The 143,186-nt window shown below is 44.5% G+C and overlaps 3 protein-coding genes across 7 annotated transcripts; 1 reads left to right on the top strand and 2 right to left on the bottom strand.

The window, feature by feature from the left end:
* Positions 1–13,931: 13,931 nt before the first annotated feature.
* Positions 13,932–37,216, bottom strand: SPARC (secreted protein acidic and cysteine rich). 3 transcript variants are annotated; one of them, XM_082621159.1, is made up of 10 exons: positions 37,076–37,216; positions 26,483–26,552; positions 24,947–25,009; positions 24,264–24,351; positions 22,727–22,848; positions 20,810–20,930; positions 18,922–19,055; positions 17,887–18,035; positions 15,652–15,800; positions 13,932–15,165 (listed from the first exon to the last, which is right to left on the bottom strand). In XM_082621159.1, the coding sequence occupies exons 2-10, from the start codon at positions 26,537–26,539 to the stop codon at positions 15,137–15,139; spliced, it is 912 nt and encodes a 303-aa protein (XP_082477285.1). In that variant the 5' UTR covers positions 26,540–26,552; positions 37,076–37,216; the 3' UTR covers positions 13,932–15,136. The 3 variants fall into 3 exon arrangements, with proteins under 3 accessions (XP_082477285.1, XP_082477284.1, XP_082477286.1); XM_082621158.1 differs by lacking the exon at positions 37,076–37,216 and adding an exon at positions 31,747–31,832; XM_082621160.1 differs by lacking the exon at positions 37,076–37,216 and adding an exon at positions 31,619–31,642.
* Positions 37,217–82,807: 45,591 nt separating this feature from the next.
* Positions 82,808–96,155, bottom strand: ATOX1 (antioxidant 1 copper chaperone). Of its 2 annotated transcripts, none has more exons than XM_082621402.1 (4): positions 96,038–96,155; positions 89,652–89,727; positions 86,072–86,241; positions 82,808–82,946 (listed from the first exon to the last, which is right to left on the bottom strand). In XM_082621402.1, exons 1-3 carry the CDS (start codon positions 96,041–96,043, stop codon positions 86,117–86,119), a joined length of 207 nt encoding a protein of 68 aa, XP_082477528.1. In that variant the 5' UTR covers positions 96,044–96,155; the 3' UTR covers positions 82,808–82,946; positions 86,072–86,116. The 2 variants fall into 2 exon arrangements, with proteins under 2 accessions (XP_082477528.1, XP_082477529.1); XM_082621403.1 differs by having other exon boundaries at positions 89,652–89,724; positions 96,038–96,140.
* A 15,531-nt stretch (positions 96,156–111,686) lies between these two features.
* On the top strand, positions 111,687–142,770 carry G3BP1 (G3BP stress granule assembly factor 1). Of its 2 annotated transcripts, XM_082620901.1 has the most exons (13): positions 111,687–111,803; positions 120,541–120,577; positions 126,957–127,069; positions 129,277–129,358; positions 129,833–130,006; positions 132,534–132,624; positions 133,567–133,660; positions 134,854–135,055; positions 136,865–136,966; positions 137,414–137,525; positions 137,744–137,872; positions 138,261–138,370; positions 142,431–142,770. In XM_082620901.1, the coding sequence occupies exons 3-13, from the start codon at positions 126,975–126,977 to the stop codon at positions 142,635–142,637; spliced, it is 1,398 nt and encodes a 465-aa protein (XP_082477027.1). In that variant the 5' UTR covers positions 111,687–111,803; positions 120,541–120,577; positions 126,957–126,974; the 3' UTR covers positions 142,638–142,770. The 2 variants fall into 2 exon arrangements, with proteins under 2 accessions (XP_082477027.1, XP_082477028.1); XM_082620902.1 differs by lacking the exon at positions 120,541–120,577 and having other exon boundaries at positions 111,692–111,803.
* The last annotated feature ends 416 nt before the right edge of the window (positions 142,771–143,186 follow it).

Raw genomic sequence — 143,186 nt, 5'->3', positions numbered from 1 at the left:
TGAGGTTGGAGAGGAAAATGGGGCTGGATGGTGCAGAGAGATTTATGGATTTTGTTTTGAGTATAACAAGAGATCATTAGAGTTCTTTTAACATTAAAAAGTCACACTGGCTGCTATAGTGCTGTCATTAGCACCACTCTGTACCTCTCCAGGGCACCATTCACTGTGTAGTTAATGTAAACAGAGCCCCCTGGAGTTGTGCAAGGTGAAGCAGTCCTGACCGCATGAGTAACTCAATCCGCATGAGCCTTCAGGCTCTTAGGATCCTGATGCTAAGTGACGTAGGGGTAGAAGAGTCTTCCTCAGGGGCTCTGATGATGTCAAGCCTCTGTCATCTTTGAGAAGCCCAAGGGGAACTCTGGCCCCTCTAGGGTGTCTGCACTGATCCCCATAAACACTCCCTTCTCCCAAACTCTTTCATCTGAGAGGTCGAACCAAGTGGCGGCAGACGCTCCCTCACTCTCTCCTCCCTTCAGGCTGACACTCTCTAAGCCTTTAAGCAGCTCATAACTCCATCATCTCAGTGCCCCTTGGAAGGGAGCAGCCGGCAGATTAGGCGATTCTGGGATCCAGGCGCTGAGGAATTCGGGGCCTCTCAGGTTTCTTGGCAGGAGTTACAAGTACATGCAGAGACTCTTCTTCAGAACAAGTGAAAATAATTCCTTCCAGGGGCAGAAAAAGGCATGCTTTTGGCACAGGACTTCATAAGATATTATCTCAAGAGACCCGCATGGGAGCCCTGGGAGGGAAGGCAGAAGTTGCTGAACCAGGTGGGGAAATGGACAGGAAGGCGCGGAGAGACTTACAGGGTTCCTTCCCACAGCAATTCAGGGACTGGGTCTGCTACCTGGCAGCCTCTTGCGTTTCCCACTCTCCTGGGACTGGAGGGAGGGAGGGAAGGGGAGTGGAGAGGAGCAGAGTCCTACTAAAGTTCCAGGCTCAGTCCCACTCCCCAAGCTGGGCATCTTGGAGGAAAAAAAACAAAAATCACAAACTTAGAAAGTTAGGGCTGCAAGGGACCGTGGGTATCATCCAGTCCAACCTTTATCCCATGGATGAAAAGACTGAGACCCCAAAGTTGAGTACTTCCCCTTGCTGGCCAGCAGGGGAGGTGGCCTTCTATGCCAGAGGAGGAATTGGAATGGATGCATTTTCAAGGGCATTTTGGCAACATCTGTCAATGTTTTAAACACACACATATTCTTGGACCCAGAAATTCCACTCTATGAATTCATCCTACAAGAAATCCTTGCACGTGTGCACAGAACTGTATGTACAAGGTTCACTGTAGTACACACTTTGTTGGTGCAAGAACCCCAGAGACAGCACAGGGCATGGGTATTGGTAGGTGCAGCATTAACCTGTGGGGCATTCGTTTTATGGAATACTGTGCAGGCACTCAGAGGAGGAAGGAGGCAAATATACATCACTGCTGGTTGATATTTTAAATGAAACCAGATTACTGGTGATATTTTCAATGAAAAATCAAATTACTGGTGATATTTTAAATGAAAAATAAAGCACACAGTAAAGCGTATGGTATAACCCAATTTGTGCAACAAGAAGTATTTATACATATGTATGTACACACATATATTCTTGTGTGTTATTATGATATTTCCATAAAGATGTATAAAGAATATTAACAGCTGAGGAAATGAAATGGGAGCTGAGGAGAAGACCTTTTAATTACATTTTATGTCCTTCTGCACAGTTTGGAGTTTGCTGTTAGGTAGGTTTTTATTATGTCCATGATACTTCATGATACTTACAGGGACAGGAATGATGACATTGTAGGGCTTTGGGATTCTGCTTCTGGAATTCCTTTGCTGGCTGTGCCACTAAGATATGGAGCCAGTCACTTTCCCTTTTCCTCCCTGAGACTCAGTTTCCCCACCTGTAACATGGTGTGTGTGTGTGTGTGTGTGTGTGTGTGTGTGTGTGTGTGTGAGTGAGGGAGTGTGGTGGAGCAGGTGATCTCTCACTGTCCTAGGGGCAGACAGGCCAGGCTGCTCCTGGCAAAGCTCCAGAGTTGGGGAGCACAAGCCTGGGAGTTCCCATTTGTTGTGTCAGGTTTCCCCCTGCTGGCCTCTCAGGAAGTGCTCAGGAAGCTTCCAAGAAAGAGGTTCTCAAGGGTGGTTGTACCGCCCCTTGGGTGTCCTTTGGAGACGTGTGGAGTTGTTGGGGGATGTGGCGGTGTTGGGGGGCAGCTGGCATTTAATGGGCAGGGGCTGAGAGACCCTAGACATCCTCCAAGTCTTGAGACAGTACTGCACAGTGAAGAATTGTCTCACATCCTGCATGGCTTTTGAATGAACCAATGAAGAAATCCTGTTCATAATTGTCTGAGCCTGTAACTCACTCTCCTTTACAAACATTAACAAAGTCTTTTGCGTTTTTGTTTGTTGCTGTTCTGTTTTGCACTGTTTTAGGGTCTACTGAATTGCAACCATCCTGTAAATCAATGATGCTTGCTCTTTGCTTTGTCTAGAACTTTACCAAGAGTTGTTTACCATCTCATAAAACCACGTCACCAGGGCCACCTGTGTGGTCCCCATTTCCACCCACTTTTATCTGCACGCATTTGTAGCCATATCCCTTGGCAAATCCGTAACCAGAGAGACCTGAGACTTCTTTTAACAGATGGAGAATGAAATGTTACTAAATTAGCAGAGGTATATGAAATGCAGAGGTTTTATTTTGTTTGTTTTTTATTTTCTAATTTTTTCCAGCTTTATTGAGATATTAGAGATACATAACATGTAAGTTTAAGGCGTAAATGTGATGATTTGATATACATACGTATTGCAAAATGCTTACCACAATAAGGTTAGTTAACACCTCCATCCCCTCATAAAATTACCTCTTTTTGTGTGTGTGGTGATAACATTTAAGACCTCTGTTAACAACTTTCAAGTATATAACACGTTTTGATTATATTCACCAGGTTGTAGATTAGATCCCCAGAACTTATTCATCTTATAGTTGGGGGTATGTACCCTTTGACCAATATCTCCCCATTTTCCCTACCCCTCCAGCCTCTGGCAACCACCATTCTACCCTCTGTAAGTTCAGCTTTTTAGATTCCAGGTAGAAGTGAGAACATACTGTGTTTGTCTTTCTCTGTTAGATTTATTTCACCTAGTATAATGCCCTCAGGGTCCACCCATGTTGTCGCAAAAGGCAGGATTTCCTTCTTTTATGGCTGAATAATATTGCAGTCTGTGTGTGTGTGTGTGTGTGTGTACATTTTCTTTTCTTTTTGTTGAAGTATAGTTGATTTACACTGTTGTGTTAGTTTCAGGTGTACAGCAAAGGGATTCGGTTATAGTTTTTTCAGATTATTTTCCATTATAGATTATTACAAGATATTGAATATAGTTCCCTGTATACAGTAAACCCATGTTGCTTCTCTATTTTATATATAGTGGTTTGTTTCTGTTAATCTCATACTCCTAATTTATTTCCCCTCCTCTAACCCCCTTTGGTAACCATAAATTTGTTTTCGATATCTGTGAGTCTATTTCTGTTTTGTCTACAGATTAATTTGTATTATTTTTTAGATTCCACACATAAGTGATATCATGTAATATTTGTCTTTCTCTGTCTGACTTCACTTATTATGATATTCTCTAGGTCCATTCATGTTGCTGCAAATGCAATGTTTTATTCCTTTTTATGGCTAAGTAGTATTCCATTGTATATATATACCACATCTTCTTTATTCATTCATCTGTTCATGGATATTTAGGTTGCTTCCATGTCTTAGCTATTGTAAATGTGCTTCTGTGAACATTGGGGTGCACATATCTTTTCAAACTAGGGTTTTTGTCTTTTCTGAATATATGTCCAAGAGTGGGATTGCTGGATCATATGGTAACTCTATTTTTAGTTGTTTTTAAGGAACCTCCATATTATTTTCCATAGTGACCGCACCAATTTACATTCCCACCAACAGTGTAGGAGGGTTCCCTTTTCTCCAAACCCTCTCCAGCATTTATTATTTGTATACTTTTTGATGATAGCTATTCTGACAGGTGTGGGCTGATACCTTACTGTGGTTTTGATATACTTTTCTCTAATAATTAGCTATGTTGTGCATCTTTTCATGTGCCTGTTTGTCATCTGTATGTCTTCTTTGGGGATATGTCTATTTAGGTCTTCTGCCCAATTTTTGATTAGGTTGTTTGTTTTATCTATATTGAGTTGTATGAGCTGTTTGTATATTTTGGATATTAACCCCTTGTTGGTCACATGGTTTGCAAATATTTTCCCCCATTCTGTAGGTTGTCTTATTGTTTTGTTGATAGTTTCCTTTGCTGTGCAAAAGCTTTTAAGTTTGCTTAGTTCATATTTGTTTACTTCTGCTTTTATTTCTTTTACCTTGAAAGACTGACCTAAGAAAATATTGCTACAATTTATGTCAGAGACTGTTTTGCCTATGTTTTCTTCAAGGAGTTTTATGGTGTCATGTCTTATATTATTTATTTATTTATTTAACTATTTTTTTTTTTTGGCTGCATTGGGTCTTTGTTGCTGTGTGTGGGCTTTCTCTAGTTGCAGCGAGCAGGGGCTACTCTTCGTTGTGGTGTGTGGGCTTCTCATTGTGGTGGCTTCTCTTGTTGCGGAGCACAGGCTCTAGGCGCGTGGGCTTCAATAGTTGCAACACGCGGGCTCAGTAGTTGCAGCGCACAGGCCCTAGAGCATGCAGGCTTGTAGTTGTGGCTCGTGAGCTCAGTAGTTGCGGCTCACAGGCTCTAGAGTGCAGGCTCAGTGTTTGTGGCACATGGGCTTAGTTGCTCTGTGGCATGTGGGATCTTCCTGGACCAGGGATTGAACCCATGTCACCTGCATTGGCAAGCGGATTCTTAACCACTGAGCCACCATGGAAGTCCCATGTCTTATATTTAGATCTTTAAACCATTTTGAGTTTTTTTGGTATTTGGTGTGAGGGAGTATTCTAATATTATTGGTTTACATGTAGCTGTCCAGCTTTCCCAACACCGCTTGCTGAAGAGACTGTCTCTTCTCCATTGTATATTCTTGCCTCTTTTGTCATGGATTGACTGTGGGTGTGTGGATATAGTTTTGGGCTCTCTTCTGTTCCATTGATCTATGTATCTGTTTCTGTGCCAATACCATGCTGTTTTGATTACTGTAGCTTTGTAGTATTTTCTGAAGTCTGAAAGGGTTATGCCTCCAGCTTTGTTCTTTTTCCTCAGGATTACCTTGGCAATTCTGGGTCTTTTGTGGTTCCATATAAATTTTAGTATTATTTGTTTCTAGTTCTGTGAAAAATGTCGTGGGTATTTTGATAGGGATCACATTAAATCTGTAGATTGCTTGGGTAGTATGGTCATTTTAGCAATTTAATTCTTCCCATCCAAGAGTATGGGATATCTTTCCATTTCTTTGAATCATCTTTAGTTTCCTTTATTAATGTTTTATAGTTCTCAGGGTATATGTCTTTCACCTCCTTTGTTAAGTTTATTCCTAGGTATTTTTTTTGACACAATTTTAAATGGGATTTTTGGGGGTCACTTTCTGATATTTCATTGCTAACATAAAGAAATACAACGTATTTCTGTTTATTAATCTTGTATCCTGCTCCCTTGCTGAATTCATTTATCAGTTCTAATAGTTTTTGTGTGGGGTGTTTAGGATTTTCTATATAGAGTATCATGTCATCTGCATATAATGACAGTTTTACCTCTTCCCTTCCAATCTCATACATTTTATTTCCTTTTCTTATCTGGTCACTGTGGCTAGGATTTCCAGTACTATGTTGAATAGAAGTGGTGAAAGTGGGTGTTCTTGTCTTGTTCCTGAATTTAGCGGGAAGGCTTTCAGCTTTTCACCATTGAGTATTAAGTTGGCTGTGGGTTTGTCATAAATGGCTTTTGTTATATTGAGATGTGTCCCCTCTGTATCCACTTTGGTGAGAGTTTTTATCATGAATGGATGTTGAATTTTATCAAATGCTTTTTCTGCATCTATTGAAATGATCATGTGGCTTTTGTCCTTTCTTTTGTTAATATGGTGTATCACATTGATTGATTTGTGTTATGTTGAACCATCCTTGCATCCCGGTAATGAATCCAACTTGATCATTGTGTATGATCCTTTTTATGTATTGTTAGATTTGGTTTGTTAATATTTTGTTGAGGATTTTTACGTCTATATTCACCAAACTTATTGGCCTGTAATTTTCCTTTTTTGTAGTGTCTTTTTCTGATTTTGGTATTAGGGTGATGGTGGCTTCATGAAATGAATTTGGGAGTGTTCCCTCCTCTTCAGTCTTGGAATAGTTTGAGAAGGATAGGTATAACTTCTTCTTTGTATGTTTGGTAGAATTCCCCAGTAAGCTGTCCAGTCCTGGACTTTTGTTTGCAGGCAGTTTTTTTGTTGGTTTTTTGTTTTTTTTAAATTACACATTCTATTTCACTTCTACTGATTAATCTGTTCAAATTATCTGTTTCTTTGTGACTCAATTTTCATAGGCTCTGTGTTTCTAGAAACTTGTCCATTTCTTATAGGTTGTCAAATTTGTTGGCATATAACTGTTCATAGTATTCTCTTAATGATTTTCTGTATTTCTGCAGTATTGGTTGGTATTTCTTCTCTTTCATTTCTTGTTTTGTTTATTTGGGTCCTCTCTCTTTTCTTCTTGGTGAGCCTGACTAGAGGTTTGTCAGTTTTGTTTATCTTTTCAAAAAACCCACTCTTGTTTTTGTTGATCTTTTCTATTGTTTTTTTTATCTCTATTTTATTTCCTCTCTAATCTTTATTATTTTTTTCCTTCTGTTGACTTTGGGTTTTGTTTGTTCTTCTTTTTGTAATTCTTTTAGGTGGTAGGTTAGGTTGTTTATTTGAGGTTTTCTTATTTCTTGAGGAAGGCCTATACTGCTATGAACTTCCCTCTTAGAACTGCTTTGGCTGCATTCCTTAGATTTTGTAAGGTTGTATTTTCATCGTCTCCGGTATTTTCTTATTTCCTTTTTGATTTCATTGTCGACCCACTGGTTTTTCAGTAGCACGTTTTTTAGTTTCCATGTGATCATTTTTTTTCTACATTTTCTTTATCCATTCATCCATTCATGAACATTTAGGTTGTTTCCATGTCTTGACTATTGTTAATAATGCTGCAATGAGCATGGGGATGGAGACACCTCTTTGAAATAGTGTTTTCATTTCCTTCAGATATATACCCAGAAGTGGGATTACTGGATAGTATGGAAGTTCTATTTTTAGTTTTTTGAGGAACTTCCATACTGTTTTTCATAGTGGCTGCACCAATTTACATTGCCACCAACAGTGTAGGAGGGTTCCCTTTTCCTACACTCTCACCAATACTCATTACCCTTGTGTTTTTACTGACAGCCATTCTAATAGACGTGAGGTGATATATCATTGTGGTTTTGATTTGCATTTCCCTGATGATAAATGATGCTCAGCACCTTTTCATGTACCTGTCGATCATTTGAATATCTTTTTTGGGAAAATATCTATTCAAGCTCTCTGCCCATATTTTAATCAGATTGTTTGGTTTTTTGCTGCTGAGTTGTATGAGTTCCTGGTATATTTTAGATATTAACCTTTTATCAGATAGATGGTTTGCAAACATTTTCTCCCATTCTGTAAGTTGCCTTTTTATTTTGTTGATTGTTTCTTTCACTGTGCAGAGGCTTTTGAGTTTGATGCAGTCCCACTTGTTTATTTTTGCTTTGGTTGCTTGCACTTTTAGTGTCATACTTAAAAATTTTTGCCAAGACCAACGTCAAGGAGTTTTTCCCTGTTTTCTCAGACCCAGTGTCCACCTGCCCTTTTTCTTGGTTACAAGGCTTTTCCTACTCTGACCTTGCCCCACCTCTCATTAATTAATTAATTAATTATCGTAACAAATATTCACTGAAATCTTAATATGTTCCAAGAAATGTGCTCAGGGTTAAGGGCACTGCAGTGAACAAAAGAGATCAGGTCCCTGTTTTCATGGACTTTACATTTTCATTGGGGGAGGGGTGTCAGGTAACAAAAGTTAATAAACAAGATAATAATTACAAATTGTGATTATTGATATGAAGGAGAGGAAATGGCAGTAAGAGGGGTAGACCTGAAAGCTCTCTCTGAGGAGGTGACATTTGAATTGAGTCCTGACAGTGGTGAAGAGGCAATATTTTCATTACTAATATAAAGCTACTAATGAAAGTGTTTTAATGTGCCTACTAATGAAAAGCTGGGGAAAGAGTGTAGTTCCAATGGCAGGGACAGCAAGTACAAAGGCCCTGAGGCAGGGCAGACCTCGGCTGTTTCAGGAACACAAAGGAGGCCATTGTGGCTCCAGTATAGTAGCTGACGGGTGTGTGCTAGGAGACAGGGCTGGAGGGGTCATTTATTAGACACCATCTGTAAACAAGACACAACCCGCTTCCTGGCACTTACTTTCCCATTTGCTCAGACTGCTTGATTCCTGACCATGATACTTCCCTCTACTTCTCTGAATCTTATCCACCTTTCAAGACCAGCTCCTATCCATCTCCTCCCAGAAACTCCCCTGACTCTCCCAGCTCTTAGACATGGGGGATGGGGAGACGCCTAGTATGTGTTGAAGCAGACGGCTCTGTTCACTCTCTTGCCAATGTTTCTCAAGGTCTTATGGTTTCTTATGGTCTTCAGACCACCTGTATCACAGTCCCCTGAAATGTTCCTAAGTTTTGAAAGTGTTTTTAGTGAAATGTTTAAGTTATAGCAAATAGAATTACGTATATTTATATGCTCACTATCTGCTTTTAAGAACTTTACCATTCGTCCATATTTGCTACAGTTCTGTTTTTGTTTCTTAAGAAATAAAACACGTTACAAACACAGGTGAAGCCTGAGTGCTTGTCGGAGTGCCGATTCCAAGGCCCTAACCTGGGTCTACTCACTCACAATCTCTGGAAGGAGAGCTGGCAATGTGCATTTTTTTTTTGCGGTACGCGGGCCTCTCACTGTTGTGGCCTCTCCCGTTGAGGAGCACAGGCTCCGGATGCGCAGGCCCAGCGGCCATGGCTCACAGGCCCAGCCGCTCCACGGCATGTGGGATCTTCCCGGACCAGGGCACGAACCCGTGTCCCCTGCATCGGCAGGTGGACTCTCAACCATTGCGCCACCAGGGAAGCCCCAATATGCATTTTTAACAATCCATCCTCCCTCCTCCTCTCTCACCCACCACGATTCCTATGCATAGTGAAGTTTGACAATTACTGATATATGCCAGTTAAAATCTGCCCCATCGGGCTTCCCTGGTGGCGCAGTGGTTGAGAGTCCGCCTGCCGATGCAGGGGACGTGGGCTTGTGCCCTGGTCCGGGAAGATCCCACATGCCGCGGAGCGGCTGGGCCCGTAAGCCATGGCCACTGAGCCTGTGCATCCGGAGCCTGTGCTCCGCAATGGGAGAGGCCACAACAGTGAGAGGCCTGCATACCGCAAAAAAAAAAAAAAAAAAAAAAAAAAAATCTGCCCCATCAAGCAGTTGCCTGTTCTTCCTTATAGCTAACTCAGGAGGTCTTAATCTTTGCTCTGCATCAGGGTCACCTGGGGAACTTTTAGAAATGCAGATGCCCAGTCTCCTCCCTAACCTTGTAAATCAGATTGGGGCAGGGATGTCAGGCAACTCTATGACCCAAACCTCAAAAAGGTGGATTTTTGATGGTTGCCAGGGGTGGGGAGGAGGGGGGCATGGAGTGTGGGGAGAACCCATTTCCCTTGTTCTGTCTGAAACACTGCTAGGATCATCAAAGTCATGTTCAGATATCCTTCCACTTGCTCTCCCCCAGAATAATGTCAACAAATATTTCCCATGCGCCTGAGTGTTGGGCAGAGCTGCTAGCAAAAGACGTTGGTCAGGTATTTGTGGGGAAGGAGACCTGACCCATATCTGGGCTTCAGTCCCAGCTCAGACATTAATTCAGTGGGTGGACTGGAGGTTGAGTTGCCAGATTAGCAAAGAAAATGACAGTACACCTGGTTAAACTTGAATTTCAGATACCTAATGCATAATTTTCTAATAGAAGCATGTTCTAAACATTACATGGGACATACACTAAAAAAAAAAAAAAAAAAAATTGTTGTTTATCTGAAATTCAAGTTTAACTGGAAATCTCGTGTTTTATCTGGCATTCCTACCTGAGGGGGTATCTTCAGCTCCTGCAAGCCTCAGTTTCCCCGTTTGGAAGATGAGGGGGCCTGGACTAGATGACTTCTGTGGGTTCTTATGGCTTGGATGCTTGTAGCAGTCAGTTTAGATGCATCCCGCTGTTCTGGGAGCCCTTCTCCCCTGCTCCACCAGAGGGCGCCCTGGCTCAGCTCAGCGGGCTCCAGGGCTATGGCTCAGGGAGCGGACTGCTCGGTCCCTCTGGCTCTGGGTGGCCATCTGGAAACCGGGTTGTGAGGCTTCGATGGCCCCAGGTCCTTACTCATCCCTAGGATAGCTTATTCAGAAGGAGACATGGGGAGATCTCATAGAGTCTCTGAAGAAAAGACCATCTCACTCAGCTCCCCCTCTACCATTATATAGAAGGGGGACTGGACCCCGGAGGGGAAGGCACTTGTCCAGGCTCACACCCCTGTCCTGGAAACTAGACTTCTGATTCCCTATCCAGAGCCTCTTTACCTCCTTAGGGTGCCCTTATTTCTGCTTCCTGCTGGACATATTTTAACCCTTGCAGTCTTTTTTTGTGTGTGTGTGGTACGCGGGCCTCTCACTGTTGTGGCCTCTCCCGTTGCGGAGCACAGGCTCCGGACGCACAGGCTCAGAGGACATGGCTCACGGACCATGGCTCATGGGCCCAGCCGTTCCGCGGCATGTGGGATCCTCCCGGACCGGGGCACGAACCCGTGTCCCCTGCATCAGCAGGCGGACTCTCAACCACTGCGCCACCAGGGAAGCCCTACCCTTGCAGTCTTAAAGCCAAAACCAACGCAGACGCCAGGCAGCCCAGCACAGCCTAACAACTGTGACCTGCCTGAGTCCCTTCTCAAAGGGGATGTGGTCTTGAAACCTTACAAATGAGAGAGGACCAGGGATAAAGGACCAGTCCAGGCAGTGGGGAAAGAGCAGGCCGCTCACATTTAAGTTGAGAATATCATCCTCCTCCTCCTCCTCCTCTATGAGGAAGGGACCATGACCTATGCGGCAGGGACCATTATCATCAGGATTTTACAGATGAGGAAAACAAGCTCAGTGTTTGGTCATTGGACTGAATGGGGCTCAATCCAGTTCTGCAGCAGATGTTGGGAGGGAGGGAGGGAGGCTGGCTTCTATTACCAGGATCTAGATGATCCCCAAGGGACCCATACCCCCTTCAAGGAAAAGAGGAATTGCTCAAAGGGAGAGATACCCACCACTTCGGAGCAGGAGATGATTTTAGGAGACTTACAGATTTGACATGAATTAACATTGAATTAAGTGTAATTCAGTTCTCTTCTGGACCATTTGATTATCAAAGAGAAAGTGTCTTAGATTTCTTCTTTTGACAAGAAACAGAGCATCCTTCAAGCACAGGGGCATTCATAATTGGGTGACATTTTTTTCCACTGTATTTTTAAAAATTTATCTTTAAGGTTTATCTCTATTTATGGTAAATGATACTGGTTTTCCACCCAAGGTAATGAGATAATTTCCTTTAAATGGTAAGTTTTTGTTTTGTTTTGTTTTTATTTGTTTTTAAGAGATTTGACTTAAAGGGAGGAGAAGCACAGATAGAAGGAGAATGTGAAAACACTGCCTTTAAGGATTCTGAGGGCCCCTCTCAACTCAGCTGATCAGTGTTGCTGCAGCCAGCAGGCAGTGAAGCCCCACCCTGTCCTCCCAGGGCCCCAGGCTGATTCATGCTCCTTGCCTCTCTGGTGCTGCCTTTCCCTTGAAAACTCTGAGAAACTCCCCAGAGGGAGGCATCCAGATATGGGGGAGAAAGCTCTGGATTCAAGTTCCCCCCATTATTCATTGCCTCGTTACATGGTCAAGTCACTCAATCCACCTGAACCTCAGTTTCCTCATCTGTGAGTAAGTTGGTGGCAGAGCTGTTGTGATAGCGGGTGCTGTGTGTTGCACGGGTGATCTGCCCCAGGCTGACCAAGGCACAAGGACTGCATCCTACAGTCTCAGGGAAAATGTCACATCACATCTCCCTCCCTACCCAAAGGAACAACCCATCCAAGCCATGTTCCATCAGAGCTCTTTGCTTTATTTCCCTTACAGCGCATGTTTCTACCCAAAATGGTCTGACTTGTGCATTGTCTGCCTAGCCAGAATGAAAGCTCCAGGGCAGCTGGGGCCATGCCCGAGCTTACTCATGAGAACACAGAACATGCCTAGCTTAATGCAGGCATCTGGTAAACGTCATCGAATGAATGAACGGGCCGTTACCGAAATTTACGCTCTCAGTCTCTGCCTAGATTCCCAGAGATTATGAGACTAGTGCTGGTCTTGAGTTCCCCAAATGGCCAGAACCAAACTGGCCAGTCTCTCCTCCTTCTGGTGTGAAAACAGAACACCAGAATACAAGTTTATGAGATGAGTTTTATGGGTTTTTTTAATGAGTTTATATTATGTTAGTAATTTGAAAATAATTTAAAATAAGAGAGAAATAAACCAACTCTAGGCTTGGCATCTGAAGACCTAGCTCTGTGGTCCATTGCAACGGAGCACACTTCCTGGAGCTGTTTCTCTGTCTCGAAGGGGTGCCTTGGAACACCAGCCTGAATATCACACCAGCATGGTGGGCACAAAAGAGCTTCAAAATATGCTCTGTGGACTTATGATGCCGTTATTTTTCCAGAACCAGAGTGTTCTTTTTAAAGCCAATCTAATCTTGTCTCTCTCTTTCTCTGGTTTAAAACCCTCCAACAATTTCCCATTGCAAACAAAAAAATAAAATCCAAACTCCATCTCATGGCCCACCAGACTGCAGGGTCTGGCCTCTGCCCACCTCTTCAGCTTCATCCAGTATAAGCCCTCATTCTGCACACCAGCCACACTGGCGTGGGACTTATAGTGCTCTCTACCCCCTCAAGACCTTTGCCTGTGCTGTTCCCCCTGCCTGGAATGCCCTTTCCCTGACCTCTCCCCTCTCTCACCTCTGCCACTCCAAACACTTCATTCCTTCTCTTCCTCTGTGACTCAGCTCAAGTTTTCTTAAGGAAGCCCTAGAACAGCCTTGTCCAATAGAACCTTCTGCATTGATGAAAATGTTCTGGATCTACCTGTCCAGTAGGGTAACCGCTAGCCATGTATTGCTATTAAGCACTTGAAAAGTTTCTAGAGTGACTGAGGGACTCAATTTTAAATTTTAATTAATTTAAATTTAAATCTCAATAGCAATGCATGGGTGGTAGCTACCATGTGGGATAGTGGGACTCTAGAATAATCCTGTGACACACACTCCTGGCTTCTTATACTCTCCCTTCAGTGTACCTATCACATCTTGTAATTTATATTTATTTGTACATTTTTTAATCCATTCCATATTAGACTGTAAAAGCCAGAAGAACAAATGCTTTGTCTGCTTTGCCACATGTGTGCCCATAGCACCTGGAATGGGATCTGTCCAGAGTAGGTATGTCATAAACATTTATTGAATGGATGGATGGATGAATGAGTGAGTGGTTAGGGAAGGGAGAGAGTTGCTTAGCCTGGTGCTCTGATAATGAAGTGCAGTCATGAAAAAGGTCAGCCCCCAGGTCATAAAATTAAAAGTAAGCTAAGTCTGTGCTTATAAGCACCATACATTCCCTGTGTATAAGCAAGCCTGTCTGTGTGTGTGTACAAAAGCATAAAAGTGTGTTTGCAAAACTTTGCATTTGTGCAGTTGTGTATGGACACGAAGGTCCATGTGTTGGCATGTCAGGGAAATGAGGTCACTAAGATACATGCAGAATCACTCAGGAAGGCAGTTTCTAACTCAGTACTTTTTATTTTGAAAGATTTGTCAAACTCTTCACATCGTGGTGAGAGTTTACATGATTAATAAGAAGCAGCTTTTTCATGAAATGCTTGGAGGTGAACGAGTTCTCAGCCTGTGAGATCCGACCATCCCATTGACTTTGAAGTTTCTTTTGATTAATGGAAGAAAAGAGAGGGGTGGGGGAGAAGAGGAGGAATATGCTAGCAACCAAAGGAAAGATCCCTCATGACAGCCCTCCAGATGTGAAAAAAGAGGAAAAAAACAAAAAACCAAAAATAACACCCTAAACAAAACCGATTCACCAACTGCACTTTTTCTGTTTTACAACATTCTGAGCCTCACGTCTTGATTTTGGCCTTTGTGGCTGAAACACCCTCCCACTCCTGCATCTCCCAAAGACAGTTCAGAGGGGAGCAGCCCTGTACAATGTGGCGATCTGCCCCCCAGAGGTGTGGTGGATTCTAGAGAACTGATGGTCCACGGCTCTGAAAAGTTTGAACAAACAGCCTAATATGAAAAGAAACAGCACTGAAAAGTGAGGGGGGCGGGGAATGGTGAGGAACCGGGTTTACATGAGAGTTTATGTATTCCCAGAACACAGTCTTGGGTTCTTTCTCTCAGTTACAGCCCCGGGCAAACAAGATTTGTTATCTGCAGTTCTGGCTGGTGGGTTCTGCAGGTTTTCCCCACCACTGATCCTCTAGCCCCAGAAACATCCTTGCCAACGTCACATGTCTATTACTTCCCTTTGCCCACCTTCAGGCCACGTAGGGATGACCCCCTGGCAGCCAATACCCTGAAATAAAATTAACACAAAGTCTGATTCGGTGAGTATTAGTTTCAAACAGAAAAGTAGAAAATCTAAAGATGCAACGTGGGTTGAAGGCAGACTTGAACAGATCAAAATTTCCACCTATATGCCACTAAGACGATGGGCAGAGGTGCAAATGTTAAGACAAAAGTGGGACCGTTAGTAGATGAGCAAGAGGCCGTGCTAGCTGAGTTACAGCTAAGAATGTCATGACTTGGGTTAAAATTTCCATGTTTAGCACCGTTAATGTATTCATTTAAGTCTATATTAGCACCTTGACCCCAGGCAGAACGACAAACCATCCAAACATTTTAAACATTGGGGAAAACAGGAGGGGGAAGGTCAAAGAGAAAGAATCTGGTTCTGCAGGTAGAGACGTGGATTTAGATCACGAGATCCTTGTCGATGTCCCCTGTAAAGCAAGAAGAAGCAGCGTTAGACTTGGAGGTCGGTGTTGATGAAGATGTGCTTCCCAAGGAGTTGGCGGATCCCACCCATCCCCGGGACCAGGGGCCAGGTGACCAGTCCAAGGTCACCCAGGGAGCCTATGACTGAGAACTTTGGTCTCCCCCTCCCTGGCTGGTCCTTGTCACTTACACCCACTGCCAAGTTACACTCCCTGTCTCCTCTCTAGGTGCCTGCCAGTTCCCAAAGTAGTGCTAGAGACAGAGTGAGAGCTGATGCTTGAGGAAGGGAGAGAGAAAGAGACACCCGATGGATGGACAGAGAAGGATCAGGAAGCCGCCTGAGAGAGCGAGGCCCACCCAGGCAGGGAGAGCAGACAGAAGTTAATGAGGCACAGAGAGCAGAGATGGACAGAGAGGACAGACACACAGATGGCAGAGAGGGCAGCAAAGAGGGAGGGAGAGGACGGCGGCCCCTTTGCTCAGACACTCACTCTCCTTGATGCCGAAGCAGCTGGCCCACTCGTCCAGGGCGATGTACTTGTCGTTGTCCAGGTCACAGGTCTCGAAAAAGCGGGTGGTGCAGTGCTCCATGGGGATGAGGGGCGCACGCAGTGGGGCTAGCTCAGTGTGAGACAGGTACCTGCAGGGGATGAGGTGGGGAGAGCCTGAGAGCTTGAGAAAGCCCCACACCCCTGCATGGGGAGACGGGGGCAGGGAGCCTGCCCCTCAGGGCTGAAGGAAAGCATGTTCAATGCAAGATGAGAAGCCAGAATCCTGGGTCTCCTCCCAGCTCTGCCACTGACCTGCTGTGTTTCTGAGAGCACAACCCTGCCCCACCCTGAGCCTCGGTTTGCCCCTCCATCAAAGGGAGAGGAGTTGACCATAATGTCTAAGGGCCCTTCCAGTTCTGATGTCCGTGGGTTCATAACACTGGTCTCTTGGTGCATTTGTTTCCTAATTGGCTAAGAGTTGAGGGCACAGAAACTTAAACTGAAAATATTCAGCATTTCTGCTATTGGTAGATCAAAATCTGGTATGGAACAATAATGCATGTTTTCTGTGGACACACATTTATCCAGCTGCAAATGCACATTAAAGAGGCTAAAAAGAGATGCATCAAAATGAAGAAAGTGCTGACTTCTGGGGAGGAGCGTGGGAAGAGACTGGGATTGGCAGGGGGGGTGGATTGGAACTTTATCATTTGTATACTGTGTCATGTGTGAGAAGGAGGCCTTTTGATTTCTCTCCGACTGTCCTTCCAGCTGGCCTGGACTCCAGAGCACATGTATGATTTTTTTCCTTGTTCCCCAGAGCCCTCAATTCGTTGTCCTCAAAACACTCTTCCCCAAGGGACTACAACTTGACTCCAATTATCTCTCTGACCCCCAGGCCCTCCTGCCCCACCCAACTCATGGAAGGAATCACACAATGTTTGAACTGAACCCTCCGCAGCTTCATTGTATACCAGTGAGAAAACTGACCACAGAGAGGGGCGGGGACTTAACCAAGGTCACCAGGTAGCTCTGGGACAAGGAGAGGGGAAGGATGGATCCCCTGACCCAGGCTGAAGCGCTTTCCCAGACTCACAGTCCTTGCAGCTCCATCCAGAAGCCTCCCTCCTGGCCCCTTCCTCGCTCAGCCTGAGCTCCAGATGTTCCCCTGACTTCTGCCCTCCCCGCCACATTATGACTCAGATGGATCCCAGCCACGGAAAGAGCCTGGGAGAGAAGCAGCAGGGAGTTTCCCAGTGCTCAGGAGACCCCAGGCCCCCGGGATCACCCACAGGGTGGGCAGATTCCAGGCACAGGGGCTGGACCAGGAGGGAGCGGTGAGCTTCCCCGAGGGGAGCATCTCTGGGCACAGTGTGCGAGCAGGTGGTCTTCCTTCTCGTGCTGCTCCAAGAACACACAGCAAAAGAAGGCCAGAAGGCGGTAGTGAGGGTGACCACCTCTGCTCAGCTGCAGGTGCTCCAGCTTCCACCTGCAACTTCCAGGAGCCTTCTTTATTTTTTCCTTCGATTGTGAAAAAAACTGATCATCACCCAGAGTGTGAGCTCCATGGGGGCAAGGGCCATGTCAGTTCTGATTACTGTTCAATCCCCTGCCTAGAATCCTGCTGGGCATGTAATAGACACTCAGCCAGTGTTTATTCACTGACCAACTCCCTGCCTATCCTGCAGGGCAGTTACACAGCACTTCCTAACTCATTTCGACAAGGGGCAAGAGCAATCAAACCAAGGGCTTGCCTTGGGGATGGGGCTGGCTCTATGAATTTCTTAAGAACTTCCAGGGCCGGCTTGCCCTGTTAGGGCTGGGTCTCAGGGTCTTGCTGAAGGACCGTGAGCACACAGGCTGCCCCACCTTGGCTCTGCCACCCTGAGGAGTCTGGCGTTCCTTCCTAGCTCGCTCTCCCTCGGTGAATGGCTACCCCAGGCCAACACTCACCGGGTTAAGGATGGGTTTTCAGTTCCAATGGCTTCTGCCTCTTCTGGCAGGAGGGAGTGTCTCATGGCTTTCTTCCCTCCTGGTCCCGCATCCTTTCTCCTACACCTGTCCCTTCCTGCCACAGCCCTTAGGCAAACCGTGGGCTCTAGGGCTGGGAGCAGCAGAGGCCACTGGGAGGTTTTCTGACCACATCTAGTGCACCTAGCAGGGCTGACCCATGACTGTCCACTCCAGAGCCAAGCCAGAGCAGCTCCCTGGGATCCAGAGGGCCTGGGGTCTTACCCATCGATGGGGTGCTGGTCCAGCTGCCCGAACTGCCAGTGAACAGGGAAGATGTACATGTTGTAGTTCTTCTCAAAGTCCCGGGCTAGCAGCTCCACGGGGTGGTCTCCGGCTTCCAGGCGCTTCTCATTCTCGTGGATCTTCTTCACCTGTGGGAGCAGAGACACGGGTGACAAAGAGTCCAGGGAGGCTGTCCAGACCAGTCAAGGCCCCTCCCACCTCTGACAGGAGGCCAGAGCTGGCAGACACCAACCAAGGCCAAGGTTCAAAATGAGAAAAGGAAGTGGCGTAGATGGGTACCAGCATCTCGTCCACAAAAATGAAGGCCTGGGTCGATCTCAAAGAGCTCTCCATAGGGCTGCCACGTCAGAATGACTGGGGAGCATGTTCAGATGCAGCTTCCTGGGGCTCACTTCACAGAGACACTGATTCAGTGGGCCTGAGGCGGGGCCCAGGAAGCTGCATTTATCAGTACACTTTTTTTTTTTTTTGCGGTACGTGGACCTCTCGCTGTTGTGGCCTCTCCCATTGCAGAGCACAGGCTCCAGACGCACAGGCCCAGCGGACATGGCTCACGGGCCCAGCCGCTCCGCGGCATGTGGGATCCTCCCGGACCAGGGCACGAACCCGTGTCCCCTGCATCGGCAGGCGGACTCTCAACCACTGCGCCACCAGGGAAGCCCTATCAGTACTCTTAGTGCTTGGTATGTCCATTAAAGTTTAAGATCCACAGACTCAGAAGGAAAAAGGAATAGAGTAATTTATGTCTCGTATGGAGACAAACAAAGTGAGCAGGTCTTTTTGTTACAGGACTTCTCAGAGCCTTTAAGGTGTGAATATACTCTAGGAGCCTTCAAAGGCAGCAAGGAGGAGTCTGTGTCCTAGCTCCCAGAATACAGGCACTCGTTGGAGTGGGGATGTGGGCTTACACATGGGGGTCTAGATCTAGGAGTGGGACTGTGGATCCCAGCCAGCCTGGGGCCAGGAGGCGTCCAGCTCAGGTGCCCTGGGACAGGATGAAAAGATACCACTCACTCGCAGCTTCTGCTTCTCGGTCAGGAGGTTGTTGTCCTCATCCCTCTCGTACAGTGTGACCAGGACGTTCTTGAGCCAGTCCCGCATGCGCAGGGGGAATTCAGTCAGCTCAGAGTCCAGGCAGGGAGCGATGTCTAGGGCCCAACACACAAGGATGGTCAGCGCAGACCCTGATTCTCCCTGCCTGAGGGCCAACATGCTGTCTGGGCGGCTCTCCCCGCCCCACGCCCTCCACCAGCAAGAAGCTTCAATCAGCAACCTTGATTGAAGCACAGGGCTCAGCCTCTCTGGGCCACAGTGTCTTCACACCTTTTGAACAAAACAGATTGTGTGGGGGGAAGAATACTCTGCAAATGGACATGTGCAAAGGCATGTCTGCTGTCCCCTTGACCTTCATCTGATCTGCGGAGGGAAATGGTTCCCTCCAATGGCTCTTGCATTTTTCTGGGTGTTGCGCCCTGAAAACAGAGGCCAGGACCCTCGATGATGGTGTTGACTCTTGAGAGGTGTCTGAAGCTGGGATACTGAGGAATAGCATCCACCCATAGGCCCCGCTTAGCTGGGGTGGGGATTCAGGTATGCTTAATCACCAGAACATTCTTAGCGATACGATTCCATCCTGGTCTTTGGAACTTAGGATCCCAGAATGTCACACCTGGAGGTTTCATCCAAGTCCACCCTCTTGTTGGACTTATTAGAGGTCAGTGTGGAGAGAAGGGGCTTGATTAAGGCCACACTGTCAGAGCCTCATCCAGCACCAGAGCATGTGGGTGCCTGAGGGCCTAGGGGTCCATCCTTCCCTCATCCTTTCACCTATGGAAAGCCCCCTCTGTGATTAGGACCACAGCCTTCTTCACCAGCAGCTGGGGAATGGAAGAGGAGATCTGGGTTGGAAATGCTAGGAGTTGGAGGGAGGGAGTGATACGCCCCAGAGGACGGGAGAACCGCTCAGCACGTGTGTCAGTCTTACTGCCCAGGAATTCCTACCAGCATTCCTCCCCCTGCCTTCCTTCTCCAGGCTGTGCCTTCTCATTTCACACCCTGGGCCCCGTAACTGGGAGAGCAGGGCTGACCACAGGAGAACCTCATTCCCCCTCGTCCACCTTTCTGCACGCTGCACACCTGAGGCAGGTGAGGGGCCCTCCCCAGTGTCATCTGGTGCCAGGATGTACCAGACATACCGTGTGGATGTTGTCTTGGAGGGGAGCAGAGGTGGCCTTGGGTGTTTCAGATGATAGGGAAGCAGCCAGGCTGAAGCAGAAGCCTCGGCCAGCTGAGACTGCACCTGGGATCACTAACAAAGGGCCAGGTGACACCTTGGCGTCCCTTCCACCAAACACCTGGCTCCCAGGTTTCTAGAAGAAGGTGGTGAATCATATGTCTTATGCGGGCAGACAGGAATGTAATGGAGTAAAATGGCCAAGGATATGACAATATTGAGTAACAGGGCCTAAGGGGAACTGACAGCCTTGCCCCAATTTTAAAGCATTCAAATTCAAGTAGTTTTAAAACACTTTATAGGCCCAGGTAGAACATCACTTTTGCTTCACAATGTTGAAGCAGGAAAGATTGTGGTTAGCCCTATAGAAGAACTTCCTCATCTTTACAGGAAAGAAATGAGCTGTCTTGGATGCTAGTGAGAGGCTCCAGAAATCCTCCCTGATCTCGTGCTCCCACAACTGCTCAGTTCTTCCCTGGACATGTCCTGAATGCAGATACCTATTCGTAGACAATCATCTCATTTTATAAATGGGAACCCTGAGGCTCAGGGAGGGGAAGAGATTTGCCCAAGATCACACAGCACAGGAGTGGCAGAGCCAGCGTCAGTGCCAGTTCAGTGCCTTCTCCCTGAGATGGGAGGCTTGGCAGGGTCCGAGGAGAGACTCACATTTGCAAGGCCCGATGTAGTCCAGGTGGAGTTTGTGGCCCTTCTTGGTGCCTTCCAGTGTGCACTTGGTGGCAAAGAAGTGGCAGGAAGAGTCGAAGGTCTTGTTGTCATTGCTGCACACCTGGCGGCAAAGCATAGAAGGCCTCACCCTTATTCCCAGAGCCCTTCTCTGGTACCGCCATCCTTGCCCATTTCGGATATGGGGACACTGAAGGCCAGGCAAGGAACGTGATCAGCCCAGGGTCATACAGTGAGTTAGTGGTGGAGCCCAGACAAGAATCTACTCTTTGGGCTCCCAGGCCAATGTTGAGCCCAGGCTGAGAGCCACTGCTGGTCTCTGAGCTGTGGTATGACTGAGTCAGGGCTGAGACATGGGAAAACAAACCTGGGAGATACGGAAAGGATGAATTGAAGGTGAGGATGGGTGAAGCACAGGGTGTGCAGAAGAGTTAATACAGCAGGCCTGGGATTGTTATCCTTAGAAAGGCGTGCTTATGATGTTGGCCCTTGGCTGGAGTCTGAAAACATGGCTGGTAAACAGTTCCCTGCACTGTTAGAAAACTGTCCACAGTGATGAAAGTGGCTCACTGTGCCTAGATTGCTTGTACAAATAATATGGTTCATGCTGAACATCTGTTTTCCTGCTTGGAGTCTGGACTTTGGGTACATGCTAGGGAGAGGATGTCTGTGTGACCAGCCCTCAATTAAACGTTGGGTGCTGAGTCTCTAAAGGGCTTCCTTGGGCAGAAGCCTTGCTCACATGTGGCTACATCTCATCTTTGTAGCTGGGGGAAGAGTGGGTTCTGTGAGACCCCCTCATGGCAGGGGGAGAGTAAGCAAGACTGTGCATGGATTCCTCCACACTCTGCCTGTATCTTGTTCCCTTTTCATCCAGCTACATACCCTTAAGTCTTAGCGGTGAGTGTAACTGTATGCTGAGTTATGTTGGTCCTCCTAGCGAATCTCCGCATGAGGGGGTGGCGGAGCAGAGATGCCGTGGGCTGAACAACGGCAGTGGCAGAGTAAGTGGCTGTGTCAGGCGGAGGGGAGCCTTGCGTTGGACATCCTGCACACGCTTATTGCTTATATATCACTGCAGAGGGAGAACTGATGGGCACTGGTGACCAGTGCGGTGGGGGGTGAAGGGGTGACGAGGAGGGAAGAGTTGACAAAGATGCTAAAATTTGGAGCCCAGAGGATAAGCTGTACTAGGGAGAGATTGAAGATGGAGAAGCCAGGTGGGAGGTCGTGGGAATGATACTGGTACTCGATTTGTTGCCCTGAGCTAGGTTACCACTAGCACAATGGTTCACATGCACGGGTGCTCAATAAGTATTTACTTGGATGGATGGTTGAGTCCTACTGGAGGTATAATGAACAGGTTTGAAAGATTTTTTAAAATAACACATATTGAGAACTTACTAAGTACCAGACATTATCTGACACATCCCCACAATAGCCCTATGAGATAAAGTCTATTTCTGTCCCATTTTTAGAGGCGAGAAAACTTGGAGAGGAACATAGCTAAGATCCCACGCTAACAAGTGGTGGAGATGGGGTTTGATGTCAGCCTTCAGTCTGACCCAGAATGCACATTTTTGGACCTGATGCTTTGCCAAGCTGCTCCCACATATAGAAAGCCCCTATCTCAGTGCCTGGTGGTGTTGATGTATTCCCTTTGGAGTCTGAGTAGAGCTGGAAGCTGGTGGCGCCACATAACTTCCTGGTGGTTACTGGAGAGTCCAGTGACGGAGAGACTCCCCTCCGACTCGCTTGCTTGCTGTGACTACACCTAGTGAGGGGACTTCTGAGACTGGAGCTGCCCTGTGGGACCACCAAGCCAGCAGTGTTCTGGGCAGATGCTTTGTGTTCTGAGGACCCCAGCCCCCCGCCCTGCCCCTGTCCCTCAGGCCTCACCTTCTCAAACTCGCCAATGGGGGCAGGGCAGCTGGTGGGGTCCTGGCACACGCACATGGGGGTGTTGTTCTCGTCCAGCTCGCACACCTTGCCATGTTTGCAGTGGTGGTTCTGGCAGGGGTCTGGTAGAGCACAAGGGCACCCGGTTAGCATCACCCCGGCCTAGCACGTCCACCCCACCCCACAGTGGATCCTTGGACAGAAGTCCTAGGCTGTGGCTCCCACTCGGGCTTTGAGCAGCCCTGCATCCTCCCTTCTCTTCTGCTGAACCCAGCAATCGGCATGTAGGGGAGCAGTTGGCTCAGTCTGGGGATTAGAGATTCAGTCTGAGGTCAGGGCCAGGCACACTTGGGGGGCTGGGGGCTCAGTCTGGGACCCAGGAGCGCCAGGTGCCATATAGTTCCCCCAAGGACGGAAACAACCATTGTGTCCTCAGCTGTCGGTGGATCAAACATCGCAAGGCATTTTGGGATTTTAGAATAGACTTTCTAGAATGACTTGGAAAGTCAGCTGTTGTCACGGAGCCAGGGAGCTGTGAGGCCCAACAAAACAGATTTGAGTGGCTGTAGCGGAAAAGGGAACAGAGCCCCAAGGCCCACGCTGAACAATAGAGCCTGCCTGTGTCTGGTAAACACTGGATGAGGGGCTGGAGGGGAAGGAACATGGCTCAGTAGACGCCCCTCTGCGCCAACGGAATATTCTGTGCCCTCAGGATGCGAGCCTGTCTAGCCTTTTCCTTCTGGTGCTTGGCTGGGGGTATCACAGTCATCCTTTGTTGGATGCCTGCCCTGCCAGGCCCTGGGCCAAGGGCGCTTCTGCTTTATCTCATAATCCTCTGACAGCCCTGGGGCAAGGATCTACCATCTTCACCCTTCCCCAAGTAAGACAGGAGGAAGCTGGGCTCAGAGAAGCCTCGCAGGCTGTCGGAGGGCATCGCAGAAAGAGGAGGCAGTTTGGAGGCAAGCCTTGTTTGGTTCGCCTCCAGAGTCTGTGCTATTAGCCTCTGGGGTACGAAGCATCTCCACTGTGTGGGCTGGGAATGCTGGCACTGTGGGTGGGAGCCAGAGGCCCTGGGTCATTGCTGTTGTTCTGGCGCTAACTCCACGGGTAGCCTTATATGAGTTGTGTCAGGTTTCCAGGCCTTATTTCCTCACAGCTGTGTGAAAATCAAATAAGCTCATGAGTGTGAAAGCTTCTGGGGCCATCAAGTGACCAGATGGGACTGGGGACCTCACTGGGAATGTGAAACCCAACTTTGGAATTACAGTAAAGAGCTATAAGGGGAGAAGGCCATTTGCAAGCTTGAGAACTTCCCTTCCTGACACTCACAGCCTGGCTATAAATAGATCTTTCCAGATTCCAGAAAATAATCCCAACCTTTCAGTCAAGGCAGTTTCTCCTCCACGGCCCATCCTGCAGGGAGGACCCCACCCTGCATTTCCTTGGGAAGGAACTTCATGCACGCTGGGCCCACACTTTAGGCCCAGGTGGCAGAGGGCAGAGGCTTCATGTGACAAGACGCGGGGAAGGGACCTACTTTCAGCCACCACCTCCTCCTCGGCTTCCTCAGCACCTTCATCAAATTCTCCTACTTCCACCTGGACGGGGTTCGTTCCCACAGGTACCTGGGGTGGAGGGAGAAGAATGAGTCAAATGGCCCTACCCCCATCCCAGACCTGGAAGAAAGGGGCAAAGGCTGGAGGGGGCTTGCCTGGAGCCTCAGGTACCCACAAAGGGATGGGGAGAGACAAGCTGGAGAGGGGCACTGGGCCCAGGTCACAGCACAATTGCCAGGTCCAGAAGTGAGACTGAATCTTACAGGCCGCTGTGCCTCTAGGGCCCCAGAGCTCTATGGAGATGCCTCAGAGGCCACCAGGGGGGTCAGGGCAAGAGGAGGTGCCAAGCTCTCCACCCTTCCAGCCACACCAGAGCAGCTCCTCTTTCATCTGTTTGACATATGGGGAAGACCATGGGTGATCATCTGCGAAAAAATGTCCTACAGCTTAAAAAGTAAACAAAATTCAAAATCATAGCTCCCAACTGTTAGGTTCCATGGAAGGTTTGGGGAGCATTCAGGAGTGTGTCAGGATTGGGGGATACACAGGATTTACATCTGTGCTGCTCCCATTCCAGCAGGAGACCCACAGCACCTGTTTGGCTTTCTCAGGGAGCAGATGTGGGCAAAGAGGGGCCGCAGGTCTGGGGTCCCTCCCCACCTACCTCAGACACCTCAGCCACAGTTTCCTCGACCACCTCCGTCTCATCAGGCAGGGCTTCCTGTTGCTGTTGGGAAGTGAAAATGGGGTTTGGAGAGGTCAGGGCCAAGGCCAGCTTCACTGCTGAAGTGCCTCGGCCTGGACCTCTAAAGCTGGGGAGTTAGGAGAGCGGCTCGTTGGAGACCCCCAAGGCTGTGCACTTGGGGGTCTCCAACGAGCAGAGCCCCTCAGGGACTTCTGTGAGTAGGGATGAAGGCACAGGAGAAGCCAAACACGGGGGCTCTGTGGGGCTCTGGAGCACCTCCCTTTATATTTATATCTGGAGCTTCTATCTAAGATTTGGCTTGGAAAAGCATTTCCGCTGCTTAGGCTCCCATAAAGTCTGAAAACTGCTAATGCAGACCAACTCCCTTCATCTTACAGATGGGAAAACTGAGACCCAGAGGGGATGAACACTGAATTTTAACAGAGGTCATTGTCTTCCCCACAAGCATGATATCATCGTCGTTATTATTATTATTTGGTGATTCCTTCTTGGAGTCAACTTGGAGTTAGAAGAAGCAAGATAGCATATGACTTTAGGTGCCTGGCTGGCTGGGGCTTCTTCTAAAAGTGATGCTAACTTGCCAAATCTTTTGCCAAAATCTCACTGCCTGATCAGGATTGCCAGCATCTACCATCATCACAACTTCTGGTGAAGAGAGGGTGAGGGAATCATAGGTGAAAAACGTTTCTTTGCCCGCTTCACGTTTCTTCCTCTGTTTTCTGGTCACAGCTACCAGCATAGCATCGGACGACCACTGCTGGCCCTCTCCACGGGATTCTTGGAGGGCCTGTCAGTCAAGGTCCCTCACAATCCCTTGGCCAAGAAGCAGGCCCAGGACCCAAGCTCAACTAGATGGGCTCTCCTTGAATTTTTTTAATCTTCTTGGCACATTTTCTCAAGATTTGAAAACTGTCGGAGTAGAGACATTCCAATGGCAACACCTCCATGACCGTCCATTAGCTCTTACCTTCCAGATCCCAGAGCTGCCCTTTTCTAGTTCTCCCCAAGGCCTTGGATTTTATAATCTACCCCTATATCCTTTTCCCTCCTAACTTAGTCAGATTGGAATCTGTTGCTTGCAACCAAGTAGCCCTCACTGATTCAGAAACTAACCCAGCCCTCTCTCTGTGGCTTGAATCCCTTCTAACATCATCCCCATCAGCATCCCCCCCTCTGCTAGAATTCCTCATATGACAAACAGCTCACTCCCTTCTAAAGCAATTCTAGTCCCTTTCTGGGAAGCTCTGATTGCTAAAAAGTACATCTTCATGTTACATGGAAATCTCTCTTCTCTAGAATCTCCACCCAATGGTCCTCATTCACTTTTTCTTCTGAGCTTATTAAAGAAAAAAAAAATTTCTTTTTTTAAATTAGACAGTTAAATCAAGATGGGGAAGTCTCTGTCCCTTCTGAGCATCTAGGGCTGGCAGATAAGATGCCCCTGGGCTAGTGGTGGGAGGTAAGACCAAACAGATGTGACCTTTAGGTACTTACAGGGGCTGCCAAGGCCCACCCGGCCAGGCAAAGGAGGAAGAAGATCCAGGCCCTCATGGTGCTAGGAACCCTGTGGGGAGGTGAGAGATGGAGAGTTCAGTGAGGGGGAGGTTTCTTTTTGTTTGGGATCTTAGTTCCCTGACCAGGGATCGAACCCGCACCCCCTGCATTGGATGCACGGAGTCTTGACCACTGCACCGCCAGGCAAGTCCCCAAGGGGAAGGGTTCTTGATGGAGAGTCCTTGAAGCTGAATTCCTGTGATATGCGAGGTAATTTTAGATGGTCCATGTTAAAGGATAGTGAAAGACACGGGAGTAAGTTGCTTCTACTCATTTCTCTTTCAATCCTGATTGTATGAGAGAGTCTCAGTTTGGTGCTAATGTGTCTTTAACACCTAACACTCATCCCTTTTGAACCGAGAGTACGAGTACGCCTCTGGCTCAGAGCCTCCACAGGAAACTACATCCAGCTGGAATTCAATAAATTTGTTTTGTCTCCTTTGTGTTTAGTTTTACAGTTTCCTTCTATTTGTGACAAAGGTACACAGATTTTTCCATTTATGGTAGTGATTTTTAAGTCTCCTTTCTCAATACATTTATTTATTTATTTTTTATTATTTTTTAATTAATTAATTTATTTTTATTTTTGGCTGGTTGGGTCTTCCTTGCTGCACGCGAGCTTTCTCTAGTTGGAGTGAGTGGGGGCTACTCTTGGTTGCGGTGTGTGGGCTTCTTATTGCGGTGGCTTCTCTTGTTGAGGAGCACGGCCTCTAGGTGTGCGGGCTTAGTAGTTGTGGCTCACGGGCTCTAGAGTGCAGGCTCGGTAGTTGTGGCGCACGGGCTTAGTTGCTCCACGGCATGTGGGATCTTCCTGGACCAGGGCTCGAACCCATGTCCCCTGCATTGGCAGGCGGATTCTTAACCACCTGCGCCACCAGGGAAGTCCCCTCAACATATTTATTTAAGTTTTTAAAAAGTGATTCGACAAAGGCGATTGGCTAATTAGTGAAGTCTGGGCAATGCTGAACCAGATCATGTTCAAGGGTCCCTTCAATCCCTGGTGTTCTAGGATTGTTTTCTTCCTATACCCCAAACTCTCCTCCCCTCCTCCCCCCCCCCACTTCCTTCTGCTTCCTACCCATCTCTAATAAGAGAAGCTAATGGGCAGCAACCTCTTGCCAATTTGAGACAATGAGATCTACATTCTAAACAAAGAACAATAGTTTTTGAGTGTGGCCAGTGGAAACTTGTGGCCTTACTTTGCTCCATTTACCCAGGAGGATGGCACTTCTCTGGATCCTGTGTGGGAACTATCCAAATGCTTACATATGTTGCATGTTACCTTCCCTTTCCCCTTCACAGTTAAAGGATGTTAGCTGAGGTCTAGAAAATTCTTCTGCCCTGGTCACTGCTGTGACCTTCCTCTAGATGCTGAGCTCTCGACTCTAACAGTCTCATGACTGGAAGGCATCTTGGAACAGAATCTCCTCTGATGGTTCACTGCCAAAATGCCATCCCTAACTGAGGAACTATGGTGGGGACATTTCGTTTCTTGTTCTAACTGAATGGACTTCCGTTTCCAAATGGCTTTAGAAAGTTCTTCCTTATACTGTTCAATTTGCCTCCCTCAAACTTTCCTGGTCTACTCTGATGGTCCTTCTGTGGCCACACAGAGCAAGCATGCTCCCTCTGCCCCCAAGCAGCTTTTAGCCAAGGTGAGCAACAACCATATCTTCCCTCGTTTGTCCCCCAAAACTTCCATATCAGTCCCATTATCCCTATTCCTCCCAAGACTTCTCAACTGACCTAGCACCTTGTTGGGAGGTACCCTGGCATCATGGAAGAAACACTTGGCTTGGAACTAAATGCCAGGGATTCTGATTCTGTCGAAATACTAACTTGGTATATTGGTTCAATCCTTCATCCTCTCTAGACCTTGGTTCCCCCTTCTATTGAGAGGGTTAGACTAGGTGAACATTGAGGTGGTAGCCTGGGCCCTTAAGATGCCCTTAAACTGTCACAGCACATGCTGGTCTAGGCATACATCCTCCACTCTGATATCCTCCATTTTAACTTGGATTATGGTATTTGGGGAAACAGACTGGGGAAGGGCAGACTTCATAATGGTCCCTTATTGGATTGAAATAGACACTAAACCTCACTATTTCATAGAGTATACAAGAAATAAAAACAACAGAAATTTAAAGAAATCAACCTGGGAGCTTGGCTTTGCTTCACGATGGCCCCAACTCCCAGAGGAATCCAGTCTTCCCCTTCCAGGCAGTTTTGGGAATGTTCCTCCCCTCACACAGCTGTATGCTTTTCTTCCCCCGCCCCCCCTCCCCGCAAGCCTTGAGGTGGAAAAATCTCCCTTCGTCCTTCCACATTTGGAAGATACAAACAAAACAACTCCCGCATGTGGCTTTGGACAAAGGGAACAGGAGAGAAAGCATGAATGAAGGGCTTGTCTGAGATTGTTTGAAGTTGAAGGGTCAAAGTGAGACTCGTAGCAGGAACAAAAAAAGTCATCTCGTCTGGGCTCCAATGGCAGAGAAGACATATCGTTAGAGAAACAGCCCAACTAGGACTGGGAATGCAATAAGCTTCAGGTTGGAGAGCCAGGAAGACTGATGTCTCCAGAGTCTGTGTCCTTCATATGAGCAGAGGAACTGCTCCTTCTCTTTGACCAGGGAAGGGTTTGTGGGTCAGCTCTTCTGTCTGTCCTGCCTCACCACCTGCGCTCTTTCCCAGGGGCACACTGACCTTTTCTGCCACCCCCATCCTTGGTGCTGCAGCCGGAAGAGAAAAATAATTCTACATCTTACAGTACTTTATAGTTTCTAAAGGCCTCACATATAGTACCCTGTCCCCTTGGAGCCTCTGACACACTGGCAGGCAGGCATGGGAGGGCTCTGAGTCCTGCTGTCACGATGAGGAGTCTGAGGTTGAGAGGGAGAAAGTCATGCAACATTCAGCCCCCTTCCATGCTGACAAACTCCCTTCCCATGGCGTTGGTTTGGGCCTCATCGGGGTCATGCTCGGAGATGGGAGTGGGGTGGGAGAGAAAAGCGGAAAGTGAGAGTGTTAAGAAAAGGACACGAAATCTTGGAGGAGGAGTTATTCTCCAAATTTGAGGTTTTGCCCAGTGCCCAGTGCTACCTCACCAGTCCCAGAACCCTCTCCCTCCAGATGATGGGATGGGATGGGAGGGAAGGGGGACAGCTGGACTGTTCTCGGATGTGCGACCATACTCCCTGCATACCTATGACCTCCCTCTTGGAGGTTCTGTAAACCATCACTGGCCGAAGAGGCAAGGCACCCATCCTGCAAAGCTAAGGGGGTGCATCAGTAATGCCAGCAAGGTCAGAACACAGGGTCAAACCCCAGCATCCAGAAATTATCAGCTGTGCACCCATCCTCTGCCAATCAAACCTAGGTCAGGCGTGCCCAGGGAAAATAAAAATACTTTTGTATAAATGAGCAATTTTAAATGAAAACTCCCTTCTTTGTATCTCTTGAGTTTGTAATGATACCTGTGTTTATCCTTTTCAAAGTCTTCATAATCCGGCATCCCACTGGGGGCTGAAGGCATGTCTTTCTGCCTTGTAGTATAGGAGAGAAGGCTGAGGCCCAGAGCCAGGGAAAAAACCTGCTCAGAGCCCCAGGGAGCGAGCGTCAGGGCTGAATGAGGACCCAGGCTGCCCGCGTCTGCCATTGGCATGCCCTCCACCTCACATGCTGTTTCCTTTTGTGGCAGCTCCCTCCCTAGGTGCTCACCTGAAGGGGACACACTTGGGCTGCGGCGAACTGGCCCAAGGTACAGGGAAGGAAATGAGCCTGGGGGGTGGGGGGATGAGGGGGGCAGGAGGTGTGTTTCCCTTGGCTCAGTGGTCATCAGATGCAGACACCGCTCACTCCCACCCCGCCGCCTGTCCTGCCTCCTGTTCCGTACATCCAGTCCCTTCCTTTTGCCTTTATTTGCTCTGGAGATGGCTGAAAACCTGTCCTTGGCTGCCAGCAGGACCCGAAGCTGAGGTCACTTCTCTGGGGATGGAAAAGTACAGCCAGCACCCCCAGTTCATCTCCCTCAAAATATAACGGGCCTCCTTTGGGCTCTCGCTGAACAGTGAAAAGTCCCTGAATGTCAGAACTGGGGGAAATCTCAGAATCATAAAATTTTAGATCGTGGGTCTTGGAATCATAGACCCCTGAGAACATGAAACACAGAATCTGAAATGCAATCATCAAATCTGATTTGAGTAGAAGAGTTTATGGAGCAATGCAGTCTAATAGAACTTTCTGAGATGATGAAAATATTCTATATATGCATTGTGCAATATGATAGCTACTGGCCACTAGTGGTTACTGAACACTTGAAATGTTGCTAGTGCAAATGAAGGGATGAAGTTTTCACTGTATTTCATTTTAATTAAATCTGTGTAGCCACATGTGGCTAGTGGCTACCATATTAGACAGGGTGGTTATCAACTTTTATAGAGGCAGTATGGCAGAAAGGTAAGCCCAGGGGCTCTGGAGACAGAATATACAGGTTCAAATCCTGGCTCTGCCACTTAGCGTTTGTGTGACCTTCAGAAAGTGACTTTCCCTCTCTGGGCCTCAATTCATGTCTCCATGCAAATAACACACCTACCTTGAAAGGCTCATGGGTGATTTGCCCAAGAGAATACAAGAGGTTAGCAATGGAAGAACATCTTAAAATCCAAAGATCCCAGAATCTCCATCCCCCTTGAAAATCCAGGGCAAGAATACCAGCTCTTTGTCTGTGGTCCAGGGAAAAAAGGTGTTGGGGTGGAGAAAGGAGACATTGCTCCTCTTGGTCTCAGGCACACCAGCCCAGCCCCCAGTGGGCACAGTGACAGAGCCGGCCCCAGGCTGCCCTCGGTTGAGCTGCTGACGCAAACCAGGCGTCTTGCTTCCACTGTTTGGCTTGCAAACAAGGGTTCCAAAAAACACATGTTCCTGGTAAACAAGCCCAAAGAGAGGAAAACAAGTCTAGAGGCTAATAAAGGAACCCCTTGAGTGAGCCAGGCCCGCCAGGGGGCTGGGACTCAGAAGGAGGGCTGAGCCAGGCCAGAGAGCCACCATCACGGCCAGCGTAGCCACATGGGCACTCACACCCCAGGAGAGCAGATACAGCCAGTCAGAGGTGACGTGGAAGTCGGGTCCTGGGATCGAGTCTTGGCCACATTGCTCCCAGCTCACCACGCAGATTAGGGTAGGCTCCTCCACTCCCTGGACCTCACCTAGCGCCACTCATCTGCACAATGAGGGGGATCTTTTAGACCAGTGTATTCAAGATACAAGCCAGGAGCTCCTTCTCTCAATGAAGTCTTCTGCAAAAGTCCAAATTTGAAACAGCTAAGAGCCTCTTGCATTTGTTGAACATGTGAATGTACTATTATCTATTCAATGAATTAGCTTGAAATTAAAAAAAAAAAAAGCAGGTGAAAACGGTGTTGAGATGGGGTCTGGAAATCCTGTACACTTGGATACCCCCTGAGACACCTTGGAATGCCTCTAGGTTCTTTCATGAAGAGTTTGAAGACCTTGGGGCCAGGGGGTCCCTAAGGTTCCTTTCAGCCCTGACATTCTGAGTCAACTAAGGCAGAAATCTTTCAGAATACCACCTTTCCCAACTTGCCCCTTGACTCCCTGCTTCCACTTCTAACATTTCTTGCTGGAAGGGAAGAAGCTAAGGGAAACTTTTAGGGTATTATGGGTGCTCAAGCCTAGCTTTGAAAAGATTCAGAGGCAACTCAAAGTGGCCCCAGAGTGTGAGACTAGAATCAATCTGACTGAGGTTCTATAAACACATCTGAGATGCCATGTTTCACCGTGGTTAGGAGAGGCCCCAGGGTGGAGCTTCAGGCTCTCCTTCTTGGCTCCCCCTAGGGGCCACTGCTGCATCTGGGTGACCACAATGAAGGGGATGAAAAATAACATCAAAGTGTCTAGGCTGTCACATCCTAAAGATAGCAAATCTGTGGCATATATGCCTCCACCTGCCCCTCCTGTGCATGTGGCAGACATTACTAATCAATCATACGACCTTTTCCTCTAAAGTCCAGAGTGGCATTCAAATCCTGAACACAGTTCTTCTGGCAGCTGCTACCAATGGATTGGCACTGTCAAGCCATGGGAAATCTCTTTGCTATGCTTCTGATTTTAGAGATAGGGAAACTGAGGATCAGAAAGGGAAAATAAGTCACTCGAGGTCATATGGCAAGCTAAACTTCCCAGATGTTCAGAAACATCCAGATGTTTGCGTTTTTATTTTTTCATCTGATCAAGTCAGGATCCTAAGGCTATGACTAACACAAGATAGCCCAGAAGGATCCACAGATGAGATGGGTTAATACCAAGTTTCTGAAAGAACCCAGCTCTGGAGAGAGTTGCTGTTTCCATTTGTATTTTCCCTATAGATATCAAGCTCTATAGCTTGATGAGTGAGGGCAGAGTTAATTTCCTGTCTAAGACATCTTCTGGGTGAGAAGGAGGCTGTTTTTCTAAATAATTCTGTCAAGTCACTGGTTGCTGGCCTTGGGCCTGCACAGCCCAGCTGTCGCTGAGTTCAGGGTTGGGGTCAGGACCCAAGCTCTGTGCTGTAGAGAAAAGGTAATTTCCTTCATCCCCAGGGTTGGCTGAAAACTCAGCTCCAGCCTTCCCTTTCCTCCTTTAAAAGAGGTTAGGGAGGGAGCCAGCAGGAAGCAAATGAGCAGCTGTCTCTTAGCCACATCCTGCTGCCCTAATGACAAAGCCATGTGGGCTGGGTTAGGCCATGGCAGGCCAGCAAAGGAGAGAAAGAAGTCCTGCTCATCACTTATTATTCACGGGGCTCATTGCCTCTAGAGGGAGGAGTGTATGGAGGATGCCAAACTGCTCAGATGAAACAAACAAAACACGCATTGAACATCTGGATGTTTCCAGACATCTGAAAGTGTGGCTCAGGCAACAGTTTGCTGTGTGACCTTAAGTGAGTTATTCTCCCTTCCTGAGTCTCAGTTTCTGTCTGTAATATGTAACAGGTGGTCAGGAGTCTGTCTCCCTGCCATGGCCTATAGTTAGATCTGGCTGTGCACACCCGTGTGTGGCTTCAAACAGCAGTTGTGTATCTGTATGAGTGACCTATGGCCCTGAGGACCTCTGTGTGAAGCTGTGTGTGCCACTCTCTGCATATCTACTTGACTCGGCATCTGTCGGTCTCAGCCTATGTAGGTGAGGGTCAGAGTTTGCATATGCATCAAAATGGACACCTGGGCCTTGTCTGTGAGTCAGGGTATCGTTCAGGGAGAGCTTTGAGTGCATGACCTTCTGTGTCTGCTCATGTATTGAGACATTTATTTTTAGCTATGCCAGTGGGTGCCTGCTGGTGAAATCAATGTTTATATATTTGGCATCCTCGTGGGTTTTTTATCTCTGCACACATAGCTACCTATCTAAATAACCTCAAAAATAAAATATTTTCCTGTTTACCTCACATCCTCAGCTCTTTCCTCCACCATCCTTTTCTATTTATAGCTTATTTTCAACAAGGAAGACTGCTCTTGTGAATAGCAAACCCCAGCCATGCTATTGGTTGACAAGTCTCTACAGATGGATAAAGATTTTAGCAGGACTGTTATGTAACCCAAGACCCCCTAGCCCGTCCTCTCTTGTTTCCTTTTCAACTAGGGGGCTAGGAGGTGTTAAAAATGTAGCCCAGGGCTTCCCTGGTGGCGCAGTGGCTGAGAGTCCGCCTGCCGATGCAGGGGACACGGCTTCGTGCCCCGGTCCGGGAGGATCCCACATGCCGCGGAGCGGCTGGGCCCGTGAGCCATGGCCGCTGAGCCTGCGCGTCTGGAGCCTGTGCTCCACAACGGGAGAGGCCACAACAGTGAGAGGCCCGCGTACCACCAAAAAAAAAAAAAAAAAAAAAAAAAATGTAGCCCAACTATACCTTCTAATGAAAGCAGCACCTGGCATTTAGGTTCACAGGACTTCAGAGCTGGAAGGGTACCTGGAAACCATCTAGGTTACATTCCCCATTTAATAGATTGGGAAACTGAGGTCCAGAGAGGGGAAGTGTCTTTCCAAATGTCACTCACTGTGAATTAAGATCCACCTCTGCCATTGCCTTGGCCAATGCTCTCTCCACACTGGAGGGTACAACACTCTTGGGAAATACTCAAGAAGATGCCCAAATCAAAAGAATTTGTACAATATTTATTTTGTTTAAATGTGCCTGTCAGCACTTTTAGTAAAGGGAAGTTATATCCAAACCCCAAGATGATGAAGCTGCCAGACAAAAAAGCTGGGGATGATTTCAACTCTTTGGATGCCATAAATTCATCAGTTCTAAAAACCCATCTGATTAAGTGGGAGGGCCACAGTGTAGCAAGTGCTTCGCTGTGCATCACCCTGTTTTGTCCACACAGTATCCCTTTGAGGTGGTGCTGTCATTGCTTTTTAACCAAAGAGGAACCTGGGGCTCAGAAAGGAGAAGCCATTAGTTCAAGGTCAAATGGCACCTTTGAGGCAGAGGTGGAATTAAAACTCAGGTCTTCAAGTTGCCTGTCTAGGAAGCGGGAAGCATATCACAGCCTCACAGCTGCCCTGGGGTGCTGGGAGATCAGAAAGGCAGGACCTAGAGTTTGCTGTCCTGGTGTTTGGGGACAGAGTGGAGTGGGGGACATTCAGACTGAGCCTGATGTTCTAAGTGTTTCTTGAGTCCCTGGCCAGCAAGCAGAGACCCTGAAAAAAAGGTTGCCGTGGCAACTTGCATTCCTCATAGAGTGAGTCATAGCAAAGAAGAGCCTTTTGGTGGGTGGGACTTGGAAAAAGTTTCAAAAGTTGATTCCTTCCCCAGGCACCACCCCCTTCCTCCCCACCCTCCCTCCCTCCCTCCCTCCCTCCGCTCCAGGCTTTGTCGATGTGGCAGCTGATGGCTGAGTTAACTCTCTCTTCCCCCAACCACTCCCATTTCAAAGTTTTTCATCCTCCTGCAAATATACCTTTGCTTCCAGTACCCACCCACTCCATGTTCCACATCATGCCCTCCAGCTACCTGGAGGGTCAGCATCCATTTGAGAATATGTTAAGACCGAAGGCTGTGAACACTCTCTTATACACTGCTGCTGTCTCTGCCTCTTTCTGTCTCTGTCTCTCTCACACACACACTACTGTATATACAAATTTAAGGGGTTTGCAGGTGCCTTTAAGCCTATTCAAAAGCTAGTCCGTGGATTCTGGTTTAAGAGACCTTCCTTTGAAAGTTTCAGAGGACGCTGGGCACCCCAAAGACCATCAGTCAAGTCCACCCCTCTTACTTTACAGACAGGGAGACTAAGTCCAGAGGAGACACTTACCTAAGATTACACATAAAATGTGTGCCTTCGGTCTGCCACCTTGCTTCTGATGTGCTTCTCACCCTACTGTCAGCACTTGGGGTGTATAGAAGTTTAACCCCAGAGAAAACACTTTCTCTATGCGTTCTGCATAGAATAGAATTTTCTGGAGGAAAATGTGTGCCTCTCTGTTCCTTTTGGGGCAGACTGGGCTTCCTAGAAGATATGCCTCCCCCAATGCCACCTTTTCTCTTGGTGTCCTCAGGGACTCAGGAAGTCCACTTCTCAACCAGCCAGTGGAGCCATAGACTGAAGAAGACCTAACACCAGCCTGTGTAGAGTTTGAGCTTCTTGTAGCAAGGTGTGAGAAGGTTGCCCTGGAACCCTCTCCATCTTTCCTCCTCCCTTCCACTCTTTAGAGCACATCCCCCGACCCAGACTCCCATCAGACCCAGTGCCTCAGCTGGACCATATCAGATGTCTGGGCTCTTCAGATCTAGATACACAGAGGGCTACTGCTGGCCATTTCCTGTGTTTACACCCCAGGGAACCCAGGATAAGAACAATGCCTAACCCAAGACTGACTGTCTGATAGTGCTATTTCAGGGTGAATGGCACCGGAATCAGTGTTTGTGTGTGTGTGTGTGTGTGTGTGTGTGTGTTGGAGGACGGGGTTTGAGAGGGCAGAAATTCCAGGGAAACAGGAGCCTTCCCAGAGGTGCTGATTAAAAATGAAGACTCCCCCTTTGCCTTCCAGAGATCAATGTATCATTCACGCAGAGTCTCTTTTGGAAAACAGAGCTCCTGACCAAGAACCAAGTCTAGGAAGTTTCTTCTTCTGGAATGGGAAGCAGGGCAGACTCTGGCTGCCGGCCGGTCCCTCTTGCAGCTGTGCCCAGATCAGATTCCCAGGAAAGGAAGAGGCTGCCACATTTGTAAAGGCAGCCTCTGAAACCAGAGAGACGGACACAGAGAGCGACAGAGAGAAAAGACTCCCTCAAAGACAGTCTGATTATTTTCTGCGAACCTAAAAGGGAGACCAAGTTATCCTGAAAAGCAATAGGCAGCAAGTCCGTGGTCCCTTAAGGGGAGCAATGATGGAGCCCAAAGGAGATGCACATCCCTGTCTCTGATCCAAGAGACCTCCCAGCATAGCTTCCCCTCCCTTGTACACAAAGTTGAGGAGTGAACCAGAGTGCAGGGGTTATGGGACTAGAGAAGGGACAGGCAGGGCAGGGGTCGTGCATACCTCAGTGGCAGGCAGGCAGGCAGGCAGGCAGCAGGCGAGAGCTCCGGCAGTCTGAAGGTCTGCAGGAATGTGAGGGGTTTAGAGCCTGGTAACAGGAAACCACTCAGAGCTCTGGGCTGGGTCTCCCCCTCCACCCTGCGGTCCCTCCTCCTCCTGTGTCTCCTCCTTCCCCTTCCTCCCCCTCCCCTTCTCCCCACAGCCAAAGCTGTCTCTGTCTTCCATTTCTTTCTTCCTCTCCTTGTGGGTCAGGACGGCCCACCTCCCCTACCCCCGCCTGCCACATGGGTTCTGGAGCTGTTGCCTAAACAGACAGACTGAGCGGTGCACCAGAGCTAGAGGGGGCGGCAGGAATCACCTAGAACAGCCTCCTCCTTGTTCAGAGGGGAACTGAGGCCTGGAGAGGCAAGGGATCACCCAAGGTTCCCAGAGGCAGAGGCAGGCCCAAGGGTCTTGATTGTATGACCAGTGATCTTTACAAGAGCCTCCCTAACATTAGTCAGTGCTGAGGAGGGCAGAGCAATTGGAGGGGGTTGTATCTGTGACAAAGGCAAGGCTAGGACTCGCCTCTATACAGACTAAAGAAGCTGCCATTGATGTGTCATCACTGATGATTCGGGATATGGTCTAAAAATAGCCATTCAAACTCTAGCTGCACCAGCAATGGACACAGAAAGTGCTCGCTTTCTAGCTGGGGGATCTATGTCATCAGTATAGAACAGCTAAGGTAATTGATGATATTGACTACAGTCACAGAGGTAACAATGGCCAAGGTTTACTGAGGACTTAGAATTTTCATAGATAGTGTTATTATGCCTCTTTTACTAATCAGAAAACAGAGGCGCAAAGAGCCTGCTCAAGATCACGTGGCTAGAAGTGGGGTAGGCAGGCTGATTCTACATTCAGCTTGGTTCACTCTTAGGCTGTATGAGCTTCTCGGTGCAACAGGTCTCAGCTGAATATTTATGAGAATACTGATGAGTGTACGAATATTTATGATGCAGGCCTAGCACTTTGAGAAGTATAAGAATTAATATCTGGTCCTTGTCCTCAAGGAGCTTTGAATCTTGCTGAGAGGGCATGCCTTAGGCACCCACCCACTCACATAAGGGGTACAGACTCTGAGGTTTATCCCCAGGGGTTCAGAGTGGCAGGATCTCTGAGTTGGAGCAGGCAGAGAAGGCTTCCTGGAATAGGTGGCTCTCAAAGCATGAACTGGGTTTGAATAACATGGAAAGGGAGAAGGCAGAGAACATTCTCATAAACTTCTATACAATATGGCCTCCACCTCCTTGGCCATCCTCTCCTCCTGCTGCCACTCTCTTCCTTTTTTTTTTTTTTTTTTGCGGTACGCGGGCCTCTCACTGTTGTGGCCTCTCCCGTTGCGGAGCACAGCCTCCGGACGCGCAGGTTCAGCGGCCATGGCTCACGGGCCCAGCCGCTCTGCGGCTTGTGGGATCTTCCTGGACCGGGGCACGAAGCGGTGTCCCCTGCATCGGCAGGCGGACTCTCAACCACTGCGCCACCAGGGGAGCCCTTTCTTCCTCTTTTACTCTACTCCAGCCACACTGGCTTCCTTTCATTTCCTCAACAACCACAACGTTATTCCCACCCCAGGATCTTTGCACTTGCTCTTACCTCTGCTGGGAACCTTCCTCCATCTGATTGTGTGTCCTTGGAGTCTTTTCACCCTCCAGGTCTCCGTTCTAATGTCTCCTAAGAGTGGCCCTTCCTGACACCCTCTCTCACAGGCATAGTTCAACACCTTTCACTGTTTTCTTTCCTTCCTGGCACATGTCACGATCAGGAGCTATTTGTCAGCTGTACTAGACAGACACTCCATGAGGATAGGGGCTTCTCGTGTCTTAGTTGCTGCAGTGCTCCAAGTGTCTAGAACAGTGGCCAGCATGGAGCTGGCTGCCAGTCGGTGTGGAGTTGTCTTTTACCTAGGGTTCCACCCTGCAATAGTGCCCAAGACTGGTCGTCACTGGTCTTCAGGTGAAGTAAGTCAGAGAAAGACAAATATCACATGATATCACGTATATGTGGAGTCAAAAAAAAAAAAGATACAAATGAACTTATCTACAAAACAGAAACAGACTCACAGACTTAGAGAAGGAATTTATGGTTTCCAGGGTGGAAGGGTTGGGGTGAGGGATAAATTTGGAATTTGGGATTGACATATACACACTACTAAATATAAAATAGATAACCAACAAGGACCTACTATATAGCACAGGGAACACTGCTCAATATTCTGTAACAACCTAAATGGGAAAAGAATTTGAAAAGAATAGATACATGTATGTGTATAACTGAATCACTTTGCTGTACACCTGAAACTAACACAACATTGTTAATCAACTATACTCCACTATAAAATAAAAAGTTAAAAAAAGAGAGAGAGAGAGAGATCCTCAAACCTGCAAAAGTCTGGACATCTGTGCATTTTTCTTCAGAGAAGGTCCATGGCTTCCTTCAGGTTTCCAAAGGGACTGGAATCCCTGAAAGTTTCTCTGTTCCAACTGACCCCCAAGACCCCTCCCTGGTCCAGAAGCCAAAAGTGCGTTCTCTGCCTCGGCTGTTCAGTACGGGGTGCTGGCAGGCTCCTCAGGTACCTGTTTGCAGTGTGGACAGATGTATGTTTTCATAGGATTGGTTACTATAGCTCCCAGGGATCGCGGGGGCTAAAATTAACTTAAACTTTGTGTTTTCCTTCATGAACTAAGATAATGATGCTGATGAGAATGAGCTGATGGAACCATTCCCAGTGTTTCGCTGGAGTTCCCATACGGCCTTCGGTTCAGGAACTGCAAAGTCGGTTGGGGCCAGGCTAAAGCTCTAGGACAGAGATCCTGTCTGGGGGCCACTCCCAAGCCCCTGTGGGGGAACCCTGAGCCCAGATCCCTCAGAGGAAAACTTGGTAGGCTTTCTATCTAGGGGTGAGGGTGCCCTGGGAGAGCAGGAGTCTCTGAAGCAATATGACTTTGACCTAGGGAGGGAGACCATTAGGACTAAGGCTGGTCCTCCTGCCACCAGCAAGGGCACCACCAAGAGAAGGGAGAGACATGCAGCTGGGCCAGATGTGCTAGATCGGGTGCCAGTCCCCGCTCTGCCACTGAGTCACCAAGTGACACAGGGCTCATCCCCATTCCCGTCTGAGCTACACTTTTTCCATCGGTAAGTAGATTGGACAGCAAAATAGTAGTAATGAGAGCCAGCATTTATTAAACACCTACTATGTGCCGAGCACTGAGCTAGGTGATTGGCACGTATTTTCTGACCTAACCTTTATAAAATAGGAACTATTAGTATCCCCAGTTTAGAGATGTGGAAAGTGAATTTCAGATCAATAATTTGCCCAAGCTCATGCACCAAATACATGGTCAAATCAGAGATTCAAATCCAGGTTTAAGGGATACCAGAGCCCAAATCCTTAACCACTACACTCTACCCTCTCCTAAGTTCTTCTCCAGTTCTGCTGTCTGTGGACTCTGGACTACACAGCCACTTGGTGCCCATCTCCCTAGCTCAGTATGTTGCTGACCCAGCATCAGATTGGATCAGCTTTTCAGCTTGCAGAACGAGATGCCAGCGCCTTGGGGTCCCTGCCAGCTGCCCACCACCCCTTCCACCCTCTCACCAGCAGTGTTCCTTTAGGCACCACCCCCGCTACCTTGATCCTGCCCTTCCTGACTTAGCACCCAGCACAGCTTTAGAACTCCAGGGCAATACCCACAGGTGCACGGCGTCCAGGCTCCCCACACTTCCCAGGACATCAGCTGGCCTCCATCACTCATTCATGGACTCCACTGCACAGGGGCCGTAGCAATAAGTAGGTCAAAGGCTGTCCTCCTGCCTTTTACATTCTCACAGCTGGAGGCAGGTGATAAACGAGTTTCAGGTTGTCATCAGTTCTATAATGAACTAAACAAGATGACTTGAGAAAATAGTGGGGGGACTATTTAGATAGGGTAGTCGGGGTAAGCCTTTGGAGGAGGCCGATTTTGAGAAAAAAATAGTTGAATCATGAGTCAGTGAGAAGGGCTGGGGGAGGAGTGCTCCAGGCAAGGGGTGAATAAGTGCCAAGACTCTGGGCGGGGAGAGCTTGGCTTCTTCAAGTGACTGAAAGTGTAGCTAGAATTACCAATCAGAGATTTCCCTTCTCCTCCTGGCCTTCCTCTTCCTTCTCTCCATCCTCTTCCTCTGCTTCATGCGTATTATTTTTACACCCTTTCGGCCATTCCAAAGTACTTCTTCATCTACTTTCTCAGTGAATGACAGAGCCGTCCTGTGAGGGAGTCAGTCTAGGGCTTAGAACCTATGTTGTAGATACGGGGAAACTGAGGCCCAAGTCACCCAGTGGAGCTGGGGCTCAAAACCAGGTCTCCTGAGCACTGGCTCAGAGGCAGAGTCTCAACCCCACTGAGAACCTGCTTGTCTTTCTGCTCGTAACTCCAGAGTCTGTGTCACCTGCACCACCTGATGGACCATCTCTGGGAGCTGGACTGGGGCCAGGTGGGCAACCAGTGTTCCCATGTACGGGCAGAAATACCAGGACAAGGAGCAAGAGGTCTGATCTCTGGAATAGATCAGGGAGGCTCTTGATGATTTAACTTCTCTCAGGAAGGAAGGCCACCAAGCAGAAAGTTAAATAAATAAAAGCAGTGCCAAGAAACATCCCCTAAGGCCTCAGGATCAGGCCTCAGTGTCAGGATCTCAGTGGTTCAGATCTCTAGGCTGTAAATCCTAAGGGGGCTTGCAGGTAAAAAACTTATTGAGTTTTGCATGTGGGAACTTGAGGGCCTATGGGGGGACCATGTCCCGTTGGAACAATTATGAGTAAACTGGGAAGAGAGAGAATAATATCCAATATTTCTCAGCAGACACTGGGCAAGACACTTATGTCCATCCTCTCATTTAATCTTCACTTAATATACACACTTAGGTAGGATGTTAGTTTTCCATTATTGCAATAAGAAATTACCACAAACTTGGTGACTTAAAACACACATTTATTACTTTACATTTCTGGAGGTCAGAAGTCCTAAAATCAAGGTGTCGGCAGGGCTGTGTTCCTGCTGGAGGCTTGAGGGGAGAATCTGCTTCCTTGTCTTTTTCAGCTTCTAGAGGCCACCCGCACTCCTTGGCTTGTGACCCATTCTCCACTCCTCCAAGCACATCATTCCAACCTCTGCTTCCATTGTTGCATCTCCTGTTTCTGGCTTTGACCCTCTTGCCTCCATCTTATAGAGACTCTTGTGATTACATTGGGCCCACCTGGATAATCTAGGATAATTTTCCCATCTCCAAAGCCTTAACTTCACCTGCAAAGTTGGTCCCTTTAGCCATATTTATAGTTGCAGGAATAAGAAATGGACTTCTTTGGCAGGGGACGGGGGCCTGATTTAGTCTACCATAGGTAGGTACAATGACCATTTCCATTCCAAAGATGAGGAAACAAAGGTTCAGGGAACTACATAACTTGCTCAAAGTCCCACAGTGTAAATCCAGGAATCCACACAAGTAGCTTAACTCCAGACCTCAACTCTCCATAGCTTCCCTAATCAGAACTCTGCCTATGCCATGTCCCTTCCGCCATCTGCCCCAAACCCACCCATCCTTTGAGCTCAGGCTGACTCCCTCCTAGTCTTTCAATGTTTAGAGCTGATAAGGCCCTTCAGCCCTATCCAACCCTACACCTCCTTGTATGGCTGGGGAAATTGAGGATCGTAGAGCCCAAGGTCACAGTATAGACAGCTAGGCCTAGAGCCCTGGTCTCCCAACTCCAGGCCCAGGCGGAGGCCAGCTCTGGCTGTTCCAAGTCTCTGGAGTCACAGACTGGACCAGCTGATCCTTTGGGCTGAAGATTATGTATCAAAACTCTGAAATGCACCCTTTATGCATCTGGCTGAAGGTCAAGGCTGCCAAGCTAAGACGGCCTGGGCACATGGAGACTGACTCAGCCTGTTGTCCTGTTACTGTATCTTTTCCTGGGCCAGCCCTCCTATTGGCTGAAGGGCACAAAGACCCCATTGTCATCTGGCCCTTGGTCCCCTGGGCAAAGTGGCCGCTGACCAGGGCAAGGCCAAAGGGAGAGGAGGATGAAATTTCATGTCAGCACCCCTCCCCACTTGCACACTCCCACTGGGCAAATTCAGATTTTCCCTCAGCTCTTTGCTATTCACAAAGGACTCTTATTCCCATAGTCTTTCGGAGAAAAGTCCGAATTTACTAAGCACATTCGGGGCTTGAGCAGGCAGAATGTCCTGCTCATGGTCACCCTGGTGGCCCATGTGGTGCTGAAATGACAATTCCAAACTTAACCCTTGGTCCGAGGCTCTTTCCACTAACCAGCTGCCTCCACCCAGGGTCCAGGGAGAGCTTACCGAGCCATCTCCTTCTTCGTTGAGGTAACAAACCATTCACGATATGTTGGCTGCGCTTGCTCGCATTGACACAAACCCACCCAAGGAGAAGTGATTGAGTTCCAGTCAGGTTCTGCCCTTAGTAGGACCTGTGCCCTGTGGCCCTGCCTGTAGTCTGTCCTTGAGTGGCCCATCTTTCCTCTCCACCTCGGTTTTCTTTTTCTTTTTTAAAAATTTATTTATTTTATTTATTTTATTTTTGGCTGCACTAGGTCTTTGTTGCTGCACGTGGGCTTTTCTCTAGTTGAGGTGAGCAGGGGCTACTCTTCGTGTGGTGCACAAGCTTCTCTTTGTGGTGGTTTCTCTTGTTGTGGAGCACGGGCTCTGGGTGCCCAGGCTCAGTAGTTGTGGCTCGCGGGCTCTAGAGCGCAGGCTCAGCAGTTGTGGCGCACGGGCTTAATTGCCCCGTGGTATGTGGGGTCTTCCCGGACCAGGGCTCGAACCTGTGTCTCCTGTATTGGCAGGCAGATTCTTAACCACTGCACCACCAGTGAAGCCCCCACCTCGGTTTTCTTGTCTGTTAAATGAGCATAATTATCTGACCCTCCTGGGTGCAAAGTCAGTGTAAGATTCAAGCGAGCGTGGGTTTCAGAGAGTCAGTTAGCAAGAGCAGAGTCAAAAGTCCCAGCCTTGGAGTCAGATCTCTGGGCCTGGATCCTGTAGCAAGTGACTTAACTCTAAAACTGGGGGCATGTTATTTCACCTCCACGTTCAGTTTTCTCAAGTGTAACGTGTAACTCTCCCCTTTGTCTTGTGAGGATTAAATGAGATCATATAGGTAACATGTTTGGCTCACTGTTCATATCCTACACTATCAATAAATGTGAGCTCTCTTACCATTAGATCATTAAACATTTCCCAAAGCATGTCCACAAACTATTAGTCCTCAGATAAAAAGGGGGACCCTGGGTTCAAGCGAGTTTGGGAAATGTGGCATCTGCCACCTTCCTCATAGCTATTCCTCAGGCCCATGAGAGCATTAAAGCCTCTGAAAAGTTCTGCAGAAAAGAAACCTGTTTAACTCCATCTAACATTTACACATCTCTCTTTCCATGAACTTCTGAATGCGTCCCACAGAACTCGTGTTCCATGAAAATACCTTTGGGGGAATGCCTACTTGATCCAATGCCCTTGTCCAAAGAAGAAACTAAAGTCCAGGAAGGTGAAGCGACTTGTCCTGGGTTACGTGGCCAGTAAATGGCAGAGCTGGAACTTGACCCAAGCTAACGAATTCTTTGGGCTATTGCTCTGTTAAAGAACACTGAGAAAACACCTTCTGCTGTTGGTGTGGACAAGCACTCTCTAAATGTCAAAGATTTGTATACTGGTTTCATAGCCTTTTATTCTTCCTCTGAGGTTCTGTATCCATGACTGAGGATGCCAGGCTCCCTCTGGCCTGAGCTGTCTCCCCGCAGCCCTGGGTGGGGTTGGAGGAGCTCGACTATGGATTAGTTCTGCCTCCTCCCACCCCTGGCTCTGTAACACTGCAGCTGCTGGTCCAGGTCCAGGGAACACTCCCACGCAGGCACCAATTTTCTTCGGAAACCCCACACGCCTGGAACTCTTTTCTGAAGGAGGAGGAAAGCCCAATAACCCAACCCAACAACGTGGCAGCTCTTACATGTTCCCTGACGTGGCCCGCAAACCAAGCCTCTCTTCAGTTTTAGCAGCTGTAGACCCAGGAGTAATGACAGCCCCGCCAGCCCAGCGACGTGGCAGCCGTTGCTGTGACTCAGCCGACCTGGGGGGCAGCCTGGAGCCTCCGTTGGTCTTTTCTGGGTCCCAGGGCTGGGCAGATAGGGAACATGGAAGGGAGATCTGGATTAACCAGTAGAACCTCTACCCCCATCTCCAACACAAGTCTCTTTTTTTCCCCACCATTGCCTGGATAAGGCAGGTCGCATCACTCTCTTCTGAGACTGATCTAACGCGGCCCCAGTATGTCACCTCTCCCCACTTCTGGCTTCTGTTCTCAGACAGCAACTTCTTGTGATGAATCTTCGAGACTTTTCAAGCCAGTGGTGTTCAAACTGCCTTCTACAGGAGTTTCATGCAGGAGTCTTAAGGGGATGGAAAGAAGGCCAAAGGGGCAGGTCTCTAGGTCCCAGTCCATCCCTGCCTTCAACCAGAGCAGAACTACTGTTTTGTTTTGGAGTAGAGTTGATTTGCAGTGTTGTGTTAGTGTCAGGTATACAGCGAAGTGATTCAGTTATACATATACATATATCCACTCTTTTTTTTTTTTTGTAGATTCTTTTCCCATATAGGCCATTACAGAGTATTGAGTAGAGTTCCCTGTGCTATATAGCAGGTTCTTATTAGTTATCTAGAGCAGAACTACTTTTATCTGTCTGACATATCAGATTTTTGCCTAAGATTTCATTTCATTTCCTAGAATGGGTTCGCTGCTTAAAAAAAAAATTGAAATCTACAAATTTATTTTTCGTCCACTGGCTTTATGGGTGAAGAAAAAATGAACAGAGAAAAAGAGGGTAATCTGTCCCAGACACGGAGTATCACAAACTCACAAACTATACCAGGCCCTGTGGGAAAAGGGAGGTTTCCAATAGCCACGCATGAGCCCTGGAGGATGTCAGACCCACTCCCCGGAAACTTGCAGTCCGCTCACCCCAGGTAGGCAGCCGTGAGGAAGGGGCTCCATCCACCAGCCCGGTACATCCCTGGAGGAGAAACAAGGGTTACCAGGGAGGTAAATTTATCATCTTCAGGGGCAGGCAGGTGATGGATGTGAGCAGCCCCTCTAAGGATTGGCTGGGCCTTGAGCAACCTGGAGAGAACATGCCCTGCCCAGAGGCTCTCAGATCCCTTCTGCCCTTTTAATTGATTAATTAATTAATTTTTAAAAGTTTTTATTGAATTTCTTACAATACTGGTTCTGTTTTATGTTTTGGTTTTTGGCTGCAAGGCATGTGGGATCTTAGTTCCCCGACCAGGGATCGAACTCGCACCCCCTGCATTGGAAGGTGAAGTCTTCACCACTGGACCACCAGGGAAGTCCCCCTTTTGCCCTTTTTAAAAATGTTTTGCCCTCCAAACAAAATGCAACTTCAGGAGGAATCTCTCCATTGGCCACCAGTTTGGCACCTTTACTGATAGGGGCTGATTCACCTTTCTTTAAGGGAATGGACCATCCCTCTTCTGTATTCTTCTGGGAGAAGGGCCAACGTCTTACTTTCTGGTTTTGAAAACTTTAAAGAAGCCTCTTGCTTCCTTCTCTCTGCTAATCTGTTCCTCTTCTCCTCCATTTTCTCATTTTTCTTCTTCCTTTTTCCTGGGCCCCTCCTCTTTCTGTCCTTCCCATCTTTTTGAAAAGAGCAGTGGACCAAGAATCAAGGGGCCTGAGTTCCTCACTCTGTAAATGACTTGGGCAAGCATCTCCCCTCTCTGGGCAGTTAGCTCACTTGTAAAATGAGGCTGTCGGGTTAGGTCATAATTTCCAAACAGCAGGGGATGAGGACCAAGATGAGGGCACTCAGGTTCCCTCCTTAGACCCCCAGAGGCAGCTGTTTGGCTATTTTAATCAGGTTCTGCAGCTCAATTACTCTTGAAAATCACAAGTCATTTAACTCAAGGCCTTCCAGCCTTTCAGTTCAGTGTTTCCTCTTCTTTTTCTATTCTGGCTCCTGCGTCTCTCCCTCCCTCAGGTCCTCAGGTTTGCTAGTGGAGACTTACAATCCTCCAGGGTGGCAACCCTAAGTCTGTCCCGCTGTCTCTCGAGAGACCAGGCTGTGCGCCTTCACTTGCAACGTGGGAGAAGAAATGGTTTCTTTCCTGAAATCCCAGGGCCGTGAGGAATTGTAGCCAGCCACCCATCTTGGCCCCTGGTTGCAACACTGAGATCTCCACCCCCTGCCCTCCCCCACTAAACGGCCCCGCTTCCCAGCCTTATCCCAAGTTGGATTATTCTCCTGATTCAGACATTTTTGTGGTGTGAAATCATCTCTGCCCCAGCCAGCTGAAGCCAGGAGCTTGCTACAGCCTACAACAGCTCACCGGCCCTCCCTTCTCCTGCCACGTCCCACATCCTCAGCTCCTTTCCTCCAAGTGCTCAGAATTTCCATTTGATGTCCTTCCAAGGCTAAAAAGAAATTCAGACAGAGTGGCAGGGGCATGTCAGCTCTGGGATTCAGCTCTGGCCTTTCCCTGTAGCTCCTGTGCGGGTCCTGGCACATGTATGACTCCCAGGTAAAGGTGACTAAAAATGAGTTTGTGAAATCAAGACAGAGGGACACAGTCAAAGCAAGAAAGGGAGACAGGCTCAGACAGAGGAAGAGAGAGACACAGACAGAGTCTGTCATGATCAAGAGAGAGACAGAGGTGAGGAGAGAAGGGAAGAGGCAGACACAGAGAAACAAATGTGGAGAAAACGACTCAAAACTTAGCAATAAGACAAAAGAGTGACTGCATATCCTCTTTTTTTAAAAAAAATAAATGAATGTACTAAGCTAAGAGGTCTTTTATCTTCTTTATTTGTTTTAAAAAATTTTTGGCTGTGCCGCGTGGCTTGTTCCCCAACCAGGGATTGAACCTGCACCCCCTGCAGTGGAAGCACAAAGTGTTAACTACTGGACCACCAGGGAAGTCCCTGCGTATCCTCTTGACGTTAGACTGAAGCTTGGGCTAACACGCCTGTCCAAAGATCTGCTTCTCTAGGGGATATATTGTTGTTTGACTTGCTGTTTACTATTGATTAGGGGTTTGGCTCTGAAGTTACATATTAACTCATAGATTTCTGTCCAGTTAAAGAAAGAAGCTCAGAGGTTACAGTTTTAATGCCTTGTAGGACATTAACCAGTTTTGTATATGTCCTAGCAGACTTTTTCCAGCCTTCCTTCAATGCCTTTGTAGACATGATCTCTCTTTGAACTCTCCTTGAATCAGCTTTACCACCCTGCTTATTTCCTCATTAACAGGTTAAATAAATCATTGACATGTGCCCATTTTTTATTTTTATGCAAGTTGTGTTTTTAACTTTTAAAAAAACTATATTTTTGACAAGCGAAGCAAAAATAGAATGAGGCAGATAAAGAAAGAGTGAGAGTGAGATGCAGAGACAGAGAGAGAAAGTGTAAGAGAGAGAGACACTGGCAGACCGGCAGGAGAAAGCAACACAGAGAAACGGAAAGAGACAAAGGCAGATATGGGAATTCCCTGGCGGTCCAGTGGTTAGGACTCAGTGCTTTCAGTGCCGGAGCCTGGGTTCAATCCCTGGTCGGGGAATTAAGATCCCTCATGTCATGGTGCAGCCAAAAGGAAAAAAAAAAAAAAGAGAGGTAAAGACAGAGAGACTGAGACCCAGTCAAACCCATACAGAGAGTCAGAGAGAGAGGAAAAAAACAAAACAAAAGAGACAGAAACACAGAGAGACACAGACAGAGATAAAGTCAGAGGGACTGAGACCCAGTCAAACCCATACACAAAATCAGAGAGAAAGAGAAAGAGAGAGAGAGAGACATAAGGGCTAAAAGCAGAATGTAGTGTTGGCCATGCATCACACAAAACCGTAAACAGTGGTGGCTTCTGGAGAGGGGATGGATTGGAGTGGAAAAGGGAGGTGAAAGGGACTTCATGCTCACTTCTTTTTTTTTTTTTAATTTATTATTTTATTTATTTTTGCGGTGTTGGGTCTTCGTTTCTGTGCGAGGGCTTTCTCTAGTTGTGGCAAGCGGGGGCCACTATTCATCACAGTGCGGGGGCCTCTCACTATCACGGCCTCTCTTGTTGCGGAGCACAGACTCCAGATGCACAGGCTCACTAGTTGTGGCTCACGGGCCTAGTTGCTCTGCGGCATGTGGGATCCTCCCAGGCCAGGGCTTGAACCCGTGTCCCCTGCATTGGCAGGCAGATTCTCAACCACTGCACCACGAGGGAAGACCCATGCTCACTTCTTTAATACTTCTGTATTGCATTTTTTATGGACATGTAATCGCCTGTTATTTTATGCTTTTAAAAGAGGGAATCAGACATAGAGGGAAAGGCAAAGAGAGACTGTAAGGAAGAAACCACCAAAGAGAGACAGACTAGGCATCAAGGGCAGCACAAGTAGGGAAAGCGACATTTGAAGGAAGGCCCTGGAGGCTGGCACGGGCTGGGTGTGGTGCTGCTGGAAGTCTGGGTGGGAGGCTGGGAGGGAGCCGGAGAAAGCAGAGAAGAGGCAGACGTGGAGGACACAGATGGAGCAGGAACAGGCAGATCCGGGGCAGGTGGAGGGGCACACAGGAGCCAGGGCCAGGCCTTCTCCCTCCTTCCGGAACCTGGGCGCCAAGGCCTGAAGACAGGTGCCTTTCAGAGCTCTGGGGTTAAGCAGATAGAGGACAGGAGAGCCTCCCAGAGATGCTTCTCCAGGGCATGGAATCTGCCCTGAGAGCTGCCAGGCCCACAGGCAATCACCTCTGGTACTGGTACGTCAGCCTCCTAAGGGGAAGGGGACTGAGTGTTTGTCACATCCAACCCAATTTAAGAAATTAGGTAACTCAGGCCCAGGCAGGAGGAGAGACTTGTTCGAGGTCACATGGTTAATTTGAATATCATCAGGACGAGGAACTGAGTCTGCAACTCCCTCCTTGATATTCTTTCCACTCTTGCCCCTTCCACACAGCAACTAGAATGACTCCTTTAAAATGCACATCACTTCATGTCCCTGCCTTGCTTGAAACCCTTGCAGAATTCTCTCCTGCAGTATCCATTTTCTAGCCAATGAGATATATGGAGTTTCTGAGAAGGATCCTTTCAGGAATTTGACTCAGCTGGGAAGTCCATCTATTTCTTTTTTAAAAAATCAAATTATTTATATAGATAGGGGCTCTAACCCACCCCTGAAAATTTGGCCAAGGCCATGTACACCCTAGAGGCAGCTCTGCTTGTGGCTAAATCCAAATATCTTATGTATCGTGTCCTCAATAGACTCTTGACATAGACTCTCCTCCTCAGGTCCTTCAATGATATTGTAATATCTTTTTTTTTTTTTTTTTTTAATTTGGCCATGCTGCGTGGCTTGTGGGATCTTAGTTCCCTGATCAGGGATTGAACCCGGGCCCTCGGCAGTGAAAGGGCGGAGTCCTAACCACTGGACGTCCAGGGAATTCCCCTCAGATCCTTCAAATGCTCACTCTTGGCAGGCAGAGCAGACTAAGCTGGTCCTCTTCATCCCTTCTCCTTCCCAAGGTGATGAAGTTCTATCATGTGGTAGACACTCATTTCTGGTGGGATGAAAAAGGACTCCAAAGGATAGAGTTGTTATTTCCAGCAATACTTTGATCTAGTGATTGGAAATCTATCCCTTTGGCCTTTCCTTCCTCCCTTCTTCCTGCTGCCTGGAATGCAGACATAATGGCTGGAGTGCCAGCAGCTATATTGGACCACAAAATGACCTTAAGAATGGAAGCCATTAGCTAAGATAGAAAGAGCCTGGGCCCTGATGACCAAGGAGCTGCCATATCAACCATGGAATTTTACCTGTTAGAGAAATCATTTCTATCTTGTTTAAGGCACTATTATTTGGGGGTTTCCCATTATATGCAGTCAAACTTAATTCTAATTGATTCACCCTTAATGTTTCCTAAACATTTGCTTTAATCCAAATTCTTTTTCTTGGCCCCCAAAGCCCTATGTAATCTGGTCCCAGCTATCAACCTCCAGCTCAAACTACTCACTCCCTTACTTTATGCTCGTTACCTGCACTGGTCTTCTCTCTGTGAAGCAGATCCTTGTTCTACCTTAGGGACCTGGCACTTGCTGTTCCCATCTGGAATGTTCTAACTCCAGGAATTCACAGACATGCTACCCTCCAGCCATCTGATCTCAGCTCAACTAATTCCTGAGAGAAGCCTTCACTAACGACCTAATCTCAAAAAGATTCATGACCCACCCCCTAATCTCCAGTCACTCTGTCATACCACCCTGGGGGGGGGATTTTCTTTATAGCACTTATCAGAAGATAAATTTACCTTGTGTATTTATTCGTGGGCTTGTTCTCTATCTACCTCTCCCCAGAATCTAAGTGTCCCATGAGCAGGGACCTTGTATGTCTTGATCACCAGTACAGCCCTGTGGCCTCACACAATGCCTACATTTGCTCAACAGTGATGATTTTTCCATTTTCAAGAACTCCCCATAGGAATGTCATGTTTGTTTTATCACAGTTTTTAAAAAATCAGTCTTACTAGGTGCAAAGATTAGAAGGCTTAAGGAATAGCAATATAATTATTTTTAAGAAATTAACACTAATGAATGTTAAGGTTAACTGGAATTTGATTTGGGTTTTTTAGTGTATTTTTAAAATTGAAGTATATGTTGTGTTAGTTTCAAGTGTACAGCAAAGTGGTTCAGATATATATATATATATATATATATATATATATCCTTTTTCAGAGTCTTTTCCATTATAGGTTATTAAAAGATATTGAGTATAGTTCCCTGTGCTATATGGTAGGTCCTTGTTGTTTACCTATTTTACATATAGTAGTGTGTATAATAGTTTGTTAATCCTAAACTCCTAATTTATCACTTCTCCCCCCACCTCCCCTGACCTGATTTGGTTTTTAACTACTGGCAAAGTCACACAATGTAATCTTTTCTAAAGACTCTACATTATTTTTTTGAATGTATATTTCCCTCTTATTCACAATAAAAATGATTTCACAGAAAGATGAATTCACCATATGCCAGGCATGTGCTATGAACAGTAAAGGCATGAATCAGACATGAATTGTGCTCACAGGTGGCTGATGGCTTTGGGAGTGAAAAAGCACATGTACACATAGCTGAGAGGCACTATAGTCAGCAGCCCACAGAAATCTTGAAAATTGTATGCTAAGTGACAGAAGCAGTCACAAAAGACCATACATATATCGCAGGATACCATTTATATAAAATGTCCAGAATAGGCAAATCTATAGGGACAGAAAGATGGTTAATAGTTACCTAGAGCTGGGGGTGGGGTTTGGCAGTAGGTGGGGTCCTAGGGAGAATGGATGCTAATGAGGTTTCTTTTGGGCATGATGAAAAGATTCTAAAATTGATTGTGGTGATCTGCACAACTGCACAACTCTGTGGATATACTACAAACCATTGAATTATACACCTTAAATAGGTGAATTGCACAGTGTATTCGTTACTAGGGCTGCCATAACAAAGTACCACATACTGGGTGACTTAAACAACAGAAATTTGGTTTCTCACAATTGTGGAGGCTAGATGTCTGAGATGAAGGTGTCATCAGGGTTGGTTTCTTCCAAGGCCTCTCCTCTTGGGTTGTAAATAGATGTCTTCTCCCTGTGTCTTTACATGGTCTTCCCTCGGTGTGTGTCTGTGTCCAAATTTCCTCTTCTTATAAGGACACCGGTCATACGGGATTAGGGCCCACCCTATTGACCTCATTTTAACTTAAGCATGTATTCAAAGGCCCTATCTCCAAATAAGAGCACATTCTGAGGTACTGGGAAGAGAGAGAGAGGGAAGGAAGGAGGGAGGGAGGGGTTCACCTAAAGCAGAAGCACAGCATGCTAGGGGATTCAGGAGGAGAACTTGCTGTTGCAGGGATCCAGGGAATGACAGTGAGGATGGAACTATCAAGGCACTTTTTTTTTTTTTTTTTTTTTTTTGCGGTACGCGGGCTTCTCACTGTTGTGGCCTCTCCCGTTGCAGAGCACAGGCTCTGGACGCGCAGGCTCAGCGGCCATGGCTCACGGGCCCAGCCGCTCAGTGGCATGTGGGATCTTCCTGGACTGGGGCACAAACCCGTGTCCCCTGCATCGGCAGGCGGACTCTCAACCACTGCGCCACCAGGGAAGCCCTATCAAGAGGCTTTTGAGGGCTACCTCTAGGGTAGCATGAAGAGTCTCTTGAACACAAATCTGGTGTCACTCCCCTGCCTAAACTCTTCATTCCCCGCATAATATACCCTTCAAGCTCCTTAAGGCAGCTTGAGTTCCTGCATAGCCTGGCCTCTGCCTACCCTCCAGCCTCATCCCTCAACACCTCCCATCCCTTGCCCAACACCCCCCCACACACACACATTCTAATAAACTGACCCACTTGTAATTCCTCTATGACACCAGGATCTCTTGAACCTGCAGCTGCCTTAGTGTATCCTATTTTCCCTGCTTAGGAAAATTTCCCTATGGACTTGCTCATTCCTACCATTCTTCAGTGCTCAGCCTAGACATCACTTCCTTGGGAAAGCTTCTCTGATTCCCAAGGACTGGGTTAGGTACCTTCCCTACAGGCTCTGTAACCATAAAAAGTGCCGTGTGGAAATGATACCTTGTTCTCTATTGTGTCCCTAGCATTTGCACAGTGCCGGGCCCAGAGGAAGGGCTCAATCGCTCATTTGAGTAAATGAGATTATACCTAGTGGTGGAAGGCAAAGAAAAGGCAGGAGGGCTCCCTACTTTTAGAATGGTCTCTTTTATCCCTCCCACCCTGGAATCATACAGCTTTCTGGCTCCCCCATCCTTGGAGAGATCTTCCCTGAGGTCCTCACTTAGCCCTCAGGCCATGGAGACTATGAGCCAGGGCCAGGTGGAGCTTGCACTGAATACAGGCAGGGGATCCTCCACCTCTTTAATTAAGTCCTTCTCTGGTTTCCAGCCCAGGGTTTCAGTCCCAAGGACAGGCAGCATCCACCTTCCCTCAGTAGCTCAGCTGATCAGGGAATAAGAAAGAAGGCCCTGTGCTCCCCAGAAGAGCAGTCAAGGGAGTGGGTTTGGGGTGTGGGGAGCAGGCAGTGGAAGGCCCAGGGGAGCACAGATCCATTTCAGGGGCTCTCAGAGTCCTTCACCCAGTGACCTCCCAGGGCCTCTCCTCTCTTTCCAATGAAAAATATCATTTCTCTAATGTTTCTCAGCATCTCTCAGAGGTCCAGAGGAAAGGAGCCAGGGGGCAGCCAGGAGAGAGGGGAGGCTTTCTCCTAAAATACAAGGAGGCAGTGTGTCCTCCTGAGCGGGGCTACTCAGATTCAATCATGGGGCACCACCTTCACCATCTTTGCCGTGTCCTCCTAACACCTATCATCTTATTTCAGCTTATTTTTTAAAACCAAAACAAGTGAAAAAGTGTCTCACTAACTGTGCCTGGGATCCACTCTCCGCCCCTCCCCCTCTGCACGGACGTTGGTCTTTTTTTTTTTTTTAAACAATAGACTTTATTTATTTATTTTGGGTTTTTTTGTCTTTTTAAAAATTTTTTAATTTTTTTAACATCTTTATTGGAGTATAATTGCTTTACAATGGTGTGTTAGTTTCTGCTTTATAACAAAGTGAATCAGTTATACATATACATATATCCCCATATCTCCTCCCTCTTGCATCTCCCTCCCTCCCACCCTCCCTATCCCACCCCTCTAGGTGGTCACAAAGCACCGAGCTGATCTCCCTGTGCTATGCAGCTGCTTCCCACTAGCTATCTATTTTACATTTGGTAGTGTATATATGTCCATGCCACTCTCTCACTTCGTCCTAGCTTACCCTTCCCCCTCCCCGTGTCCTCATGTCCATTCTCTATGTCTGCGTCTTTATTCCTGTCCTGCCCCTAGGTTCGTCATAACCTTTTTTTTTTTTTAGATTCCATATATATGTGTTAGCATACGGTATTTGTTTTTCTCTTTCTGACTTCCTTCACTCTGTATGACAGACTCTAGGTCCATCCACAGAGGTTGGTCTTAAACCCACCTTAGTGGGTGCCCATGTCCTGTTTCCATTTGGAATGGGCCAGTGGGGAGCACAGTAGGAGACTGGGAAGAGGAGAAAGAAGAGCGAGGTTGGCTGGTGTATCAGTTCCCCCGGCTCCTGCCCTGGGGTTTCACAGCAGACTGACTGTGTCCCTCTGCCCAGAGGCCCAGCTCCCATCCAAGGCCCCTCTTTTGTTCCTGTAACCACCTCTCCCCTTGCCCCTCAGGCCCCGTGCTGTTGCTGGCCCTGGGGACCTGTGCCATCCCTGTGGTTGACCTGCCTGGACCCACATTTTGAAAGTGCCGTCTGTTTCCTGCCAGGAACCTGACTGATAAACTTGTCATAAATAGAAAGTAATTGACACAGTGCTAATAAAATGATGGTATTAAATTCTAACTCAGTGTAAAAGAGAACAAGGGGAAATTTCTTTCTTTTTTTTAAATTTTTTTATTGGAGTATAGTTGCTTTACAGTGTTGTGTTAGTTTCCACCGTACAGCAAAGTGAATCAGTTATACATATACATATATCCACTCTTTTTTGGATTTCCTTCCCATTTAGGTCACCACAGAGCACTGAGTAGAATTCCCTGTGCTACACAGTAGGTTCTCATTAGTTATCAATTTTATATATAGTAGTGTATGTATGTCAATTCCAATCTCCCAGTTCATCCCTTGGTAACCATAAGTTTATTTTCTAATCTGTGACTCTATTTCTGCTTTGCAAATAAGTTCATCTGAGCCATTTTTCTAGATTCCACATATAACTGATATTATATGATATTTGTCTTTCTCTTGCTGACTTACTTCACTCTGTATGACAATCTCTAGGTCCAGGAAATTTCTATATAATGCTATAAAATGATCTCCAGGACATATTAGCTAAAAAACAAATAAGCAACAACAAAAACACAAGGTGCGGAACAGGGTTTAGAGTACAAGGGAGAGACAAACAAAAATCTGTGTAGGTGTTTGCTTATATTTTCAAAGAGAAACAAAAGACAAACCAAAAATTAATAGAACTGTTTACCTTAGGGAGAGAGAAAAAGATTACTGGTAAAAGCTAGCTTTCTGAATATACCTTGTTATATAATTCTAACTTTGGAACTATTAAATGTTTTACATAATTTAAAATGCTAAATTATATCAAAGGGATAAAGTAAATTCTAAAAATAAAAAACACACAGAAGCAAAAGAGCCTCATCATATATCACGCTGGTGGCATAACCATCCTGAGAACCATTATTTCAAGTAAATTTAATAGTATTTTGGCTGTTCATCCTTAAGGAGATATATACTTAGGAAAAAAAGTATATTCCATAGACTTATTTTTAGTATTAATATTAGTATCTGGATACGATAGGATAAAGAAATAAATTATGTAGGTAGTAGAGGAAATAACTTGTACTGATATCATTAGCAACCAACATTTAGAGCCTAAGAGATACATTTTTAAAATAAAACAATTAAACAAAATGCTTGTAATCACTTGAACTGGGAATTTAAAGCCCTGAGCTCGTCATTTTCTTTCCTTGCCTCTGGCAACACCCTTAGAAGCAACCAACCAGCTGCATCACCCTCCTTAATTTCACTAAGGTGTTCTATGACAGCGAATATTTGGTCACTTAGGGCCTTGGCTTCTATAGGTACTTGGTTATGGGAATCTGTAGCTAATAGTGTGAGTAACTGTTGTACCACCACCTGCCATAGACTGCAAGTGTCCCCTTTAGCCCTGAAAACAAGGTCATTAGTGCCTTTAAACCTAGTCAGACTAGAGAACCAATTCGGAAAACTCATCTTAAGATTCTGTTTCTCAGGAACCACTTTCAGTATCAATCTGAATCTTCATCTAACTACCAGTTTACAGAAAACAAAGGGATAGAGGAACATATTCAGAAACACTGCAAGAATCCAACCAGCCAAACCCAGAATGTGAGAAATTCTGCAGGACAAATAAGATGGTTTGTTCAATAAATGGTGTGAAAAAAGGTGGGGCATGGGGAGGAACTCCAATAAATTGAATGGGACATAAAAGTAGTGTAGGGTATGAGTTTCTTTGTATCTTGATTCAAATCAACCAAATAGAAAGATTTTTGAGATAATTTGGAAAATTTGAACACAGACTGGGTATTGGATGACACTAAAGAATTACTTTTAATTGTATTAGGTGAGATGATGGACTTGTGGCTCCACTGAAAAGAAAGTTCTTATCTGTTAGCTTTACATACTGAAATATTTATGGGTGTGATGATATAATGTATAAGATTTGTTTTGAAATACTTCTGCAAAAAAGTGTGTGATGGCGCTGGGCGTGTAAACAAGCTTGATAAAATCTTGAGAGTAATTAGAGCTGGGTGCTGGTACGTAGGAGGTTAATAATATTATTCTCTTTGCTTTGAATTATGCTTGAAAATTTCAGCGAAACATTAAGATAACAATATTAAACTAAATTACTTCTGTTTCTTGTGAAGGCTCTGAGCCTAACATGGACTCCACTGTTGTTAGAAAAAAGAAAGATTAGCAAGTGAGGGGTGTTAGCAGTTTAATAGCTTCAAACCAAGACTTTCTCCTCCATGTGATCAGAAGGCTTGGAAAAATATTTAAAAGCAAATAATTTACTGAATCTGTGGATTCAGTGTAATTTCATGCGAAAAATAATCTTCAGAATAGAAAGTGGTCAGCGTCCCATTTTGAGAGGCTCCAGTATTATAAAGTGAGCCCAGGACTGAAGGCAGGAGGCTTGGGATCAAATTCTCACTCAGAACTGTCTCATGGGAAGTCCCCTCACCTTGGTTTCTTCCTCTGTAAAATGGGAGAAATCAGGCTAAAAGATCTCTAGGATCCCTCCAATTATGTCAAGCTGTGATTCAGTAAATGACCAATATGTCTAACAACTCATTCAGTCATTCAACAATCAATTTATTCAACACCTACTATTGACGGTGCTACATGCTGGGATGTGCCTGCACACAGAGCTTAGGGTCTAGCTGTAATCTGCCGTTTCCAAGAGAATGTTAGTTATTCTGAAAAATAGACACTGGTGTAGTGGTACATTTTGGAAGGGGTATGACAAGTTTGCTCCCAGATCTCCTGCCTACTCAAATCCTGACTTCTCCTCACCAGACCACCTGCATTTCAGAATAGCTGTTGCCTCCCTGGGACCAGGGGATGCAATGCCCTGAGTAGCTAGGTGGGGGGGCGGGGCATTCTTATCCTGAAGCAGGGGCTAGAGTCTTCCCACCCCACACAGGTGCTGAGAGTGGGAGGAGGGATGGTCCAGGGGAAAACTCAGGTGCTGTAACTGGAGAAAGGGTCAGTGGATGCTGAGGGACAAGAGGTACCAGCCCACTGCCTCTCTTATCTCACTACAAGTGCTAGAATAAATATACCATACTTCCCCATTCCTCTGTGGGGAGATAACATAAAGAAATATCACTATACTACTTTTTTTTTAATTAATTAATTAATTTATTTATTTTGGCTGCGTTGGGTCTTTGTTGCTGTGCGTAGGTTTTCTCTAGTTACGGTGAGCGGGGGCTACTCTTTGTTGCAATGTGTGGGCTTCTCATTGTGGTGGCTTCTCTTGTTGTGGAGCATGGGCTCTAGGCATTCAAGCTTCAGTAGTTGCGGTGCACGGGCTCAGTAGTTGTGGTTCACAGGCTTAGTTGCTCCGCGGCATGTGGGATCTTCCCAGACCAGGGATCGAACCTGCAATGGCAGGCAGATTCTTAATTCCTGTGCCACCAGGAAGGTCCCACTCTACTACTTCTCAACTAACCCCATCAGTAGGAATCAGTCCAAAGAATTGTTTAACCTCCCTATCTCAGTTTTCTCTTCTGTGGAATAGGGATAATGTATCTATCCCCATAAAGCAATGAAGAAGATCCAGACAGATACTTCATGTAAACGGCTTAGCACAATGCCTGGAACATTAAAAAAAAAAAAAAAAAAAAAAAAAAAAAAAAAAAAGCTTGATAAATAGCAGGTCTTTCAACATTAAATGCAACAACATTCGCATTATAGGGGTCCCAGAAGGAGAAGAGAGAGAGGAAGGACCCAAGAAAATATTTGAAGAGATTATAGTCGAAAACTTCCCTAACATGGGAAAGGAAATAGCCACCCAAGTCCAGGAAGCACAGAGAGTCCCAGGCAGAATAAACCCAAGGAGAAACACGCCGAGACACATAGTAATCAAATTGACGAAAATTAAAGACAAAGAAAAATTATTGAAAGCAACAAGGGAAAAACAACAAATAACATACAAGGGAACTCCCATAAGGTTAACAGCTGATTTCTCAGCAGAAACTCTACAAGAGAGAAGGGAGTGGCACGATATATTTAAAGTGATGAAAGGGAAGAACCTACAACCAAGATTACTCTACCCGGCAAGGATCTCATTCAGATTCGATGGAGAAATCAAAAGCTTTACACACAAGCAAAAGCTAAGAGAATTCAGCACTATGAAACCAGCTCTACAACAAATGCTAAAGGAACTCCTCTAAGTGGGAAACACAAGAGAAGAAAAGGACCTACAAAATCAAACCCATAACAATTAAGAAAATGGTAATAGGAACATGCATATCGATAATGGCCTTAAACATGAATGAATTAAATGCTCCAACCAAAAGACACAGGCTCGCTGAATGGATACAAAACCCAGACCCATATATATGCTGTCTACAAGAGACCCACTTCAGACCTCAGGACACATACAGACTGAAAGTGAAGGGATGGAAAAAGATATTCCATGCAAATGGAAATCAAAAGAAAGCTGGAGTAGCAATTCTTATATCACACAAAATAGATTTCAAGATAAAGACTACTACAAGAGACAAAGAAGGATGCTACATAATGATCAAGGGATCAATCCAAGAAGAAGATATAACAATTGTAAATATTTATGCACCCAACATAGGAGCACCTCAATACGTAAGGCAAATGTAACAGCCATAAATGGGAAAATCAACAGTAACACAATCATAGTCGGGGACTTTAACACACCCACTTTCACTAATGGACAGATCATCCAAAATGAAAATAAATAAGGAAACACAAGCTTTAAATGACACATTAAACAAGATAGACTTAATTGATATTTATAGGACATTCCATCCAAAAACAACAGAATACACTTTCTTCTCAAGTGTACATGGAACATTCTCCAGGATAGATTGCATCTTGGGTCACAAATCAAGCCTCAGTAAATTTAAGAAAATTGAAATCATATCAAGCATCTTTTCCAACACAATGCTATGAGATTAGAAATCAATTACAGGGGAAAAACCATAAAAAACACAAACACATGGAGGCTAGACAATATGTTACTAAATAACTAAGAGAGCTCTGAAGAAATCAAAGAGGAAATCAAAAAATACCTAGGCAGTTTATGAAAATTCATTCAGCTTGTAATATTCATTGTAGACTTGTAATATGGGTACATTACTGTGTCTATACACCAAGGTTTTTTTTAACTTGATTAAAATACTTACTTTCAAGTTTCAAAAAAAAAACAAGCCTAGAGACAAATTACAACAAAAACACGACGATCCAAAACCTATGGGATGCAGCAAAAGCAGTTCTAAGAGGGAATTTTATAGCAATACAAGCCTACCTCAAGAAACAAGAAACATCTCAAATAAATAAGTTAACCTTACACCTAAAGGAACTAGAGAAAGAAGGACAAACATAACCCAAAGTTAGTAGAAGGAAAGAAATCATAAAGATCAGAGCAGAAATAAATGAAATAGAAACAAAGAAGACAATAGCAAAGATCAATAAAGCTAAAAGTTGGTTCTTTGAGAAGTTAAACAAAATTGATAAACCCTTAGCCAGACTCATCAAGAAAAAGAGGGAGAGGACTCAAATCAATAAAATTAGAAATGAAAAAGGAGAAGTAACAATGGATGCCGCAGAAATACAAAGTATCCTAAGAGACTACTACCAGCAACTCTATGCCAATAAAATGGACAACCTGGAAGAAATGGACAAATTCTTAGAAAGGTATAACCTTCCAAGACTGAACCAGGAAGAAATAGAAAATATGAACAGACCAATCACAAGTTATGAAATTGAAACTGTGATTAAAAATCTTTCAACAAACAAAAGTCCAGGACCAGATGGCTTCACAGGTGAATTCTATCAAACATTTAGAGGGCTTACCTGGTGGCATATTAGTTAAAAATCCACCTGCCTAGGTAGGGGACATGGGTTCGAGCCCTAGTCCGGGAAGATCCCACATGCTGCGGAGCAACTAAGCCTGTGCACCACAACTACTGAGCCTGCGCTCTAGAGCCCACGAGCCACGACCACTGAAGCCCACGGGCATAGAGCCCACGCTCCGCAACAAGAGAAGCCACCACAGTGAGAAGCCTGCACACCGCAATGAAGAGTAATCCCTGCTTGCCGCAACTAGAGAAAGCCCACGTGAAGCAATGAAGACCCAATGCAGCCAAAAATAAAATAAATAAAAATAAATTTATTAAAAAAAACACATTTAGAGAAGAGCTAACACCCATCCTTCTCAAACTCTTCCAAAAATTTGCAGAGGAAGGAACACTCCCAAACTCATTCTGTGAGGCCACCGTCACCCTGATACCAAAACCAGACAAAGATACTACAAAAAAAGAAAATTAGAGACCAATATCACTGATGAATATAGATGCAAAAATCCTCAACAAAATACTAGCAAACAGAATCCAGCAACACATTAAAAGGATCATACACCATGATCAGGTGGGATTTATCCCAGGGATGTAAGGATTCTTCAATATACACAAATCAATCAATGTGATACACCATATTAACAAACTGAAGAACAAAAGCCATGTGATCATCTCAATAGATGCAGAAAAAGCTTTTGACAAAATTCAACACCCATTTATGATAAAAACTCTCCAGAAAGTGGTCACAGAGGGAACCTACCTCAACATAATAAAGGCCACATGAGACAAACCCACAGCAAACATCATTCCCAATGGTGAAAAACTGAAAGCATTTCCTCTAAGGTCAGGAACAAGACAAGGATGTCCACGCTTGTCACTATTATTCAACATAGTTTTGGAAGTCCTGGCCACGGCAATCAGAGAAGAAAAAGAAATAAAAGGAATACAAATTAGAAAAGGAGAAGCAAAACTCACTGTTTGCAGATGACATGATACTATATAGAGAGAATCCTAAATATGCCACTAGAAAACTACTAGAGCTAATCAATGAATTTGGTAAAGTTGCAGGATACAAAATTAATGCACAGAAATCTCTTGCATTCCTATACACTAACAACGAAAGATCAGAAAGAGAAATTAAGAAAACACTCCCATTTACCACTGCAACAAAAAGAATAAAATACGTAGGAATTAACCTACATAAGGAGGTAAAAGACCTGTACTTAGAAAACTATAAGACACTGACGAAAGAAATCAAAGATGACACAAACAGATGGAGAGATATACCATGTTCTTGAATTGGAAGAATCAATATTGTGAAAATGACTATACTACCCATAGCAATCTACAGATTCAATGCAATCCCTATCAAATTACCAATGGCATTTTTTACAGAACTAGAACAAAAAAATCTTAAAATTTGTAAGGAAACACAAAAGAAAAGCCAAAGCAGTCTTGAGGGAAAAAAACGGAGCTGGAGGAGTCAGACTCCCTGACTTCAGACTGTACTACAAATCTACAGTAACCATGACAATATGGTACTGGCACAAAAACAGAAATATAGATTAATGGAACAGGATAGAAAGCCCAGAGCTAAACCCACGCACCTATGGTCAACTAATCTATGACAAAGGAGGCAAGGGTATACAGTGGAGAAAAGATAGTCTCTTCAATAAGTGGTGCTGGGAAAACTGAACAGCTACATGTAAAAGAATGAAATTAGAACACTCCCTAATACCATACACAAATATAAACTCAAAATGGATTAGAGACCTAAATGTAAGACCCGATACTATAAAACTCTTAGAGGAAAACATAGGAAGAACATTCTTTGGCATAAATCACAGCAAGATCTTTTTTGATCCACCTCCTAGAGTAATGGAAGTAAAAACAAAAGTAAAGAAATGGGACCTAATGAAACTTAAAAGCTTTTGCAAAGCAAAGGCAACTACAAACAAGAGGAAAAGACAACCCTCAGAATGGGAGAAAATATTTGCAAATGAATCAATGGACAAAGGATTAATCTCCAAAATTTACAAGCAGCTCATGCAGCTCAATATCAAAAAAACAAACAGCCCAGTCAAAAAATGGGCAGAAGACCTAAATAGACATTTCTCCAAAGAGGACATACAGATGGACAAGAAGCACCTGAAAAGCTGCTCAACATCACTAATTATTAGAGAAATGCAAATCAAAACTACAATGAGGTATCACCTCACACCAGTTAGAATGGGCATCATTAGAAAATCTACAAACAACAAATGCTGGAGAGGGTGTGGAGAAAAGGGAACCCTCTTGCACTGTTGGTGGGAATGTAAATTGATACAGCCACTATGGAGAACAGTATGGAGGTTCCTCAAAAAACTAAAAATAGAACTACCATACAATCCAAGAATCCCACTACTGGGCATATACCCTGAGAAAACCATAATTCAAAAAGAGTCATGTACCACAATGTTCATTGCAGCTCTATTTACAATAGCCAGGTCATGCAAGCAACCTAAAGGCCCATCGACAGATGAATGGATAAAGAAGATGTGGTACATGTATACATTGGAGTATTACTCAGCCATAAAAAGGAACAAAATTGAGTCATTTGTAGAGACGTGGATGAATCTAGAGACTGTCATACAGAGTGAAGTCAGAAAGAGAAAAACAAATACTGTACATTAACACATATATGGGGAACCTAGAAAAATGGTACAGATGAACCAGTTTGCAAGGCAGAAATAGAGACACAGATATAGAGAACAAACATATGGACACCAAGGGGGGAAAGTGGCCGGGAGTGGGGGTGGTGGTGTGATGAATTGGGAGATTGGGATTGACATATATACACTGATGTGTATAAAATGGATGAGTAATAAGAACCTGCTGTATAAAAAAATAAAGTAAAATTTTAAAAAAAATGTTTTAATTCTGGAAAAAAAATGGCAGGTCTTTCACTACTTCTTGTCCACTTAGTCCATTCACTAGACCCAGAAAGCAACTCCCTAGCTTGCCCAGGCTTCCTGAAGTGTAACGTTCTTGCTGATTATCTGTGACCCTTGCTCTCAGCCACCCATAGGACCCAGCAAACCCAACCTCGGCCCTAGTCATTCAATTTATGGCCCCTGAGTCATTCTCTAGGTTGAATGGCCCAAGCAGGTATGCTTGGAACTCTCAGGAAACCAGTCAAATTCCTGTTTATGAGTGTTCATTGGAACACTAATGACCATAAAAAACAGCCGAGAGGCTAGGATAGATCTGACCCATTTTTTTTTCCAGAAGACTTTCCCAAATTCCTTTGGCAGACACACCCAGTCCTTCTCCCTATTAATACTAACCCCAGGCCATGCTATTTGCCTTGTTTTAACCTGCCTAGTCTCATCTCCAGAATAGATTATTTTACCCTTGGTTTTAAAGAAGCACTTCCTAGGACCTCCCTAACAATCCTAAACCCCTTAAAATTTAACCTCCAGTGGATTGCCATCTCCCACATGGTCAAGGCCAGAATTTTCAGCTCACCTTCAAGATTCTCCAACCTCTGACCTCAACGTGTACCATGATCTTTTATGTAACTTCTACTTACTTCATACTTGAGTGATTATTCTCTATAAGAGTGCTCACCCACCTTCTTGGTTTTTCCCAAGTTCAACAAGTACTTGTTGGACTTTAGACAAGACCTTTGCCTCTCTGTATAATCTGGTAGAAATTTCAGGTGCCTCGAGGCAGAGGTTAAGATTTGGTTAAATAGCCCAGTTTAACACAAGGGAGTGGGATGGAGCCTTAGTGAACTGGACAGTATCTGGCCTGCATAAAGACATTCAAATTTAAAATGCTTATGAATGAAGTGGTAGCCAGACAGAAAACACTTGTTGGCCTGGGACCTTCAGAAAATCTTTGCTATCAATTCTTTAATAATACAACCCCAATTCTAAACGAAATTGTACACACACTTTCAATATATTAATAAATAATAGTAATGTCTTATCAATATAAGTTTATTTTCTGATTTTAAACATCGTTTTGGGAATTCCCTGGCAGGCCAGTGGTTAGGACTATGGGCTTTCACTGCCGAGGGCCCAGGTTCAATCCCTGGTTCCGGGGCTAAGATCCTGCAAGCTGCTTGGCGTGGCATAAATAAATAAATAAATAGATAGATAGATAGATAAACAAACAAACAAACAAACATTGTTTCACGTGTTTGTTAAAACCAGTCAATGAGGGCTTCCCTGGTGGCGCAGTGGTTGAGAGTCTGCCTGCTGATGCAGGGGATACGAGTTCGTGCCCCAGTCTGGGAAGATCCCACATGCCGCGGAGCGGCTGGGCCCGTGAGCCACGGTCGCTGAGCCTGCGCATTCGGAGCCTGTGCTCCGCGATGGCAGAGGCCACAACAGTGAGAGGCCCGCGTACCGCAAAAAAAAAAAAAAAAAAAAAAAGTAAAAACCAGTCAATGAGAAGAATAGGCATTGATGATCACAAAAACTTGAAACTGAAACTGGAGTTTGGATGACAATTGCAAACTTGAATCAGCATCAGCAGCCGATCCATTGAACAATATATATTTTTTACGCCATAATATTGAGAAAATACCAATTTACGGATATGTAGTTGAAACTGGGCGCAATTTTTAAGCAGCTCTCTTTGAAACACAGAATATTTTGCAGTTAAACAGAGAATAAAGGAGAAGTTTGATTCCAAGGTCTACACACACAAAAAAGTCAACCTGATAGTTGACAGCTGATATTTATAGACTTTTCTTTCTCAGAAATAGAAACTCTGATTTTTAACTGGGTGTGTGACGAACAGAATTTTAAAAACTGAATTTCCCAGACTCCTTTGCAGGTAGATGTGACCATATAACTAAGTTCTGGCCAAAAGAATATACATAGTAGTGTCATATGCAATTTCTGGGAAATGTCTTGCTGACAGAATGTAGTTGGGGTGGGTGGATCTTAAGCAGCCATTTTGGAACATGAGGTTTAAAGCCAATGTTGGGTGTGGCAGAGCAGCAAAATAGAGTGAATCCAGGTCTTTCATGATCATGAAGCCAAAATCCCAGCCCTTGATAACTTGCCTCCAAATTTTGTTTATGTGAGAGCAAAACAAATTTCTGCATTGTTTAAGGCATTGCTATTTTTGGTTTTCTGATACTTACAGCTGAAACTGTGATATGGAAAAGTAAACTGATGATGGCCTTGAATGGGTTAAAATTTGTTACCTAACACTTATAAGTGTGCCTGTTGTTCCTTAAGATTTTCAAGTGAGCCTAATATCTAAAACAGCTGAAAATAAGCAGAATATGCCACTCCAAAATATGCCAACATGGCATGGATGGCATATTCGGCTGCCCTTCACGATGATTCTCAACTTTCGGTCTCAGGACCCCATTATTGTCTTAAAAATTGTTGTGAGGGGGACTTCCCTGGTGGCGCAGTGGTTAAGAATCCGCCGGCCAGTGCAGGGGACATGGGTTCGATCCCTGGTCCAGGAAGATCCCACATGCCGCAGAGCAGCCACATGCTCGTGTGCCACAGCTACTCAACTTGCACTCTAGAGCCCACGAGCCACAACTACTGAGCCTGCGTGCCACAGCTACTGAAGCCCACATGCCTAGAGCCCGTGCTCCACAACAAGAGAAGCCACTGCAATGAGAAGCCCACGCACTGCAATGAAGAGTAGCCCTCGCTCGCAGCAACTAGAGAAAGACTGCACGCAGCAAGGAAGACACAGTGCAGCCAAAAATAAATAAATAAATTAAATTATTAAAAAAAAATTGTTGTGAGGGAGTTCCCTGGTGGCCTATTAGTTAGGATTCTGGGCTCTCACTGCTGTGGCTCAGGTTCAATCCCTGGTCAGGGAACTAAGATCCCACAAGCTGCACAGCATGGCCAAAAAAAAAAAAGAAAAGAAAAGTATTGTGACTTTAAAGAATTTTTATTTAGTCAGTTATAGCTATCAATAGTCACTGTGTTAGAAATTAACACTAAGATCTTTTTAAAACACAAGAATATACAAACACACAACCCATTAGGTATCAGGGCAATGACAACATCATATGTCATTTAGCCACATGTCACGTAACCTCTGAAAAAACTCCACTGGATGCTTGGGAGAGAATGTGAGTAAAAAAGGCAAATAACATCTTAATGTATTATGAACCTATAGTTTGGAACTCGTGGACCTTAACGGGACCCCCAGGACCCTGGGGCCACACTTTGAGAACCACTGATCTAAAACATGAAATTTTAATCAAATATTTGGGGTGGCTGGACACACCTTCAGTGATTTCAGAATCTCGGAACACGATGATGCCTAAGATTCAGCAGTAAATATTTGTTGGGGTTTTGGGGGGCCACCAGCACCCATTTCCCCTTCTTTGGGAACCATGTCTTGATTTCTCTCTCAGGCAATAATACCCTCTCCTGCACGCTCAGCCCAGCTTAGAAAAAAAGCCTGTGACTAGGTTAAGCCATCCCATGCTCTATGCCCACAGTGACCCTTTCAAGGAGGAGCATGAGGTGGAAGGCAGGCCTGCAGCAAAGGATCTGGCTTTTCCTCCTGGGCTGGACTAGGAGTAGATGTGAGATCCAGAGTAGCAGCAGCCTTCCTGAGATCACATGGGGAGGCCTGTGTGAGCATGAAGCCAACGTGAGAGAGACAGAGACAGAGACGGAGACCGGTCCTGGGATGTTGGTCGGAGCCCCTAAACCAGCCCGAGGCAGACACTGCTATTTGTCTGCTCTTCTGCTTAATCTGCAGACCCTCTGTTTTGCTCAGGGAGCTCTCTGTCCACGTCCAGCCAACATACTGAGCTTCCTAGACTTCCTTACTGTGCAGGGAGGCCGTGTGACATGTTTCTGGTCAGTGACTTGTAGGCAGAAGTCCGTGCCTGGAAGCTTTTGAGGAAGCCTGTGAAAGGAAGGAGACTTTGCCCTTTGTCCCTTTCTTCTCGGATTGCAAGCATGAGACTAGAAGGAGGGCAGCAGGGGAATGAAAGGCACCAGGAAGGCTGATGGGAGGAACCGGTTGCTTTGCAGGGAGAGATCAATGTGTTTGGAATCAAGCTTCTGTGACACACAGCAGTGTGCACTCCCTACGTGATATATAGCCCTGCTCCTGGCCTTTTTGTTTACAGGAGCCAATCAGGTCCCTTTGGGGCTTATGCTGCTTTGGGTTAGGTATTGTCACTTTCTTTCTTTCTTTCTTTCTTTCTTTTTTAATTAATTTTTATTGGAGTACAGTTGCTTTACAATGTTGTGTTAGTTTCTGCTGTACAGCAAAGTGAATCAGCTATACGTATACATATATCCCCTCTTTTTTGGATTTCTTTCCCATTTAGGTCACCACAGAGCACTGAGTAGAGTTCCCTGTGCTATATCGTAGTTTCTCATTAGTTATCTATTTTATGGGTGTTCTGTCACTTTCAAGAGAAGAATTCAGATTTCTAGCTCTGAGGAGATCTTGTGTTTACTCAAGCAGGCAGCTAAACTTTTCTCACGTCTCTGAGACAAGGTGAGCCCCAGTCATAGCTTTAAGACAAAGGAGATGAAATTCATTACATGGCAGAGGAGAATCACCCTATGGCTTCAGAGAAACAGCAAAGCAGGACGAGAAAGGAAGAAAGTCACAGGAGAGGGCAAAGAGCAGCCTTAAGGAGAGCAGAAAACGTGTTCTGGCTTTAGAAAGGAGCCGAAAGAGTGTCTGGGGCCACTGTCTGGGTCACACGCATAATTCTGATGACTGTATAGCCAAGCTATGTAGGGAGGCTCCTCCAATTTTTAGCAAACTGCAGTTGGCCCTTACGCTTCTGAGGCATGTGAAGAACTGCATTCTTTGGGGGGCTGGGCCTCTCTCTTCTGGATTTTTCCTCTCTCCTGGGAGGGTCAGGGAGAAGATGGAGGGAGAATATGAATTCATGTGAGCATGCACAAACTTTAGAGTCAGAAAATCTGAATCGAAGTCCTGATTCTGCACCAAATTGCTGGGGATCTTGAGCAATGTATTTCATTTATCTGGGACTCAGTTTCTTCCCATGTAAAACGGTCATGGTAATAGTCATCTCACAGAGTTGTTGCAAGGATTAGATGAGCTAGTAAAATGTAATATGAAAGAATTACATGAGGAGTAGCCATTGGGGGAAAGCAGGTAGAGGGTACCTGGGATCTCTGTGTACTTTTGCTACTTCCTCTTCAGCTTCTTGTGAATCTATGATGATTTCAAAATTAAAAGTTCTAAAAAAATTTTTTTTTTTAATTAATAGGAAGGAAGGAAAAGATGAAAATCTACCAGTCCTGGGTGTCGGGTTTTGTAGAATTTCCTAGCGGTTGGGCAGTAGGAGCGAGGAGATGAGAGAATTTGATGGGGACGAGAATGGATTAATTCATTAGCTTAATTAATTAGATCCCTTATAATGCTCCTAGAGATATAAAAGTAAAGATTATAGAGCTTTTAAATGACTGGTGACGGTGAGACTTTGTTTTCTTCAATTGTAGCTCTGCCCAGACTGGGCTGTGCGAAGCTTTGGGATTTTCCGGGGTTATGCTCTCACAGAGGCAGGTCAGCTATGTTGATCCCCTTTCACTGCTCCGGCCCTGCTACCCTCACAACAGGCTGCCCAGCAGTCCCACCCCTCACAGCATTCCTCTCAGAAATGTGGTCAGAATCAGGACAAAAACAATACCTTGGCCCCTGAGTCTTTCTAGAACCTTCTCAAAGATACCAAGTCTCTCAGGCTCATGACCTCATCCCACCTCTCCTCTGTCCCTGTAATAGATTAATAGCCTCTGGTGCTGGAGGACATTACATTAGCATGTAATGTGCTTAGCTCAGAGCCTGGCACATAGAAAGTGTACGTTAAACTCAAGCTAGTATAGTTAATGGAAAGCATCAGGACAAGTCAGTACATGGCCCAGCCCTGCTGTAAGTTGCTGGTGACTTCCAATAAATCTCTCCGCCTCTCTGGATCAGTTCTTCCTCCTCTGAAAAAATGAAAGAGTTGAACCAAAGATAGCCCCCTCTACTCTAAAGATCTCTGAAACCCTTGAGGGAAAGTCTAAGCCACTCCCTGCTAAGAAGCTGCCACAGCGTCGAAACACTGAGTTATCGATGCCTCAGTAAACTATACTTCCTCTAGGGAACTCCCAGCCCAAGAGGGAAGGCTGCTGAACGACAGAGAGCTTTTCAAGATATTTGGCTGGGGCTGTGCTGACTCAGAAGAAACAAACAGTACAATTCTCAGTCCTGAAGGTAACAAGAAGTCCCCTGCCAGTCCCCAGAGAGAAAGCCCGCTGTAAGCTCACGAAACAGGGCAGGGCTTTCATAGATTTCTAGAATGTCAATACTGGAAAATCTCTTAGGGAGTTTCTAGTTCAGGGGTTTTCAAGCTACATTCTGTGAGTGCTTCTGCAGTTCCACAAACTATTAATATTCCTCTCCTTTTGTATACCTCAAGCTGTATTTAAAACTGTGACCGAAAAACAGCAAAGACACCAATATCAGTCGAATCAGTCACCCATTAGATTTCAACACATCAGAAATGAAAATCCATTAGAATGTTGTGCCAGATTCTGCTGGTTGTCCCCTAAATCTACCCTTCCGTTTTCTCTTTGTGGTGGAAACTACAGTTGGGTGGGTCCATGGCCGCCCAGATTAAAGACTACATTTCCCAGCCTCCCTTGCAGCTAGGTAAGGCCGTAATGAAGTTTTGGTCACTGGGATGTAAGTAATGGTTGTGAATGCTACTTCTGGGTGTTTTTTTGGAGTGAAGAGGTATGCTTTTCTTCTTCCCTCTTCTCACTGGCTGTGATTTGGACATGATGGTGGAACTCAGTCAGCCACCTTGGACTTTGAATTGGAAGTCTCATGTTGAAGATGGTGGGCAAAAATAGAGAAGGAATCTTGCGTCTTTGACGATCACTGTGTTCTTACATTAAGTGCCTGGACTTACTTACATTAAGCGCCTGGACTGTTTACTCCCATACTTCATTTACATGAAAGAGACATAAACCTTTGTTATATTTAAGTCACTTTTATGTTGGGGTTTCTGCCTTTTGCAGCTAAACCTAATTCACACATTTATGTTCTCAGTGATTGACTTTACAATGCATTAGTAATACAATATTTGTATAGTTTACTTAATGATTCTAAGGAAAACACCAGTTGTAACTATCACTCATGTCAAGAAACAGAATTTTGCAGCCACACAGAAGACCTCCGTGTGCCCTGACTCAATCACAACTACCTCTTTGCTCCTAAAAGCACCTCTATCCTGACTTTTATAGTAAACACTTCCATGTTGTAATGATGTAATATTACCTTAAAAACATTTTGGTTAAAAATTACTTTTATCTGTAGTATATGGGATAAAGTTTAAGACCTTGTTTGACCAAAGTCTTCCTCTGGTCAAAAGTTAGAAAATAACTGAAATAGTTTGACCACCTCATTTTCCAGAGGGAGAATGTGAGGCTTCTCGGGAAAGGACTTTCTAGTATCAACCAGCAAATTAGTGGCAGGGTGAACTAAGACCCGGGTTTCGCTGAAGCCTTACCATTTCATTTTTCCAGTTCTTTCTAGGGGAAGGGACCCTCGATACAAGGTACCAGCCTTACCTAATTACTCAAGGATGGAAAAGATGTGCAAATACGGCTTGTCTAGTACAGGGCATTTCATCATCCACCAGCACCAAACTTGGGTCTTTCCACAGAGATCGCAGGGTAAAGAGGCTGCCAGTGTTTCTTCCCAGATGGCTATGCATTGTAACCTAAAAGGATGCATCAGCAAAGATGGAGTCATAGACACAGAGCCACACAATGGGGATGCTAATTGGATGAAGTGATCTTCTCAGCATTTCTCAGAACCCAGTGTGGGGCATCTCTCCTGTGGTGCCGTGTGCACCCACCCTGGTACACAGAGGCCCTTAGACAGCACTGTGGTTAAGTATGATGCTGAGTCTCTGAGACCAAGAGAAGTGAGATGCAGAGATGCAGGCTGGAGCAAACCTGAGCTCTGCTGCCATATTCACTCAACTGTTATGACCTGCATGGGGCTACTCCCAAGTCAGAATTCCAGGAGAATCCCTCATGCTCATGAAGGTCAATTATGTTATTTTGTGAAAGGTGCCCATTGTGCTTTCATGTAGGACCTGGCAGCGTCCAAGATCTCACATTGGCCAGATTCCACAGCCCTCTCTCTCCTAGATTCTTGGACGTTTAAGGGTAGGCCTGTTGGCTTCTGCCTTATCCTATGGATTAAAATTAGCAATCAACATTTAGCAAAGTTGTTATTATATATTCCATGATTGGGGGTAGGGTTGTGTTCTGAGGACTCAAAGTTTGGGAAACAATGCACACTTTCTCCACTTCTGGAAAATTCGTGAAGTATGGTATTAGCATATTGAAGGCTCTATGAATTCCCACAGTAGAGAATTTTGCTTGATTTTGACTGACCTAGCATTTCCGAAACTTTTTCAACTTTTGAATCTTGTGTTTCACTAACACCATTCTGCCTAGAACAGTTTGGCAAGTGATGCTGAGACCCTTTGATGGGTAAAGGATGCATTAATACACATGTATCACATATACAACATGGCTGGAAAACCACCTTTCTGGCCCAGGTAGCCCATCTTTCTGGAAAAGTACTGAATTATCCCATACTCTGTAAAAACCCATTCGTAATAAACCCAAGAAGCAGTTGTGGAACTGACCTAAACCTGCCCAGTCTGGGGTGGGTTCCCGGGGGAAAGCTGCCTTGGCCGCACAGCCTGGCACCTGGCTTGTTGTACCAAGATCCCTGGCCAGCCGGCAGCCACCCAGTGTGTGTCTGGGCTTGTTTTTCCTTCCTCTCCCTGCTCTTCTTAGAACACGGCTGAATGGCTCCAGTCTCTCGGCCCTTCTCCCAGCCAACACTGTACCCCTCCCAGTCTGGCCAACTCCTCTCCCACCGCCTTGATAAACATCCCCTCCAAGCTGGGAACCACAGCACTGGTCTGTTTTTCTCCCTCCTGCACCCCAGGAAGCCTCCCCTTTGCCTGGGCTTCCTTCCAGGGGCCTTGGCTGCCAACCCATTTTAAACTCATCCTCAGCCCAGTCACCTGAAGAAAAAGAGGCTCACAGGAGACCCAAGGTGAAAGAGTGTTTAATCCTGTGGCTTTTTGAGTTTTGTTTTTAGCAGGAAACTTTATTTTCAAAACAAATTATTGTGAAGAATTTACCAGTTTATAGAACAGATAAATAAGGACATTTATGGCAGACTTGTTTATTCCGGCAAAACATGGGAAAGAACTGAAATGACCATTGGTAGGGAATGGGTTTAATAAGATTATGGTGAAGTCATACAATGGAATATTATGCAGCCACCTAACAGCATGAGGTAATTCCCAACAATAATCACAAAAGTCCTAGGAAAATCCTTACTTTATATGGAAACTATTTGGTTAATAACTTAATTTTAGGGCAAAAATGAAGATTACTACTCACATTGTTATAAGGCACCAACTCCTATTCAAACTTGTCTGATATTTTTATGGTACTTAAATATGATGACCAAACATCCCAGTTCACCCAGAACTGAGGGGTTTCCCAGGACACCGGACTTTAAGTGGTAAAACTGAAAAAAATCTCAGGCAAGGAGATGAGTTGTTCACCCTATACTTAGCACAAATTAAGACTATTTTAGAAAGAATAAGATGATTACAAATTTTAGCCCCCAGTATATTCACAAATGAAATTGAACCAGTATTTGCACTATAAATAGGAGGACAAAACTATGTGGATTGATATGAAACATGCAATCATTTCAAGATGTTGTGAAATGTATGAAAAAAAAAAAAAAAGCCAAAGTACAAAAAACACCGTGCTGGGCTTCCCTGGTGGTGCAGTGGTTGAGAGTCCGCCTGCCGATGCAGGGGACGCGGGTTCGTGTCCCGGTCCGGGAAGATCCCACATGCCGTGGAGCGGCTGGGCCCGTGAGCCATGGCCGCTGAGCCTGTGCGTCCGGAGCCTGTGCTCCGCAACGGGAGAGGCCGCAACAGTGAGAGGACCGCGTACCGCAAAAAAACAACAACAAACAAACACCGTGCTAAGTATGTTCCCATGTTGTATGTGTTCTCTCTTTTGTTTTTCCTAAAGGTCAGGGTAGGAGAGCAGTAAGGGGTGTGTCCGTATAATATAAAAATGAAGTTTGTGACTTCTTGTCTATTTGTGTACCCCACTGCAAGAAAATGGCTGGACTGATTCATACCAAATTTTGAGAATATATTTGGGATGGTCTGACTTAAAATATAGTTTGTTTGGCATATGGAAATTTTATTCTAGGGGTCCTGGGGAGATAAGCAGTCATCTCCAGAGAAGCTGACTCTAGTTAAGTAAGAGAGGCCCACATAGTCACCAACTGGAAAAGATGCACCAGATGGGTTCGGGTCCACTGACAGAGAAAGCAAAGAGTAGTTTCCAGTGAATATCCAAAATAAAGGGTCATAAGGTAGACTCTTCAAATGGAAGGCCTCGGTGTACAAGCTGCTTCCCACATGGGGGATGGAATCAGTTGTCCATGTGTGTAGGGATGGTTAACGATTCTTCTGAGTGGAGCCGCTCTTTTGGATCTTAAAGCTTACATTTGCAGACTATTTCCGAAAGATGATTATGAAATTGATAATAATCAGTGTCCCTGAGGAGAACCACAGATCTAAGACAAACTGGATGTTTATTTTTCATTGTGTATCCTTTTGAACTGTTGGCAGTTTTTCTTTTAATTTATGAGATACTTAAAGCATACAAAGAAAGTATAGAGGATATTAAAGTTAGTATCTTTGTATGTAACTGCTGGCTTTGACGAATCTTGACGTTTTGCCATATGTGGTTGTATTGAGAAACCTACAGTTCTCGTCCTATGTCTTTCTCCTTTACTGTCACACAGAACACTCTGACACTTCTGGTCACCAAATGTGTATGTGTTTTCCCCACAGCAAGCAATTCTGTGACACCGGCTGGGTGTCCTACAATTTAACTCAATTCCAACACTCCCTACATGGAGATAGCATCAGATCCCACAGGTTAAGGACTCAGTCCCAAGACACTCCCCCTACTCAGATGTCAGTTGCACGTAGTAGGTCCCCAAGTCACACCCAACTTCTGACTTGGCTACAAATAGGAGGTTCCCATGACCTCCTTCCATTTGGATTTGATCATTTGCTAGAACAGCTCACAGAACTCAAGGGAACCCTTACTTACGTTTACCAGTTTACTAAAGGAAATGGTAAAAGATACACTTGAACAGCCAGATGAAGAGATACATAGGGGTGAGGTCTGGGAGGGTTCCAGGTGCAAGAGCAAGGTTCTGTCCCCATGGAATTGGGGTGTACCACCCTCCTGGTACATGGATGTGTTCACCAACCTGAAAGCTCTTTGAACCCCAATTCTTTTGGATTTTCTACATAGAAAATCATGTCATCTGCAAACAAAGAGAGTTGTTTTTTTTTAAACAAAGACAGTTTTATTTCTTCCTTCATGATCTGTATACCTTTTATTTCCTTTTCTTGCCTTATTGTATTACAAGAACTTCCAGTAAAATGTTGAAAAGCAGTGGTGAGAGGGGACATCCTTGCCTTGTGCCCGATCTTAGTGAGACAGCGTTGAGCTTCTCACTATTAAGTATGATGTTAGCTCTACGTTTTTTTGTAGATATTCTTTATCAAGTGAGGATATTGAGAGTTTTTAATCATGAATGACTGTTGGATTTTGTCAAATGTTTTCTGTGCATCTATTGCTATGATCAAGTGATTTTTCTTTTTTAGCCTATTGATGTGAAAGATTACATTAATTGATTTTCAAATGTTGAACCAGCCTTGCATACCTATAATGGTATAAACTTCTTTTTACACATTGTTGGATTTGATCTCCTAATATTTTGTTGAGGATTTTATGTCTATGTTCATAAGGTCTATGGTTTTGTTTTCTTGCAGAGTCTTTGTCTGGTTTTGGTGTTAGGGTAATGCTGGCCTCATAGTATGAGTTAGGAAATATTTCTTCTGTTTCTATCCCCTGAGCGAGATTGTAGAGAATTGGTATATTTTCTTCCTTACGTTTGGTAGAACACATAGTTAATCTTAACAAATAAGTGGATCAGTCTTGCTAGAAAGGTGCTAGGGGCCTGGAGCCCTACCATCTACTCCTTTTTCCCCTGACATACTTGTAGGAACCTTAAGTTTCCATAGAATACAGTTTGAAAGCACTGATCTAGACCATGGATTGATAAAATTTATCTGTAAAGGGCAAGATAGTAAACATTTTAGGCTTCACGGGCCATATGGTCCCTGTTGCAACTATTCAACTCAGCCATTGTAGTGCAGAAGCAGCCACAGATAACACATACACTTGAGATGAAAATGTGTCTATGAACTATTTAGTGAAAGAAGCAGGTTACAAAACATCAATACTAATAAAATGGTTAAACCGTTTATTGAGTACTTACTACACATCAGCCACTGTGCTAAATGATTTATGTGGGTTACCTTATTTAATTTTCAGAACTACCCTACAATATAAAGGCAATGATCTCCAATTCACTGATGGGGAAACAGAGATCTAGGTGGGTTAAATAACTTGCCAGTAACATATGGAGTGGGGATTTAAACCCATGCAGTCTAACTCCAGAGCCTGAGCTTTGAAATGCTACAGTATATTCCCTTTTATGTTTACTTACATATAGTTACATAAGCCTAAAAAGGATCTGGAAGGAAATACACCACAAGTTAAGTGGACTCTCTTTTTCATGTAGAGATTATAATGGGGGGAGTGATTTATAAATAAGATTGTTTCACTTTTTTCTAATTATTCTGTATCATCATCAAAACTTAGATATTTCCACTAGTAATATAACAACACCACCAAATGAGGCAGAAGGACTTTTTCTTTCTAAAGACCCGTCCAGTCCTAACATTCTGGAATTCCTCGAGGCCTCTGCCATCTCCAGAGTTTGGTCGGAGGAAGAGAAACAGGCCTGCGGTGATAGTGGGAAGGTCTGGGGGGCTTGTCTCTCTGCCCTGGAGGGCACTTGAAGCTCTTAGAGATTCCAGGCTGCTCCGCCAGCCTCGAGCCTTCCACCCCTCCCTCTAGCCCTTCCTACCATCTCAATGGCTTTTCTGGTCTCTCTAATTACCAGGAACCACAGCTTCAGTTTAGACCAAAAAAAGGAGTTAGGGGGCTTCCCTGGTGGCGCAGTGGTTGAGAGTCCGCCTGCCGATGCAGGGACACGGGTTCATGCCCCGGTCTGGGAAGATCCCACATGCCGCGGAGCGGCTGGGCCCGTGAGCCATGGCCGCTGAGCCTGCGCGTCCGGAGCCTGTGCTACGCAACGGGAGAGGCCACAACAGTGAGAGGCCCGCGTACCGCAAAAAAAAAAAAAAAAAAAAAAAAAAAAAGGAGTTAGATACTCACAAATGGCTGCCTCAGAGAGGATGGTTTCCAAACTGGACCCTGGGAGGGGCAGTGACTGAGCAGGATAGGGGCCAGGTCTGATTTGGGGGTGCGGCCTGACCAGGCAGCCTCAGTTTCCTTTTATGGAGCCATCGGATTCAGGTACCCACTCCCCAAAATGTAAAAGTGAGTGCCAGCACTGACCAGGCACGTGCCACACGCACATGTGCGCACACACGCTAGGTGCTTTATGGGCCTTACCTGTGAAGAAGGTGCCATCCAGGGCGGAGCCACAGTTCCCTGATGAGGAGAGATTGCGTAACCTGCCCAGGTTCCCCTGTGTGAGGACCTGGTGCTCTCTGGACTCAGCCCAGCTCCTTCCGTGCTGCGCCGGGAACCGTGTGAATGGGCCTAGGAGTGGTGGGAGCCCAGGGCTGCCTGGCCTTCTCGTGTTTTCTCGGCTTCCACTATCAAAAGGGCATCAACGAGGACTTCCCTGGCGGTCCCGTGGTTAAGACCCCATGCTTCCGCTGCAGGGGGAACTAGTTCCATCCCTGGTTGGGGAACTAAGATCCTGCATGCTGTGAGGTATGGCCAAAAAAAAGGGGGAGGAGGGGCATCAGCGAAGAGGCTAGTGACCAGGTGGTCTGATATCTCCAGCTCCATCCCTGAGGAAGTGGTGGGCCAGGGAGGGGGGTAGGGATGGGAAAGGGAGAGTGAGTTCTGCCTCTGAGGAGCCACCATGGGGAGGGGCTGGACTGATGCCCCAGGTGTCAGGATGAACCCAGCCCCAGTCGTGAGAGAAGTGCCAGGGAGGTGAGGGTGGGCTCAACACCAGAACTTTCCCCCAGAGAGCTGTCCAGAGTGGAGCCAGCTGCTTGTGGCATTCCCTCTCAGGGGTAGTGTGCAGGCCAAGGCTTGGGGCCCCACTGTCGGGTGTAGGGGGGCGTGGATGTGGACATTGGGCTGGATGACCAGCCAGGCCTTCTTTTCAAAGATCGTGCAATGATAGCAACAGCCAAGCTGAGCACTCGCCGTGTGCGTATATCTCTCTGAGAAGAAGGCGTAGTTATTATTCTTATTTTACAGATGAGAAAACTGAGATCCTGGACAGTTAAGCAACTTGCCCAAATTCACACAGCTGGGAAACAGCCAGGTTGGCACTGAACCCATCCGTTTGTCTGCAAAGCCTGCATTCTTATCTGAGATCCAGCTGGCTTCTAGCTGTCTGGGGATTTGTGGTCCTAAAAGGATTAGGATACTAGGAAGCCCCTGATGAGCAGACCGATGGGGGATAGCATCCTTATTTCCAGAGGCTTTGATATTTTCTTTCAAGGCTCCAACTGGCAGTCATGAGATTTGCAGACCTTTCCCTTCTTGGGAGGCAGATTAGAAGACTCGCCTCGTCCACTTAAACTAAGTGGCCACAGCCCCTAAAGACATGGAAATCTAAAAGCAGCTCTGCCGGGCACTCCCCAGAAATTACAGACTCGTGCTTTGAAGAGACTGTCCCTAATTAAAGGAGGGTGCCACAAAGAGGGCTGTGACCTGAACAACCACTGCTCTCCTCCACGCAGCACAGCGCTTGAGGGTCCATTTTTCCTTCTCAGAGTCTGCAGGGTCGAAAGGACCTAGATCCAAAGACTTTCAAATTCCAGTTTTCAAACTTCAAATTGTATTATTGTGAAACTTTTTGTTCAGAAAGCTTGATTTGTGGAATGCCACCATCAAGCATTAGGCATGTGATGATCTTAAGTCCCACCATAGCCACCTGAGGTAGGTATATTATGATCCCCATTTTACATACGCGGAAACTGAGTTGCACAAAAGAATCAGTTACTTTCCCAAGGTCATGCAGTTATTAAGTGGTGGAGATGGAATTTGAATCTAGATCTGCTCAAGTCCAGAGCGTGGCTGAATACCTCTGGGCTGTAGGTGGAGGCTCGGTAGGTAAAACCATATGTTGAGCTGCTTTGGTTTGGCATCTGAGACTGTCCCCCTGTGCCCTGTGGAGCCCTTGGGGAACCTGGCCAGCACCAGACAGCAGTTTGAAAAACTGGAAACAAGTCCAGTGTCCATCAACAGTTGAATGAATAACACTTTGTGGTATGGCCATGCAATGGAATACTACTCAGTGATAGGAAGTGAGTACCTAATCACTGATACCTCAATAACATGGGTGAATTTCAAAGTCACTGTGCTGAGTGGAAAAAGCCAGACAAAAATGAGTACATTCTGTATGACTGTTATTTATATAAAAGTCTAGGAACTGCAAACTAATTGATAGTAGCAGAAAGCAGATGGTGGTTGCTTGAGGGGGGAGGAAGGGGTGGAAGGATTTCCAAGGGGCCTGAGGGGACTTTCCCAGGTGATAAATGTCATCACTCTCTTGATTGTGGTTATGGTTTCATGAGCGTGTATGTGTATCTTTAAAAATTACATATAGGCTTAAATTGTGTACAGTTTATTGAATGAAATTATACCTCATTAAGGCTGTTAAAAACAAAAACACTTAAAAGTCAAAAACTTGTACTTAACAGGAGGCAGGGACAGGAGATGACTTGCTCAAGCTCACCCAGAGCAGACGGGCTCCCTCTGCAGCCCATCCGGTCACGGGCAATGGACCCTCTCCCGAGTTCACGGGGGCTGTGAGGCTTCTCTCCAGCCCTGGGAATGTCAGCACTGGACACGGTAAGGCTTTGGCCACAGGGTGGGGTGGTTGACAGAGGCCAAGGATCCGGGAACAGTGAGCCCCAGGGGTGGCTCCAGGCTGCTGTACTCACACCAGGGACATTTGACAAAAACATAACCCTGCTAAAAGGATCAGACCAGGTGATCTCCACCTCTGTGAGATTAACTCAACAAATGCCTCCTGCACACCTACCACGTTTCTGGGTCTGTCCTGGTCCGCTGGCTTACAGGGACCAGATGAAGATGAATGACATGAACGCAAGGGCAGGACACACAATAAATGCCCCCCAGATGGCAGCCATTACACATCCATCAAATATCCCCTCAGTGCCTGTTCTGTGCGCTGAGGGAATAGATACGTGGCCTGATCCTTGAGGACAGGAAAGACACGTGGACGAAAAGCTTTGCCTCAGCCCCGAAGCTAGTGGGATAAATGCTGTGAGGGCCAAGAGGAGAAATAAATTACTTCCAGTTGTGGAGAGGTTTCATGCAGGCTGTGGTATGCAAGGGAAGAAAAGGAATTTGTACATGGAGACAGGCGGGGCTGGGGAGGCAGGCAGAGATCATGCCATTTCGGGGCAGCATAAACAAACGCAAGGCACCTGGGAGACACAGGAGGCACGGCTGGCTGCAGGGGGTGCTGGAAAGGCTGGGCAGGTGGGCTGGGGTCAGGTGCTGGAGAGAGCACCTGGGTGACAGGTGGACACATCTGCTCCCCCCCTGCCACACCCTGCTGTGTGATCTCATTTGCTCCAGCTGCTTGGGGCCTTGGCCTCAGCTGGAAACCTGGATTCCGGCGGGGATGGAGGGGGGGCGGTAAGAGAAGAGCCAAAGGAAAGGAACTCCTTCAATGACCACTTGGCCCAAGACACCAGTGTCTTTATCCTTGGGCATTCCCAGTGGGCCAGCCAGCCTGAACCAGGGCTCCTGGGAAGCTGTGAAAATGGAAAAACTCAAGTTTGTACTCCCAGCACCCAGAGAAACTGTCTTCAGTGTCTCCGTGGATGGTCAGAGCCAAAGGACACTGCCATCTTGTGGCCAAGGATCCTAGATACCATGAGGGCAGGGAGAGTCCCTGTGCCCCCAAGGGACCACAAAGGCAGAAATGGCCGAGACTTGTTTTAATACTCTCATAATGGGACCCAAATTATGCTAGCACACAGTTCAGAGTTGGCAAAGTCTTACATAAGGCCCCTGAGGTACAGATAATGGTACGTTGTGCAGGTGAGAAAACTGCCTCTGGGAGAGATGAGGTGACTGGTCCAAGGTCACAGGTCGTCAAAGGCAGAGCTGGGTCTCATCCTGGGTCCAGCAGCGCTGGTCCCCAGTCACTGCCCAGTAGATGGTCAAAGCAGTGATTCTCAATATGTGGTCCCCAAGACCTTTCAGAAGGAACACCGAAGTCAAAACTATTCACACAAGATGCCTTTTTCTCTTTTTCTTACAATCATGCAGTGAAGTTTCCAGAATCTAAGTGCTGTGCAATGACCTCATCTCGCCCTGATGGCTAATGGGATATATGCTTGCGTATTTTTGTGTTTCAAAAATTCCTGTTTTAATTTCTGTTATGGCATAACCCACATAACCATAAGCTCTTTGAGATACTCAGTAATTTTCAAGAGTGTAAAAGGTTCCTGGGATGAAACAGTTTGAGAGCTGCTGGCTTAATGAAATATTTAAAAAAAAATAAGTAAAGCTGTACAAACTAAAACATTCCCTTTGTTTTGATATAATTGCATCAACTCTGTAAGGCACTAACTTTTAGGCTGACTGGAATTCTAATTGCCATTTCTACAGATCTTTGATTAAATACACACAAAAATGTACATGAATAGAGAATGTTCACCGAGTGATAACTGACAAGCACTATCTAAGCGACTTACATGAGTCCCCTCATTTAATCCCTACAACCACCATTTGCAGGAGATGCTGTTACCACATTTTATGCTTGCGGACACCAAGAGGTTATGTGGCCCAGCTGGGAGGTGTGGAGCTTGGACTCTATCTCAAGCAGTCTGTCTTCGCTGCCTCTTCCCGTTATTCTAACTGCCATACAATTTTACCTCCCTTAAATGTGATTCACTTGACAAAGGTTTTTCACAATACAGAGTCTAAGAAAGTAGTGAAAAGAAAGAGGATCACCCACCAACATCTTCACTTATAGATGAGGAAAAGTGAGGCCCAGAGAGGGGAAGTGACTTGCAAAAGCTCACACAGCAAAGACTCAGAATCCATCGGACCTCTTTCGCCCAGCTGGGAGCTCTTAGAACTCCAACCCAAGCAAGCACTGCAGTTATCTCCTTCAGAGCAACATGTGAGCAGCACAGCACAGCACATAAGCAGGTGACATCAAGACCAGGCAAGAGACAATATCTCCAGCAAAATGGACTTAACTTTATTGCAAGGAAGCTACAGAGGAGCAGGGCAAGTGAGGGTCTCCGCAGGAACTACCATCGCTGAGCAGGATTGTCAGGTCCTAGATCTGTCTGGAAGGCAGGAGCTGGCTCAGCATCCTGGAAGAGATGAGAAGTGAGGTGGAACACAGGCGCCATCTGCTGGGCACATGGAGACATTACAAAAGCAGTAAAGGTTCACTAAGAGGCAGTTGTACCGGGTGAGGTGGGAAACCCAGGTGCTGGAGCAGGACTAGAACCCCATGTTCAGCCCTGCACGCTGCTTCTACCAAGACTGCCTCTTGGCAGTCTTGACCAGAACCCATTGATCTTGCTAAGCCGATCACTGCCGAGGCCCTCTTCTGGGGAACTCCCAGGGCTGCTGGGGCACCTTCCCTGTCCTGTTTCAACTTATACCAGGAGGGCAACAAAAAAAATCACGAGCAAACAAATCTGCCGAGAGCCAGACAATCAAGAAAACTTCAGAACCAATAAACATTCTATCTCTGGTTCCTGAACCTGGTTTCAAATCAGTCATTGGGCAGCCTCTTAAAACAGACTCGGAGACAGATGCTGCCTGGTGTGTGGGGTAAAAGCTTACCTGATCAGTGATTCTCACCCAGTGCCGTGCATATGAATCTCCAGGAGCCTTTTCATACTACACATGGTTACTGACAGATGTGCGGATGAAATTATATGATGACTGAATTTGCTGTGAATATGGGGGTGGAGAGAGCGGGCCATGGATGAAATAATGGCAATGACTTGATAATTGTTGGATCTGGGTGATGCGTACGTGGAGATTCATTTTACTACCCTACTTGCATAGGTTCGACACTTCCTATAATAAAAAAGCTAAAATTAATTAAAACTACTATGAGAACTATCCAGCCATACAAAGGAATGAAGTACTGATACATGCTAAGCTTAGGTGAAGCCTGAAAACATTATGCTAAGTGAAAGCAGCCAGACACAAAAGGTCACATAACGTATGATTCCTTTTATATGAAATATCCAGAATAGGTGAGTCCGGGGGGCAGAAAGCAGATTAGTGGTTGCCAGGGGATGGAGAGAGGAGGCAGTGGGACAGCCTAAATGGGTACAGGGAGTTTTTCTAGGGTGATGAAAAGTTTTGAAACTAGAGAGAGGTGGTGGATGTACAACATTGTGAATACACTAAAGGCCAATGAATGGTACACTTTAAAATGGTTAATTGCATGTTATGTGAATTTCATCTCAATAAAAAAAAAGAGCCTACTATGAGAAAAACACACATTAAGCTACACATGGTTTACAACAGGCAGGTATTGCTTTTTTAGTCAAACAAAATTCACAAGCTCAGGTTGGGAGCTTCCAATTCAAAGTGTCTACACTGGGGCTCCACGTGTGTAGCCAGCTGAGGAAGATTTTTTTTCTTCCCTCCCTCCATCCCTCCTTGTCACAGAGACTTTTATAAACAGTCTTACACGGAGGCCCAATATAAAACAGGGCTACTTGGGATATATGGAGGGGCCTGGGGTCCCTCCCCCCCACCCTCCCCCCAAAACCCTAGGGATGCAGGAACCATGTGATGAACACTGGTACGGTGGAAACGTTACCCTCCCTTTAAGGATCATCCTGCATATTCAGAGGGATTTCACAGTAACCTCCACAAGGCAGGAAAGCAGGGTAGAGGTTATAGCCTCATTTTACAGGAGGGAGGACTAAGTCTCAGGAATGAAAGAGAAGTGTCCAAAGTCAGAGTGTGAAATGAGGGCACAGCTAAAAACTAGACTCCTAGAATACTGATTATTTATCCTGGGCTCATTCCTGAACATGGTTCATCCTTGGGCAGAAAGGGGATGACAAAGACAGACACATCTGACATCTCATGATTTGCATGTGATGTCACCAGATACACAGGACACTGCCACGGCTCAGATTCCAATGCACACCTTGAGGAAGGAGGCTGCAGCTGAAGTTCACTGCCATGGCCCAGCAGTCAGTTGTAGTTGGATGCCTGATTCTCAGCCTGCCCCTGGCACTTACCTGTGTGGGGCTTTGGTCAAGTCACTTCCCCTCTCCAGGCCTCATTTTTAATTACAGTGAGAGCACTGACCGACATCAGGGACGTGGCAATTGTTGTAATACACACATGAAGGGCATGAAAGGCACTATGGGGGCAGTGACTGCTAGGAGGGCTGTGCTGTGAAGGATTCTGAGACTGTGGCTAGGCACGGAGGGAAGGAATGCTGGATGGATGACTAAAGTCTGCCCTGGTTCCGCAGTGAAGGGTGCTGGCACAGTGTCACTAACCTCCTTTCTGGACTATGTAAAATCAAAGGGAACATCCAGCTTAAACACGCTGCTGTTTTTTGTTTGTTTGTGTTGTGTTTTTTACCTTAACAGCTTTATTGGGGGTGTAACTGACATGCTATACGTAGACATATTTTAAGTGCACAATGTGATGATCTGTAACTTATCAATTGAATACACCCACATACCCTCACCACACTCAAGATAATGAACATTTCCAACCCCAAAGTCTCCTCCTGCCTCTCCTTGCCACCCCACATCATCAGGCAATCACGGATCTGCTTTGGTCGCTATAGGTTCGTTTGCATTTTTTAGAACTTTATATAAACGATATCATACAGTATGTGAGATCCACTGCAGTTGTTGCATGGACAATAGTATTCAATTGTACGGCTATACCACAATTTGTTTATCTATTCACCTGGTGATGGACATTGGGTTGTTTCCAGCTTTTGGCTATTACAAGTAAAGCTGCTCTCAATATTTACAAGTCTTCATATGGACAGTGCTTTCCATTTCTCTTGGGTAAATACCTGGCAAAGGAATGGCTGGGTCATATGGTAGGTTTTAAGAAACTACCAGATTGACCACAGTATTGTCTTTGCACCAGTCTGGGCAGAGGGCATGTTCAGGAAGCTGAGAACAGTTCCAAGTGGGGACAGAGGCCAAGGTGAACTAACTCACCTGGTCAGTGCACAGGACCACAAGGCTCAGGGCGTAGGTGTCACCTCTGATGGGACTGTTAAGTTATCAAAGCAAAAGACACACTGCTCAGGGCCATATGCTTAAACTTAAACCCTGCTGATGAATGTACCCTGAAGTCATAGAGGGGACCCTGAGAGACATCACATAGTGCTCCGTCTACTCACAGGGGGCTGGAAGGAGTCTCTGAGTTTGTGATTTGCATTCGGTAGAGACATATTTTGTTGCACTGTCGGGGCCTCACCCACCTGCCCACTTTGGTCCATCCTGCAGGCTGGGGGCCCAGGCCCTTGCTATTTGGGGCCGAGGTAGGAAACAGCCTTTCCTGTTTTCCCCAGGGTCTCCAGCAGAGTGTCCACGCTGTGCTCAGAGTCGACGCAGACCTTCTTGTTGGGCAGGTCAATGTCAAATTGAACTCCTGCAGGAAGGTGGGGTGAGGGGGGACAGAGACGTTCCCAGTCAGGCTCCTGAATTATTGACCACCACCCTTCCCCTCTCCTCTAGACCAAGGATTGGCACACTTCTCCTGAAAAGGGCCAGAGAGCACATGTTTTAGGAACTGTGGGCTGCATAGTCTTCTGTATATTGTTTTTACAACCCTGTAAAAATGTAAAAACCATTGTCAGCTGTGCAAAAACAGGCTGTGGGCTGGATTGGGCCCAGGGGCTGTAGTTTGCCCATCCCTGCTCTAGATGGGGGCTTTAAAATGTTTTTTCTTAATTGCAAAAGTAATAGACACACTTTTTTTTTTTTGGCCGGGCCACGCGGCATGTGGGATCTTAATTTCCCTACCAGGGATTGAAACCGTGCCCCCCTGCAGTGGAAGCGCGGAGTCTTAACCACTGGACTGCCAGGGAAGTCCCCAGACACACCATTTAAAAAGGAAAAAGGCAAGCATTTCTGAATAAAATTTGAAACTGTAAGGCCCCTACTATTTCCTACCTCTAAGGATCACTGAACAATAGGGCCCCTATCCAGTGTTTCTCCCCGATGGACAAATGAAAAGTAATTCTCCAAAGTGGCATCATACTCTGTAAACAGGTCTTGCTATATGTCACTTTCCAATGTCCAGGATATCTTGCCATCTCAGTGCATACAGACTTACTTCATTCTTTTTTAACAGCTACACCATATCCCATAGTGTGGATGTACCATCCATCTACTCAGTCCCCCTCTGAAGGACACTGAGGTTGCCTCCAATCTCTCACTATGATCACAACAATGTAAACATACTTGAATGTATCTTATAAAACTTGTGGAAATATTTCTATACCATGAATTCATAGAATGGAAATTGTGGGGCAACAGACTGGCACACTTTTTTTTTTTTCATTAGCATTTCATGATGTATTTTGTTGAACATTAAGACTCCTATGCACAGGGACCCATAAGTTCTGACAACTGCTTTCTAGAATCTGAACCACTGATAAAAAAAAGCCCTGGTGTGTTTAAAATTCAGCTTGTTGGGCCCCATTCCAACATTCTGATTATGACCAGAATGGTTTGGTCTGAGATGAGGAAGCCAGGTGGAAGAACCTTAGACTGAGGAAGTAAGTTCCAAAGAACCACTTCTATCCTACCACTGACCCATCTTTCCAACGTGACTCAGCAAAATCTGGTAAAGATCATGAGTTTTCCCCCCTTGAGTCCCATGGAACAGTTAAGGGCACATTCTCCCACTCATTTATAAATTCAGAGCATACAATGGCAATAGGCTTTTCAACGATAAGATATATCCATTATCGGGCTTCCCTGGTGGTGCAGTGGTTGAGAGTCCACCTGCCGATGCAGGGGACGCGGGTTCGTGCCCCAGTCTGGGAGGATCCCACATGCCGTGGAGCGGCTGGGCCCGTGAGCCATGGCCGCTGAGCCTGCACGTCCAGAGCCTGTGCTCCGCAATGGGAGAGGCCACAGCAGTGAGAGGCCCGCGTACCGCAAAACAAACAAACAAAAAAAGATACGTCCATTATCAACAGGTAGCATTCTCACTTTCAAAGTGAGAAGCCTCAAATTAGGTAACCAAGCCAAGGCCTTATTCTAAGTGTTGGTGCCATGTCTTCCACACTCTGAGGGGAGCTGGCAAAGGAGCCCAGGTCTTCATTCCCTAACTCCTAGAACCCGTTAGGTGGGTTTCGGTACAGGTAGGGAGGTAGAAGTGCCAAAGAACCTACACTCAGACCAGATGAGGAAAGCACTTGTTATCCTTTAACGCAGCGGTCCCCAACCTTTTTGGCACCAGGGGCCGGTTTTATGCAAGACAGTTTTTCGGATGGGGAGGGTGATGGGGAGGATGATGGGGAGTGGCGATGGGGAGGGCAACGGGGTGGGCTCTCCACTTCAAGTATGCCACTGGTCTGTGATTCCTCAGGCCCAGCACTGCTCATCTGTGGCCCCGACTAGCTCAGAAAACCCTTCTGACCTTTCTTAAGAGGCCACCCCAAGTGGGGATAGTAGTGAAAGAGGGAGAGATACCTGCCTAAGCTCAAAGGCAGATCCTCAGGCACCAGTGAAGGGGCCTGAAAAAGCACATGGCATGGGATTTAGTCCTAACCTCTGACTCTGTACATAATGGATACCAGGGAGAGGGCAGTGTATCCTGGCTGCACTCCGGGTTTTGTCTTTTGGTTCAGAAGTTTCTCCCTCCTCTTTGGAGAAAATATTCTGGTGGCATCATGGAGCTGGAAGATACTCTGGCATCATCTGACCCAGTGGATTTCAAGCTGTGTTTCTGGCAGCCCAGGTCCCTGGACAGGTGTCCTGGGGCCAGCAAGAGCGAAAGCAGGCCCTCCCTCACTTCATGCAGAGCTGGTGCTTGTATAGAGGGGCTTGTGAGCAGAGTTATACTGTTAAAGTATCCACAGCAAAGCTGAGAGGCTGACTTTCCCATACTGTAGCTGGGGAAAGCCAGGCCCCGGGAGAGGAGGCCAAGGTCACATGGCAAGTCAGCAGTCAGGTTCTTTTCACTGTTTCAGATTCTTTTACAGTTCAGATTCCAGTTTACAGTCTAGAAACCAGCCATGGACTCACTGTGGGACACTGGGCAAGTCACTTCCCCTCCTGGGGCCTGGTGTCAACATCCCCATTCCACAGACGGAAAGTACAGCTCAGAGGACGGTGTTAAGTGCTAACGAGATGACATCCACATGAAAGCCCTTTGAAAACTGGGTGTTACTATTATCCAGGGTTAAAAGACTGACTGCCCCAGCACTACCAGAACTCTGATCACAGCTCTGTCATGACTTCATGGAGCCCCAGGACCAGACCCCAGCCCTCTCTGGGCCTCAGTTTCCCCAGATGAGAACTGAGGGGACTGGAGGAGATTAATGGTTTTCTAAATACACCAAAAAGAGGTGCTTTAGGAGTTCTGCACAGGACTGATCCAAAGTTTATTTCTTAAAATGTTACAGCTTCTAAAAATCTTAATAGAAAATGACACTCACATGTGTCACATAACAAAAGTTATCACACTGGAGATGAATGTGATTACCAACATACTAAGTAGTACTGCCAGGGCTCCACGTGGCCAAATCCCAGCTCTGCCACTACTGGCTGTGTGATCCCAACAGGTTACTTAACCTCTCTGAACTTCAGTTCCCTCCTGCTTGAAATGGAGATGGTCAAAGCAGCTACCTGAAATGGTCAGGGTGAGGGTTAAATGATGTGATCCACGGAAGCCATGAAGCAGAGTACTTGGCATGTGCTAAGTACTCAATATGTTTTAGTGTTACTGTTAACAGCTTAAACTCAAGCTTCTCCTGTTCCATGCCTACATGCATTTAATATAAGTGTATCTGTCTCCCCACCCCCATCCGAGGGCCACACACTCACCTCCCAGCTTGTTGAGGACCCGAGTGACTGCATTAGAGCAGCCTTCACAGGTCATGTCCACGGAGAACTCGTGCTTCTGAAACAAAGGAGACCATAAGCCAAGTCCTGCAGAGGGGCCCCAGGGGCCCCATGCCCCACTTAGCATGCAGGCCCACTCGGGGGCCAAGACACAGGGCAGAGAGAAAGGCAAGATCCGGCTTTCATCAGACTCCCCAGTAGCCTGTTTCTGAGCCCCCCTCTCTTAAACTGTACAGTAACTAAGGGTTGCTATATCTCACAGGTGGTTGTGTTAAAGGACAGAATCCCTCGAAACCCTTTAGCGGCGTCTGGGACATGCAAGAAGAATCACCTGGGAAGGTAGTTTAAGATGTTGGTTCCTAGTCTCATCTTCAAAGCCCTGATTCTTCAGCTATGGGGTTGTCTCAGGATCACTAATAACTCTAATGTGGGTGGGCCCCATGCTCTGAGCAGTGCTGATCTGGTGGTCTTAATTATGCATTAAAAGATCACTCTCTGCATTAGACTCACCTGGGAGCTTACAAAAACTATAGGTTCCAAGGGGAGAAAAGGGGAGGTGGCGAGCGTGGGATGAATTGGGAGATTGGGATTGACATATGTACACTAATATGTATAAAATGGATAACCAATAAGAACCTGCTGTATAAAAACAAACAAACAGGGCTTCCCTGGTGGCGCAGTGGTTGAGAGTCCGCCTGCAGATGCAGGGGACACGGGTTCGTGCCCCGGTCCGGGAGGATCCCACGTGCCGCGGAGCGGCTGGGCCCGTGAGCCATGGCCGCTGAGACTGCGGGTCCGGAGCCTGTGCTCCGCAACTGGAGAGGCCACAGCAGTGAGAGGCCCGCATACCGGAAAAACAAACAAACAAACAAACAAACAAAAACTGTAGGTTCTGGTCAGCAAGCCAGAGGGCTGAGGCATCTATTATGGTCAGTAAGCTTCCCTGGTGACTCTGAAATATGGAGACCACTGCTGCCATCCAAGTGCTTCAGAGGCAGCACCTGAATCCTGGGAAGGGAGAGGATTTGCCTGGGCTCCCAGTGAGCTGAATCTGGGCCAGTAAGGGAACCCAGGCTCCTGGACTCTTCATGAGGGCTCAACATCCTACAGTCTCCAGGATATCTAACAAACCAAGGGCCTGAAGGCAAGCTCCCAGAAGATGAGGCTTTGTTCAGTCCACTGCTGCATCCCCAATACTTGGAACAGTGAGTGCCGGGCACAGAGTAGGGGCTTAACACATTTTGTTGAGTGAATAGATGTTTGACACAGCTGGTTGAACAACCCTGGGTCCTTCCTTTGCTTTCAAACAAAGGTTACTTATACCAATACTTCCTTTATTTTAAATCTCTGGAAATGAGACCTGGCTTCAGATCCCAGCTCTGGCACTTAGTAGCTGTGTGGCCATAAGTAAGTTACTTAACTCCTTTGTGCCTTAGTTTCTATATCTGCAAAATGGGGATGAAAGTCCCTCTCCAGGCTGGTGAATGGGATGAACACAAGATTTTAAGTGTGGTAGCCAGCATGCAAGATGGCCCAGTGATCTCTACCTCCTGGTATTTATGCCCTTGAGTAGTCCTATCCCACAGTGTCTCAGGGTTGGCCTGTGTGTCCAGTAGAATATGGCTGAAGTGACGTTAGGTGACCTTGGAGGCTAACACATAAAAGACATTGTGGTTTCTGCCTTACTTTCTCTGGGATCCTTCACTCTGGAGGAAGCTGGCTGCCATGTCCTAAGGACCTTCTGGCAACCCTAAGGAGAGGTGCACATGGTGAAGAGCTGAGCCCTCCAGCCAACAGCCGTGTGAGGGAGCCAACTTGGAAGCAGATCCTCCTTCAGAGGACCACAGCCCTGGACAACATCCTCACTGCAGCTTCCATGAGAGACCCTGAGCCAGAAATACTAGCTAATCTGCTTCCAGATTCCTGACTCTCAGAAACTATAAGTTAATAAATATTTGTTGTCTCAAACCACTAAGTTTTGGAGGTAATTACTCAGAAGTATAGTTAATTCATATGTTAGGTAAAGAGACTGGAGCCTAGTAGTAGGTTCCACTGGGGTAAAAAGTTGGCTATCGGGGGAATTCCCTGGCTGTCCAGTGGTTTAGGACTCTGTGCTCTCACTGCTGAGAGCCCAGGCTCAATCCCTCGCCGGGGAACTAAGGGGAACTAAAATGCCACAGACCACTCGGCGCGGTGAAAAAAATTCTTGAAAAAGTTAGCTATCGGATTATTAGTATTACTTTGTTCCACTTCCATTTTTTCTGTCCCTTTAAGAAACTATGGCTACGTTTTCCATGGAGCTTTTCAAATCTCTTACCTCAATTGGAATTCTGGGCACAGCACTGTATCTTGCTGGAAGACCTCAGGCAAAATCCCTGCCCTTAGGGGCCCCAGTCCCCTTATCTATACCAAAAGGGCATTAGCCAATTCAGTTTCCTCAGTCTCAGTGCACAGAAGAATCACAGGGGTACTTGGTGACTGGGCAGCTCTGCAGGCAGCTGACTCAGTGAGCTCTGTAGCTCTGGGTGGGCCCTGTGACTCTCCATTTTTAACCCACTGAGGAGAAACAGAGGGGTAAGACCACACACTTGAGAAACATTGGTCTAAATGGCTTCTCAGGCTCTTTCCAAGTCTCAAACCACCTTTGGGTCTGGGTCATCATCATGCTGTACAGGGGAAGCTGAAGCCAAGAGTTAAGCACTTTGGTTTTTCGGTGCTGAATTACATAACCATCATTACAAACATAATGACACAACCAGGAGACGACTATTTTATCGAGGCCAAATCTGCAAAACCTGCCTTAAAGAAAACGGTTAGTCTTTCTTTTTTTCTAAACACCTCTGATCCCTTCAGCTCATTTTGTGACTATTCAACAACCACCACAGCAAATTCTGGAAGTAAGGATTTCTAGTGAGGATTCCATAATCTTGCCTTTAACGGGTGGTTCTCAGAACAATGGTATCAGCATGACCCGGGAACTTGCCAGACTGCAGACTCTCAGGTCCCACCCCAGACCTCCAGAATCAGGATCCTTTTTGTTCTTTTTTTTTTTTTTTTTTCCAGAACCCTCATTTTTAACAAGACACCCAGCCAGCACATTCCTGCCCACATTATAGTTTGAGATGCTGCTCTAGCACACAAGCTGGCAAACTATAGCTTGCCTGCCACCTGGTTTTATAAAGTTTTACTGGAACACAGCTAAGCTCATTCATTTACTTTCACACTAGAATGGCAGAGTTGAGGAGTTGTAACAGACCGCATGGTTCATGGAGCCTTAGGTACTCACTATCTCGCCCTTTAAGAAAAAGTTTGCTGACTCCTGCTCTAGAATAACTGGTAATCAAGATTCATCAGTGGTTGGTACCTGTACACCCATCCAAAGCTTTAATGGGTTTGTAAGACCAACATAAAACCCAAATCTAATGAGTGCCCACTATGTGAAATGCTCTTTATATAGTATCTCAGTCCTTACCCAGCCTGGAAAGGGAGCTAGTCACCGTACTATACGTAGGAGAAAACTTGAGGTTCCAGGGGTGAACTAAGCCACCCACAGTCCTGTGGTGGGTATGCGTTGAGGCTGGGATGTGAACCCAGGCTTTCCTGGCTCCAGGGACACCTTGCTGGTTCTGGACCAGCAAATGGGGCTGCCACCCCCCACAATGATGACTCTTAGCAGGAGACCTGAGATGGGGACACCATGTGAAGGAGCCCAAGTTTTTGCTGCCTGAGGACTTGAAGTCAACAGATCTCTAAAGCTTTCTGTTGTTGGCTACAGAGAGCGGGTCTCCTTCCATCCTGCACGGTACAGAGGTCAGAAGCCAGCAGACGGCTTCCGTTGGGCAAACATTACAATTCAGTCCTCTCCTCCTCCACCTCTGAGTTGCAAAAGTAAATATGGGGGCTTCCCTGGTGGCGCAGTGGTTGAGAGTCCGCCTGCCGATGCAGGGGACGCGGGTTCGTGCCCCGGTCTGGGAAGATCCCACATGCCGCGGAGCGGCTGGGCCTGTGAGCCATGGCTGCTGGGCCTACGCGTCCGGAGACTGTGCTCCGCAACGGGAGAGGCCACAACAGTGAGAGGCCCGCGTACCGCAAAAAAAAAAAAAAAAAAAAAAAAAAAGTAAATATGGGGTTGTGGAAAGTCTCCTTCCTGCGCAGAGTAATCCTGTCTTTACAGAGAATCCCAAGGCCGGCCCCACCACTGAATGCTCGACTTTGCACAGTCCCAACCCCTCAGTCACCTACAAAACGGGTCCTGTAACGTAGAGGAAAAAGCCCAGTCATCTGTGCAATGCTTTAACAGAATCGCAGAACTGGAAGGGTGGGAATGGAACGGGGTCATACTATCCAGACCCCTCCCAGAGACGAAATGCTTTCTCAAATATCCGGGGCGTTCAGTTTTTGAACACCCTGATGATTGGGAATTTACTATTATTAGAGTGCCTACTATGTGCCAGGCACTGTGCATGCATGTCCTCATCACAACAACACCATGAGGTAGGCATTATTATTATCCCTCTTGACAGATGAGGTTAGGTCACTCACTCAGAGTGACACAGCTAGTGAATAGCAGGGCCTAGACCTACCCAAGCCTAAACTTTTAGCCACTGTGGTCCTTGTTAACATAGGGTTGAAACCTGCCTGCCTATAGTTCTACCAATTTGTCCTAGGTCTACACAAGACCTACCATTTCTTCGGGACTAACTATGTCAGTGGCTGAGCTACATATTTTACTGTCATTTTTCCAGTTACTACTAATGACAGCCCTGTGAGGTCAGTTTTTACCCCCATTTTACACTGAGGAAATCAAGGCACAAAGAGGTAAAACAGCTTGCCTGAGGTCACGCAGCTGGCAAGGGGGGTGGGGTAGGGCACAGATTTTTCAAAGAGGTTTCTGAGATTCCAAGTGTTTTGTGTGAGAAACCTCTCAGGTGACACATTAATCCCTTTCCAGTTTTGGTTCATCTCGTGGTATACGGCCAAGTGCCCTCTTCATTTGGGTCATCCACTCTGGTGGGTCTTTTGTTCGTCAAAATTCCCAGAAGTGAACATAGAATAGAGCCATCCTCAAGCTGGCCTTTCCCTCTCTGCCATCCCCCACAAAAGGCCGGTAGCCTCAGCCATCCCAGTCCCAGAGTGATTAATGCTTTCCTTTGACATTGCCACAGGCAGATTTGCTCAACTGGGAGGGCTGATTCTGTCAGGTTCTTTGTCCATACTTTGTGTTGTCTGAGGATTTGTCTCAAGGCACCTGGCAACACCCAAGGGAAATGACACCTGAGATGTTTGTGGCCTGGCCCAGGGGGCCTCTGACTCACCTGTCAGCTCCCCAAAGCTAGGCCGCTAAGACACAGGGCGTCTGTGGGACACCTCTGGGTACCCACTTGGAGCAAGGCCAGAAAACCAGGCACCCTGGGGGAAAGTGCTAAACACCACGCCTCCAGCCAGTAGCCCTGGGACGCAACTGGGATCAGAGCTTCCTGCCAAGCCGGTATGACTACTTTTGTTGGACATGTATCATGTGGTGTGGTCAGGAGAGGCTGGGCCCCTGAAGATAAGGGGCTTAATCCTGGCTGCACCCATCTCCCAACACCACCTTGAATAAATTAGTGGGATTTTAATGTTTGTTTGTTTTTATCTGCAAAAGGCCTTAATCTTTTACCTACAAAATGAGGCCATGAGTCTTATCATGTATATTGGATGATAAGACTGAGTGAGCAGCTCATCCCTCCCCAGACTCTGCCACTGAGCAACTGGCGACTTTGGGCAGGTCCCTGAACCTCTCTGTAGCTCACGGGTTCGGGTTCATAAAGTGACCTGTAGAAAAGGTTAAAAGCACTGTCTTCATTCAGTGTGGCCCAGCGCTGACCTGAAACTCAGACACAGTGGGCAGAGGAAGGGAAGACAAACACGGACCTCCGAACTCCTGCCCTGTCCGGGAGGTAATAGTCACCCCAAGCCCCTCTTTCAGGCCAGCTCCGCGGGAAGGGGCATCCACGTGGGAGACGCAGGGACTAGCCATCCCAGTTCCGGATCGCCACCGACTCCCTGTGTGACCTCCAGCGACTCTCTGCCCCTCGCTGGGTCTCAGTTTCCCCGTCTTTGCAGGGAAGCTTTAGGCTTGTAATCGCTTGGAGGCCTTGCAGCTTTGATGTTCTGAAGCCTGACTGCCAGATAAAACTCCCATGGGATCCGATTTTAGAGAGGGTCGAAGAAGCTGGAGGCTGGGTGGGGAGGGGTGAGAAGAGGGGCGACAGCTCCGGGCGCGGCCTGAGCCCTTTAAGAGGGACCTCTGGCCAAAAGGCGGTGCAGCCGAGGCGCTAGCTGTTGGCCGCGGGTCTGCGCGGGGCGGGGACGGCGCGACAACTTACCGGCATGACTGAGGAGCTGGCTGCAGAGACAGCGGCGGCGGCGGCGCTGCTTCCCCCGGCTCTGAGCGCGGACGCCGGTGCGCTTCCGGGTGTCTCTGGCCCAGGCCCCGCCCACTCCGGTCCCGCGGGCTGGCAGCTGCCTGAAGATCGTAGGCCTCCCCGCCTCCTTCCGGCCGGGTCGGGGCCACTGGAGCCCCGCCACGACTACGCTAGTTGGTGGGAAGGATGTTAGGCAAGCCTGCCTTGCTTGTTAGCCATTTTTAGAACTCCTGCTCCGTGTCAGGCTTGTATTAGGGGGCTGGGAATACTGGGGCCCCCCCGCTGCGAACAGGACAAACTCCCCCTCACACCCCCCATCCCTCCCTCCCTAGAGGGACAATCTCAGTTACTCAGTATTTGTTGATTGCCAGCCATGGGCCGGCACTGTGCTAGGCATCCAAGATGCAGTAGTGGAAAAGACACAGCCTAGTAGGGAGCCAGGGAAGCAGGCGATGATAATGCAAGATAATGCAAGTGTTAAAGGAACTGTGTGTTTGGAACGAAGAAAGGATCTCTAACTCAGGGGCGGTTCGTGAAGAGAGGAGGCTTCCAGAGGAGGAAGTCTTCGTTCATCTGAAGATGGAAGATGGACCAACTGGGAAGGAAGGAGACAGAACAGCACGTAAAAGTTGAAAGACATTAGAGGGCATGCCTTGGGAGGCAGAGATATTCAGATTGAGGGGCAGGCACAGAGAGAGATGGAGAAACGAAGCTGCAAAGACAGGAGACACACAGATGCTCTAGGACACTTACAAAGAGGTGTACCAAGACCCAGAACTTCAGACACACACACACACACACACACACAGAGTACCAGGCTGGTTCTGTCCTTGTAATATCCAAGGGGATCCCTCCAAGTTAATAGCTTCAAAGATGTCTCATCACTAGAACTGCTTGGAGAGCTTATTAAAAACTCAGATTTCTAGTCCTTTCATTAGATACACTGTCCCTTAATTTCCAGGTGTATTTTTAGTCTGCGTCCTCCTTCTGGTTTGGGGAACCACGTTGAGGAAAACTACAGTCTTTTTTTTTTTTTTTGGCCAAGCAGCGAGTCATGCAGGATCTTAGTTCCAGGGATCAAACCCGTGCCCCCTGCAGTGGAAGTGCAGATTCTTAACCACTGGAGGGCCAGGGGAGTACAAAACTATAGTCTTAACAAATACATGAAACCTTTTTGAGAAAGTGTGCTGGTTGTTGATTTATTGTCTCTTAGCTCCAATTCATCCTTTTTTTTGTTTGTTTAAAGAGCACATTCATGTAATTTTTTTTTTTTTTTTTTTTGCAGTACGCGGGCCTCTCACTGTTGTGGCCTCTCCCGCTGCGGAGCACAGGCTCCGGACGCGCAGGCTCAGCCGCCATGGCTCACGGGCCCAGCCGCTCCGCAGCATGTGGGATCCTCCCGGACTGGGTCACGAACCCGTGTCCCCTGCATCAGCAGGCGGACTCTCAACCACTGCGCCACCAGCGAAGCCCTCATTCACGTAATTTTATTTTATTTTTTGAATTTTTATTTTTTATACAGCAGGTTCTTATTAGTTATCTATTTTATACATATTAGTGTGTCTACGTCAATAAAAATCTCCCAATTCATCCCATCACCACCACCACCGCCCCCATCCACTTTCCCCCCTTGGTGTCCATACGTTTGTTCTCTACATCTGTGTCTCTGTTTCTGCCCTGCAAACCTGTTCATCTGTACCATTTTTCTAGGTTCAACATATATGCGTTAATATACGATATTTGTTTTTCTCTTTCTGACTTACTTCACTCTGTATGACAGTCTCTAGATCCATCCACATCTCTACAAATGACCCAATCTCGTTCCTTTTTATGGCTGGGTAATATTCCATTGTATATGTGTACCACATCTTCTTTATCCATTCATCTGTCGATGGGCATTTAGGTTGCTTCCATGACCTGGCTATTGTAAGTAGTGCTGAAATGAACATTGGGGTGCATGTGTCTTCTTGTCCAATTTATCCTTTTTGCCTGCTTGTGAAAATCTGGACCCATTAAACATTGTTTTTTCATTGCCTGATGGCAGGATGTTAAGCTTTGCCAGTAAAGGCTCTGGAGAGACACTAGAGAGAAAAGCTTTTCCTTTCTGATTCCAGTGTGCTCGCTCTCCAGGCTCTTGCAGTATGTGTGATTGGCCTCTGCCTAGCTTCTGAGGACGGCTTCCCCAGCACCAGGCTTCTGCTGTGTACAGGGACCAGCAGCACCTAGCAGCTAGCAGCTTCTCCCAGTACCTGCCCTGCTTATGCACTTTCATAGGGTAACTACAGTGAGATGATTCTCTGTGAACAGCTTTCTCCAGCACCCTAGAGGGCAGTTTTCCAGTTCAGAGAGTGAATTTCCAACAAGTTCCACCAGCATGGTACCATAGCCACTCCTCTGCCATTCACAAGGGTTGGATCTCAGCCTGGGTGTGTGGGGTGCAGGATTCTTCTTTGGGCACTCCACTTTACTATTTTAGCCCTGTGGGCAATGGCTTCTCCCCGAATCTGCTACTTCTATATTCTTTAGAGTTCTGTTTACTTCTTACTAGCCAATCCTTCATTACTCTAGCTCCATTATAATCTTTAAACTCTTCTATTTCTAATTATGGTGTGGTTTCCCTCTCCTGATTAAAGCCAGACTGATTCAGGGAGTGACAACTTGCCTACTTCAGTTTAGGAAACAGGATAATGGTTCCACCCTTAGTCTAAGTTCAAGGAAAACAGGACATCCCTGGTGGTCCAGTGGTGAAGACTCTGCCCTTCTGTGGTTAAGAATCCGCCTGCCAATGCAGGGGACATGGGTTTGATCCCTGGTCTGGGAAGATCCCACATGCCGTGGAGCAACTAAGCCCGTGCGCCACAACTACTGAGCTTGCGCTCTAAAGCCCGTGAGCCACGACTACTGAGCCTGCGTGCCACAACTACTGGAGCCCATATACCTAGAGCCCTTGCTCTTCAACAAGAGAAAACACGACAATGAGAAGCCCGCGCACCGCAACGAAGAGTAGCCCCAGCTTGCCGCAACTAGAGAAAGCCCGCGTGCAACAACAAAGACCGAATGCAGCCAAAAATAAATAAATAAAATAAATAATTTTTAAAAAAATTAAAAAAAAAAAAAAGACTCTGCCCTTCCACTGCACGGGGCACGGATTTGATCCCTGGTCCTGGGAACTAAGATCCCACATGCCACACGGCCAAAAAACAAACAAACAAACAATTTTTACATTCAAGGAAAACAGAAGGGGTAAGTCTAAACCAGGGCCAGTTGCTGACTCACACTGACCCTAGATGACTAGGCCCACCAGCATGGTGAGTAGAAGGGGCATGGATATTAGAGCCCGTCCTAATCTGCTCAGGCTGCTGTAAGAAAATACTGTATCACAGACTGGATGGCTTAAATAACAAAAAGTTATTTCTCACATTTCTCACAGTTCTAGAAGCTGGGAAGTCCAAGATCAAGATGCCAGCCCATTTGGTTTCTGGTGAGAGCTCCCTTCTTGGCTTGCAGACAGCTGCCTTCTTGCTATGTCCTCACAGGGTCGAACTAGCTAGCTCTGGTGTCTCCTTCTCCTCTTACAAGCACACCAGCTCTACTGAATTAGGGCCCCCCCTCTTTTAACCTTTACCACCTCCTCACAGGCCCTGTCTCCAAATACACTCACATTGTGTGTGTGTGTGGGGGGGCGCTTAGGGCATCAACTATGAATTTGGGGGAACACATTTCAGTCCATAGCAAAGCCATGTATACCAGAGTTTGAATCTTAGCCCTATCATTTACCAGCTGTCTATCCTTGGACAGATTGCTTTACCTCTCTAAGGCTCAGTATCCTCACTTATAAAAGGGAGCAGTTTGGGACTTCCCTGGCGGTCCAGTGGTTAGGACTCCGCGCTTCCAGTGCGGGGAACACGGGTTCCATCCCTGGTCAGAGAACTAAGATCCTGCGTGCCGGGCGGCACGGCCAAAAAAATAAAAATAAAGTGTTTCAATAAAAGGGAGTAGTTAAGATAACTCCATACTTTTTTATCCAAACCTCTAGCTGGTGAAAGGGGATACCATTAATAATGTTGTCAGGACAACAGGCATATACCATGACTGTTCCAGGGCATATGGTTCCCTCAAAGAAACCTACACTAAAGTATTGTTTGGAGGAATATATATGGTAATGCATGCATTTGTCTAGCACATTGCTTGGCACAGGCTAGGCATCAAAAAATATTAGAATTCTTCGAATTGTTAAAATCTCTGCTGGCCTCCCTGGCCCTGGGTCTTCCCCTACAGGCAAAATGCTCACCTGTTAACCCTCCACCCCCTCCCTACCTGCCAGGTGTTTCCTAAAGGAGGGAGGGAGGGAGGAAGGGAGGGAGGAAGAGAGGGAGGGAGAGAGGGAGGGAGGGAGACCAGTGAAGGTAGCACTGGGGACAACTGTTTACTGAGACTGGGAAAAGCTAGATCACTGTAGGAGGCAGAGGAGGGAGTAAAGGAAAGGCAGAGGAAGAGTGAATAGCTCAGAGAATTGGGGAGGAGTGGGTTAAGCAGAGAAAGTGCAATTTAATGATAAGCAGTATTATGAAAACTCACTAGAGATAGCAAATGAAGACCTGTCAAAGAGGAGAGAAACGGCTTCCCTGGTGGCGCAGTGGTTGAGAGTCCGCCTGCCGATGCAGGGGACACGGGTTCGTGCCCCGGTCCAGGAAGATCCCACATGCCGCTGAGCGGCTGGGCCCGTGAGCCATGGCCGCTGAGCCTGCACGTCCGGAGCCTGTGCTCCGCAGTGGGAGAGGCCACAAAAGGGAGAGGCCCGCGTACCGCAAAAAAAAAAAAAAAAGAGGAGAGGAAAATGTACAGGATTATAGTTCCTATATATGAATATATACATAAATTCCATTTATTTACATGAAAATAAGCCTGAAATGAACTACAGCAAATGTTACTAGAAGTTGTCTAGGATGGGTGCAGGATTACAGGCAAAATCCCAATGTACATATTATTTTTAAAATTTCAAATAATACAAAACGATACAGAGGGAAAAGTCAGTCTCCATCCTACCTTAATCCCCTCTTTTAAACAAAAGGCATACTATATACAGTTTTGCCCTTGCTTTTCTCACTTTACAAAATATCTTAGAGATTGTTCTTTCCTAGTACATGTCAATTCCCTTCATTCTTTTTAGCACTACATGGTGTTCTACTATTCAGTTGTACCATAATTTATTTAGCCAGTCCCTATGGCAGAAACCTTTGGTTGGTTAATCCAGCCCTCATTCCCAGTCGTTTTACTTTAGCTACTGTAGAGGCTGGAATCCCTAAATACTTGCTTTCCCATCCTCTCTTGCATCCAAGTGCACCCACATGATATGACTTGGGCCAGTGAGTCAAAAGCAGACTGCTGGGAGGCTTCTGGGAAAGCTCTTGCTTTCCTCACAAAGGGAACAGATACCATTCCTTTTCCTTTCCTGCCTAGAATGCTGATAAGATATCTAGAGCACAAGTGCACCATCTTGCAACCATGAGGGAAATGTCAAGAGAATCTAGTTCTGACTGTGAAGTCACTGAACTGATGCCAGCTGCAGCTTGGGCCTCCACATTTGTTATGTCAAAAATGTAAGCCCACCTTTATTTTTAGCTACTAGTACTAAGACTTCCCGCTGACACATTCCAGATACAGTCCCTTACCATTGGACATATAGGTTGCTTCCAATCTTTTATTGCTAATAACAGTGATGTAATGACTATCCATATACACACACGTTTGCTTATAATTTTGTATAGAATTCCTAGATGTGAAATTGCTATTCATTTTTAATTTTGATATAGCCAGATTGCCTCTCAAAGTTTTATTAACTACATCTTTCCCATCTCCAGATCTCTGTGTATTATTCTTAGCCTTTCCAATATTATAGATCATTTTTATTCCCTTTTAAAGACTTTGTCATATTTTCAAGAGTGAATGTGTATTAAAAGAAACACAGGGAAGAATATTTTTAAAAAGCAGAGTTCAGGAATTCTGAGTTCCAGACTGCCCAGCAGCAGTCTCATTACTAGCCTTGTCAACTTGGGTAAGTCATTTCATCACTAAGCCAGTGGGCCTGGGAAAGACTACGGTCATGTGTAGTGGTGGGTTCTCAGACAGTGACTGGAGCCTTCTTCCAGGGATACCCTACCTCTAGACTCCACCTACTGGAGTGACCCTTTGGTGGATGCTGGTGGATGCTTTCCAGTTAAGCTTTGGAAAGAGAGGCCTTTATAGCTGCTGCCTACTCCTTCCGGGAGACCAAGTGTTTATTTTCTGTGTTATAATACAGGTATGCACTAGCTGCTTCACTGCTTTATCCACTAAGGAACCCTTAACCTAAGATCAAAGGTTCTGATCTGAAAGGGCCTGCAGAGAAGCCCAGGCATGAGAAGAGATGGGCTAAAAGCCAAGGGAGCTTGGGCTGCAGGCTTGGGAGAGGGAGCATAGCATCTGGTAGAGTTGCGAACTGGCTTAATCTGGCCTGTAGACATATTTTATTCAGTTCCTAAAGTATTCAAAATATTTTAGAGTAGTTAACATTTAAGAACATTGAGTGTGGTGCACAACATTGTGAGTATACTACGTGCCATTGAATTGTACACTTAGAAATGGTTAAATTGGTAAATTTTATGTTCTGTATATTTTACCACAATTAAAAACAAATCTACTTGTAGAATGGCATGTGAAATTAGTTGCTTCTTTCTTACAAGAACTAAGAAAAGCATTTAAAAAATTAAAATTCCAAATAATGTTTAAAAAAAGAATGAATTTAGTTATAGTACTCTTCTAAAGAATATTTCATTGCATTTTTTAAAGTGAGAGCAAAACATTTTTATACCATTAATAAAATGTTAAGAAAATAAAGAATGCTGAGTGATGTCACGTCATCACCCAGATTTTGAGTATCTCCTGAAAAACTGGAATATATGGAAACCTATCTATAATTGGCAGGATAGGTCAGGTAATGCTGTGGTAACAAACAATCCCCAAACCTCAATGGCTTGAAACAACAGATTTATTTCTTGCTCATGCCATATGCCCACTGCAGGTTGGGCACCTTGGAGGAATGGCTCTGTGCAAATTGTTTTTGCCCAGGGATCCACATTGAGAGAGACTATCCATATGGGACAACATGGAATATTGGGGTGGGGTGGGGAGGGAAGACCTTGGCAAAATAATCACCAGCTCCAAAGACTGCCTGGAAGAGATCTGTGTCACTTCTGCTCACATTGTTTTGGTCAAAGCAGAGCACGTGGTCATGCCTAATTTTTTTTTTTAATTATTATTATTTTTTTGGCCATGCTGCTCAGCTTGTGGGATCTTGGTTCCCTGACCAGGGATTGAACCCACACCCTCCCTCGGCAGCGAAAGTGTGGAGTCCTAACCACTGGACCACCAGGGAATTCCCATTCATGCCTGTCTTTAAAGGCAACAGTAAAGTATAATCTTGCCAGGCACCTCGAAGGAGGAGAAACAGCATTGTCAGAAAACAACACTAACGACTGCTAGGGACTGTTTAGATAAGGCACGAACTCTTTGGGTCACCACAGTCCCCAGCATGCCTTAGTGGACTCCCAGCACTACAGCCAAAGGTCAGAGGACATTTGTCACACCGTCCTTTTGTTCCTTTATTTTCTGCCAAACTACTCTAGGCTTCCAGGATTTAAAGCTGTGTTCAGTGAGATGATCCAGACAAACCTGTGTTCAATTCCTGGCTGTTTTGGACAATTAACCTCTTCAAACCTCAGTGTACTTCCCTGTAAGATAAAGATAATAATTAGACTTATCTTCATAGTGCAGTTGTGAAAAATAAGACAATGCTCACAAAATACTCAGTTCACTGCCTGGTACACAAAAGCACTCAGAAGCTACTCTTAGGGTTATGACAAGTTATTTTTTAAATTACACAATATATGAAAAGTTTCTTAATGTAAAAAAATTTAAAAATAATACAGATAAAGTAAAAGTCTCCTTCAAACTCTTAGGTCACTGTCTTCCATAGAGGTACTAACTATTATCAGATTGCTCTACATCTTTCCAGATATTTACCTATGCATTTACCAACACTGACAAACACATGCAAATAATAGTTGGGATTTTTTAAGCATATATGACATACTGTACATAATTTGTAAGATGCTCTTTTTAATGAATATGCTCTGGAGATTTATGCTATATAATATTGCAATATATACTTAAAATATCAATATCTATGTATATAAACACACATATTATAAACCAGCTCAATCTTTAAAATTACTGCATAAAATTCTCTAGTATGCATTTATTATTGTAAATTTAGATATTCCCTTATTGAGAGATGTTTAGATTATTTTTCAATATTACAAACAATGCTATAATGAACATCTTTGCTAACTGTGTATATGTGGGAGAGTTTCTTCAGAAGGGATATAAAAAGTATAATCTCTGGGTCATAGAGTGTATGGATTTTAACGGATACATTCAAATAGCGCTTGGAAGGTTATGCTAATTTATATTTTCTACTAGTAGTATATGAGAATAACTACTTTTCCACACTCTTGTCAACATTTGATTTTAGCAAATTATCATTTTCTCAATTTGACGAGTGAACAGTTATTCAACTTCTTTTTGCCTTGGTTTCCCCCTGTGTTAAAGTGAGCAGTTTGAGGATTAGATGAGCTATTGTATGTATTTTATTATTGTTCCCATTTTCCTTATTGGGCTTTGTATTTAGAGTGCTATTATCCTGAATTTGAATACCAGCTCTGCCACTTCCAAGCTATGTGACCTTGGGCCAGTCATTTAACCTTTCTGAGCCATAGTTTCTACTGCTGTAAAATGGAGTTAATATTTTATGAAGTTTATGAAGAGTTTTTGTGAGGAGGGACTCAAACGTGGTGCCTAGAGCACCATGCCTATCATATAGTAGGTGCTTGATACATGCTACGTTATTTAGACTTCAAGTTTTTGTCCCTCTTCTAAGCCACAGGAAGTGAGAACACCTAGGTCTATAGATGGTACTGGAGTGTGCTCTTTTTGCAAAGAGCTTTGGCTGCAGATTACCAGGATTTGCCGTGGATTAAATTCTCAAACCACCTGGAAAGCTGTCTATGCAGCAATACCTGGTGCTGTGCCTGAGAGAATGAAAGAAAATCCCAGCCTCTCAGGGGTTTCTGAGGAGGTCCTGCCCCTTTTCTCTACTTGGGGCTGTATTATCCTGCCCTGGGCAGTACTGACAAGTGGGTAAAAGAACATGGACTTCAAGTCAGAGAGTCCTACTTTCTAGCTCTCGCTGTGTGACCTTGGGCAAGTTGCTTACTCCCTCTGAGCTTGTTTCTGAGAAATGGGAAATAGGGTTGTTGTGACTATTAAATGAAATGATCTTTGTAGAGAACATTAGTAGGGTGCCTGGCTGAGGCACTGGTCAGAGTTTGAGGAGGTGATGTGTTTGCAGTCAATGCCAAAGGAGAGAGGGATCCAATTAGGCATGGATTTCTAAGCCAGTAAAGGGTCTCTTTGGATCTTTGTATGATTTTTGTAAGGTAAGGAGAAAAAGGAAAAGAGGTTAGCAGTCTGGGAGGGAGGCAGATTAAAACTTAAATGCCTCATTTCCAAAAGCCCTCATATACCTAAAGGGGTAATGTAGTATTCCATCTGTTTGTTTTAAAGATCAAAGTTTTCATATGTGTAGTTCCTCATATCACTATTAAAATCTATACTTAACGTTGAATTTTTGAAAAATACATGCACATGTTTAAAAAAATTATAAAGTACCAAAGGGTACTTTCAATGAATGAAAACTAAGCCTTTTCCCACCCAGGTGCAATTCATCTCCCTGTTAGCAATCATTGACAGTTTCTTATGACTCCGTCCAGGTATTACCTGTGCATGTAGAGCAAAACCATACAGGATTGTGCATGGATAACTGTAGCAATACAGAGTATCAACAGAAATAATTACCCCATTAATAATGGCCCCCTACCTGGTTTTCTTTTCTTCCTATCTTCATTTATTGATATCTCTTGGAGATCTTTATAACCATACACATAGATCTGCCTCATTTTCTCTATGTTTGCATGACAGTCCACTGTAAGAGTGAAACAGGAGGGAAGGGGGCAGGGCACAACCTTTAGAAGAATGACATAGCCCAAGGACATGACATAAACTGATTAGAACCAAATAGGTCCAAGATGGCGGACAAGCCGGCTTTCCACTAGAGCTTGAGCCTCAGTATACGCTCATTGTAATACATCAGCAAGCTAAATGACACACCCACAGGCACCATGACAGTTCCAAGGCTGACCCTAAAGGTCGAAAAGTGGGTGGTGGACCAACTTCTGGAAATCCCCACCCCTTCCTCAAAATAGCTGGAATAATCCTCCCACTTATTAGCCTATGAAATTACCCACCCCTATAAAAACTGACAACCCCATACCCAGGTGCCTTTCTCACCTTCTGAGGTGGCCCACACTCTGTGGGGTGTGTTTCTCTCTAAATAAATCCACTTCTTACCTATCACTTTGTCTCTCACTGAATTCTTTCTGTGACGAGACATGGAGAACCTGAGTTTCATTAAGTCCTGAAAACAGGTGTGTGATCTCAGTTAAAAGACTGTGGGTTCGGGCTTCCCTGGTGGCGCAGTGGTTGAGAGTCCGCCTGCCGATGCAGGGGACACGGGTTCGTGCCCAGGTCTGGGAAGATCCCACATTCTGCGCAGCGGCTGGGCCCGTGAGCCATGGCCGCTGAGCCTGCGCGTCTGGAGCCTGTGCTCCGCAACGGGAGAGGCCACAACAGTGAGAGGCCTGCGTACCGCAAAAAAAAAAAGACCGTGGGTTCAAGTCCCAATCTGAGTTGCACGGTTTCAAGAGTGCACTGTAGTGGGATGGGGAGGGTGGGTGGGAGGGAGGGAGATGCATGAGGGAAGGGATGTGGGAACAGATGTATATGTATGACTGATTCACTTTGTTATAAAGCAGAAACTAAAAAAATAAAATAAAAAAAAAGAGTGCACTGTATTGTTGTATTGTATCTACCCATTCCCATATGCTCAACATTTGGGTTGTTCCTGTCTCTACTGCAAGCAGTGCTTCAGTGAATAATATTACACTGGGTCTTTCTTCATAGGTAGAAGTTTAACAGTTAAAGGAACACACAGGCACTTTTTTTTTTTTTTTTTTTTTTTTTTTTTGCGGTACGCGGGCCTCTCACTGTTGTGGCCTCTCCCGTTGTGGAGCACAGGCTCCAGACGTGCAGGCTCAGCGGCCCTGGCTCACGGGCCCAGCGGCTCCGCGGCATGTGGGATCTTCCCGGACCGGGGCCCCTGCATCTGCAGGCGGCCTCTCAACCACTGTGCCACCAGGGAAGTCCCCAGGCACATATTTTTAATCACCCTTCCTGAGTGATTAGCTTTGTTTGAGAAATACTGATTCAGGTGATATTCTTAGGAGCATTCCTTACCCAATACACCACCCATCCATTCTCTCCACAAAAGTGTATTTTCTGGGGTCTTGCCCATGCTTTTTTCTGTTACTAAACACAAGTTCGTGTGCCAGATGCACAGTGAGGCAAAACAAACTGAAACGTCGGAGTTTGGAGCAGAGAAAGGTTTATTGCAGGGCCACGCAAGGGAAATGGGTGACTCAGGCTCAAAAACCACCGAACTCCTGACGGTTTTCAGGGAGAAATTTTTACAGGCAAAATTTGGGTTGAGGGCTGTAGAGTGTGTGACTTTCTTCTGATTGGCTTGGTGGTGAGGTAACGGGAGCGTTTGTTCTTACTTAGTTGAGGCATGCATCGTTAAGGTGCCTGGGCTCTTCGCTGTGGCGTGCAGGTTTCTCTAGTTGTGGCATGTGGGTTTCTTCTCTCTCTAGTTGTGGTGCGCGGGCTCCAGGGCACGTAGGCTCTGTAGTTTGCGGCATGCGGGCTCTTTCACTGAGGCGTACAAGCTCAATAGTTGTGGCTCTCGGGCTTAGTTGCCCCACAGCATGTGGGATCTCAGTTCCCCCGACCAGGGATCGAACTGCGTCCCCTGCACTGGAAGGTGGATTCTTTACCACTGGACCACCAAGGAAGTCCCAGTTCCAGGAATCTTGTGCTCAGCCTGAAGTTATCATCCCCCACCTGGGCGGGGGGGCCTTAGTTCCTGCAGAAGAACTCAAAGATATTGTTATGTATCTTCCTTCAGGAAGAACTAAGACCCTGCCCCAAGGCTGGACTATTGTCTCTTGACTTCTCCTTTGTCTCTGCATTCCCTCCCTTCCCTGACTAGCAACTGTTTGAACCTCCCCTTTGGAACTCAAGGAAGGTCAAGGAAGCTGAAGTCTTTTTCCAGCAAATAAGAAACGGGACATGGAAAGGATTTGTACCAGGAAGGGCCCCACAGAGTCTCGCTCCGTTTCATTTCCACCCCCATTCTCAGAGCTTTGGGGAGAATTGGCAGAAACAAAAGGGTGAAGTTGTGTTCTGGAGGGGTTTGCAGAATTTGTTTGCCAGTAGAAAGACTAGTAGGAGGCCGGGTACTCTCGCTTAGATGACTACATCAGGGTTCTCACCGCTGGCACCATTAATTTGGCCCCCTTCATCACTGAGTTCTCCTGGGCTTCCCAGGCCTCCACCCATTAGATGCCAGTAGCCCCTCTACCTAGTTGTGAAAAGATTACATGTCTCCTGGGGGCAAAATCTCCTCCATTTTGAGAACAAGCGCTCCAGACACTTCCATGGTGGTAAATTACTCACTGAACATTTACTAAGTATCCAGCATCTGGATCCTGCGGTAAATGACCACAGGAAGATGCCAACTTATTCTCTCCTGTGGAAGACAGTCACAGCCACCTGAAGGGTCTTGTCCACATTCTCACTCTGGTAATCCATTTCCTCTTCCTTTCTTCCTACCCACTATTAGACAGCAAAACCATACAGGATTGTGCATGGATAACTATAGCAACAGAGACAACACAGTACATGAACACAGTCTCATTGTAAAACTTTCCAATAATATATTATCCTTGTTGCTCCCACCCTAGGGGAATCCCTAAGGGGAATGGCTTGTTTTAAATTTAGAATTCTTACCCGGTGCACTTACATACCTATTTTAACATCCAGAAATCAGGCGTTTTGGTTTTTAGTTTTTAACATAAATGGGAATTCACTGTATGTTTTGTTGAACTTGATTTTTGTCAGTTAACAATCCAATTAACAACTGGAGACAGGCTCATATCAGTATAGTTCGACTTCATTCTCTTTTAAACTGCTGCATAGTATTCTATACTATGGGCATATTACCGGTTAATCATTTTGCAAATTGATGAGCAATTACGTTTTCAGTTTTTAAATATCATAACAAAGCTGACAGTGCTGTAATGAACACGTAGTACATGTCTCTTGGTAAAAAAAAAACACATGGCTATCAAGCAAGAAGGGAGATATACACAATTTTAACAGACTGCCAAACAGCCCTACAAAAAGAGCTGTTATCACTTAAAATTCCCTCCAAATGTGATTAAGAATAGCTTTGACTCCTGTCACAGGCCACCTGGGTTAAATTACTAATCTGTGAATTTGAAGTGTTGCCAATCCGCTCTCCTTAGCATTTCAATTTGTAAAGTCCTGTTGTAAAATGCAAATTTCTTAGTTCACCCTTTAAGAAACCTTTCAGGGGCTCTCCAACGCCCTCAGAATAAAGTCCAAATTCCTTAGCAAGGCTAACGTGATCCTGGAGGTTCCTTACTCCAGAAAACCTCTAGCAGCTTCTCTCCTCCGAGCCGAGTTCCCTCCAGTGCCCCCATAGCCCCACACGCCCGTTCCCCAGTTTTGGGAGCTCCCGGCACTGCGCAGAGGCACGGTTTGTTGAATGGGTGACAGCGGGCAGGGACAGCATCTCGGTCATCTCTGACTCCAGCCCCTGGAGCTCAATAAATGCTTATTGAGCAAGGCCAGTGCGGGAGAGGGGCTTGGGGGGCCAGAGGGACGCTCCTACTTCGCTCCTGGAGCCGCACCTCCGTCCCCACAAGGCTGCTGCCTGCGCCCCTTCGTCCCCAACAGAGAGGCCTGACGTGCTTCATTTCCAAATTTGCAAAACAACGAGAGCCCCTTCCGCAGGGTCACATGCCTGGAAGGAGAACGGACAGAGGCGGTCTCTGTATTTCCATATAAAATGCTCATGTGATCAACAGAGGGCCCAACAAAACAGTAAGAGTCCTGGACAGGACCAGGCTGGAGTGCTACTTATCCTCTAAAGTGTTTCGGGAAAGCTTCGGGGTGTCCATATAGAAGTTCTTTTTTTTTTTTTTAATATAAACTTATTTATTTATTTTATTTTTGGCTGCGTTGGGTCTTTGTTGCGGTGCGCGGGCTTCTCATTGCGGTGGCTTCTCAGGGAGCACCGGCTCTAAGCACGTGGGCTCAGTAGTTGTGGCGTGCAGGCTCAGTAGTTGTGGTACACGGGCGTAGTTGCTCCGCGGCATGTGGTATCTTCCCGGACCAGAGCTCGAACCCGTGTCCCCTGCATTGGTAGGCGGATTCTTAACCACTGAGCCACCAAGGAAGTCCCCATATGAGTCTGACAATCAACCTTTTAAAGACGCAAGGACCTGAAGAAATAAGCCCTCACACCCACAGCAACTGGAAATCTGAATGACAATGGTGGTGAAGCCCAGGATGTTGCAGGAAGGCCCCAGCCCATCGGAGAATTTACAAACTCCCGTTCCTCGGTGAACACCCACCAGCCAACCTGCCGCAGCACTTGCCGAGAACAGCAGGGTAGAAATGGGTGTCCTCAAACTCAACGGTTTTCACCTGCGACCTTTTTAGAGGATCTTAGGTACACAACGGGAGTTACTTTCTCCTCTGGCTTTCCTTGAACAGTTGTTCCACAAGAGTGCTGACTAATGGTGGGAGCCAGCAAGTGCCCTTAGGCGGCCTCATGGAAATAAAAAAGTTGGTATAAGAAAGAAAAACAAAACAAAATAACCAAACAACGGGAAACTTTACCACCTGGCTCCCCTGGTACCAAACTGTGAGGAAAAGGCGGGAGAGGGGGCCTCAGGGACCGCACCCAAGAAGTGAAGAAAGAAAAAAGGACAGAAGCCGGAGCCCAGACAGCCTCAGAACCGCCCCAGAGGGCATGGCGTACCCGGGGCTAGGTCTCCTCGGTGCGGTCCAACCCCTGCGTCAATCAGCTCCTTCCCGCGCTGTGATTGGTGGGTTTCCTTGGCCACCCTGGCGCCCACCTCCTAGTTGCTTGGGGTTTACTTCCCCAAAGTACACGGGCCCCACCTTGTGGAGCAACCGCTCCTGCATGGAAAGCGGATCTCCGCCTTGGGGAAGACGTTGTAACGAATGGGAGCACCCTCACACATTTATTGGCTACCGTGGATATCGGTCAAAGAACTTCCCACCCTCCTTCCCACCGTACCTTTCAGTTATTGGTCTCTCTTAGTGCCAATCCGTTACTAGGGAAACGAGCTCCTCACAGTCTCATAGGCATGAGTCAAAGCCAATCAAGAGCCACGCCTTCATCCTGAGTCAGTACCCAATTGCTGCTCGAAGAGCCCAGAGTGCGCAGTCGGGATTGGCCACCAGACTGCCCGACCTGGCCGCAACAAGTTAGGCTGAATCGCCCTTATATAGCCCGGCGACGGAACACGCGTGTGTGCGGACGCAGTTGCGCGAGGGGTTTTTTGCTTTTTACCGTGCTGTGGAGCAGAGCTTGTTCCTCTCCCGCTCAGCCGTGCAGGTACGCCGAGGTGTGGGCGGGGCGGGGCTGGGCGGCCCCGGGACGAGGACGAGCTGGGGCTGTGGTGAGAAGGAGACGTCCTAACGGCGACCGCGCGAGGCGCGCCTCCCCCCCCTCCGCAACGGCCGCAGGCGCGTGGCGGACGCACGGGCGCGCGGAGGCTCTTCGCCCCCCGCCCTCACCGGCCCGGCGCGCGTGGCCGTGGCCGCGTCCGCCGCCTGCGCGTGCCGCGCCCAACGGCCACGGCGGGCGAGAGCGAGCCGCGGCCGCCGCCCGGGCCCCAGGGTAATCTCGGGGGCCTGAGGCCCCGCGCAGCCGGCTCGGTAGCTTTTCCCGCCTGCCCCCACCCCCGACCCTCCGCGCCCCAGCCGAGTTCTCCCTCCCCTGGCGGGGTCTCCAGGTTAACCCAGACCAGAGGAGGCTTTTCTTTGGGTGGGGGACACGAAAGTGCGATGAGAATTTCTCGACTCGAGAAGCAGAAGTGCTGCTCCTAGGTTTTACAAGGAGTAAGGGGGGAGCAGCGAGTTCATGGATATTGAGTGATGATAATAGCTAACATTTTTCCAAGCCCTCGTTGTGTGCCAGGCACTGTGCGGAGCAACTTGTGTGTCTCTTCTTTACTCCCGAAATGCCCCAATGAGGTATGTACGATGCTTTCCCTCTTTTTACAGCGGACTTGAAGGCCCAGAGGTGGAGTGACACGGTCAAAGGCACACAGACCGTAAGGGGCAGGTATTTGTTTGAATCTAGGCGGTCTGACTCCCAGTCCCCGAACCTGTTTTATTCTTTGTCCCATCGCCCTGTGCGGCTCTAGGGCATCTTTGCCCCCAGAACGCTAGTCCCTGGGGTCAGCGTCAGCCTCGGAAGGCCGACTGCAGCGGCATTTGTACTTGGGCCAGTTGAGGGCTTCCAGGGAGACGAGGGTTGGACGTGGGATTATTTCTAAGGAGAAGAAAGGGTTTTTTGGGCTTCTTTTCTACAGATATTCCTACAGGTAGCTGATGGATGTGCTGCCCTAAAAGCTTCTGGGAAAAGCGTAGAATAAAATGAATAAGCCCCAATGATCCTGGACAGTGTTCCTCGTCAGATTTGAAACTTAGAGCCTGATGATGGGAAGTTCCCGCCAGCAGGAAGTTAGGCTCTGATATTAGATACTTGAATCTTCTTTCTTCATTTTTTAATTGGAGCAGGCTTTTGAGAAAGACCCTGGAGAAGACAGTTGAACTTCTTCGTTTTATGTAGTTGAAGAAAATGAGGTTGCAGAGCGATGAGTTTCAAATCTGGCCATGACGTATAAGTGAAAATTTGAAATTGGAGTGGAAAGCTTGGTGCCCAGTTACAGTACAAATTTGACCTCTGTGGAGCCTCAGCTAGGTGAATTAGGGGTGATTGAGAGGTGTTGGAAATCTTACCCTTATGGCAGTTGGGAACTTCCGTGGATGAAAACTTGTCTACATACATTTATTTAGTATTGTGTGTATGCTCCTGTTATATGCAAACGTAGAAGACACCTTCAAAGACTTGAGTGTAAATTTTTCTAGTAGAGTTATATCTGAGATTTTTTTAAAGCCAGTTTATTTCTTGACTTAATGAAATAATAAATGTTCCTGTGTTGCAGGTCTGCATTATTACTTTGCATCACAAACGTCTCTACTTGAGCTAAAGCTACATTAAAAGTTTTGGAGCTAGCTCTTCTGAATTAATTTTGATTGGAATGGCTGTCGACCATTTTTCTTTCTTTTTTTTTTTTAAAGAAGTTTATCTATTTTGTTTGTGCGGACACTTTTTAGAATTGGTCTTTGTGTAAGAATTGTTTTTGCTGCCAGAGGGAACACATAATTTACATCTTTGTAAGTAAATTAAAAAGCTGTGAGGAAACGAACATTTTGTTTCCATTTACCCAGTAATTTCCATATTTCTTAACAAAGTAGCAGTAGATACAGAATCAGAGCAGCTTGTGGACAGGTTCCAACACCTTTGTTGGTGTTGCCATGAATGACAGATAGCTTTAGAGTATAACATTGTTTTCTTTGGAACTTGCCTTGTAGCAATTCCAGTTACCTGCATTTATATACGCCAGTTAGCTATTAAATTAACATTTTAAGTTATCAAATGTTAAAACACTAATGATCTACATTTAAATTGTTAATGAGTCCACAAATTATTCCTTGAGGTAAAATATATCAGAATGAAAGTTCTTTGTGTATTAATTGAGGGAAATTTTTGTTAGTTTCCCCTTCAGGTATTTAAAAAAATACTGTTCTTGGCTTCAGGCAAATGGTTATTGGTTGGGTAGGAATATGAAAACTGGTATTTCACAGATTGGTAGCCCAGGTGATTGCTTGTGTATTCACTGATCAAGAACAAATGAATTGAAGCAAATTGTGATAATACGAGACTTGTCTGCCTGTCTTCAATCCAAGCTAGAGGTTGCTTTTGCTGTTAAATCCTTTGAATCCTTTTGTATCTCTTCTAACTGGTAGAAAAGTAGGTAGTTCTTTGTTCTTTTATTTAACTCACTTTAGTTTGCTGTTCTCAGCTGACAGTCTGCTAAGGGAACATCAGGAGATTTGGTAATGTTTCTTGGTGACCTACTTCACAGCAGTTTTTGGTAATTTACATTTTTTTTAACTTGTTTCAGTACTTTGCCTAGAAAGTAAAGGGCAGAAGTTTGTTTTAAATTTTTATAGGTTTGTGAATTGTATATGGTTCTTAGGACGGATGGGGCAGTGTTAAAAAATGAAATTTGGTATAAAGCCTTGAATGTGTGACCTAAACCAGTTTTTCTTTTTGCCAGTTTACTAACATTACCCACTTGATCTTTCAACATTTTGCAGTTAGATTTGTTTCTTAAAATACTTCAAAATTCAAATATGCATTGTATATTCATTTAATTGCAGTTTAAGACTTCCTTGGACAAAATTTACTGACTTTAAAGAGGGAGATAATTGTTAAAGTAGGTAGCTAAGAAAAAAAGCACCCCCCCCACCAGTTTTTAACACCTAGTGGGACCTTTAGTACAGTACTATCCTTCCAGCCATGAGTTAAATTTAAGATTCAGCAACTGTAATCACACTTGTAGTTGGTGATCACGCTGTGGTGAAGAACTAAGTTTGTTTTTAAATCTCAAAAGTCAGCTTTCTGTTTGTTTGTTTATTTATAGTATTCTTGGTCACCCTATCTGGCTTTGGTTGGGAAAGCTTAATTGCAAGCCTGATGATACGGTGAAGAGGGTGAAGAGTTAGGAAAAATCTGTACATGAAGAGTGGGAAGAGGGGGCTTAACAAAGAAAGTTATTAAAAGTTCTCTTGAAGGCTGCGGGCTTTGTAAATAAAATCAGGTCTTTAGATTTTAAGTGATAGATTTACACTTCTGCCTTCTGGCCAATCTGTTATGTCATATTGCTTGGCTGTTTAGCCTGGGTGCTGTATTTCAGGTATTTAATAAAAAGTATGGTTAGAGATGGTTCAGAGAAAAAAAATCTGGCTTCCTAGATGGGACACACTTCAGCTTAGTAGGAATGTCATCCTTGGTGGCTGTTAAGTGGCTTTGTGGCGGCATCATTGTTTATTTGTATAGCTGTTTATGTATTTTTAAAGTGCATTCACACATCTTAGGTATTCTCATGTTTTTGCTTATAAGACCTGGAGCTCTGTAACCTAAATAGTTGTCTAAACTATTTTGTAAAGCACGTGGTGTAACTGGTAAGGATATGTGCTAGATATATTTCCTTGTTCAGAAACTTTGAAGGTTTTAGAATTTCCTTATTCAAAAAATCTTTTAAGGTTTTAGAAGGCATCAGTGGCACCTACCTGCCTTTCCACGGTTTTTTGTTTGTTTTAACAACTGTGCCTCAAGTACTCCCATGTTTATGGACTATCTTGAGCTTACTCCTAGGGATTCCTGGCATACATCCACCTATGCTTCATGAGATCTAAAGCATAGGAAATTCATCTTTTTAAGGAATTTCGTAGATGAAGCATTAGTATATAGTTAACAGTATTTTTTCATCTTGGTGAGAAAGGACAGATTGTTGCTTAATTATAAACCTAGCTGACTATTTTAATGCTGGATTGGGGAAGGGATGTTAAAAACCAAGAAAAGTTAGTGAATTAAGTTTCTCAGTTCTTGAATTTCTTTCTCTTGAGGAAACATGTTTTTTGAGGTAATCTTGGATTTACAGACAAGTTGCAATACAGACATGTTTTGTATACCCTTTACCCAACTTCACTAATGTTAACATCTCACCTAATCATGGTACATTTTTCAAAAATAAATTGACATTGATAAAGTATTATTAACAGAGGATTGACCTTATATGGATTTCCTTAGTTTTTCCACTAATGTCCTTTTTTTTCTGTTCTAGGATCCAATCCAGGATACCACATTGCAGTTAGTCCTCCTGTCTCCTTGGTTTCTCTTCTATGATCTGTGACAGTTTCTTGTATTTTCTTTGTCTTTAATGACCTTGACACTTGATCTCAGTTTAGTTATACTTGGTGTTGAGTAGGCTGAGGTTATGGATTTTGGGAAGAATACCACAGAGGTGACTTAGCCTTCTTACCGCATCACGGGGCACATAATACCATTCCTGGTTGAATTTAACCTTGATCACTTGATTAAAGTGGTGTGTACCAGGTTTGTATTTTTTTCCTTTCCATATTCTTTTCGTGAGAAGTTAGTCACTAAGGGAGGAAAATCTTTGAATTTGTGGACATATATTAAAGCTACCACTGTAGTTACTAAACATTTTGGGGGAAACACTTTGAACTTAGGCAGATATTCTCTTTCTGTAGAGTTTCCCCGCTTAATGTTAGCGTTCATTAGTGGATCGTGCCTGCAGCTCTTATGGTGGTGTTCTCATGGTGATTATTTCCCTTGTTTCTTCTCCATCATTTGAAATTCTTAGGTAAGAAAGATTTGTCTCTTCTTCCCATTTTTTTAATTCTTCACTTTCCCATTTTTTGACACTATTTACCCATTAATTTTTAAATTTTTAGTTATATCAGTATGGGCTCATGGATATTCTTTGGGGTTGTAATCCAGTGTTCTCCTAACTTATTTTTGGTTTTTTACTTATTACTTTATTTTTTGAATTGTTCCAGTTTTGACTCTTGTGTTCTTTTGATGTTCCCATATATATATATATTTTTAAGCATTTTCTTTCTTTATCAGGTACTTCAGGCTCATGTTGTATTTTGCCTGTCCTGTGTCTCCAAGGAGTTGTCAGGAAGAATTTTGAAGGAGGGTGACAGGTGGTAAATGTCAAGAGTTTGGAAAATAGATTGAACAGTAGTAGATGTAGTGATAGTTAATGCTGCTCTTGCTCTGAGCAAAAGCAGCTTGGTTTCTGTAGTTTTTTCTCTGGTCTGGGAAAGCATTTTTATTTCTCATAACTAAGCCAAATTTCAAATGTTTGAATACATAGCATAACTTTGCAACAAAATGTGCAACATATTCATGTTAGTACACAGAAACCCTTGCTGTTTATTTTTCTGTAGTGTTTTAGATAGATTATTACAACAGAGTAAAAAGTTCCCTTAAATGTCATGGTACTCAGAATTGACAGTTAACATTTTGAGTCACTCTTTTAAATTTCCTTTTTTTTTCCTGTACAGGTTCCCATTCTTCTCTCTTCCCCTGAGATGACCTTGTGTCTTTCCAAGCTATTATATTGGTGGGTTAAAAAACAGCTTTATTGAGGTATAATTGACATACAATAAACTGCACATATTTCAAGTGTAGAATCTGATAGCTTTTGGCATTGTTTATACCTATGAAACCACCACAATCAAGATAGTGAAAATAGCTATCATCCCCAAAAGTTTTCTCATGCTCCTTTGCATTCCCTCTTTCCTATTGACTCTTCCTCCTCTTCTGCCCCCAGGGATCCCTTATCTGCTTTCTGTCACTGAAGATCAGTTTATACTTTCTAGAATTTTTATGTGAATGGAATCATACAATATGTGCTTTTTTAAAAAAATTGCTGAGTAATACTGTTTGTTCTGTCCTGTAAATATACCACAATTTGTTTATCCATTCACCTGTTGGACATTGGTTTGTTTCCAGCCTTTAGCTATTACAAATAAAACTTCTTAAGAAACCACCTAACTTTTACAACGTGGTTGTACCATTTTACATTCCTGCCAGCAATGTTTGAGGGTTCCATTTCCTTGATATCCTGGCCAACGCTTTATTATCAGCCTTTTAAGTTGTCATTTTGACAGGTGTGTAGTGGTACTTTACTGTGGTTTAAATTTGCATTTCTATAATTACTAATGATGTTGATGTTCAGCATTTTTCATGTGCTTTTTTGACATTCGAATAATCTCTTTGATGAATTGTCTTCAGATTTTTTGCTCATATTTTTTAGTTGTTTTTCAGTTTTGAGACTTCTTTAATATATTCTGTATACAAGTTGCTTTGCAAATAGTTACCTCAAGCTGCTTTGCCTTTTCATTCTCTTGATAGTGTCTTTGCAAAGTGAAAGTTTTTATTTATTTGTTTATTTTGGCTATGCCGTGCGGCATACGAGATCCTACTTCCCTGACCAGGGATCAGACCTGCCCCCCCCCTGCAGTAGAAGCGTGAAGTCTTAACCACTGGACCGCCAGGGAAGTCCCTGGAAGGTTTTAATTTTGATGGAGTTCGCATTATCAATCTGTGCTCTTATAGATCACGTTTTTAGTGTTGTATCCAAAAATGACTCACTGTCATTCAGATTTTCTTTAGAAGTTTTATAGTTCTAGGTAAAACCTAAAACTATTAAGTATATTTTAATATTCTGTAAGTCTTGAGTTGAAGTTCTCTTTATTTCTATATATGGATGTGCAGTTGTTCCAGCACCATTTGTTGAAAGAAGTATCCTTTTTCTACTGAATTGTCTGCACTTTTGGAAATCAATTGTCCATTTATGTGTGAATATATTTCTTTATTCTGTTTCATGGATCTATTTGTCTTTTACATCCAGACTGTTTTAAAAATAAATTTACTGATGTATCTATGAACAATACTGCTATTGTTTTGTGTATACTAAAAACACTTAAACATTTCAAGGCTATCATACAGTACTTATTTGGCAAGTGACTTTTTGTTTCTTTTCTTTAAATCCAAGCTGATTTATTTATTTTTTTAAATGTATTTATTTATTTATTTTTGACTGCGTAGGGTCTTCATTACTGTGTGCAGGCTTTCTCTAGTTGCAGAGAGCGGGGCTACTCTTTGTTGAGGTGCGCGGGCTTCTCATTGCGGTGGCTTCCCTTGTGGAGCATGGGCTCTAGGCGCCCAGGCTCTAGAGCGCAGGCTCAGTAGCTGTGGCGCACAGACTTTGTTGCTCTGTGGCATGTGGGATCTTCCCGGACCAGGGCTCGAACCCTTGTCCTCTGCATTGGCAGGCGGATTCTTAACCGCTGCGCCACCAGGCAAGCCCAAGTTATTTTGTTTCTGAGATCTAGTTCATGCTGACTTTATGACTGCTATAAATAGGGTGACTTTATATCTCGGTTTCCCAGGAACACTCCTAATTCACTCCAGTTAAGCTGGTGTAATTATCAATTGTATCACTTTTTAATCTTTTAAGTGCCCATATGATTATCTTACATACAGGCCGCTCCATGATGTGAATAAACTGCAACTTAATCCATTACCCCTTTGACGGATATGTGAATTGTTACCTGTCTTATGTTTCAGAAATAGGGTGGCATTTAATTTCTCTGTTTATATCTTGTGCACATGGGTGAGTTTCTCTTGTTTATATATCAATCTACAAGAGAACTGCTGGATTCATCAGATTGGTTTTAATTTTGTTAGACAACTGCAGAGTTGTTCTCCACCATTGACACTCAGCAGTTTCGCAGGTTCTCTTTTCATTACTTCCTTTCCAGTGTTTGATATTGAGTGATATTTTAATACTTTGGAGGATCTCCTGTGAGAAGTGATAAGTTTTAATATGCATTTTACTAGTTACTTACTTTATCTTTTGTTGTTGCCCGTTTACTTTCCTGAGAGTTGCCTGTTCCATTTCTTTGCTTGTTTTTCTCTCAGGTTATTCTTTGTTTTAATGATCTGTGTGGGAGTTCTGTATCTATTCTTCATATTAATCTCTTAGAGTATGATGCTGTGCTTTTTCTTAATTTACAGTGGGCACTTACAGATCTTGAGTTATTAAGACATTTTTCTATTTTGCTATTATTAGAAAGAGTAAGCTCTACTATTTAAAAATTCAGGTGGATTATAGTTGGTCTCAATGCTTCCCTGTTCTTGGAACATAAATTCTCACAACTGTATTAGACTCAGTTAAAAGAAGCACCTTTGGGCTTCCCTGGTGGCGCAGTGGTTGAGAGTCCGCCTGCTGATGCGGGGGACGCGGGTTCGTGCCCCGGTCTGGGAGGATCCCACGTGCTGCGGAGCGGCTGGGCCCGTGAGTCATGGCCGTTGAGCCTGCGAGTCCGGAGCCTGTGCTCCGCAACGGGAGAGGCCACAGCAGTGAGAGGCCCACATACCGCAAAAAAAAAAAAAAAAAAAAAGAAGCACCTTTAACATTTCTCTGAATTTCAGCAAAATTGATGTGGAATTTCTTTAAAGTTGCCATGCAGTCTAGTTAAATTGGGCTAAGTGAGTATTTTGAAAGTTAGGAAAGTATTGAATATTTCACAAATCAGGGTTAACTAGTAAAAACAAATCAGTGATTATGTTAGTATGTGAGGTATTGACATTTCTGTGTGTGTGTGTTTTTTAGAATAGCACTCATTGATGTTGCATGCTTTACAAATAAGGTAAGAAAAGTATAAAAATTACATTCTTCACTCCTTGTAGGTAACTAATATCAACTCTGTTGCTTCAAACTTTTTTTTTCCTGTTTTGTAAACTACCTTAGTCATGCTTTTATTGTTCGCTTTGATGGATCCTAAGGCCAACACGAAGTGATGCTATTGGGAAAATTATACTATTAGAAGCCAGAAGCGAATCTTTCCTAAAACTGGAAAACTTATCAGAAAATATTCTGATATAATCCTTTAAAAAAGCAAAGTACATAGATATCATAAGACAGATTTAGAGATGAAACCAAGAGCTTTTTAGGAGGTTGCTCCGCTCTAAGACCTTAACCCTGAAAGTTGGGAGAAAGTAACCAGATAGAAACTTCCTGCATCATAAAAAAGTTTAAATTGGACCATCTATACTTGCTGTTAGTAAATACAGGAGATGTTCTGTGGTCCTCAGATCTGTTAAAGTATCCCACTTGGACTAATTAAAATCACACAGTGTGGAGTTAGTTTATGGAATTGTGAACTTAAAGGGATTTTTTTTTCTTTTAAATTTATTTTATTTATTTATTTTTGGCTGCTTTGGGCCTTCGTTGCTGCACGTGGGCTTTCTCTAGCTGGCGGCGAGCGGGGGCTACTCTTCCTTGTGGTGCATGGGGTTCTCATAGCTTTGGCTTCTCATTGCAGAGCACAGGGCTCTAGGTGCGCAGGCATCAGTAGCTGTGGCTTGCGGGCCCTATAGTGCAGGCTCAGTAGTTGTGACCCATGGGCTTAGTTGCTCTGCGGCATGTGGGATCTTCCCGGACCAGGGCTCGAACCCGTGTCCCCTGCATTGGCAGGCGGATTCTTAACCACTGTGCCACCAGGGAAGTCCCTTACAGGGATTTTTAAAGATCATTTTGTTTTAAGAGCTAGAATATGTAAGATAACAGGTCATAAATTATTGGATGTTGGTACCCTTTGTTGCGTTTTTCTTTTTCTTTTATTCTGAAAGTAATTCATGTTCATCCCAGGACATTCCAGCAATTCAGAGGTCTGTGAATTTTATTCTTTTTAACAGGTACATAGTATTCCATTAAAAATGTTTTATATATATTATATGGAACAAAATATAATTTTCTATAACACGGGTAATGAAACGGTGAATACTTTTTAAACCTTATGTTGTATGTATTATATAGTACTTCTTGTATGGATTATTTCATAATATAAACAACCCCCCCTAAAAAAGGAGTGGTCAGTATCCTCAGCTTTTAGGTTGCTAATGTGAGATAAACATTTTTTCTTTTTTAAAAATTTTATTTATTTATTTATTTATTTATTTATTTTAAAATTTTATTTATTTATTTATTTATGGCTGTGTTGGGTCTTCATTTCCGTGCGAGGGCTTTCTCTAGTTGCGGCAAGTGGGGGCCACTCCTCATCGCGGTGCGCGGGCCTCTCACTATCGCGGCCTCTCTTGTTGCGGAGCACAGGCTCCAGACGCGCAGGCTCAGTAATTGTGGCTCACGGGGCTAGCTGCTCTGCGGCATGTGGGATCTTCCCAGACCAGGGCTCGAACCCGTGTCCCCTGCATTGGCAGGCAGACTCTCAACCACTGCACCACCAGGGAAGCCCCAGAGATAAACATTTTGATTCATATTTCCTTGCAGTTTTTCTCAGGGGAAATATTCTTTATGACTCCGATGAATAAAAATTGTTTTAGAAATACTTAAGTTCAGCAAACTTATTTTCCTAGCCTAAGAATAAAATAAATTTTTAGCAGTGTTTAACAGAAAAGTAAAACTTAATGCTTTATTTATGTTTTTTTAAAGAGAGCAGAAATTTTTATATCTAACATTAGCATAAATGTACCTAAAATTATTGTAGCTTCGTGATGCATGTTTTAAAAGTTAAGATATTAAGATGTGCACGTCATTTGGTTTTACAGTTTAATTGGGCCAGTTACATTCTGTGGGCACACAGGTGACTCTGGCATTCATGAGTAGACCACTGCAGTCATCAAGTCAACCTAGAAGTTCACTAAAAAGTAGTTTTACATTAAGTGCTTGGGCTTCTGTAGTCCAAGGTACTCTAGAAAAATTCTTATTCTCTCAGGAGATAATCCTCTTTTTATTTTGCCAGCAAAATAGTTAAATAGTATTCTGGGTGACAGAAAATGGTGGGATGTAGAGATGTTTTCTTTCACTATAGTTAATAGTTATAATAGTAATAGTAACAGCTAACATTCATTGCTTACTACCAGGCACTTAATTCTTGCAGTTATGATTTTAATTTTAAAGATTAAAGAACTGAGGGCACCAGAGAGATTGTTACTAGCTCAGGAACACAACTAGTGTTAGAAGTTTGCCCAGTGAGAATTGGTCAGAGAAAATTTGAAGGTTTCCTTTTGTTGCATCTCAAATACTCATTCACTGTTTTAAAATAGAGCACTCAGTTTCAGAGTTCATTTGTTACATATTACTGGTCTTAGATTTACTAGTTCAGTTAGATAGAACTGGTAAAGTGAAGGTATTGTTTACTATCTTTGCTTCCTTAAGTATTTCTAAGTGGCCAAGTTTTTCTTTACTTCTTGAGGTCAAGAACTGTTCTGTTCTTCCCCTTTCCCTAAGCTAGGACTTTTTCAGTATTTCTTGAAAAAATTTTTAAGGGGAAGTATAATTTTTAAAATATATTTTTCTTGTCCCCTTTGTAGAGTACAATTTTGGCATATTATGACATTCAGAATATTACAAACTTGGATATAAAATTAATGGAAAGTAAACTTTAGTGGAAGTGAGTGATTTCCTCCTTCCCCCTTTATTCTTCCTAGGCTCTGTTTCTTTCATCACTGATCTTTCTAGACCACAATGATTTTATTTTATATCATTTTTAGGAATATTACTTTTGAGTGATTTGTAATATATACCCCAAAAGGTTTATGCTGTAGATCTGAAAGCAGTGTTGCAAGGGAGTGATCTCCAAATTGGAATTACTTGGAATGTTCAATGAACTTACTTTGTCTTGGGAGAGTGGCATGTATCTTTTAGGAAGTCTTCCAGTCTTCACATCAGCATGGGGAAGGGGGAATTGCTGTTGATAATTAAAATAATAAGACTATCTAGTTTCTCTCTTATTTCTGATTTTGGTACATGCTTCATAGTCCAACCAATAATGTATCCGTTGGCATATGCTGTTATATAAGGAACAGCCAGAATCCATAGTAGTATAAATTTGTAAAATTTCTTCTAAAAGGACACAGTGTTTCAGGAGTATTTAATAAGTGAGGGAGGATCTCATGTATCTTTAGCATGTATTTTCATTGGTATGCATAGTTTCTAATTGTCATAGTGGATCAGTAACTGGTAGAACATCAGCTTTTCTGAGTTGATGACATTTGATTTTGTTTACTTTCATTATTTTAGATTTGACAAAATTGAGAGTTCTAATGAACGAGGGTGAGATTAAAGACTTTATTCTCAGGAGGGTATGATGTTAGTTTACATATTTCTCATAGCTTCTGTTTTATGTTTGGACCAGAAATAAAGGTGGAGATTTCAGGGTGGTGATTTACCAAATAAAATTTTTCTAATGAGAATTGATTGAGTCTAATTGTATAGACTAAATCTTTTGGGCTCAAATTGCCAAAATTTTCTGCATTTTCTTTTTTACTGGGAATGATGATCAAATAGACAAGGTTATTCACAAAACTTTCAGTGTATGGTCTTAGATGACTGAAGAACTTCCCTAAACATTTTGTAGTCACTGGTGCTATTGGGTGGTTCAGTACTCTTAATTATTCTAAAACATTTTATGATGTCTTCAGGATTTTTTTTAATGTGGAAGCATTTTTATTTAGATTTTTTGAGGCATAATTTACAAACCACAAAATTATAGAATTTAAGGGTTCAGTTTGAAAACTTTTTAAGTTGTATACAGGTAGCCATCACCCAAATGCATACAGTCCTCTCACCCCAGCCAGTTCCCCTCCAGTCCTTCCCAGTCTGTTCCCTCTCAGGCAGCTTCTGTTTTTTTTTTAGCACCGTAGCTTAGTTTTCTCTTTGGCCTTTTCTTAATCATTGAAAAAAAATGTATCTGTGGTCATAATCTGAATTCTGGACAACCTGATAGTTCAGTCTGACAAATGGATGATCAGAAAGAAGTCTGTTTTGCTTGTATAAAATTCTAATCTCCGCTTGTGTTGAGAATGATGAATGAAAGAAAGCTTTTTATTCCTGAGTGTGTCAGACACTCTTAAGTTTTAGGGCTAGAAAGTTGCATAAGAAATGGTCTCTACTCATAGGAAACTTTATGACTTCAAAGAAGCTTTCAGCCTTCTTTCAAAATGTTATTTTTATCTGACCATGACTTACATAGAATTCTTGACGCTTTTGGCTATTTTAAGAATCAGTCCTTTTTTTTTTTAATATTGAAGCAATATAGTTTCTTTTCACTAAAATGCTATGTGTATTTATGTACATGGAATATAATTTTTTCCTCAATTATTGAGATATAACTGGCAAAGATTTTTTTTTAAATACTGCTACCATTTCCCTCGAACTGATTAGTTGATATTTATTATAGAAGAGCTTAAAGGAGAGACTTGAGCTGGAGTTTCCACCTTAATGGAACCATAGTGTGAATATAAGCCTTGGGAGTGTTCAAGGCTATTTGAGGTAACCCTGGAATAAAGTACCATCTGTTTGGAACATTTTAAAATGCTAATTGAGAACCTAGTTTGCAAAATATTTAGTTATATTAAACTGATAAACTAATAAAGAAACTCTGAATAATACGGATTTCTCTGACAAGCTTCAGAAGTATAACAGTTAAAGAAAAATTCACAAATGAGGTAAAGATTAATTTACTGTATAAATATGTTAACTTTCTTGGCTTTATGGCAATGACCTGAAGTAAAAGACTGATGATAATGGTAATCAAACTGAGTTTTTTTTTTTTTTTAATTTGAATTATCTAGATAATCTCAAAGGGAAAGGAGAAGTTCCAGATGTGGTCTATAAGTTTTTATTTTTCTTACCTTTGATATATAACCTGGAGGATTTTCATCATTTTTCATGGGAAGATTGGATGTGGGAAGCAATATTTGATAAAATATTATTTAGAAATTTATATTATAATGAGACTACTTGGCAGTATCAAAGGATGCAGTTAGGTTGATGTTATTAGTCTAGTTTCTTAGATCTTGGTGAAACAAGTAATAAATGGTTTAGGTATTCAGGAATAATGCAGTCGTGCACTAGATAAGGATAAACATCTCTACAGATTGCTTGTACCGGAATTGACCAACCAAACTCGATCCATTTTGCCCATTCTTTAGGAAAACTGAAATACAATTTCTCTCATTTTTCCTTTATACTGTAGTTAATTACACGTACCTCTGTTTGCCTTTATGTGTATAAAGTTCGGGATGATTTTATCTCCTCAAATGAAAACTTGGATTATCTCATGCCAAATATTTTTTTGAAAGGTTTTTTTTCGTTTTGTTTTGTTTTTTTCTTTTTTTGCGATATGCGGGCCTCTCACTGCAGTGGCCTCTCCCGTTGCGGAGCACAGGCTCCAGACGCGCAGTCTCAGCGGCCATGGCTCACGGGCCCAGCCGCTCCACGGCATGTGGGATCTTCTCGGACCGGGGCACGAACCCGCGTCCCCTGCATTGGCAGGTGGACTCTTAACCACTGCGCCACCAGGGAAGCCCTGAAAGGGTTTTTAAAAAAATAATAACTGACAGTAATTGAGAACTTACTGTGTGCCAGGTGCCTTTCTTAACACACCAACATACTTTAAGTCATAATTTTGAGGTGGTAGGGATTATTTTGTTGAGTAAAAACATCATTTGTTACTTTTTTGCCTATTTTTTTCATTTTAGAATTCTTTTTTCATTTTTAAAGATAGTAAAAATTTCTCTGATTTAGTTTGACTAAAAATGTGATAGTATGTGTCTCTATTGTCAAATATATATTTATCACCCTTGAACCTAATATTGCCGTAGTAATATGTTGTAATATTACAAGTGGAACACTCTTAATTGATTTTATTGGCTTGGGAAAGTTATGATAGGATGCATGTTGGCAATATGTACCTTTGAAGTTCTTATATTAAGTTTAAGGAAATTGAATATTGGGAATAATGATGAATTAATTCTTCGTAGTGATTTTTTTCCCCCATAGCACTCATCTGATTACAGTAAATTTGAATATATAAAACCTCACTGGTTTGTGTGGGTTTTGTTTGTTTCTTATAGTGTTTATTCCTTTTAAAAACCAAGAATTGCTGAAATGATCTTGTTGGTCAATGAGTCGGTCTCAGCTAAATGATTCAGTCTTCTCCCCTTACCCTTTCTCCCCTTGTACTTGATCTTGCAGTTTGAACATATTTGACTATTTTTTTCCAGGTTGAATTGACCAAAGCAATGGTTATGGAGAAGCCTAGTCCCCTGCTGGTCGGGCGGGAATTTGTGAGACAGTATTACACACTGCTGAACCAGGCCCCAGACATGCTACACAGGTAAGACCTTTCTTTTCCTGAGCATCATCTAATGCTGTGTTTTAGTGTGTGGGTACGTATCCTTAAGATTCTCTTATTCATCATGCACCTTCTAGGGTTACTGCATAAAGGTGCTTTGTAAGTACCAAAAAGTGATGGTTGTTCAAATTATGTAATAGTAGAATATACAAATATTATTTAAAAATTAGTCTAAGTTACCTATACATTATCAGAAAAGTAATGCTTGATAATGTAAACGTATAATATTTGTGCTTTTGATTTTGTTTTCCGTTTTGCTGTTTTTGGTGAATCATGAATTATTTAGTAAGAATGTATTGAAGAAGATGCAGGAGTGTTCCTGTAATGACATACTTTTGTGTTGATATGCTAACGATTTTTCTATGTAGGTGCAAATTTTTTTATCATACTGTGTTTTAGCTTTTTTACTTGATAATCTGTGATCATCTTATAAGGGTAATACATGTATCACATTAATTTTGTTACCCATGAGGTTTTTATTTTCCAGAGGTGTAACATGTTTTAATCCTCTAATGATGAATATGTAAGTTGCTTCCATTATTTCCTCTTACAAACAGTGCTGCATTATACAAAGCTCTTAAGTTTGTTTATGTGGACTTATTAGAATATTTTTTAGAAATTCTAAAATGTGTATTTGTTGGACCAGAACTATTTTTTCTTCTATATCTTGCCAGTTTGCATATTGGATACCACATGATTATTAGGTGTAAGAGAATGTTTTTAAATTCGTTTTGAGTCCTTGTTCTGAAAATGGAAAGAATCACTTTTTTTTTTTTTTTAAGGCTTTATAATTTCCAAAACACTTTTACCTTTTCTTCTTGATCTTTATAAAAACCTCTTAGTAAGGCATTGTAGGATAGTTAACTTCATTTTACAGATAAAGACACTAAGGGGTTAAAATTTTGCTGGTACTCACACACCTATTAAGTGATAGAACAAGTCCTAAACCTTTCTTTCCCCCTTTTTTGTTGTTTTTTTTTGTCAAATGTATTCTTTGCCTTTAGAAGTTAGATACATTTGGAATTTTTTTTTTTGCGGTATGAGGGCCTCTCACTGTTGTGGCCTCCCCCGTTGCGGAGCACAGGCTCCGGATGCGCAGGCTCAGCGGCCATGGCTCACGGGCCCAGCCGCTCCGCGGCATGTGGGATCCTCCTGGACTGGGGCACAAACCCGTGTCCCCTGCATCGGCAGGCGGACTCCCAACCACTGCGCCACCAGGGAAGCCCACATTTGGAATTTAAAGTGGAGCAGGAGTTGAAACAAGCTAACCAAATATATTTCTTGTCAATATTATTTACTGGTTCTAACACATCTGCTTTTCACATTTCATCTCTGAGGTACATTTTAGATACAATGAAAAGTGGATTAGCCAGCAGTGAACTGATTCTGGCTGATGTGCAGCCTTTTAATAACTTTGAAAGTTGAAAGGTACTTTTGAGATCCTTAAGGCCCCAGATCTGTCCCTTTTTTGGAGGAAAAAACAATCAGGATGTAGAATGACATGTATGGTCTTATTTGTGAAAAATTGTTAATTTGGAGTACAAGTGTCAAGATATCCTAAAAGTGATTATCCCCAAGTTAGGGTATTTTCTGTGTGTCTGTGAGTGTGTTGGGGCCGGGTGTTGTTGGCGCTTCCCTAATTCAGTATTGTAATGAAAACAAGACAATTTTGAGGATATAGGTGAATTAAAGCTATGAAGATTTAAGTCTGAAGCTCTTAATGCATCAGCAAAAATTGTTAAACTACTCCTAAAACCCATCTGCCTGAGTTTTTAATGGGAACTCATCACATTCATTCTCAGATATAAAAGGACTCTCTAAGTCGGTAGAGAGTATAGATGTCCTCATGTATATCAAGACTACCTGTGGTCTCCTTGAGTGAAAACAGGAACTTTTATTTTAAGTGGCCTTCCTGACATGAACTACAAACAAGATCCTTCCCAACGTGATCATCCTTTCGTGAGACCTGAAACTTGTGACTCATAAAAATTCCTTGACCAGATTCATTCCCATTCAGCAAATGTTGTGACATGTAGGTGATGCATATATTATGATAGCATACAAAGATGAAAAAGAAAACACATTCCTGCCTCCAAGAATGTACTAGTGAGACAGATGGGTTCAAACATGAACAATAAATACCTGGTCTTAGGATACTTGAAGATGACAAGTATCTTTCTGTTTTACAGATTTTATGGAAAGAACTCTTCTTATGTCCATGGGGGATTGGATTCAAATGGAAAGCCAGCAGATGCGGTCTATGGACAGAAAGTAAGCATAACAAGCTTTGTGTAGGCTGTTGAGCAGCTAGAAAATAACCCATAGAATTGAGGTGGATACATGCTTGATATGTTTGTTGATATTTAAAGATCAAATTTCTCAACATCTGTTTAGAAATTTAGCTATTCAGTAACTACTTGGTTTATATGATAATCATTGAAAAGCTTATAATGTCACTTTTGTTTATTTTGTATGATATATTCTGACGTTTTTTTATGTTAGAAGATAATAGGTTTTAGCATGGGGATCATCTATTGTAAACATTTTAGTTATGTTAATTAAGGACAATAATTTTAATAATTAAGGTTAAGGTGTCATTGGGAATATACTGTATTAAGACAAATTACAGTGGGGTCTGTGTAGTTTGTAATTTAAATGTGCATAGGTAAATGCTCTGTCTTTGTTGTGTTAGAAAGTTTTTTGTTGTTCTTGGAGATTCTGCATTCTCTTCCTTCGATTCCTTAGGAAATCCATAGGAAAGTGATGTCACAAAATTTCACCAATTGCCACACTAAGATCCGTCATGTCGATGCTCATGCCACTCTGAATGATGGTGTGGTGGTCCAGGTGATGGGCTTGCTCTCTAACAACAACCAGGCTTTGAGGAGATTCATGCAGACCTTTGTCCTTGCTCCTGAGGTATGAAAAAAAATAACAATGAAAGGTTGTACATGTCTTTTTAAAAACTGTTGATTTTGAAATTTTAAATATACAGAAAAGTTGAAATAATAGTGCAGAAGTACTCTTACATATATCTTACCTAGAGCCACATTTGCCCACACATTTATAATTCTTTTTCTATTTACCTATCATTTTTAATTCTAAACTATTTTAAAAGTAAATTGGAGGACTTCCCTGGTGGCACAGTGGTGAAGAATCCACCTGCCAATGCAGGGGACACGGGTTCGATCCCTGGTCCGGGAAGATCCCACATGCCGCGGAGCAACTAAGCCCGTGTGCCACAACTACTAAAGCCTGCACGCCTAGAGCCCATGCTCCGCAACAAGAGAAGCCACCTCAATGAGAAGCCCGCGCACCACATCGAAGAGTAGTCCCCACTCACCGCAACTAGAGAAAGCCCGTGTGCAGCAACAAAGACCCAGCGCAGCCAAAATTAGATAAAAAAAAAATAAATAAATTGGAGATATTATGCCCAGTCATCCTCCAGTACTTAAGTGAGCACTTCTTAAGAATAAGGACTTCTCTTCCATAACCATAGTACAGTTATCAAATTAGAGTATTTGTAATACAATTACCCATCTATAGTCCATATTTAAATTTTGGTTATTGTCCCAGTAATACAAAGAATAGTAATTTTTTTTTCCTTGTCCAAGATTCAGTTCAGGATTACACATTGCATATAGCTGTCATGTCTCTTTAGGCTCCTTTAATCTGCTCTAATTCATTAATCTTTTGTTTTTCAAGATGTTGACAATTTTAAAGAGGACAATCAAATTACCGTGTAGAATGCGTCAGTTTGAATTGTCTGATATTTCCTTATAATTAGTTTTAGGTTATACATGTCTTTCAGTGCCTCACATTAGGTAGCACTTGATGTCATTTAGTCCCATTATTAATATTACTTAGTTAAGGTGATGGTCACCAGGTTTTGCCACTGTAAAGTTATGCTTTTATTTTTCTCATTAGTAAGTAAATTATGGGTGCTTCTTTGAGACTGTGCGTATACTTTGTTCTTCATCAAACGTTTAGGTGCTAGTTCTAGCATTCATAATTCTTGCCAGAATCAGTTGCTACTCTGATGGCTGCAAATGGTGATCATCTAATTCTTTATTTATTAGTTGGCATTCTACTCTAAAGAACTTTGCCTTTTCTTCTATCTGTCATGGGGTCTTTGTTTATTTAATGGATTTAGTTAATTTTTTATTGATTTCTGAAGTGTCCTAGGATCTGCTAAGTGTGAACCCCTTCAAGCGGGTTTCTGTTTTTTTTTGTTTGTTTGTTTTGGGTTTTTTTGGGGGAGGGGCAGTTTGTGGCACAGATGTTTCAGGCTCACCTTGCACTCTCCCTGCTCCAGCCACAACCCCAGTTCTGGAGTCAGCTGTTTCTTCAAGGAGCCCTGTTTTTTTTTTTTAGTTATCATGCTTATCATGAAAAGACTACAGGTTTATGTTGATTAATTGCATTTGTACTGCCTTCTCAACTGGTCCAGAATGAACAAAGTCAGGAATCCTATCTGTGAGCATGTGGAAGGGGCTCCAAGAGGACCTGCTGACTAAAAGTTTTCTCTACATTACTCGTCAGATGGTTTTCTGTTGAAGTGTAGTGAATCTAGAATCCCTGTCATTTTACTGTTTGAATATAAAATAACTCAGTTGTCTATTTGAAAAATTACATGAAGTCGTTTTAGTCATGATTTTTAGAGGAAGGCTTAGATTATCTATAGTGTTAAAATTGTTGATGGACTTCTAAATATTCAAGGAATCATGGGATGATTATTAATTATTCTAAATTTAGTTCTTTTTTGCCTTTAAAGAGGAATATCCTAACATTACCATAGTATAATGGATTGTTACATAAACTGTCTCTAATATTCAAAGCTCTAAAGTATAAGTTGGTATCCTTCATTTTGCAGATGAAGAAACAGCCTTAGAAATTGAATGAGTAGTAAGTGACATAGTTGGATTTCAGTGTAGGTGTGTCTTATACCTAGGGTAGGCAAACCTTTTTAGCTACATGTTTGAGTGCTTGTGTCAATATTCTTGGATAGAGATTTAGCGAATTTTAAAATATCTGTTGCAATTGGTAATATGTATTCATTGTTCAAGAAATGATTTGAAGTCTGGGCTTTGGCATCTTAAATACTTAGAGTTTGTCAGTTTTTGGATATTCACCTGGTGGTATTTTAAGCACACAGTATGTAATGGAAAGCAGGGATCCTTTCAGCCTTGACCTTATTGGCATTTGGGGCTGGGTTACTGCTTGCTGTGGGGCTGTCCTGTGCGGCGTGGGGTGTCTGGCAGTGTCCCTGCCCTTTCCTCAGTAGTTGTCAGCTCTCCTCCCCGATGGGAAACCTGAAATGTCTCCCGAAGTTGCCAAATGTCTCCTGGGGTGGGCAGTATTGCCTTTAGTTGAGAACGATGGTGTAGGGTGATGTGGAATTTTAAAAGTTTGCTGAATAAATGAAAACTTTCTGTTGGCATTGCAGGGCTCTGTTGCAAATAAGTTCTATGTTCATAATGATATCTTCAGATACCAAGATGAGGTCTTTGGTGGCTTTGTCACTGAGCCTCAGGAAGGTAAGTTACTTGTCTAAATTTTTTTGGATGGCATCAGATTGACCTGAAGAGAGTGTAGGTTTCTTGAATGTTTTCATAATTCTTTGTATCTTTCATTAGTCACTTTTAATTGTCAAGGCATAAGAAGGGTTGGAGATTTTAACCTACTTGAGGCTGATAGGTTAGTCTACTTCACTGATATTGGTAGAAGACATCAAACTCCTAAATCAGAAGTAGACGGTTATTAGAGCAACGATAGTAGCATCTTAGCCGTGGTTTCCGTGGGACACTGCAGGAGTTCAGATGGTACCTGCAGTGCAGTGGGGTGCAGTACTAGAGTGGAAGCTAAGTGTCAGCAACCAGAACCTTATAATGGGGCAGCAAACAGGCCTGCCTGTTACTCTGGAGAGAGACGCTGTTTTCTGAGAGTGTTGCTGTATAAATATTCTTAAAAGGTAGTCTGGAACAAAGGTTAGCCATTGCCTCAGTTGTAAGATGTGCAGAAACACAAGCAACCCATGGAGAATTGTCTCTAAATGCTAAGAGTAATTAGTATTCTAGTGTTTTCTGTATGACTCAGAATCCTAAGTGCTTTGTATTTATTGTATAATACAACAGCCTTACAGATAAGTATTTTAGGAACTATTGTTCCCTTTTAATAAATTAGGGCACTGAAATGCACGGAGGTCATTTGCCTGATGTCATATAGCTAGTTAGGTGGTAGAACCTTCGTTGGATTACTGGCAATATGACCTCAGACTCCATGCTTGTAACCCAAACATTACGATGGCCTTAATTCTGTCCTTAAAGCCTACGTCATGATTTTACACAGTTTTCTTTATCTTTTTATGTATGTGTACTTTTCTTATTTCATTGCCTTTTTTATCATGATGAACATTGTGCAAGTGAATATATTTGTGAGTTAAGTGTGCACAAGTATGTTAAATTTCTTTTCTCATTTAGAATCTGAAGAAGAAGTAGAGGAACCAGAAGAAAGACAGCAGACACCTGAGGTGGTACCTGATGATTCTGGAACTTTCTATGATCAAACTGTCAGGTAAGGAAAACTTTGTTCGTCTGTCCAGAGCTGCATGAGAATTTGAGTTGTTTAGCCTTTCTGTTTGATGGAGGGCAGCCATAATGCTCAGAATTATCTCAGAAAACAGTGATAATTTCCCAGAAGAAAGGTTTTGCTTTTGGTATGTAACATAAATATATAACTTGTTTAATACAAATTGCAGTCTGAGGACTACTTAAATAGTATCCATCAGTTGCTTTTCGGTTTGGTTTTATCAAGTATTTAATACATCAAGGCATAGCTTTAAGTGCTTTTGAGATGCAAAGGTGTACAAGGACTTAGACATAAATTGACAGAAATTCAGACATGAGTTAAGTAACAATAAAGAAGTTCATTTATTAGCTCAGACAAATGTGTGACTTAGGTTTTTTAAATCTGAAACTGGAACAGAAATATATTGGATAGCAATATAAATTAATATTTACTTGTCGCCCTGTGATACCCTTAATGTTAATATTCAGTGCTTAAAGGATACTTTCAAATGTGTCTCAAGGTGTGGTGATGGGACTGACTTTACTCACCTGGGTTGCTGGTTGAAAATGAAGATTTGTTGTCCTACCACAAACCTGCCAAATTAGAATTTCTGGCGGGTGGGGGAAGCATCTGCAGTTTGTTAAAGTGACTTATGTGGAAGTTTAAGAACTATTCTGAATCACAACTGATGGGTTTTTTTCCTCCAAAATTCCTTGTGTGTTTTTATGAGAAAAAGTTTTGATACTAAAAACCACGTAACATAAAGTTTACCTTCTTAACCATTTCTAAGTGTACTTTACAGTAGTGTTAAGTATATGCACATGATTGTGCAGCAGATCTCCAGAAATTTTTACCTTGGAAAAACTGAAACTGTACCTTTCCAACTCCCCATAGCCTATTAGAGTTTTGTGATATGTGATAGGTAAATTGTAATAATTTTGGGATTCTGAGAAGCACTGCTCTGGTTCATTTTGATCTGTTTGATGCATTTGCTTAATCAGAATTTAGCAAATCTGACTGCAGTTAAAATTTGCTCACTGAGGGCTTTTCTAAAAAGTTGTCTTGTTTTAATATGCAAATACATAATTCTTAGATCTTTTTGGGGAGGAGGGAGCTATGCTTTTTAGGTTCAGGACTCTAGGAATTTCTTGCTAAATCAACGGAAGCAGAATGATATTTCTCAAATTTTACCATGAAAGCAATGACTTAGAAGAACATTTAGAAGAACCTGTTGCTGAACCAGAGCCTGATCCTGAACCAGAGCCAGAGCAAGAACCTGTGTCTGAAGTCCAAGAGGACAAGTCTGAGCCAGTATTGGAAGAAACTGCTCCTGAGGATGCTCAGAAGAGTTCTTCTCCACCGCCTGCAGACATAGCCCAGACAGTGCAGGAGGACTTGAGAGTATGCATTGTGTCTTCATTTTTATTCCATTTCTATTTTTAAAAATCTCTCTTCTTCTTTATTGTTGCTTGGTTGACTTTTGTAGGTGCATTTTCATATTGGTTGTTTAGGGAAGTTTCTTCCATATTGAGCCATACCTCAGATAAGAAGTAAGATGCATATTGCTTTATAAAATCAAAAGTAGTTTTCCCCCTCCTCTAAGGAAACTTGAATACTTTTTAGGCCAGAAATTTCAGGTGCTATTTTATCACTGCATCAACAAACCTTCTTTTTAATATTACATCTTTCAAATTGCAGATTATTGTGTGCTTGTTAAACAAGTGATAGTCTATCTTTAAAAAATAACATGGCACAACAGACTTTTCCTGCCCTTTTCTATGAAATCTAATTGAGGACAACTTTACAGTACAAGTAGAAACAAATTGCTCAAGTATAACTACTTTTCTAATTAGAATACCTGATTTGAAAAGTTTGAAGATTTTCAGTTACTGTCCCTGAGTCACATCAAGATGATAACAACTAACAGAACCTTTACAGTTGATGCTCCTTGAAGGAATATGTTTTAGTGCTGTATTTATGGGGCCAGGGTTCTTGTAATGACGTTTGTCTAAGTTATTATTTCAACTGTCTTTTTTTTTTTTTCTTTTTGCGGTATGCGGGCCTCTCACTGTTGTGGCCTCTCCCGTTGCGGAGCACAGGCTCCGGATGCGCAGGCCCAGCGGCCATGGCTCACGGGCCCAGCCGCTCCGCGGCATATGGGATCCTCCCAGACCGGGGCACGAACCCGTATCCCCTGCATCGGCAGGCGGACTCTCAACCACTGCGCCACCAGGGAGGCCCTCAAGTGTCTTTGCGTTAGGCATTGTTCTAGGTATGGGAACTGTCAGTAAAGTAGATAGAGTTCTTGGTCTCTGGAAGCTTTTGGGTGAGTAGGAAAGAGAAATGGTGAAATGACTTTAGCTTGCAGGTGGAAAAGTAGGTTGGCTGGATTGAGAATGGATGACAAGTTAGGTGGCTTAATTATAGTAGTTCTGGAGAGAGGTAATGACATCTTGGATTAGGGTCATGGCAGTAGAGATGGAGAAGAGATAAAGAGGTAAATAACAGGATTTGGTGATTTTGGTATTGATTGAAATAACTCAAGAAGATTCTAAAGTTGGTGTAATTGGGTTATAGATTGAGAGAATCATAGGAGGAAGAGCTGGTTTTGGAAGGAGAATTTTCTTTGATTCACAAACTTGAAATTAATGTGAAAGTAGCCTCTCATACTTTGCTGATACTTGATGATTAGTCCTAAGGAATTTTAGTACTAAATTTTAAGTAGTGGGGAAAAGGAATCTCAAGTTACTTATAAATTCCATCTTGCCTCTGAAAATGAGATGCACATGTAATAATACAAGAAATCAAAAGCTAATACCTTTTTTTAAAAATAAAATTTATTTATTTTTTGCTGTGTTGGGTCTTCGTTGTGTGTGGTCTTTCTCTAGTTGCGGCAAGCGGGGGCTACTCTTGGTTGTGGTGCATGGGCTTCTCATTGCGGTGGCTTCTATTGCGGAGCACGGGCTCTGCGTGCCCAGGCTTCAGTAGGTGTGGCTCGCAGGCTCTAGAGCGCAGGCTCAGTAGTTGTGGCATATGGGCTTAGTTGCTCCATGGCATGTGGGATCTTCCCGGCCCAGGGCTTGAACCCGTGTACTGTGCATTGGCAGGCGGATTCTTAACCACTGCACCACCAGGGAAGCCCAAAAGTTAATACCTTTCATATTGTTGTGATAAGTGGTGTAATCAACTGATGTTGGTGTGTTCCCTTAGACCTTTTCTTGGGCATCTGTGACCAGTAAGAACCTTCCACCCAGTGGAGCTGTTCCAGTTACTGGGATACCACCTCATGTTGTTAAAGTACCAGCTTCACAGGTGAGTTTCTAATTAAGCTTGCATATTAGGCAAATTTATTTGTATTTTCGTGTAATGTGATTTCACAGAGGTTTAATGAATAAGGCAGAGGAGAAGGGTACAAGGTGATTTTTAAAAAATTTTTTTAATTTAATTTTTTTATACAGCAGGTTCTTATTAGTCATCAATTTTATACACATCAATGTATACATGTCAATCCCAATCATCCAGTTCATCACACCACCAGCCCCCGCCCCTGCCGCTTTTCCCCCTCGGTGTCCATACATTTGTTCTCTACATCTGTGTTCCAAGGTGATTTTTAATGTGTTTTTTTGGTTTTTTTTTTTGGTGAGAGAATGAGGGAATTGTCATTTTCTAGTTTAAACCTTATTGTTAGCTAGGATACTTCACAAAAAAAGGTAAGCTTGCTTTGTTCTTACACAAAAGTTAATGTTATACATTTTTTAGCCTCGTCCGGAGTCTAAGCCTGAATCTCAGATTCCACCGCAGAGGCCTCAGAGGGATCAAAGAGTGCGAGAACAGCGAATAAATGTTCCTCCCCAGAGGGGACCTAGACCAGGTGAGAGCTCAGAAGGGTGGCTTCTTTAGTCTGAGCCTGTTGAGGGTGAGAGCTTGTTTTGGGAGGGCAGTTGATGTTTGTGTGTACTTAGATTTAAAAAAATATGTTGTGGAGTTAATGGAATTGCCTGTATTTAGGGCTAGAGAGAACTGTTGAATGGAACAGTCATGGAAAGGTGTCTTCTTTCTCATTCCTTGCTGCTTTTGTTTCCTCTTCAGTCCGTGAGGCTGGTGAGCAAGGTGAAGTTGAACCCCGAAGAATCGTGAGACACCCTGACAGTCACCAACTCTTTATCGGCAACCTGCCTCATGAGGTGGACAAATCAGAGCTTAAAGATTTTTTTCAAAGTAGGTTATTGAGTTTTAAATATTAGATTCATTTAATACAGTGGTATCCAATAGAAACAGAAGATGAGCCACATATATAATTTTAAGTTTTGTAGTAACATTTTAAAAGGCAAAAAGAACCTGGATAATTTAATTTTAATATTTTATTTAACCCAGTGTATCTAAGACATCATCTTAATATGTACAAACATGAGATACTTTCCATCAGCCTATCCTAAGTCTTTGAAATCCAGTGTGTATGTTGCACGTAGGGCACATGTTATTTTGGAGTAGCCACAGTTCACATGCTTTGTAACCATGTGTTACTAGTGGCTTTCATTGGACAGTGTGCGTGTAATAGTTAAAGGAAATGTTCTAAGTTATTTGAGAGTCTGTGTTCCACTTGCAGATTATGGGAATGTGGTGGAGCTGCGTATTAACAGCGGTGGGAAATTACCTAATTTTGGGTTCGTTGTGTTTGATGATTCTGAGCCTGTTCAGAAGGTGCTTAGCAACAGGGTAAGCAGTTTTTCATCTTGATTTTCTGTATCTTTGGTCTTTTACTGTATTCATCCTTAAAACTATGTCTTATATGTAAAGCGCAGTTTATTCCAACATGTCTGGGTAATATTTTCCATTAGGCTAAAACCATTATTAAAAGAACTGCCTGGGAATTAGAAAAACAAAACTGCCATCTAAATAACGTACTTTTTGAATATGTGCATGATGGAGAATGAAATAACTATGGTAACCAATGCACTGAGATTTATGCAGTTTCTTTGGTAGTGGCTTCTGGTGTAAGTGATGAATTAAATATTATGTTATTTTTAGCTAAGATAACTTAGAATCAGTTTGTTTAGCAGGTATATTTGTAGTCTTCATACATAACTGTTTGGGTATAACTATGAGGAACTCCTTTTGTTGTATAAGTTGTCTGGGTTTGGAGTCACCCTACCTTAAGGCACTTTTATTAACAGTACTTTCTCTAATAATAGAGGGATTTGTAGAATCAGAATCTTATTTCTGTGTTCTTAAAGAGCCCTTTCCTGGGCTTCCCTGGTGGCGCAGTGGTTGAGAGTCCGCCTGCCGATGCAGGGGACACGGGTTCGCGCCCTGGTCCGGGAAGATCCCACATGCCGCTGAGCGGCTAGGCCCGTGAGCCATGGCCGCTGAGCCTGTGCGTCCGGAGCCTGTGCTCCGCAATGGGAGAGGCCACAACAGTGAGAGGCTGGCGTACCGCAAAAAAAAAAAAAAAAAAAAAAAGGAAAGAAAAAAGAGCCCTTTTCTTCCCCCACGTCTTTCATTGGCAAAAAACACTTTCTGTAGTAGTAGAGAAGAACAAAGGTGTAAATACTGTTAACTTACTGAGATGGGTGTGGGAGTTTTAAGAGCTCACTTTTTTTTTCGATTGAGGTGAAATTCACATAAGAAAATTAACCATTTTAAAGTGTACAGTTCAAGACTTCCCTGTTGGCGCAGTGGTTAAGAATTTGCCTGTCAATGCAGGGGACATGGGTTTGAGCCCTGGTCTGGGAAGAATCTCACACGCCGCGGAGCAACTAAGCCCGTGTGCCACAACTACTGAGTCTGCGCTCTAGGGCCCGCGAGCCACAACCACTGAGCCTGTGCACCCTAGAGCCTGCGCGCCGCAGCAACTGAGCCCATGTGCCACAGTTACTGAAGCTGTTTGCTCTAGGGCCCATGTGCTGCAACTACTGAGCCTGCGTGCTGCAACTACTGAAGCCCATGCACCTAGAGCCTGTGCTCCACAGCAAGAGAACCCACTGGAATGAGAAGCCCGCACACTACAACGAAGAGTAACCACTGCTCTCTGCAACTAGAGAAAGCCTGCACACAGCCATGAAGATCCATTGTGGCCAAAAACAAATTTAAAAAAACAAAACAAAAAATTTCATTAAAAAATAATACAGTGTGCAACTCAGTGGCATTTAATACACATTGTTGTGCAACCATCACCTATCTAGTTGCAAAACATTTTCATCAGCAGTAAGTCCCTTACCCATTAAGCAGTCTTTCCCCATATCCTCTCTCCCCAGCCCCTGGCAACCACTAATCTGCTTTCAGTCTCTGCCAGTTAAAACTTACACATTTTATTAACCACGTTAGTTAGAAATGTTGTAGACCATTATTTCCCAGAGGTTCTCCAGAATGTTAATGGGTATATTACAAAGTTTAATGTTGTGGTCATAACATTAAGTTAACTTTAATCTGAAATGTGCATTATCTGTCAAACTGTTGGACCACTACCTTTGTGAAGCATCTCCTGCAAAACCCTGAGAAGTGTGGAGAGGATATGGCTTATGTCACCCAGGACACAGAATACTGAACACAGATGTCCAGTAGGCTTTGTTGATAAATCCACCATTGAGCATACAATAGATCCAGGGTCCACACTTTTTGGTGCAGCCTTGACTTTGTATTTTCTTAGATGGTATGATACTCCAGTGGGGCCAAACAAGGTCAGGCCTGCTAGCTTGCTTCCAGTTAATTATCCAAGATGAGGGCTTTGGTGTTTCATTTAACCCCTGTGGGTAAGGCATGGCATCATTATGCATAGGAATTGTTGAGGTAAATTTCCTCAGAAAGTGGGCTGTATGTCTGCTACCTTTTTTCATTCAGATTGCTTCTATCCTTGTGATACCTCCTTAGAGGTATCTTCCATAACTACCTTTTTTTTTTTTTTTTTTTTTTTTTTGTGGTACGCGGGCCTCTCACTGTTGTGGCCTCTCCCGTTGCGGAGCACAGGCTCCGGACGCGCAGGCCCAGCGGCCATGGCTCACGGGCCCAGCCGCTCCGCGGCATATGGGATCTTCCCAGACCGGGGCACGAACCCGTGTCCCCTGTATCGGCAGGCGGACTCTCAACCACTGCGCCACCAGGGAAGCCCCGTAATTACCTTTTAAAATATCCACAGTCCTAACCTCTCCTTATCTTTCAGACTTTAAATGATTTTATTTTTCCCATTGTATCTAGAACATTACCAGAAACAGCACTTCACATTAATGTGTGTGATTTATATGCTGTGTATATAAAATATATATATTTGTAAATTTGTGTTAAAATACTTATAAATGTACAAATATAAGTATATATTTAATCAGAATTTAAAATTCACTTTAGAGTCAGAGCTCAAAAGAGGCTCCCCTGCTCCACACCCATGCAGGTTTCCTTACATGCACTTTCAGATCATTCCTGTGAACTCTGGTGACTTCAGATGTAGCTTGCCTTTCCCTCACCTCACTGTATTGGTAGAAGTCTACCGTACTCCCTTCAGGAATTTTTTTTAGCCTTCTTTTTTTTGTTTTGGTTTGTTCTTAATTTTTTAAACATTTATTTATTTATTTGGTTGCACCGGGTCTTAGTTGCGGCAGGCGGGCTCCTTAGTTGCGGCTTGCCTGGCTCCTTAGTTGCAGCAGGTGGGCTCCTTAGTTGTGGCTGTCCGGCTCCTTAGTTGTAGCATGCAAACTTTTGGTTGCGGCATGCATGTGGGATCTAGTTCCCTGACCAGGGATTGAACCCGGGCCCCCTGCACTGGGAGCGCAGAGTCTTAACCACTGCGCTACCACAGAAGCCCCCTTCAGTCGTTTTTTATGAGTACGGAAATAGCTTGTAGAATATGACCGTGGTGTCTCACCATGCTGTGTCGGTTAAAAGCTTATGCTTTCCTGTCAGGATGCCTTGGTTTACATTGCTCTTCTGTCTCTCACTAGCCTTGTGACCTGTGCAGTCTTGTTCCTTAACCTCCCTGGCACATAGTTTGCTGGTCTCTATAAAATAGGTGTGCTAACAACCTTGAAAGGGTTGTTGTGAAGATTAAATGAGATAATAAAAGTGAAGTATATAGCATACTTCTTTGCATAGTAAGTACTGTTAGATATTTATTTTAAAAAATATTACAGTAGAAAACCACTGAGCACCAGCAAGGAGCGTAAATTGAGTTCATTGGAATCTTGAGTAACCCTTTGTTTTCTGTACTTCTCTTGGCAAAAAAGAAAGCCCAAGACTTAGTGGGAAGTAACTTTTTTTTCCTGCACTAAGATCTGGTATCTTTATTATCTTCAGTATTTTCCCAAATTCTGTTCAGGCAAATAGCATTTTAAGATTATATTTAGATGAAATTCATGATGTTTTTGAGACGTATATGTACTTTGCATAAACATGTGCAGCAAAGTCTTTCCACATTAGGTGATGATGGGATTTTATTCTAAGTCTCCCAATCCATGGAGAAGGTGGCAATTTTTATTTATATTCTATTTATATAATTCTGTGGGAATATAAAATTTGCTTTAATAAGTACAAAGAGAGTTACTCTGCTGCACTGTTTAAATTGACTTTTTGACTTTTGAACTAGCTTGCATACCTAACTGCTTTTCCATGTATCTGTTAATGGGAAAATTACGTGTCCTGAGTTTGAGACAAAAAACTGCACTGTGAGAACGTAGCTGATTTGTAAGCTGCCGGTTCCTTGTTTTGTCTTTGTTTTATAGCTTTGTTTTGTCTACGGTAGTCAGTAGCCCATAAGCACTCTGTGTAAGTCTGTTCACCTTGGTTCTTACAGCCCATCATGTTCAGAGGTGAGGTCCGTCTGAATGTGGAAGAAAAGAAGACTCGAGCCGCCCGGGAAGGGGACCGCCGAGATAACCGCCTTCGGGGACCTGGAGGCCCTCGAGGTGGGCTGGGTGGTGGGATGAGAGGCCCACCCCGTGGAGGCATGGTGCAGAAACCAGGATTTGGAGTGGGAAGGGGCATTGCTCCAAGGCAGTGAATTGCTCTTCACCGATCTTCAGGCAGGAGTACAAACCCTAGCTCCCACAGAATGGTGATTTCTTCAGCCAACCTTTGGTATCTTGGAATCTGATCCTAGTCTATGATAAACTGCTTAAGTTTGTACAATTCTACTTTTTGTGTTACTGGTGTGTGCTCCTTCCCCTCTCGCCCCCACTCCCTCACCTTTTAGTCCTTCACTTCCAGTTTTGTGGAATGATATTTTAGGAAAAATGGATTTTTAAAGAAGAAAAAATAGAGACTGCATTTCCTTGCTTTATTTGCATATACAGACTGGATTTTTTTTTAACAGTTTCCCCAAAGGAATGTGTCTTGCTTATTACTGACATTTGGTATTTTCATTCATTGGAATATTTCTTACTTATTTTCTACATGTTTCAAAAGCCTGTGAGAATAACAGGATTTGATAAACATTTTGAAGGCAGGAAGAACCCAAATCGTCTCTTCTTTGAGAGTCATGACTACCTTCTGGTGTGGAGAAATTGCCATTGGAAAAATTGACAATTTAGATTCTCTCTGGTATGGTTTA

The sequence above is a fragment of the Mesoplodon mirus genome (genome assembly GCF_964341445.2).
Source record: "Mesoplodon mirus genome assembly, chromosome: 5".
In the NCBI taxonomy this organism is placed as follows: Eukaryota; Metazoa; Chordata; class Mammalia; order Artiodactyla; family Ziphiidae; genus Mesoplodon; species Mesoplodon mirus.
This window is presented reverse-complemented; position numbering and strand designations above follow the sequence as displayed.

What these genes read in the sequence shown, in the direction of transcription:
- SPARC (XM_082621158.1), bottom strand. An exon ending in CCATTGGCGAGTTTGAGAAG is followed by an intron (nt 20,931 to 22,726) that starts GTGAGGCCTGAG and finishes CTTTGCCGCCAG; the next exon opens with GTGTGCAGCAATGACAACAA. An exon ending in CTACATCGGGCCTTGCAAAT is followed by an intron (nt 19,056 to 20,809) that starts GTGAGTCTCTCC and finishes GTTGGGCCCTAG; the next exon opens with ACATCGCTCCCTGCCTGGAC.
- ATOX1 (XM_082621402.1), bottom strand. An exon ending in GGTCCTCAACAAGCTGGGAG is followed by an intron (nt 86,242 to 89,651) that starts GTGAGTGTGTGG and finishes ACCTTCCTGCAG; the next exon opens with GAGTTCAATTTGACATTGAC.
- G3BP1 (XM_082620901.1), top strand. Translation starts at nt 126,975, where the DNA reads ATGGTTATGGAGAAGCCTAGTCCCCTGCTGGTCGGGCGGGAATTTGTG. An exon ending in GCCCCAGACATGCTACACAG is followed by an intron (nt 127,070 to 129,276) that starts GTAAGACCTTTC and finishes TCTGTTTTACAG; the next exon opens with ATTTTATGGAAAGAACTCTT. An exon ending in TTAAAGTACCAGCTTCACAG is followed by an intron (nt 136,967 to 137,413) that starts GTGAGTTTCTAA and finishes TACATTTTTTAG; the next exon opens with CCTCGTCCGGAGTCTAAGCC.